The sequence below is a fragment of the Alexandromys fortis genome, unplaced genomic scaffold (genome assembly GCF_014885135.2).
Source record: "Alexandromys fortis isolate MF-2015 unplaced genomic scaffold, M_Fortis_MF-2015_v1.1 scaffold_33, whole genome shotgun sequence".
NCBI classification, from domain to species: Eukaryota; Metazoa; Chordata; class Mammalia; order Rodentia; family Cricetidae; genus Alexandromys; species Alexandromys fortis.
Window position 1 is genome coordinate 4,840,291 of NW_026067917.1, and position 144,179 is coordinate 4,984,469.

The 144,179-nt window shown below is 39.8% G+C and overlaps 1 protein-coding gene across 2 annotated transcripts; it reads right to left on the reverse strand.

Moving 5' to 3' along the window:
• Nucleotides 1-28,905: 28,905 nt before the first annotated feature.
• On the reverse strand, nt 28,906-115,050 carry Epc2 (enhancer of polycomb homolog 2). 2 transcript variants are annotated; one of them, XM_050139913.1, is made up of 14 exons: nt 114,615-115,050; nt 88,835-88,994; nt 67,787-67,932; nt 57,114-57,320; nt 51,537-51,685; nt 50,437-50,569; nt 48,316-48,507; nt 45,055-45,144; nt 43,753-43,889; nt 43,294-43,637; nt 34,968-35,104; nt 32,965-33,124; nt 31,851-32,184; nt 28,906-30,928 (listed from the first exon to the last, which is right to left on the reverse strand). In XM_050139913.1, the coding sequence occupies exons 1-14, from the start codon at nt 114,765-114,767 to the stop codon at nt 30,856-30,858; spliced, it is 2,415 nt and encodes an 804-aa protein (XP_049995870.1). In that variant the 5' UTR covers nt 114,768-115,050; the 3' UTR covers nt 28,906-30,855. The 2 variants fall into 2 exon arrangements, with proteins under 2 accessions (XP_049995870.1, XP_049995871.1); XM_050139914.1 differs by lacking the exon at nt 48,316-48,507.
• Nucleotides 115,051-144,179: the final 29,129 nt, after the last annotated feature.

Consider the following 144,179-nt stretch of genomic DNA (forward strand, 5'->3'; position numbering starts at 1 on the left):
CTTTGCTTTTATCTTCTTAGTTACTTCTTAGTTCTTTCAGAAATGCCGGAGAGATGGCTCAGGGGTTAAGAGTTCCAGCTGCTCTTGAGGAGGACCTAGGTTCATTTCCCAGTGACCACATGGTGACTCATGGTGCCCATAATTTGAATTCTAGGGGATCCAATGCCATCTTCTGGCTTCCATGGGCACCAGGTACACATCTGGGGCACACACATATGCTGTAGACAAAACACTCATGTACACAAAATACATTAAAAATAGATGTTAGGGTTCAGAACTCAACATGAGCACACCAGACACACACGCCTACTCCTTTTCTGTTCCAAAAAGTCTTTGAGATAAGGGACTGAAGGTATCTGTGGCCTGGAGGCAGCAAAGATGCAGTAGGATCCCTGAGTTAAAGATGACGAGTAAGATAGATTGCCCAATATCATTTACTATCTCCACGTATTTCCCCTATTGCTCCGAGCTCTTGATTGGCTTTGAAAAATATCTTTCTGCCCATCCTTAGCTGTGCCACATGGAATTAAGCAAAAGGTTGTATGCCTCGATATGTGGGCTAAATGCTCAAAAGGAAAGCAGAGGTCCCTGAGGCCAGCCCGTAGGCGGGAGCGGTAATTGGCGAGTTCTAGGCTGAGACTGAATCTTGGGAAAGGAGCTGGTCTTTGAGGTCCCGCCAGTATTCCATACTCAATGGCCCTTCCCCAGCAGCGAGCCTTGGAGGGTCCAGGCTAGATTTTATTAGGCAGGCCATCTGGATTCCTTATAGCATGAAACCTAAGAGTGTGCTGCCGAGGGAAATGCAATGCTGAGAATCCGTACCACAGGGAAGTCGGGTGCACATAAAAACTCGGAAGAAAGAGAAATTGTTTCTATACGTACAGAGGTGAGGCAAAAATGCGCAAGGACGGTGACGTTTGAGAGGAAAATTAGTAAACGTACGAGCTTTGCACTCTTCCTTAGAAAGCAACTCGGCATGGATGGGCAGCTCAGCAAGGTTACAAAGGACCACAATGAGACCCAAAGGTTTTCTGTTACTGCTCTGCCATCCTTAGGGCATAACTGAAGGTTGCCTCTCTGCCCAAGACGACTGTGAGGGCACCGGCGGCAAGGCCAGATTCTAACCAACAGGAAAGGCCAGGACTCTCATTCCCGATGAATAACTCACTCTAGCGCCTTTCTTCCGGACACAAACAGCATTTTTGTGTCCATCCCTGGACTAAAATGTATTTTTAGGATCCCACTAAGTAACTGTGATCATTAGGAAGCCCCTAAAATATTTTTGCCTCAAGTAATGTTGGGAGTCTGTGCATGAGGGGAAAGGGAGAAATGAGCGTAAAATCTCGATCATTTTAAAGATTTCTAAAATAGCCATATTAATCAAAATACCCGAAAGAACAATGCGCCATGAGAAAGGAGTAAGAATGAAGGTTGAGAAGGAAATTCTATTTTCAATGTGCTTGTGCGATGTTCTGCAGACCCTTCTCCAGCAAAACAGGTCAAGTGGGAGAAAACTTAAAAAAAAAACTATAATGTTTACAGAAAGTGTCCTAAAGACACACAACAAATTAGCATTTACCCAAGGCCAACTATTTATTATTGCTTTTTATTCTAGTTTACTGATTTGTAAGGACCAAGTCAAGCCAAGAAGACAGAGGCTGCCACAGTAAGTACCCACTCAACTATCAGCAAAGAGACCTGGGGAATCTGTTTAAAGGGGATGGCAAGCCATAAGACAAGAGGACTCTGGCCAAAGAAACTGACTTCATTTCAAATAGTGACAGGTGAATCAAACCTAAAAATGCACATCTTTGCCTAAGAGCAGAAAGCAAAACACAGGCTAGCCACTTTACCACAAATAACTGGGGAAGAAGAACCCTCATGAATCAGAGGGTGCAACAAAGACTGACCCCAAAATCTGTCCTTGGGGCATTCTGGGAAACAGTGGGAGAAAGAGGCAGTAGGCAGCTATCTCTGCTCCTAGACATCCCCAGAATCTGACTAGGCCACTATGTTGGAACTCCGAAGTCCTCTGTGGGTTTTAGCTTCTAGAGGAAGGCTTGGGAGATACAGTGAAGCTAACTGTAAAGCTAAATTTAGTCAGTTCCTGCTGTTAGCATAGTAGCAGCCAAACCCCCAAACGTCCAGGTACTCCAGGAGAGGGGTGCAATCTGACATCCAGAATTACTCCACTATGAAATCTAAAGGACAGAGTTCAGCAAAACATCACAAAGAATAAGCAAATGAATGGGATATTCAAGGAAAACAAACAAACAAACAAAACAAAGAAAAACACTAACTGAAACGGACTCTGAAAAATAAGTGAAGGCAGATGCAATTGACAGCGGTCGTAAAGCTCCCTCCTCAGAGGTGCTCAGAGAACTCAAAGAAGACATGCAGAAAACCAAGAGAACAGTTATTAGAAAACTGGAAATGCCAATAAAGTGTCATCTAAAACCTAAAAAGAAACCAAAAAGAGATTTTGGAACCAAAGTTGGAATCCATTATAGGAACTTAAGGGCAAATTGGACAGAGGGAAGAATCAATGAATTTTCTTTTTAACCGAACCTGGGACAAAGAAAAACAAAACAAAAAACTGAAGAAAACGGAACATGACCTAAGGAAGCCAAGGGACACATCAGCTGGATGAGCTAACAGCCAATCAACAGCTGGATTGCAGGTGTCTCATAAAAACAAGGCAAAGCAAAACACGCTGAGTCGAGAGTTGCAGAAGCCAGGGCTGAGAACACAAGCGGAGACATCCAAGAAACTCAGTCAATGCCAAACAGGATGAGCTTATGGGACCAGTGTGAAATGCACTGCAACCAAACTGTCTCGAGTAAATAAGGGTTTAGACTGCACCAAGGAAGAGAGAGCTCGTCGTCCACGAGGGATCCATAATGAAACCGCCAGCATACATCCCATCAGAAACAACGGAGGGGAAAGGCAGTGGGCTGAGATGTCCACAGAGCCAAGCAAGCAAGAGCAAAGCACACAGAAGTAAAACCCTGCCAACCGCCCCACAAACAGAGAGAAAATATGATGAATAAACAGGAACCCAGCGTCATGAAAACATGAGCAAGTTTAAGCACACTAAGATGTTAGAAGGGAAGCAAGAGAAAGAAGCAGAAAAAGCATTTAAAGAAATGACGGATGAAAATGTGCACAACTTGCTGTAAAACAGCAATCTGCACATCCAAGAAGCCCAACGAACTCTAAGCAGGATAAGCACAAACATCCTCATTCAGCCACATCATGATAAAAATTGTGGAATTAGGCCGGGTCAAGGTGGTGGCACACACCTTTAATCCCAGCACTCAAGAGGCAGAGGCAGGCGGATCTCTGGGAGTTCGAGGTCAGCCTGGTCTACAAGAGCTAGTTCCTGGACAGGCTCCAAAGCTACAGAAAATTCCTGGTCTCAAAAATAAACAAACAAACAAAGAACAAATAAATAAATAAATCTGGAAGTAAAAAGTCTTGAAACAAGTTTGAAATCTATGAAAAAAAAAAATAGAGCAAAACTCTTCCCATGCAAAGGAAACCCAAGAATAATGGCTTCCCTCTTGGCAGGACCAGGGACGGCTAGAGGCAGTGGAATGATGGCTCAGCACAATAAAGAAAAACAGCTATCAGCTAAACGTGTATGTCAGCAAAGCTGCGTTTCAAAAAAGGAGAAGAAATAAAGGCGTTCTAAATGAGCAAAGAGACTGTTATGTGAGCAGATCTGCCGTATGAGAAACACTAAGCGACGTTCCTTAACCAGAAACTAAGTAAACCAAAATAGAAATTTCAATCTACATGAAAAAGCAAAGAAAACTCATGAAGGTAATTATGTAACTACTAATAAATAGTATGTATTCTTATTTTCCAGTTAGCTTGTATTTTAAAAGCAAGCTTATTAGGTAATATGTAAATAACTATGTTGCTTGACCTGTAAGCATAGAAAGATAATCACGGCCAAAGGAATTGGGAGACAGCAGAGTCGGATTGCAGTAACGAGATTACACGGTGCGGTGATTAAAAACACAGGCACAGAGAAAACTGGAAACAGCAAATTAGAAAGAGAACATATTAGACTCTTAAAATGATATACTTATTTTCCTTTTTTTAGACTCTTTAATAATTATAAAATTAAGTAAGTAATAATTTTAACAATTAATTATTGGGTCTGTAACATTTATAGGTATGATGCATACAAAAATCATAACATAAAAATGGAAAAAAGGAAATACAAGAAACATAAATATGACTAAAGTTTCTCCATGAAGTAGGGTCTGATAGACTTTCTAAAGCATGCATATAGCAAACCCTGCAGATTAGAACAGAGATAAATGGATTAGAGATGAAAATAAAGACTCAGTGGTATCCACCGAACGGGTTCCACACCAAGGCTAATAGAGCTGGTGAGGCTTTCCTTGCGCTGATGAAGAACAGAAGAGAAAAGATCCAAGTTTTACAAGGATGAAAAGCACATTACTATCCAATAGGAGGGATGTGAGGGAATATTTACACAGACTAGTTGAATCACTTGGATGAGGTGAACAAATCCCTAAAGAAACTCAAGTTCTCTGTAGGGAAAGGGGTAGTGGTTGCCTAGGCGAGGAATCACGGAGGACCTATAGTGGCTGAAATCCAAAAGGTATAAAGTTTCTTTGAGGCTAATGAAAATATTCTAAAAGTGATTGTCGTGATGGTTATACAACTTCGTGACTAAACTAAGCATCAACAAATCATATACTTAATATTTGGAATGTGTGCTATGTGAGAATGTCATTTAAGCTGTCTTTATTTTCTGATGGTCTGGATGCAGAGGGTCTTAAGATACAAAACTGCTTGTAATAGCACAGGCAAGAAAACAGGCACCGGAGCTAGGAAGAAACCTAGAAATGTAAACCAAGAGGAAGGGGTGGGCCTGGCTTCTGGGGTCATAGAAGATAAGTCACTTGGAAATAAATGGTCACAGAACCAAAAACCTAACTCTCAAAGGCAAGTTAGGGTCACTAAAATACAAGAACACTGTACGCAGTTGTTGCTAACAATGACTATAGTTGATAACAATGTGTTGTACGCGTGAAATTGCTATGAGAGCTGATGTTAGGAGTTCTCAACACAACCTTAGCTACGTAGTACACAGGTTCATTAGCTTGATTTGGTCATTCCACAAATATATATATATATATATATATATATCAAAACATCATATTGTGCATCAAAAGTAGACCATAATAAACAGATGCTAAAAAAAGCCTCAAAAATCCCTTTCAAAGTAGAAGAATATAAGAAAATGTTAAGGACTTGCAAATGACAACAAGTCGCATGGATTTATGAGAACTTGCCACAGGGCTTCCTGGTACTGGAGAAAAGGGGAATGGCTGTGGGTTTTGAACACAAAGAAAAGATAGTCCTGGCGAAGAACACAGAGGCTCCTCAAGTGAGGCAGGTATCCATTAACGCACTCATCAAATATTAAGAGTCTGCCACGAAAAACAGTCTGGTTTCATCGTGCTTAAGAGCTGGCTAGTCATGGACATTCCAGTCTAGCAGGGAGACAACTCTGAGTATGTATACACGCTGCATGTAGCATATTTCAGAGGAGTAAATGCTAAGCTAGCGAGGGAGACAGGGCAGAGAGACCAGAAGCATCCTGCAGATGCTCTGGGGAGATTTATGTGAAGAGTGGAGGCATAGTCCTATGGCTCCATAGACCAAGCATCGCAGAAGAGGCTACTGCAGACAGGAATGACCTCAAGAACTAGAGAAATAGCAAGAGCAGCGGGATGATGGATGGTGGTCCAGACAGCAGGCAGGGAGTAAGGGAGGCCAGCAGGGACCAGGTTATTAACTAGAGCTGTAGGGAAAAAGCAGTAAGGTTTAGTGTTTGGGGGATGGGTACAGGTATCTCAGTAAAGTGTGAAGATTTGATCTTAATTCCCCGAGCCCGCTCACTTTTATAGTTCCTGCACTGGGGAGGAGAGACAGATGGATCTCTGTGGCATGCTGCCCTGCCTGTCTAGTTGAATTTGGTGTGCCCTAGGCTAGTGAAAAACCCTGTCTCAGAGAAAATCTTAGCTCCTCAGGAATGACACTTGAGCTTGGCCTCCACATGTGTACACACACATGCATGTGAGCACACATGCGTGCATTTTTTTTTAGTTTAAAAATATGATTTTTTTTTAAAAAAAAATAAGAGCTTGGCCCTGATACTGACACATATTAAAAGTAGAATTAGCTGGTAATCTCCAATGTATTAGGTTGGGCAGGCAGATGCAAAATTAGTTGGTCAGGATCAAGCTTAATTGAATGCCCAGACCAATTAAGAAGCCTTTGAATGTGGAGTATCCAAGGGAAGAGATGGATCAATGGAATCTCTTGAGGGTGCTGGAGCATGGGGAACACGCCCAAGAATAAACAAGCAGGGTCTACTAGGGTTGCAAAGGTCATGCTTCTGTTTCTATGGCACAGCGTGAAGAAGGGCAGGTTAGAAAGAGCCTGAAATTGAAAAGTTAAGCACAGCTACCTACATCAATATGTGAGATTTATCATAGGTCCTGACGACACTAAAGAGAGACACTGGAAGACAGATGATCGAGTGTAACGTTAGGTCCAGTTGCCCAAGGAAGCTGCCAAGCCTGTGATTGAGAGAAGTCATTTCTTTCTTTCCTTTAAAAAGACTTATGTATGTATGTATGTATGTATGTATGTATGTATGTATGTATGGTTTTGGTTCTTTTTCTTTCTTTTTTTTTTGGTTTTTCGAGACAGGGTTTCTCTGTGGTTTTGGAGCCTGTCCTGGAACTAGCTCTTGTAGACCAGGCTGGCCTCGAACTCACAGAGATCCGCCTGCCTCTGCCTCCCGAGTGCTGGGATTAAAGGCGTGCGCCACCACCGCCCAGCTCTGTTTTTGTTTTTTTGAGACCGGGTTTCTCTGGGCAGTCCTAGCTGTCCTAAAACTCACTCTGTAGACCAAGCTGGCCTCAAACTCATAGAGGTCTGCCTGCCTCTGCCTCCCAAGTACTAGGATTAAAGGTGTGCACCACCACCAGCCAGAAGAAGAGTCCTTTTTTATGAGAGGGTTTCCTTAGCCACACTGGGATATTGGAGCTAAGGGCTTAGGCAAAATGTGATTTTCTGTGGCTATTCAGTGATTCAAAGCCAGTCCCATGTACCCAAAACCACTAAATGTCCCCTGAAGCCCGAGAAGTCTGCTGAACTGCTGTTTTGGCGGTAGATCTTGAAAGTGTGGAGGGTTCTGAAGAATAGGAGTAGAGAGAGCCTGTCAACTCTTGATTGCTGGCTGTGTGCTAATATTATGACACCAATTTTACATTTGGTTAGCATGGTGGTTTGAATAGCAATGGCCCCAATAGACCCATGGTTGAATACTTGGCCATTAGGAGTGGCATTATTGGGAGGTGAGACCTTGTTGGAGTAGCTGTGGCCTTGCTGGAGGAAGTGAGTCACTCTGGGGGCTGGCTTTGAGGTCTCCTATATGCTCAAGCCACGCCCAGTGGGACAGACTTATTTTGCTGCTTGTGGATGAAGATGTAGAACTCTCAGCCCCTCTCCAGCACCATGTCTGCCTGCGTGCTTCAGTGTACCACCGCGATAACAGTGGACTAAACTTCTGAAGCTGCCAGCCAGCCGCAATTAAACATTTTCCTTCACAAGAGGTGTCGTGGTCATGGCATCTCTTCACAGCGATAGAAACCCTGACTAAAGAGTTTCTGTCTCCTGAAAAGCACAGCTGCCTTATTTCACATCCAAAGAGACTGGAGGGGTCAGAAATGCCTAGTAGTTATCCAGTGTCCCTGCCTCATACCCCTGACAGCATTGCCAACCATCCATGAGGAGCTGTTGTAGCTGAAAGTGGCAGTCACAAGATGAGAACTTTTGTGGGAGTGGCGCTGAGACTAGAGGAGGACTATCTACCTGTCCCAAGGCCAGAAGAAACACAGCAGCCATCCTTACCCGGCCCTGGTCTGGGCTCCTTTGGAGAAGGGGTTATGGTGCCTCCCTTAGAAGTCCGAGTCCTCCCTTTTGCTTTGCACTGCCAGTGACTGCAGATATGCTTAGAACACAGTTGGTGCTCAGCTCCCCTCAGCTCTCAAAAGCAAGGCTGGCGGATAGGAGAAAGGCACAGGGAAGAGGCAGCTACGAGAAGAGGGAAGCTGAAGGCAACCCCCGCGCTTGGCCCGAGGCAGCCCCGCCAGTCAGCGCACCAATCCATCATCCTTTAGAACAAAGCGTGCGATGCCCTCAGCAACTTGTATTTTTCCAAATTCTTCCTCAGGAGTCTGGCAAGTGTGCCAGCACTCCACTTTCTTGCATTAAACCTGTCTCTTCAATTTGTGATTATTGTTCAAGCAACCGAGGCGACTTGACTCTGAGCTCTAATGGGCATCGAGCAGTCGAACTCAGACGACCAGCAAAACAAAACACAGTGAAACAAAAATGCTCTCTTTAGCCAGCTGCACACAAGTCCCAGCGTTCACTGCCCTGGACCCCCAAGTTTGGCCCCCATCGGCTGCATGCATCTGCCAGCTGCCCTCTTGTGACTTCTGCACACCAGCATGGTTGGAAGACAATGTGTTGTCCAGAAGAGCTGTCATTTGACCTGTGAGGTCTCTGAGAAGTGAAGCTCACATGAGGGTGACCAAGAAAACCCATGACCTGCAGAGGCTCATACTCAGCCCAGCCTGACCCTGCTCAAGGCAAGAACGGCCTCAGAGGCCTGCCTCTCTGACTGTCCACACATCCTTGGCTGCCCATCCTGACAGCCTGCTCAAGCCCGCACAGACACAGATGAACAGGAAACCGTGCACGGCCTGTTCTTCTCTTCCATCCATGCAGGACTGTGTGTCCCCGGATTCTGAATCCAGCCCTGGCTGGAGTCCTTGAGATTTTTCTCCTGCTTTCTTGACCTCAGATTCTCAGTTCAGCCTGTGAATGAATGCACACATCTTTGTACAGCTGGCCCTCCTGTACGCTGTCTCTGCATCCAAGAACTCAATCAACTGGAGAGCAAAATAATTTTTTGTTGAGCCATACATTTTTCTTTGCTTCCCTCCTTTCCTCTCCCCTTCCCCCTTCAACCCTCCCCCAAGGTCCCCATTTTCCTAATTTACTCAGGAGATCTTGTCTTTTTCTACTTTCTACTTCCCATGTAGATTAGATCTATGTAAGTCTCTCTTAGTGTCCCCATTGTTGTCTCGGATTGTGGTTTGTGGGCTGATTTTCTTTGCTTTATGTTTAAAAACCACCTGTGAGTTAGTACATATGATAATTGTCTTTCTGGGTCTGGGTTAACTCACTCAATATGATGTTTTCTAGCTTGATCCATTTGCCTGCAAATTTCAAGATGTCGTTTTTTTGTTTTTATGTTTTTTCTACTGTGCAGTACTCCATTGTGTAAATGTACCACATTTTCCTTATCCATTCTTCAGTCAAGGGGCATTTAGGTTGTTTCCAGGTTCTGGCTATGACAAACAATGTTGCTATGAACATAGTTGAGCACATGTCCTTGTGGTATGATTGAGCATCCTTTAGATATATACCCAAAAGTGGTATTACTGGGCCTTGAGGAAGTGGTCTCCTGTACCACTGTGTTCAAGTGTACTTCCCACTTTCTCTTCTATGAGGTTCAGTGTGGCTGATTATATGTTGAGGTCTTTGATCTATATGGACTTGAGTTTTGTGCATGGTGGTAGATATGGATCTATTTTCATTCTTCTACATATTGATATCCAGTTATGCCAGCACCATTTGTTAAATATGCTTTTTTTTGTCCATTTGATATTTCTTGCTTCTTTGTCAAAAATCAGGTGTTCGTAGATGTGTGATTTAATATTTGGGTCTTTGATTTGGTTCCATTGGTCCTCCTGTCTGTATTTATGCCAATACCAGTTCTGTATTGTTCTCAGTACTGTAGCTCTGTAGTAGGGTTTGAAGTCAGGGATTGTGATGCCTCCAGAAGTTCTTTTATTGTACAGTTTTGGCTATCCTGTGTTTTTGCTTTTCCATATGAAGTTGAGTACCATTCTTTCAAAGCCTGTGAAGAATTTTGCTGGGATTTCAGTGGTTATTGCATTGAATCTGTAGATTGCTTTTGGTAAGACTGAATTTTTACTATGTTAATTCTGCCTACCCAAGAGTATGGGAGATCTTTCCACTTTCTGGTGTCTTCTTCAATTTCTTTCTTCAAAGATTTAAAGTTCTTGTCATACAAGTCTTCCACTTGTTTGGTTAGAGTTACTCTGAGATATTTTATGTTATTTGTGGCTATTGTGAAGGGTGATGTTTCTCTGATTTCTTTCTCAGCCCATTTATCATCTGTATAAAGGAGGGCTACTGATTTTTTTAATTAATCTTGTATCCTGCTACATTACTGAAAGTGTTTATGAGTTGTAGAAGCTCCTTGGTGGAATTTTGGGGTTCCTTATGTAAATTATCATATCATCAGCAAATAGGGAAAGTTTGACTTCTTCTTTTCCAATTTGTATCCCCTTGATTTCCGCTTGTTGTCTTAATGCTCTAGCTGGTATACATACCCCTCCCACTACCCTGACCTCTCCAGCCCAGGGGACTGGGCTATCCTCCCTATACAACCCAACCATTTTGGTTTCATTGACTTTTTGGGCCTCCTCACTGCTGTACCTGGTCCCTTCTCCTCCCCTCTCCTCACATATCTCTGGGTCATGTCCACTCTGAACTCTCCCAGATGGCCCTGCCTCTGGCTATACTCTCCCTTATATCTTTAGTAAACCTTTCCTCTGCCATTCCTAGGGGCAGTCACATTCAGTCAGCAGTCAGATGGGGTGGGAGACGCGCTGTGAACCAGACTACTGACGAGTGAGGTCACAAACAGGAGAGAAAGCTGGGCGCTCCTCTTCTTAAGCACCCCACAACCTGTGTTAGTCAGCGCTCCCTGTGACAAATGGTGACATAAGTCACCTTAAAAGGAAAAAAGATTTGTTCCAGTTCCAGTTCATGGATTCAGAGATTACAGCAGCCTTATTTTGCCCCCATTGGATTGTGGCTTTGGTAAGGCAGCATAGCATCATGGAAACATGTGGACACAACCTGCCTTGTGGCAGCCAGGAGGGAAAGAGACAGGAAAAGGCTGGAATCCTAATATCTCATTAGGGACATGTCATTATGACCGGACTTCCATCTCCTAGGTTCTAAAAGTTCTATTACTTTCAACTGGTGCCGCAGGCTGGGGGCCAACCCATTAGGAAATATAGCACTTAGGAGACACAGAGACCCAAGACCCAAACTGCAGCATATGCTAACTTAGGAAACTTCTAACAATAGAGGTGACATAGGAAATGGTTTCCTTGGTAACAGAACTGGCTGAGGGGATGGGGGATGCTTCCCCAGGATACTTCTAGCATCGGGTACCAGTCTGGAAGCTCAAAGAGAAGAGAGAAAGGGAATAAAAGATACATAAGGCAGGAAGGCCTATGCTTACTTAGAAATGATGGGCACAAAACCAGGAGAAAGTGCATCAAGAGGAGGGTATTGAATGGAGTCCATTAGGCAGCAGCAAGATCTGTGATTGATAGGTCTAAGTGCAATCTAAGGAATGGACAGGGGAGAGTACGGTTAAAGTAGCCAGGATGAATACATCACCATTGTGACAATAAAGGCTGGACCGCTTCCTAGGTTGTGTGACTGTGGATGTTTATGATGTGTTCTTGGATTTGTTTTTGCAAGTTTTTTGTTTTCGTTTGGTTTAGTTTGATTTTGATTTGGTTTGGTTTTTCAAGACCTGTTTCTCTGTGGAACTGTCTTGGCTCTCCTGGAACTTGCTTTGTAGATCAGGTTGACCTCAAAACTCAGTTTCACCTGCTTCTGCCTCCCAGGTGCTGAGATTAAAGGCAGGAGCCACCAGCACCCAACAGGTTTGCAAGTATTTTTGAATCAATGTTCATAAAAGAGATTTTTCTTTTCTTCTTGCCCCTTTATCCATTAATTTTGATAAAGGCATGTCAATCTTGTATATCTTTTAAAGGAATCTACTTTATTTAATTGACTCCTTGGATTTTTTTCGTTTGCATTTTATTAATTTCAGCCCTGATTTTGATTATTTCTTCCCATCAATTATATGAAATGATATGATTTTATACAAATTTCCCAAAGACTCCATTAGGAAATTTGAACAGCTGATGAATACACTCAACAAAGTACCTGAAGATCAGAGAGTAAAACAGCCCCACTGCTCAGCCTTACAGACCAGGCAGTGGTGACACACACCTTTAATCCCAGTAGCCACAGTAGTTGCCATAGAAACTGGGCAGTCGTGTTGCACACTTTTTAATCCCAGCACCAGAGAGGAATATAAAATGGAGGAGACAGTTCTCAGTCAGTCTCAGTCTGAGATTCCTGGCGACAGGATCATTATTTTGGACCGAGGGAGAGGTAAAAGCCAGTGGCTGGCTGTTTTGTTTTTCTGACCCTGGAAACTTTTAATCCAGACAAGTATTTACCATGGAGCGTAACAAATTCTCAGCAGCTTAAATATGAGGCACTTGTACCAACTCATGCCTGATCCATTATTTCTTCCCTGTTATTTTGAGACATATCCCATATATCATAATATTTATCAGTAAAAATTTCCCCCATTTCAAGACATATGGATTTTATATATCTACATATAATATCCAGGTTATACATACGAACCAATGACACCAAATATCCAGAATCTCAAGTGTCTCATAAATGTCATTGTGTCCTTTTTTCTGCTGCTTGTTTGAGTTGGGAAACAAAGTTCATACGCTGCAATTGGTTAAAGTAATTGCTTTCTTTTGTTCCATCTTTAGGTTCTCTTCCATGCCCCCCTCCCCCCGCCCAGTTTATTTGTTGAAAAATATTGTTTGTTTGTGTCATGGTTTTTGAACTTTTTTAAAGATTTGTTTTATTTTATCTGTGTGAGTGTTTTGCTTGCATGTGTATGCACGCACCACATGTGTGTCTGGTGTACCAGGAGGTCGGAAGAAGGCATCAGATCCTCTGTTACTACAGCATTTGGTAAATGTGAGCATCCAGGGGGATGCTGGGAACTGAGCTCAAGTCCTCTGCAAGAATAAGAAATGTTCTTAACCACTGAGCTATCTCTCCAGTCGGAAGTCTGGATTTTGGTGGGTTTGGTCCTTGAATGCAAGACTGAACTATTCTTTCTTCTTTTAATAGTTGGACGGGCCACTATTGAGAAAGTAGCCTCTTGTCTAGAACTGTTTTGCCTTGTGGCATAGTAAATACAAGATCGGATAACACTTAGTTACCTCTCTTACTTAACAGTTTTCCATATGGTGGCTGCATTTCCTTCTATCCCCCCAGTGATGGCCATCTAGGTTTATTCTTGCTGTCCTTACCATTTTCCTGTTCTTACACACTCATGCATTTAGATATATTTGGTGTTCTTTGGTCCATTGTAGTTATCATCATGGGTGTCAGTGATGCCCAGATTGTCCATTGTCTAAATAGTACATCTTGCTTTGTTCCTGAACACAGGCTAGGCGAAAACAAGACATCAGCGTACCACTATTCTTAGCCCTTGTCACCATGCAGGGTAAAAACCCACAGGAGACTTTCACCCTGACAACGCTTCCTTTTGTGCAGACCTTGGAGAATGCAAAGGCTCTTAGACTGACAGGAGGAAGGACTGTATGCCTGGAGAGCACGCCATGCTCCTCTGCAGAGACGAACATCTGGGTTAATGTTCATTACATGTAAAGCCACTCCACTTTCAGGAGATGCTCCCAATCACCTAGGCCAAAAGCAAGCTATGAACTTGGCAGCGGAGCAATCATCTTCCTCTATCTAATCTTTGCACCACTGAGAATCTTTGTGAGAAACTTTATTGTCCTCAGATATTATTTCTAAAGGAGGCATAGCTTGCACACACAGGTCTCATGTGTGTACAGATTGCTAGGGTCATTTTTTTTGCTTTGTTTTGTTTTTGATAAATGCACATTCCGTGTGTCTGTTGCTCTCTCTCCATCCACAAGAAGTCCCCACTCGCCTCTTTCCTGTCGATCCTACCCACTCACTCAGAGAGTTATTTTTTTTTTTAAATCACTGCAGACAGCATTTGAATGGGACTCTGTAGTTTTTGGCTTCTTTCTTGTATTTTTAGAGGTGTATCTCTGCTGTTAGTGGCCTGCTTATTTTGAACACCGAGTTGCCACGCATCAGAATTTATTAATCTTTCCACCATCTGATGGTCATTTGGACCGTTTCCAGGTTCTGCCCAGGATGAATAAAATTGATACAGGCATTCAAGCCCGCATCTTATTATGGACACCTGTCTTCATTCCTCCTGGATGGGAACTGGGCTTGGATTTTCAGTATTATATTCTTTATGAGACACTTCTACCAGTGTTACTTGGAATGGCACCATTCCAAGTGATTGGACCACTGCATCTGGCTACCTTACTGAGCTAACATTCTAATGGTCCCCATCCTCACCAGCACTGGGTGGTACCAGACCATTGAATTCTGGCAGGTAGAGTAGTTCCGGAGTAGGAGTACTTCCACTGTTAACACTTCCTTCCTGACCTTGCTGATCTGTTTAGGTGCTTGTGAACTATTCTTGGGTTCTCTGCCGTGGTGTGCCTGTCCTTTGACCCTCGGTTGATGTCCTATCTATCTTTCTGCATTCTAGATACGAATCCTTCGTCAGATAGATATATTTTAAGAACTTTCTCGTAAGCCATAGCTTGTTGCTTTCCATCCTTCTTTTCTTCTTCCCTTCCCTCCTTCCTCCTCCTGTCTTGGTAAAGATTGGTATTGCGTTCCTAACCACACACATACTAGGTACCTGTTTTACCCCTATATTAGTCTCCAGCCAGGTTTTTATTTTATTTCATGTTATTCTTATAATCCTGGGTCTTCCCTCAGCTGTAACCCAAGCCCAAATAGAATATTCAATTTCCAGAGCACTAACTTAGGATCCTCTGCTGTGTTCGGTTCTTAATATCCATGACTACACTTATGGAGGCAAAGAGTCCCTGTGTGCAATCAGGCATCAGGAGTAAACAACCTCCCAATATCTCTAGTCGGGAAGTGGCAGTCAGGCCTTGAGCAGTGATTCTCGAACCTGGCTGCAAGTGAGGTTAAAATGCCTGCTGCCAAAGCACTGATCTCAGCAGCTCAGATTTAAAGGGCCCCGTGGAAGCTCCCAGACACGGATATTTTAAAAAGCTCCTTAGATGATGCTGATGGCCAGAAAGTCTGGTTCAAAATGTTCTTGGAGTCCCCTGCTCAAGATTTGGCTCCTAAGGGTCGCTCTCCCATCAACGCAGGCCGGATTTAAATGGCAAGCCCTCCTGAGCCTGTAACCAGCGTCATCCCCAGACTGTGCGCACCGAGAGCACTCCTAGCTGACGCAGTTCGGCTGTGAGACGGGAACCGCTTTAGGTTTTAATTTAAGAACTCTTGAAAACCAGCTCTGTCTTCCACCCCCACCTCCCAGGAGGCAGCACACCCAGACGTCAGCTCCAGAAACCAGGTCCAATTCTGGAAGCTGCAGCAGCCCAGGGGGAGCCATCCAAGGTGTCCTTGGAGTCAGGCAGCCTCAGCTGGTACTCCACAATTGCAGGCGGGTCTCGGTGTTCCGTCGTCAACAGCTCTCTCGTGGACAATTTTCAATTTGCTGTCATTTAATGAGGCTTCAAGGAAAGCTGCTTTGTGGTGGGGGAGGGGCCCCACTTCGCTCTGCAGTGTTCTTCTGACAGGACTGTGGCTTTGGAGACTGAGCTGTATTCCCCAACAGCTAGCAAACAGCTTCCTCTAAAATAATACCTGTCGTGATGTTCCTCATTGTGATGTTTATAGCTACTTGCCACGAGCCCCACTGGTCCTCATTTATTCTAGAATCAGAGCCCCACTATCACTTGGTTGAGGCAGAGAGAAGAGGAGTTTCATGAATGACTCCCGGGGAGCACTGAAGAATGTCATCACCAATGGAGTGTCAAAAAAAACCGCGCTATGCAAATGATACTGGAGGTTTGTTTCCAGGCACCAAGCTCTGCAGTCAGCACGGAAGATTGCTTCAGGGGAACCAAATGAGTCCCTGCAAGACCTGTTCTCTCCATAAAGCTCAGGAGCCTGCTCAACAGAACAGATCCGGGAGTCAGGGGCTACCCAGGTGGGGTCCCAAGGCCACACATTCACAGCCATGGTTTGCAAGGGTGATCCGTGAGCCTTCAGCAAGCGCATCACCTGGAACACGGCACTCACCGGCCGATTTCAGTTCTCCTACCTCAGAGTTCTGGTTGGGGCTGGGTCCAGCCATCCATGTTTTCACAAGCCCTCCAGGGATGCTGAGTGCTTATGGACCACTGGTTGAGCCTTGACTGTAGAGAACATCTCTCTTGGAAAGCTTGGGTCCTCCGAATTGCAAGCAGGAAATCATCTGTGAGGGACAACGCCCCTGCTCCCGTTGAACCAAGTCTGCAGATAGACCCAGAAAGGATGAACTGAAGTTAGGGAAGTGGGATGATGGGAAGGGGGGTGTCAGGAAGTCTTCCCAGCCCATAGAAACAGACTGAATATCAGCCAGCTGACAGCTGTGAGCCATACGCACAATGGCCAATGGCCGTGCTCAGGAAACAGGAGCTTAAATAAGTAAGTTTCGTCCCCAAAGTGGAGAGGCATGGAGAAAAACAGGATGGGCTTGGGGTGAAGATGATCCCTAAATCAGGGTACTCTTATGTGCTAGCCGGGTTTAGAAAGACACAAACCACAGAGATGGCTACAGTGAAAAAGAAGCTTATGGGGCCTGCAGATTTGGAAACAGAGGGCAAGGGCGTGGTTTCACATAGGGACCTTGGGAAGAAGCCTGGAGTGGGAGAAAGCCTGGGTTAGAGCCTTCCTTGGACTCCCTGCAGTTTTACACAGTGTGGTAGGTGGGGCGGGGCCCAGAGGCCTAGACCCAGCTCCTTGAATAATCCCCCTAGGGTTGGGCCTCAGGGGCTATCCTTGGCTGCTGGCAGTAGGTTCCAGCGGGTGAAAGGCCTCAGGAGCAGACAATGAAAGGAGTATCAAGTGGCCTCTGCCCGACTAGGGACACTGGAGAGACAAATGTCCCCGTGGGGGCGTGGCTAGGAAACCACAAAGCAGAGCTTCTGGTTCTATTTCCCTGCAAAAACAGAAGGTAGTGAAGTGAGATTCTGAATGCCTGTGTGTGGCCACTGTCATCGCTAGCTGTAGAATCTGCATGCTCTTCAGCCATCACACACTTGGGGCATGGCCAGTGTGACCGAGGGACTGGATTTTGATTTAGCTTGTGCAGCACAAATTCTAATTGCTCTTAATAATAAAAACCTGAGTCAGATATTAGGGGGTGAGAGCTGAGCAATCAGAGAAGCCATGCAGCCAGCTACTAGAGAGACCTTTCACCTTTACCAATGCTCAGATCAAAGGGGCGTTCCTGTCCTCAGACTGAGTCCTCAAATTGCTTCAGACTGCACCCCAGACTACATCCTTGGACCGCAACTGTCTCCACCATCCTTGGACTGAGTTCCTGTCTCCTCCCACCTTATATTCCTCTCTCTGCCCAGCCATATCCCTCCTGTCTCCACCTCCCTAGTGCTGGGATTAAAGGTGTGGGATCCCAAGTGCTGGGATCACCTTTGTGTGAGCTGTGTTTCTCTTTTAGACAGATTCAATCTCGTGTAGCCCAGGTTGGTCTTGAACTCACAGAGTTCCCTCTGCCTTTGTCTCCAGAGTCCTGGGATTAAATGTGTGTGCCACCACTGCCTGCCTCTAGTGGCCTTTGCACTCTGATCTTCAGGCAAGCTTTATTTGTTAAAACACAAGCAAAATATCACCACAGCTTGTATACACACAAACTTGACCAGAAAAGCTGCTAAGGAGACATCACAAGAGTACAAGGTGTCTAGTTTCCAGGGGAACTCATGGTGGGCACCCAGTCAGGAGAGGCCCTTGGAAAATGGCATACACATCAGGATCCGAAAGGCTTCTGTGCGGTAGGAAGAGGTTGAGAAGGCAGAAAGGGAAAACTCAAATTTCCTTGGCAAGAAAGGGATCTGCCTCGGTGGCTACAAATTGTCAACAGCCGGGAGCCCCAGGCTCAATTGACAGCTTTCTCAGACTAAGGTAGCCTTCGAGGCAGCAAGCCTGCCTGGACGCCTCTGTTTGTCTTCCATGGCAGAGGCTGAAACTCTCTGCGTAGAACCAGACCAGCAAAGAGGAACTGACCACAGTTTTTGATGAGCAGAGAACTTCGGTACCCAGCCGCCCCATTTGACCGGCCCTCCCCCAGGCAGCTCTTGTGTGGCCGCCAGCTCTGGGGAGAGCGGTTGCTCCACAGATGTTCTCAAGGTCAGGTGTTCGGAGCGTCGTGTAGAGACATTAGCACAAAAGGTTTCTTGGCGTGATATCCCAGAGCCCTGGCCAAGTTTCAGTAACAGGAACACAGCTCAGCTGATGGGGGTGTGGGAGGCAGAAGAGGCCATGGCATTGGGTGCCAACGCTGTTAGAGCAAGGACAGAGGGCCAGGCTCACTAATGGAGCCCTGAGGTTGAGTAGGGCTAGAGTGGGTCACTCAGAGGAAAGGTGGCAGAGCACACTCCAGTCCCCGTGCTCTATCTGGAGGTGGGGCTTGGGGAGCCTGGACTTCTGGCTGGGAACCCTGTATATCAATGAAGTTGTTTTTCTCACACCTTAAGAAAAACTCACCCAAACAGATCAATGAACCAAGGGCTGACAAACACAAAGATCTGACTAAAAGCCAGAGGATGAAATCTCCATGTCTTTGGATTTGATTATGTACTTTTAGATCATGGGAACCCCAAGTGCACGAGCAACAACAGCGATAATAAACCCAATTTCAAGACTGAAGACTTTCAGTCGGCTTTCTCAGGAAACTGAAAAGGCAGGTGTGGAAAGAGGAAATCATATAGGCCATGTCGCTCTCAACGATCTAGTATCCAGGATATAAAGGATTCTGGCGGACCCCAGCGTGGTGGCCGAGGCTGTGCCTTAGTTAGGGTTACCATGGCTTTGATGTAATATCATGACCAAAAAGCAAGTTGGGAAGGAAAGGGCGTATTTGGCTTACACATCCAGACCGATGTTCTCATCCAAGGAAGTCAGGGCAGGAGCTGAAACAGGGTAGTAATTGGAGGCAGGAGCTGATTCAGAGGGCATGGAGGATGCTGCTTACTGAGCTGCTCCTCATGGCTTGCTTGGCTTGCTTTCTTATAGAACCCAGGAGCACCAGCCTAGTGATGGCCCCACCCACAATGGGCTGGGCCCTCCTCCCCAAATCACTAATTAAGAAAATGCGCTACAGGCTTGCCTACCACTCCACGTTATGGAGGCATTTTCTTAATTGAGGTTCCCTCCTCTCAGATGACTTAGATTTGTGTAAAGTTGACATCAATCTATCCAGCACAGGCCTATAATCCCACCACGAGGGAACCAGGGGCAGGAGGACCACACAAGGCCAACCACGGTTACATAGTGAATATTGTCAACAAACAGACAAAATTCCTATAATTTAACCAAAAAGGCAAGGAAACACCACCTTTAAAATGCTCAGAGGACTTGAGCAGACATTTTTTCAGAGAACACACACAATTAGTCAACAAGCATATTAAGTATTTGAATTTCATTACTCCTCGGGGAAATGCATAATGGCTTTAATTTTTTTTTTTTTTTAAAGAAAGTTAATCTTGGCAAGGATGTAGGGAAATTGGAAATCTTTACATCAATGATAAGAACTTCCTATGGTTTGGAAAGAGTTCAGTGAGTCTTCCAAAAGTTAAACACAGACAGCAACAAATACACATACCCCCCCACACCCTCACACCCCCACAATGTTCATAGTAACATTATCCTAAAGGTGTAAATGGTCCATAACATCCTCCAACAAATTGGTTAATAATTATGTTTACATATAATATGAAGCCATCAAGAGGATGATGTGCTGAGACATGTTACAAAATCAGTAAATCTTAAAAACGGGGTGCTAAGTAACAAGCGAAGGGAACAGCAATCCAGCAGAAGACGTGAGTAGGTCAGAAGATGATTAGTCTCCTTCATTAGAAGAGAAATTAAACCCACAGAAACAAACAGGCCTTACTTTTCAGACCGACAAAAACTCCGAAGTTGAAAAACTCTGTTGGTCACGCTGTGGAGAGCAGCCACACATATTACCGGCGAGAGTGCACACACCCCTTTATTCTCTTCATGGCCACCAGCACGGCAGCTGTGTCTGTCTTCTAACTGACGGTTCTGTTTGGGGGCTGTCACTGACATGGGAGTCCACACTGGGAGTTCATAAAGATGGAGCCCACAAACAATGGCCTGGGATTTGTTTTCATACGCCGTCACATTGGGGGCTCGGACATTCCATCTGGCAAAAGCAAAGTTTGAGACCAAGGCCACGGCTTCCATTCCATTCTCTCCATTGGTAGATATTCAACACCCCCGGAGGAGCCTTTGGAACCTTTTTTCTTCTCAGCAGCGCCCCCAGGGTGTTTTCATACAGAAACTAGTCAGTAGTTACTGAATAAAATCACAGACAAATAAATAAACCAAGGAAGAAACAGAAGTCACTTTGGTCTGATGTCCATTGCAATCACTTCATCAATCTTAATTTCCGTGTCTTGCCCTGGAGGACTGTCACACTGTACCGCACACTGCTGTGTGTCCTGGAATATGGCTCTCATGTCGACCATCCTGCTTCAGTTTCCTAAGTGCTGGGATTAGAAGGTGGGCCGCCGCCACAGCTAGAATTTTATAAAGATTTTTTAAGGTTGTTAGCTGGATTTTAGGCCTGTAGTAATTTACCTCTTCCTAGAGACTTTGCTAATTTGTATTAAAGTTAAATGCAAAGAACGGCCTTCAAGCTAATGGAAATTAAGCTAAACTAGTGAATATATTAAAACTTGATTTTTTTTTATATTTGTTCTAAAAATGGAGTTTGGGCTTGGCATGAGAGTAAATGTTTTTCATCCCTGCTCCCAGGATTCAGAGGCCAGAGAAACTAAGGCCTGAGAGCAACCTGAGCTACTTAGGGAGATCCCACCCAAAACTTAAAACTAGACAAATGAAACTAGATAATTTGATGAGCTTCTACTTAGATATAACAATCTTAAATCTCACTGTAGTAGCAAATGAGCATTGAAAAATATTGAGTTCAAAGCAATATTTACGAAGAGTCTCTAACCCAATGATTCTCAACCTGTGAGCCACCACTCATTTGGGGGGTCAAACAACCCTATCTCAGGGGTCACCTAAGACCATTGGAAGACGCAGATATTTACATTATGATTTGTATCACTAGAAAAATTAGTTATGAAGTAGCAACAAGATAATGTTATGGTTGGGGTCATCACAACAGGAGGAACTGTGTTAAAGGGTCACAGCACTGAGAAAATTAAGAACTACTGCTCTAACCTATACAATATATATGATAAAGTGTTTCAGTGTTATGGGTAATAGTGCCACATGAATTATAACTAAGAACCGAAAGCCACCGAAGCAATTTATGGGCCTGTCGTCTTGTAAGAAAAGCACATGGAACTGGCATGCATTGGCACGGGTCTTGGATTGGGCACACCCAGCCTGGTACAGACAAGCTCTTTCACTTGTCTGGGGCCCAATTGAGGAATGGATTGCATTATCTGTAGAGTTCTTCTCCAGACATAAAAAAAAAAAAAATCTATGCCATCTCTTCCCAAAGTCATATGGAAGAGAGCAAAGGTTTGAAGGAAAGGGTTTTACACGCGTTTGTAAACACAAAACCAAATTTCCTCCGCTTCTTCTGAAGCGGCGAGGGCAGAGCAGTTTATAGATGACAAATCGGCGGGAGCCAAACCAGCTTTGGAGAACCGCTGCTGAGCATCAACCTCTGGAGACAGAGTCCACCCTGCACCCCCTGATGTGACTTCCCACGGCTGCAAGCAGCCTCCTTCCACAGAAGTAGAAAGCAAGCAGACCGCTCACTGCTGGCATGTCACCTTGACAACACCATGCAGAAGGGAACGCGGAAGAGGCTGCCACGTGTCTCGCGGGAACCGCTGATGAAATGTGACTATCTTTTACACGACGGCCGTAGTGCCGCTGTCAATCTCCCGGATTCTCTCACACTTGAACACAAATACTTAGCTGTATACATAGAGGCAGAGAACCCACTTTGGGGACTCTTCGGTGCTATTTTCTGCCGCTTTGCACCCACAACCATCTGCTAAACGGTGGAGGAGCGAGGCAAAAGATGGTCACTACCTCACAGGAAGGCGCCCCAAGGAAAAGCAAGTTCTGACGCCGAGGGTCAGTCTGTTTCAGTAGGAAACTATTTTAGACCTCAAATCTGCTGGCTTAAGATTTGAAGCCATGTTTGGTGGCCACTGCATTTTGGTTTAAAATGATAATAGACTGGGGCATGGAAGCATCTCCTAAGCTTATTGAAGAGCACTACAGTTATTCTTTCACTTGCTTATTCAACAAAAATCACAGCAATTACCATGTGCCAGGTCCCGTGTCGAACGCCTGAGAAACAATGGAGAACGAGCCCCTACCACTATGAGGCTCAGGAGACATATGAAAGAGCCGGCAAACGGACAAATAATAGAGCTATGTCGCTCGGGGCATTTATAGTAGGATTGACCAGGACAGAAAATAATGATCCCCGTGCCCCCAGAGGAGGATGGCCAGGGGCAAATTCTTGAGATGAATCAAGCAGGAGGGGACCAGCGAGAACTAAAGGATAAGAGAAGAAAGAGAAGGGTGCTCTAGGCTGAAGAAAGGAAACAAAGCAGAAGTTGGTTAAAGGCAAGGACCGGTTAGGGTGGGACAGAGAGCGAGGCAGAACAGCAGGGGTTTGGCCGTGAAGACAGGATAAGGACTATGAAGGTCTTAAGACCACGGTGGGAACTGTAATAGGAAGTAATGGGGAGGGAGGAGTTCCAATTATCACCCTCAATCTGGTTGTTAGAGGGTCATATTTGCTACCAGATTATCAGTGACAGGAGTTGGAGAAGCACCATGGGGACATTGCTGTAGAAGAGCTGGCCGCCATCTGGACGAGGCAGAAACTGCATGGACACAAGAGAACAGGTGGGCTTAATATATATATTTTGGAGCATCTATCAAAAGACTTGAGGCTTGACTGTAAGGGAATGGGGTGGTACCGTACCCTGAGATCGGGAAGTCTAGGAGGGGATGGGATGGAGAGGTGGTGGCCTTGACTAGGAAGATAATGGAAAGCCGTGTGTAGGTATGTGTGTGAGATTTTCACACAGAAGTGCTACAGAGGCCTTGGGTGTAAGAGAGTGTGATTTGGAGCGGTTCTGGTCTCAAGATAAACACTTTGACAACCTCAGGATAAAGATGACAAAATAGATCCTAACCCAAAGTCGTAAGTAATGAAGAATGTCATTCATATTGACTAAAGGAAAAGTCCATCCAGAGGACATTACAATTCTAAATATAAACTCACTGAATACAGGTTCGGGAAACTAATACTACTGGACGTGGAGTCGCAGTTCTAGAGGGTGACTTTAATACCTCATCCTCAACAACAGGCTTGACTCTCACAAGTCATCTTCTGATCTCCACACCCTCACCGTGGTGTGTGCAACTCTATGTACACACATGCACACACACTTATAAAAACACACAATGTAAAAAAGAAAAATGAATGGATTTCTAGATGTATATGACATATCCAAGTCAAGTCAAGATAAGATAAATAAGTTAAACAGATCAATAAGATTGAAGTACTAATTGCATTTTTTCCCCCAACTTAAAAAAGAATCCAGGTCCAGACAAATTCATCACAGTGTCCTGGTTCTACTTTAAAGATGTACCACTGAGTCTTTTCAAGTTGTTCCATAAACTAGAAAAAGAAGGAATGCTTCCAAACTTATTTTTATAAAGCCAGTATTGATTACCTTAACTCCCAAACCAGAAAAAGACACAACAAAAAAGGAAATGATATGCCAATCCATGTGTTGAACAGAGACACAATGATCAGCAATAAAATACTTGCAAAGTGAATGCAAAAACACATTTAAAAAAAAAAAGAAAATTCATTGCTGGGCACAGCAGCATACATCTTAACTCCCTGCACTCACTGGCAGATCGCTATGACTCTGAGGCCAGCCTAATCTACATAATGAGTTCTAAGCCAACTATGACTACTTAGTGAGACCTTGTCTCTAAATAAATAAATAATTAAAATAATAACATTAAGAGAACATTCATCATGATCAAGTTGGCTTCACTACAGAGATATTGGGATGGTTCAACACATGCAAATCAATAAATACAATATATCACATAAGGTATTCAAGGACTGAAATCACATGATCACCTCACCAGGTGCTTTAAAAAAAGGCCTTTCACAAATATAACAAAACTTAATGATAAATTCAAGAAGAGAGAGGCTGGAGAGATGACTCAGTAGCTAAGAACACCGGCTACTCTTTTAGAGGACCCAGGTTCAACTCCCAGCACCCACACACAGCTTACAACTGTCTGTAACTCCAGTTCCAGGGGATCTGGCATGTCATATAGACACACACGCATGAAAAACACCAATGCACATAAAATAAAAATAGGCAAATAATTAAAAATAATAATTAAAAAAGCCCTGAAGAGATGAGAAATGGAGGGAACTTAGAAAAAGCTATATATGACAAACCTACAGCCAAAATCATGCCAAATGAAGAAAAAATGCAAGGCATTTCCGCTAGAGTCTGAAGCAAGACAGGCACTCATTCTCCACTCAGACTCAATTTAATGCTTGAAGTTTTAGCTAGATCAATCAGAGAAGAGCGGGAAATAAAAATGATACAAACGGGAAAGGAAGAAGTCAAGGTACTTTTATTTGAAGATATTAGCTTGGCTTATTTCTAGACAGATTTTCTTAAATTTTTCTGTCTACCCTTTGCCTCTGGGCTTTTATCTTTCTCTGTGCCTGTATATATTTTTCTTTTCTTCTTATTCTGTCTGGTTGTATGGCTGGGTGACTGGATGCTGGCACGCTCCTCTTTACCCTTTTCTCACTCCGTCCTTCTTCTCTCTTCTCTATCTATCCTCTCTGCCTTCCAGCCCTGCCTGTTTCTCTCTCCTGCCTGCCTATTTGCTACTCAGCTCTTTATTAGAACAATCAGGTGTTTCAGGTAGGCAAAGTAAAACAGAGTTAAACAAATGCAACAGAAAAGAATGCAACACATCTTTGCATCATTAAACAAATATCCCACAGGATAAACTAATGTAATACAACTTCGACTAATATTCTACAACAGACCTGGAACCCATTTCTTTGGTGCCCACTGATTCTGATACCCATTAGGGTCCTGGAACCCATTTCTTTTGGATACCTACTGATGAGCTGGAGTAGAGGGTTCCATGCTACCCTGGGCTTCAGGCACCCACTTGGAGGTCTTGAGATTTATTCCTGGGGACCTAACACAGTGACACACACACAGATTAGAGAAGGTATGTGGGCAGAGGTTGGTCTAAAGGGGTTGCAAACCTCGAACACTTGAAAGTGTTCATCATGCTGCCATAGAGGGATAATTCTTAGAGCAGAATGTTCTGGAAGAATGTTCACTGGAAGCTTGGATTGCTTGGGATGGGTATATCTAACATTTATGTAGAGAATTTTGATTTTATATCTGCAATAGATTGCTGAAATAGAGTGCCTCCCCCCCTAAATCTCACAAGCTTAAAGTGGGGTAGAGAAAAGCAGTTGTGATAAATCTTTTTATAACCCACATGAATTCTAGTGGCTGGGAACTTGCTCAGTCAGAGGAATTGTCGTATTTCAGGGGAGTTAACGAAGCCAGGGAAATTAATTTTCCTCATTTTCACTTGCCAGGCAAGGAAATAAAATCTGTGCTTCTAAGCCGTTACTTGCATACTACCATGTACACAAACCTTAGCTGCAGTCATTATGTGGGAAGGGAACTTGGGAACAGTCAACCCAGCCACCCAACTACACTAGCAAAGAACTGCAATGATTTAAGCACACACCATTAATACCCTGACTCAATCTTGGTGGCTCCAGTTCAATCAGCCGGGCATGCGAGGGCATATTCCTTTCTTCAGTATCTTTACCCCACTTGGATGGGTATTGTTGTGGCCCAGATTCAGCTTCCTAAGTAGCTGCTATTACAGGTGTGCCCTGCCGTGTCCGACACACACAGTTCTCAGATCTTTGATGTTCTTGAAGCCCAGGAGTGCTGCACAGAACTGTCCTCAGGCTTTCTCACATCTCCCTACTTGATCATTTCTGTGTCCCAATTTCCTTGCAGATTGTTCCTTTCGTCCACACTCTGCTTCAGCTGGTTCTGTCACCTGGCTGCTTCGTTCCTTGGCTACTCTCCCACCGTGCCCACATAGACGCTCAGGCTCTGCTGCTTGCTGTTCTCACTGATTCCAGCTTCCACAAAGGCTTTGGGGTTGTAGATGTCTTTCTTCAGTCCTGACCTTATCGCTTGCCCAATCAAACAGCTGTATTTGTATTTGAGTGTCTTAAATTATTTCTTTATAGAATTTGGCAAATAATTTAAAAGGTATTTTCTCAAGTGATTCTGAATGTTTCCGTGTCCTAATGTCACTGAATGAAGGCATGCTGGAATAAATGGTAGCAAGATACAGTTATCGGATCACAGAGTGGGTGAGGCAGACACACCCTCTAATTCCTGTTATTTATGCCAAAATTGTGCAAGATCACCGACCTATTTTAAACCAATAGGATGTAGCAAATACGAAGGTTTGGAAGATGGGGTTAAAGCCCGAATCACTCAATGGAACTAACCAAGCAGCTGAGTTTGGTTTCATAAACTATGGATTTCACAGCCACAAGGAAAAGAACGGTTACAACCTAAGGAGGTTGGAAATGGACCCTTCTCTATTTAGTGGCTACACTAGAGCGCAGTCCAGGTACCAGGACACTGCAGCAATTCCAAACCCACGCAGTGACATTATTCAGCAGTGGTAACATACTGGTTGGTATCCTATGCTGAAACCCAAAGCCTACATCTTGGCTTTCTTAACCTGACCTCTCTCTGTTACGGATCAAAATCAACTCTCTTCAGTGAGACAAGTGCATTCAACACATTCTTAAAAAGTTGTGTGCCATATGTCCTGGTTGCCCAGATTAAGTGTTCTCTATGAGTAGTTACAGGGCTTGAATACCATTGCTCTGGGTGTGTGGCTTTCTGAAATGGTTTGGATTTTCATTCGGAAGATGAAATATTTGATATGGCATCAGACTCTTTTGGAACAACCTAAAATAAGCACCAAATGATTACTGAAATACATGGCTGTTACCTTTCTCTTACCTATGTTAAAACTTTTGACAGCTAAAAGCTCTTCAGACAGTATGAAGTATAGGAGGGCACATACCGGACTTGCTATTGATACTGTATGATGGTTTTAAGGCAATGAGTACTGACAAGGGCAGGGAAGATAAATTTCTGGAATGCCTTGAGAAGGAGCTGCCTAAATGATACAAATTCAGGAATAAGAGCAGAAAAGGATCAAAACACCCATCTAAAATTTGTACTCCACATTCTGCATTCTGTTGGTTATAGTCATTAAGTTGGTTACAATTACCCTACATGAGTTTATCTAGACGTCTGCTACAATACACTCACCATTAGTCAGTTTCTCTGTCATTCATGATTCAAAGAGTTCTAGAAACTTAGATCTGACATTGGCAAAATGTCCTGAAAGGGCAACCTCAGCCAAGTCCTGCTCCCAAAGGTGTATACAGACTGAAAGTTTTGAAAAACTCATTGGCTACATCTGGAGGACTGGGGACAGCTAGAAGCAAGGCTTGCAAATGCATGCAGCTTGGTGGTGAAGGAGTGTGGGTGAGGTGGAGGTTGTCTTGGGAAAAGCCAAGCACACGGCAACACAGTGGGGCAGCTCAGGAGGGGACTTTCACATTGGAGGTGGCAGGTATCCACTAGTATGGTGACTACCTGGGTTTAACCCCCGGCTCAGAAGCTCAGCTCGCTTCAAACCTCCTCTGACCAGCAAAATGAGGTATTACCTTGTAAAAGTGTTTGTCAAAGAGTCAAGGGACAATAAGCACATATTATGTCAGGATATTACACAATATCATACTCAAATTCAGTTGAACATACCAAGTCAAAGTTTCTAAAAGGTCAACTCTCTTCACTGTTCTCAACTCCTTCCAGCCTGGGCCATATTAACCATAAATTACTCAACAGTCACGGAAACTGTGCCCTGTATTTTTCAGCCAGCTACAATGCTATACGTACACACTTAAAACATGCACTGTGCAAATACTTTTATTTCCTTTTGGTCTTTTGCAAAAACATACACTATGTCCTCTGATATACGCGGAGCTGTATGGTAATATTGACTTTGATTTACTGAGAAAGGGGGTATTATGCAGTAAGGCAGAAAAATACAGTTTGTCAGATATTCTGCCTACACCAAGTAAAGGAAGATCCAGCACACAAGTTACTCTTCTCTAAACCAAGGCACACATACAAGTCAAATCTATTCCTGTCCCCACACCCTCCGAGGGAATGTATTTCCGCAGTATTCTGAAATATTCCAAGAAATGGCGGAGATGGTAGCATGCGGAGTAGACACACAAGCCACCCCCTTAATTAACCGTACCTCTTCCTTTCAGACCTGTTCTGGGAACCACGCACACGAGTAACTGGAATACCACTCACGAAGCAGGTACAACCACCAAAGTAAGGGAGGCTTAGATTTTCTATTTTACTTCAAAAGGAACAAATTGACCATCAGTCTCTGATAAATTCTGGATTTGCTATCACCTCCAGACACTGTACAGATAAAGAGTTCTCTAGTTTTACTTATTTATAACATAAACGCACACACGCACACATACACACATATATCACATAAGGCAAATTAACTTCATGCTTTACTTCAGCAAAATGGGGGGAAAAGCTTTCTCTGAAATTGGCACTGAAGTTTCAAATTCTTAATAGTAAGAAGATACATCCATCTGTAAGAAGAATGAACAGTCATATACATATCAATCAAAATTATTTCCTTTATATCATCAGCAGTGAACCCCAGAGGTAGTATGGCAGAAACGAGCATGGATCCTAACAGGTCACAACCAATGAAGTAATTCAATTTATTTTTTCTTCCTGTGGTTTTGACCATAAATCGCTTTACATTTAGGATCTGAATAAAAACCACTCTTCAGCAGAAATCCTGGTCCATTAATTTAACTGACAATAAGTTTACAACTTTCAGACTGCAGGTATAAAAAAGGTATAAAATTATGTTCAGTTTGAAATGGTTTTAATTGTATTCATTAAAAATATTTACATTTCCCAGGACTTCCAAAACCCCCTTGCAATATAATTCTACACTATATTCTATTTATTTATAAAATGAGGCTCATTTATGAGATTTCAATGACTGCTATACTGCAAATTACCTACATTCTGTAAAATATTTTAAGAACTTTTCATAGCAAAGGTAGTTTATATTGGATTATCTGAAACCCAAAAGTGTCCACAGATGAGCCTCTCAGAACTCTTGGCTCAACGCTTGGGTGCACTGTGAGGGGACAAGTGCTACCGCGTGCTAGCCTGTCCTTCGGTTTCACTTACACTGTGTGCACATTGTGAAATAAACACATATGCAGCATGGCCGTGTTTTGATATGTATTTTTTATTTCCCTGCAGTTTTCACTTATCAAGAACAAGTAACAGGGAAAGTTGTCTGAACTAGTGCATAAACAAACATTCTGAAACACCACTACACGTATCTAATTTACAAGAACCGTATAAAAAAAGTCACTAAAACACTACACTATGAAGGTGTCCAACACTTACAGTCAGACTTTTTCCAACCCGTTACTTGCCTTGTAGCCACAGGAAAACTCTCCAAAATTGAAAAGACAATCTTGCCACAACCCTCCCCCCTCCCAAAACCTGGGATGGCTCGATATATAGACTTCCAATAATTATTGCAATGATATAATGCAATACATACCTGGTAAATATCTTTTATGTGGTGTGTTACAGTTTTAAAGCCAGTTAAAATATGCAGTCTTCAGATAAAATGTAATCCATGAAAAATTTTCATATCTGCACAGTTTAAATGTGCTAGATGCATAATTTTCCTAGTCCACTTTTTCTGTGTAATTATTTTTTATAAACTGGTATTATAAATAGAAATATACATTCAAAATATATGGAAAAGTGAGTTACTCCATTAAATTTGCATGTATCGATCCATCCCTTTCCCCTGCACAGTAATAGAAAATACTATTTTGCCTTGAAGTCGTATTTGACAGTGAAATGCCACTAAAGTATTTACCAAAAAGTCCATCTAGTCAAATTGTGAAACAAAATGAACCAAGTGAAAACTTTACAGTTCCTTTAGAAAAAAATTACAAGAATTTCATTTCCTAGCTATGAATCTTTAACTTTTTAGACACAAAGTTGGATTTATTTTTTTTTTACAAGATACAAAATGTAAACATGGCAAAATAAATAGTTAAAACAAGTGATGCAGGATCCCATTTCATGCTCATGATCCCATTAAAGAATTACTTTTAAAATCCATTCAGTTGCAAATTCAAGTGCAAAAGCATGATGATGAATATCTACTATTCAAGTAACAGAAATAATATTGATGATACAAATAAACTATTTTACAAGGTAGTGATTTTCCCAATTTTACAAAATATACATCATATATCGATTTAACATCTGATATACTGTAGTCCATTTAGGTCCATTGTTCTGCTCTGTGATCCACAGAGTGTTGCCTTTTGTATTCCGCTGGAATATGAATGACTGCACACCATCCGCACAGGTCAAAGCCACACGCCGTAGGTTATGTCACTTCCATAGCTACTGTTGTCTCTGCTATTCCATTTAAACCCAATCTTTCTGGTTCATGGTTCTCTCTATAAAAAGACAAAGAGTAGAATAAGCTTTAGAACTCTTGAGAATCTATGGATAGGCCACATTTTTTAAGTAACTATAACTAAACCTAAAACCCTCAATTTTCATATTTTCCAGACAGAAATGAAGATTTTTTTGCTTCAGCCCAAAAATTTTAGTAATTTCTAATACAAGTGATAAAGTAGGGAATATATAACATGACTAATCCAAGTTTCTTTTTATTGGCTTATGGTCAAAAACTTATTTACCCGTACAAAGAAATTTACTTTCTGCTTCACTGTCCTTTTTACATAAAAACTTGCCCTGCAAAATATTATTTAGTTTTAGAAAGTTCTTAAAATCTACACACATACACATAATATCAAAATAAAAACTGTTTTTAAAAATATAAAGGTCAAGATCACAGAGTATGATTTCAATTTAAGCTCTGGTATGAACCAATGACAGCTCCAACCTAGATTATCAGTCTATAAAGATATGATGAAGAGTGGAGAGACAGCTCAGCAGAGGACCCTGGTTCGATTCCTAGCACATAATGTTTTATATCCCTCTGTAACTCAAGTACCAGGGAATCTGGTGCCTTCCACTGGTATCCACAGGCCCCAGGCATGTACATGGTGCACACACATGCATGAGGTCAAACAGTCATACACTTAAAAAAATTATTTATAAAATTAAAAAAAATATGAGTGACTGAAGCTTCTAAAGTATCAGTCAGCTTGACCTTCTCTTTCTACACCTCTGGTTGGCATTTAAGGATGCTACGAGTGTCTGTAAGCACAGAGGTTTCTTTCTGTTCAGCAAATCCTCAAGCTTTTTGAAAAATCAAGTCTGTCAGTGCCTTGAGCAGTGAAAAGCCAAAGGCCCTTCTCTTCCTACAGCACAGCTGGTGCAAAGCCCAAGAATGGTCCCCACACCACACACCTGGCCATGCTGCTGATGGCACTGCTGGGAGTAACCTTTGGCACTCTGTCCATACTGGCAGCAACTGTGGCAAGTTTTAAGGCTGTTGGCGATGGTGCTGAAGTCCGTGTATTGATATGCACATTGACAGGAGAAACAACACTGACGTTATTGAGGTGCACTGCATTGGTCAGGCAGGAATTGTTCATGGGAAGTGGCTGAGGACTGCTTGTGCACAACGCAGGGATCAAGTGGTTTGTAGTAGTGTGGCCAACTGTCCTTACAAGCTGTACAGCTGAAATCCCTGCGCTGGATGATAAAGCCATATTGGTGGAATATAATGTTTTAGACGGTCCTGCAAAATAAGAGGGGAGAAATTATTCAATTGGTGTCATGGGACAAATAAAAAAACTCCTACAAAATTAGGAATTTAGTAATAAAAGTAAATGTACTCATATTCTAGTTCAATAAATTCTAAGCTAACTTTGCATATCACAGTCGTATAAAGAGACTTCACAAAGCATTTTGCTACCTCCTTACATGTCAACTTTGGAGAAAAATATAGTAAGACAGATGAAAATGATAGCTGTATTGCCCTAAAGATTTATAGGCATACAAGGATGAGCAAGGGTAGACTAAAGGAAGAAAACTTGAGAATTCTGAGTGTAACAGCCGTGAGGAACAGAGCAGCAGGTCTCTGGAGCGCAGGAGGTAAGCGGCAGGCAGGCTTTCACAGCCACACTATCACAGGAGGAGGAGTCAGGGGAATTATTCTTATGAACACATGCACATGGGAAAGTAAATGTGACCTCAAGCTTTTTAACTGTGCCGTTCTGTATTTGACTTTTCAGTCAATTCATAGATGAATCAATAGGAGCGGCTGATAATGAGCTCAACGGATTTCCTAATATGTGAGACAACTGATAGTCTGAGGATGAAATCAGGATGGAAGGAGGCAGGTACACACAAGACAGCGTGAGAATTCTGGGAATCACCCAGCTATTCATACATATCCGCCCAACACATTCTGAAGAGCATGAACATACACTTCCTCTGTGCACATGATAAAAACCAAACCCAACTTAGTAAGTGTCAACTTCAAGCTACTAAGTATTATGTGAAACCCCAATTGTACCTGAAGGCTGGACGACACCATTCATGTTGTTGTGGCCAGTGTTCTGTTCCTTGGATACCTCACTGCGACTTGGAACGGGAGCACTGACTACTGCAGATGCAGCAAAGTGGGCGCTGGCTGAGTCAAGTGTTTTAGACATACAGTCAGAGGTGCCTGAGCCCTGTAGAATGGATAGGAGCAGAGTTCAGTTTTCCATGTTTATTTGCCTGTCTGTCTATCTAATCTAACCCCTCAGTAGTAGGGGGACATCATGTTCATGCAGAAGTCAGAGACAACTGTCAGGAGCTGGTTCTGTCCTTCCACCATGTCAGTTCCAGGAATCCAACTCACGTTGTCAGATTGGCAGCAAGTGCCTTTACCTTTACCCGCTAGGCTATCTTGCCAGCACCCTATATTCTCAGTTTTGTTAGATGTGATTAATGAGTACATTAAAGAATGTGTGGAACCCAAAATGATATTGTCTAATTGTGAATAGCTGTATTTAGATTTGAGGCATAAGACTTTAGATTTTTTTGTTTATGAAGCATGAAAATCACTAAAACTAGCAAGTAATTATTTCTGAGAAATAATTTTTCTAAACTGAAAAATCCATGCTCTATTAATTTTTCTAGGTAATAATGAACACTTTTTGATGAGCAGATACCATAAATAAGGTAAAATCACAGACATGATTAATAGTCACTTTTGTCACACTGTAAAATCATAGACTACCCCAACTTTGAAGCAGATTGCAAACACTTCAGGTTAGTTATTCAAAGAGACTCACAAAAGAAGCAAAGCAAACCAAACACAATGGCCACTCTTCTATGATTCTGTGTAGAACTGGCCGTTACTAACACTGACGGTCATAGACTCCAAGTCAAGCCCAGATCTATTAGGACTACCAGAAGTGTGTGGACAGCAACCAGAGTCACCAAGATTTCCATGGTGTTGACTCAAGACTTAAAGGTACCGAGCCATGTGGGTAACATATACTAGAATAATGGGCTAATATAAGTTATAAGAGTTAATAAGAAGCCTGAGCTAATGGGCCAATCAGTTTATAACTTATGTAGACATCTGTGTGATTTTCTTTGGGGCTAAACGGCTGTAGGACCTGGTGGGAGGCCAGAAACCCCAACAAGCATGTTTTTTTTTTTAATATTTATTTTTTATTATGTATACAATATTCTGTCTGTGTGTATGTCTGCAGGCCAGAAGAGGGCACCAGACTCCATTACAGATGGTTGTGAGCCACCATGTGGTTGCTGGGAATTGAACTCAGGACCTTTGGAAAAGCAGGCACTGCTCTTAGCTAACCACTGAGCCATCTCTCCAGCCCCGCAGGGCCACATGTTACAACCTACAATGTGAAGTTTATTCTCTGACGATTCAACTTTGAGATTATTTCTTTGTATTTTTGTTTGGCTTTTAATGGCTTAAAACAATGTATCATATTTTTGCATAGTTCCAGAGGTCAATGAATCTTATAAGGCTCATGCCAAGGGTTTGCTGTGTTGATTTCTTGCAATCTTATATAGTATTCTCATTCATATCACTCAAGTCTGTATTTATACGAGCTATAAACTTCTGGTAGCATTTCTTTTTCCCTTCAGGAAAAAGTGGTTCAGAGAGGCAAGGGGGCTGTACAGTTTAGATATACTGCACAATTCAATGGAATTCCTTCTCCTTATGCACTATACTGACATAGTACTTAAGCACAAACTTGAGGAAGAGGTTAGAAAAGCCATATTCTTGAAAAAAAAAAGGGGGGGGGAAGGGTAAGGAGTGATGGTTTCAAAAATATATAATAATTTTATAAAGTCTCAACAATCCTTCCAAGAACTAGTTATTAGTTTCTTAAATCCAAACTACATTTGGCTCTCAAAATAACCAGAGACTATCCTATAAACTAGCCATTCAAAAATAGGTGAGCTAACTAAGGAAATCTGGGTTATGTCAGACTCCAGAATAGAGGTATAAAATCATCTGGAGGAAATGGGAAAAGAGGAGCAGGAGGTCACCTGTGCTTTTGGATGTGTCTGCTGTGAGGAATGCTGGGATTGCTGCTTCTGTTGAAGCTGCGCAAGTTGCTGCCGTTGCATTTGAACTAGCTGCTGTTGATGTGTCTGGAACTGCTCTTCTGTGATGCCCCCTGTTACTGATGAAGGATAAATAAGCGAGTATTAAAGTATTTTTAATGACATAAGTAGAATACAATGCAAACCAGTTAAGAAAAAAAACCCCACAAATCACAATATACATCTGTAAAGTAAAATCATAACGGCAAGTCTTTCAGTGTGGTATGCGTTCATGTCTACATCTTCTTCATGCCTTTGCAGTTTTGAACTTGATTCTAGCATGAGGAATTTACCATTTACTCAGATTGAAATTTTTCTTTGATTTTTTTTTGACATGATTTGTGTATTTAGCATGTGGGTGTGTATACCACAATGCACATAATGGAGGTCAGAGACAGCTTGCGGGAGTAGGTTCGTTCTCTCCAGCCACCATCCTGACGATTGGTGGCAAGCCTTCACGGAGGCCTCAGATTTAGTGCATTTAAGATTCTCTTAGTTCTCCGCATTAGGGTTCCAGTGGAGTAACAGTAGTAAAGTAACAGTAATAATGATGATAAACACTCACATTTACTAATGCAAATATTAATAATGACCAAATTACAGCCTTAGTAAGAGAGGGCCACCTGTAAGACAAAGTGACTTCTGCCAGTTTTCATGACACTAAGTGAAAATATTTTCCTTTCTGACTCTAAACTGGAGTACAAAACAAAGATATTCAGCAACCATAAGCCCAATACATTCAACACCTAAAATAAATTCTACCAAAGGAAGGGCAGGAAATGAGATTATTTTCAGAAAACTAGAGTCAAAACGGACCTTCAGATGCAACCAGCAGTGCTCTGACCAGTGTGTGAAGTTATAGGTTTCAAGTAAAATCAAGAGACCAGTTTTCTTAAGTTGACAGAAGGATCAGCTCAAAAAAGACTATTTTTCTCAAAGAAATGTAAACCAAGTTTCATATTTAAGTGGGTGCTGATAGACCGACTTAGTGAACATAAGGCTCTTCGTAGAAATGAGCACACATTTAGAATCCAATGTCCCACCACACCAGAACACACACATACTTTCAAGACTAATTCTCATTCTTCTTTTCTTTCCTCTTTGCTGTGCTAGGGACCCACATGCTCAGCTAAGCAGATTCCACCACAGAGCTACATCTCAGTGATAATTTACTATCTATCCCCATGCAGAATGGTGCCCTAGGAATTTCCGTGACTAAAGGGAACGCAGATTAGGAAAAGGGTTATTAATATAAAATCCTACAGTTTCTTATGGAACGAAACAAAGTGCCAGTCAATGTTTGCATATGTGCTAAGGGATCTAACAATATGAGCTACAGCCAAGGCTACTTTATTCCCCAAAGTTTCTGTTTAGTAAGATTATCAAATGAGAACATTTTGATAGTAATATAGACATATAGCCAAACTGTGTCTAGAAAGTCTTTTTAAAAAAATATATAAAGAGAATTAGGTCCAGAGATGGACAAAGCTTTAGACATATTTTCATTTCTCTTATATATTCATCATAATTTCTACTGAGCTATGAAGGGAAAAAATTTTGTTTCGAGAGGATTTCAAACTCTGCTATATTTATTATACTGTTCACTTTAGAACCTTTACCTGTATTTTTGAAGTACACAATAGTTATTTTACTGAATTAGCAACATAAATCAAATGTTTCTTTGTAGATGCTAAATTCAAGTGTTCTATTTTTAAATGAAAAAAATTAACTCTAAGGTTATAATCTTCAAAAACAAATGAAAATATTAAGTATTCATGAATTTCCAGTTTGAAAACCTTGGGGGAAAATAGCTTATTAAATATAAAGGCAGGAGGAAAACCCATAAATTTAGCAAGCCTTACATGTCTTCTAGTGCTGGGCCATTTGGAAAGGAAAGGCATGGGATCCAGAGCTAGCTCAGTTCAACGAGACATTGCTCTTTGACTAGAGCTGAGCTTTATGTTGTGGAAAAGTGTGGCCCATGCTGGTTAACTTATGGATAAAATATAAGACATCACACACAAAAAAAGTTGTATTTAAAAACAGATAAGTGAATAAGACTCTTTTTTCCTTTCCAAAGCCTGTGAGGCAGTTGGTAAAATGGTTCTAATTTAGAATAAAAGACAAGTGACTGACACTGCTAATCAGAAATGCTCTACAGTCCAGAACCTTTTCATTGTACTCAAAGATCTGACACATTCAAAGAATTTTTAAGCTGAACATTTTGAATTCCAGATATTCTGACTAGGGATATTTAATCTGAACACTGGGAATTCCAAATATTCTGATTAGGAATGTTTAATCACTTAAGTTCACACAAATATTCAAAAACTTGGAAATTCACAACACTTTGGTCCCCTGAAATATTTCAGATACAGCAGTAAACTATATCTAAATTAGTAAAGAGAATAATTTGTCATTTTTAATCAAATAATTTTTGGCACTGAGTATGGTGGTACCTGGCTGTGATTCCATTAAAGCAGCAAGGATAAGGCTAACACAGGGAACAATTATTCCTGAGTTAGTCCATGGCTAACAAAGTACTGCCAACTAGGAGTTCTGCAAGTGGTCTTTTGGGCATATATAGGGTGTGTGTTAATGTATGTATATATACATATCTATTACTATAAACTCTCATCCTTGATCCCACTTCTGATTAATCACTGATAAAACAACAACAAACAAAACCCAAAACCTAAAATCAAAGAAAACCTAATTCTACAATATAGACAGGCTTTTAAAATTATACCCTCTCTGCTTTACTCCAAGCTTAGTGTTTTCTTTCCATTCCTGACATCAAGTCCTTTACTAAGGTGCTTTGTGTTTCAAACAAACTAATGTTCTTTATCCAGAATTTTCTAGAGTACTGTTTAGTATCACTTAAATTCCTCAGACGAAAATAACAAATAGTAATCAGGATAGAGAGTTGCAACAATTATCCCCTCCTAACCCCTTCAAGGCAAGGTCTCACCCAGGCTGGCCCAGAACTCACTATGCAGTGGAGGATGATCTAGAACCTGTGATCTCCTGCTTCTATTATAAACATGCGCCCACCTACAGCACAAACATCTTGATTCCTCTGTTACCAGACAGTGTGGTAAGAGATACAGCTTTCATGCTACAGACATAATAGTGAGCTGTTTCTCAGGGCTCACTATTGGTAGTAAAAGAGTAAAACATAAGCTTAAAAACACTTCCTAAGTGGATTATTTTTCCTTTCATAAATTGTTGGATTATTTCAAAGAGCGCTTTTTTTTTTTTTTAACATGGGGTCATCTAGTGGCATAATTAAAATGAATCAGAAAGGTCACGGTTAACAGTGAATGAATCCACTTGAGATTCAATGCAGGAAAGGAATTCTGCTTTGGTCAGGGTTGAAGTGGCAAAGGCTAAAGTGAGGATGGACCAAATAATAAGCTCTCTTCTCACCTGCAGCCAAATGAACCCTTCTATCTTACAAGTTGGTAGCTTAAGAGGAAATTTAGCTCACTCCCCATAGTTATATTAGGTCACAATTACTACAAACTTGTCTGTACTGACTGCTTTAAGTAAATGGGAAGCATTCTTTTCCTTAAGTAAACGGCTTTACAAGTCTTCCTGGCAAACATCCTCTGAGAGACTGGGATATCTACTAAAGAATTTCTCCCTTTCTGTATTGAAGTCTGCACAGAGTAGCACCTTTGCATTTCTAGCTGTCTGTGTATTACTGGCAGTGTTCTCCAAAAGCACCCTTTCTATGCACCAAACTTACTACCCCTCTTGTACTAGCTATGCTTTGATTGTTCAAATGAATCCATACACTCTTCACAGCCACCAACCACCATTCTATTCTTTCCTGCTGTATGCTTTCTCTATGGTGCATTGCTTGGGCTAAACTCCTTGCACCGTTCTCTCCTAGTTTCTGGACAGTGACCCAGGAAAATTACTCTGGAATACTTCAGAGTTTATAGTAACATATTACAAAGTCCTAAGATTGGATCCACAGAGTTATTCTTGTGGTTATATGAAATATATCTTAGCATTTCTTAACTCTGTATTGCTGTCCACTGATAAAGAGAAAAAAACAGAAACATGTTCTAGATAATCTGGAATGACCATCCTATAACAGAATACTGAATACCAAGCTTTTTTAAACAAAAAAAAAAACAAAAACAAAAAACTTGCGTCCACCTTTGCCCTTTAATTTTTTTTTCTCTTTAATTTTTTAACAGTGTTTCTTAAACTGGGCCAAGATGATGTACTCTTGAGAAGGCATGGCTTTTCAAATATTGTCCTAAAATGAGTTTTCAGATTAATGGAAAGAACCTAATGTGGTAAAGATTATGCTATCTTGTATTTCCTATTGGGAAGGTCTTTGTCATGAATTATAGTGAAAGGTTTAAATCAACACTGACTTCACCAGGATTTCATTTTAAAGGACAGATCTGGGTCTGAACTGGGGCAGCCAGATAGGAAGGTTCTGTCTTAAATCTTCAATGTCACAATGCAGAGTAAGTGGCAGTTCTCATAAATGACTAGCGAAGTTAGGGAAGTTGGATTAGCGTATAAGCCTACAAACATTCTATAACCATAACTTCTAGATACAGGAAAATAACTCTAAGTGTTGTAAGGGTCAGGAAATGAGGAACTAACGGACACAAGGATAATGAGAACAGACTTCTGATACCCAAGCATAGTTGTTAACATTAAAACAGTGCACACTACAATATTTTAATACCTTGGGTCTGAGCCTTTTTCTTCCTTTGAAGGCAATCATAATCTCCCCAAATGCACCTTATAAGTATTTATGTTAGTTGTTAAAGCAGTTTCATTTGCTAACACTTTTTACAGTTATAAACACTGCATGGCAATGTAAGAATGGAAAAGAAACTAAGTAAATAAAACCTCAAGAATTCCTCCTGGAACACTGAGCAAACTTTTAAAGACAGTGGGGTATCTGTTGGTATCTATCAAAAACGCAAAAGAAAACGGTAGCAAGTTAACTTGACTGTATCAGTGAAACCATGTTACATGTAAATCTGGTCCTTCAAGTTTGAACAAGTAAAGCTGTTTCATGCATTTAACATATTTTTTGAACTTTATACTAAAGAAAAAAATTTAAAAAGTTGACAGTATCAGTTAAGTGACTATAAATTAGTATGCTTTACTTATATTAAGAATGCAATATTGCCATGTACTAAAAGCTCCTTGAAGATATTTTTTCTTCAACCGTTCACTTTTCAACTGTTAAAAACATGCTTTTTACATAAAACAGAATGTAAACAATTCTGTATTAAATAATTTTTCTGCTTTTTCACTTATTATGTTCAAATACAGCCTGTCTTTACTTCTTTTGTCCTGTTGAGTTTTTAAATTAAGAAAGATTATTTTAGCCAGATGGTGGTGGTGCATGCCTTTAATCCTAGCATTCAGGAGGCAGGAGCAGGTGAATTAATGAGTTTGAGGCCAGCCTGGTCTACAGAGAAGGAGGAAGAAAGAAAGAAGATGATTAAGGAAGAAGGAGGTAGAGGAAGAAGAAAGAAGGAGGAAGATCTTTATGTAATACTTAATAATGTTTGTCACTTAATTCAAAATAAGTTTTCTCTTTTAGTCTAATACTTAGGGCACACATTTAAATTTTTCTTGAAGCATATAAAAATAATAAATATAAGTTAGATATGAAGGGATACATAGGTAATTAATTCTAGCACTTCAGAAGCTGATGCAGGAAGATCATTAAGTTTGAGGACAGAATGGGCTATACAGAGACCCTGTCTCTAAATAATCAATACATTAAATAAGATGTATTTAACACAGTGACTTTAAAGTTAACCATGTTTATTAGTAGCATGAAAGTAAGAAGATGCTAGGTCACTTGGCCTCGATGCATACAATATAGCCCTTACCTGATTTCCTTAACAACTAAGAACATGCCATAACAAACCATACTGCTAAGAACATGAGATTCCATTTCTGCTTAAACACTTCATTTATTAGGATTTCTCAGCTGGGAAAGAAAACTTAGCATTAATAATGTAGAAATATTCTCCAACAGGTAAAAATATGTGCCTGTCTTATTAGTCTTAACAATGTATAGCTTTCAAGACTAAAGCTCACTAAAATGAGTAAATGACGAAATTTAACCATTTAATGGAATTCCCTTCTAGTTGTTATTCAGCTGCTGTTTACAAAAATGACGTCTCATTAGGTAACTACATTCGCATGTCTGACCCTGCCCCTCCCCCAGTGGTAAAAGGAACCAAACCTAGGGTCTGCTAGGCAAGTTCTACCACTGAACAACATCGCCAGCCACCAATCCCACTATTTTAAAACAAGTTTTTTAAAATAAAAACTCTCATGATCAAGGATGAAGAGGACCTCAGAAAATCTAGAATGAAATAAATTCTTTGCATTACCAACAAATACAGAGACCTGATTTTAAGACTGGCTTCTGGGGCTGTGGAGATGGCAGAGCTAGCAAAGTGCTTGCTGTACAACCATGGTGACCCGAATTCAGGTTCCCAGGCTGAAAGCAGGGGAAGAAGAAAGCACCTGTAATCTCAGTACCAGAGAGACACAGGCAGATCTCTGGAATTTACTGGCCCGCCAGCACAGCCAATTTCAGATAAATGGCCATCGGTTTCTTAAAGTTCAGCTAGGAGAAAATAAACCAGCATATTCGGGGAAATACAGGTCAACTTCCACTCATTCAAACAATTCTAATTTTCTACTGCAATGTTTAAATGGATGAATGTCTACACCAAGTCGGAAAACAGCTCAATACACACAAGATTGTGAACATCAGATTCCAAACTGAAGGATTTCAAAATAACTTTAAAGAAGTCTACTATAACTACTATAACTGCAGATATGCATACATTTGCTTGTAGCCAGCAGCAGTTAATGCAGAGAGACTCAGAGTTAGTCAAGAGGTAAAGAACAACTGACTGCTTTAAACCACCCTTGTGAATCACCCCATCCAAGGTTCAGGGAACACCGAGGGAAGGGGATAGAGAGAATTAAGACATGAACAATAGGGAGAGAGGCTGTGAAATATGCCTTATGCTTACAACACTGTGGTCATGTCATTTAGGAAGTCACAACAGCTGTGGCGGACTGCATAGGGTATATACAACAATGAACCGAAATACAAACATTCACAGAGAGGGGCGGATCTCATGGGCCCTGCACCATCCACAGGAGTTAATGGCAATCTAGGGTTGCTGGAAGAAGTCAGTTGTCTTGAGTGATGTAGCTACTGGTGAGTCATTCACACTCCAGTGGATAGATTCACACCCATGCCCACAGTAGGGACCATGATTAAACCCAGTGAGACCCCAACTAAAAGCACAACAAAACAAAAGGACAGGAAACTGGGATAGGGACTTGATGGGTGGAAGAGAAGCTTTGAGAGGGCTTGGAGGAAGGCAAAATAAATAAATAAATAAATAAATAAATAAATAAATGGAAAAAATAAATTATTTTAAAAATAACACGTTTTATAAGAAAGGCTACTTAACAGTATTAAATTACACATTTTACAGAATACCATGCATAACTGCAGTGCACACATTATAAACACATTTATAAATTATATATACTTGTAAACACGTGATAAGATTATCCACAGAATAAAATAAATCAAAACTACATTTTAGAATGTCTAGGTATTGAAATTATTTACAATATATACATCATAAAATCACTAAATTAATTTGACCACAAACTCATATCCTGTGTGGGTATTTTTTTTTTTTTTGAGCCTCAAACTAGCTATATAATCAAGGATAATCTTGAACTCCTGATCTTCCTGACTCTACCTTCCATCACATCTAGCACAGTATCCCTTAAAATGAAAAAGATCTTTCTGATCTCAACTAAAAAGGTAAACTATCAGACCAAAATCACTATTCAGTGAGGCTCCTTTAATTTTTTTTTTTTTTTTGCCAGAAAGGCTTTCAAAAGAATTCTCAAGGAGCAATGCTTACATTCCTTCCAAGTTAATGAATATACATTGTTTAAACATAAGTAGACAGCATTGTATGATTATCAGGAGGCAGCTAGGAAGCAGTAAGCTCACAGGGACACTGTTCAGCCCACACATTTGCCATACCAGACATTCACATGCCAAATTCAAGCCATTCAATAGGGTTATGTTTCTTATGCTGAAAACAAAAAAATAAATATTTCTTAAGTAGAAGCAGAAAATAAGTCTCCACAATTGATTATGAATGAATTTATCATATAATGGACATAAAGAGAAGGGTGGCAACAGACCTTTGATGCTCACCTGATATGCCATTCTTGCTGGTGTTCAATAAAGCTACAGATGCTGCAGAAACCCTTCTACTGCTCACAGTCTGCCCTGGTTTTCTTGAGGTACATTCTTCATTTTCAATGTCCTGTACATTTAGCAGCCTTGGCTGGAAACACTGTAGTCGACATGATCTGATATTGCTTAATATTTCAGAAAGGGACAGTCTATTTTCACAAGGTTTACTGGAAGCATTGGTCCGAGAAAAATTAGAAGAAAAGTCTATAGTTTGGGAAGAGCTTGAAGAACCATTCAGCATCTCAGGGTCTATCTGTTTGAGGACTGGGTCATGTTCTGTAGATATTCGGTCCATTATGACCCTGTAAAGCAATAAGACATACATGTCCATGTGTATATCACATATTAAATACATAGCTGTTTTTTTAATCACTTCCCTTTCAGCTAGAAAATGAAAACAAGGTCAAAGTAGCTTACCTTCCACCTCTGCCAATTCGCCTCCGTGCAAACCCTATACATCTTCTTGGAACTGTAAGTGTTGTAAGACAATGCTTATACCTCAACTTATCCAGGTCTGCCAGCTCTGAATTTTCACACGTATGGTCCAAACGAGGCTGTAAAGAGAGAGAGAGAAAATAGAGTAATTATGAAAGAAAGAAAAGTTAAATCATGATAGAAATGACTGAAGGTAGTATCAGGAGAATAACCAAAATTAAGATGAAAAACTGTAAAACTGGGGTTTAAATGTATTAATTAAACCAGTTAAAATTTATAAAATTATATAAGAAGTTTCCTGTTCAAATTATTTATACCAGATACATTTAGTAATGCATTTTAAAAAACCAAAGAAGAATATATCTTAGTATTTATTTATATACAGGGAGTAGATAAAATTATTAATTAATTTTTTTTGTGATAAACTAGAATGCATTTTTTTCAGGGGGGTGTGCTAGAGACAACAAAAACTTGAAGTGTATGCACAGGTTAAGCTTAAGCTTTCTCATTACTTTTAAAGAATGCAGAGCCTATTTCTTGGCCTTCCCATTATATGTATCATTCTGTTTTTCTGTCTTACCACTTTGTCACCCTTCCACAGTAGTCTTATCTTCTTTTATCGTTCTAACTTGAGGACAAATCCCCACCCTTCCTACATTAAGTCTACTTCCCAAAAAGTTGTCTATCTGTACACACAACAATGCAATCACATGGTTTCTATAAACCATGTTAAAAGGGTAAAACCACCTTCATGCTCTATAGCACCATGTTTAATGGCATTAGTATTGGAAAGTCAAGGTCATTCTCTCAACACTGCACCCAAAATATGACACTAATAACAAGAGGTTTCTAAATGTGTCTGAAATTTATGGATACAATTATAAGACAACACTCTCATGAAAGAAGTTTAAAAATTATACTTACAGGGTATTTTATACTACACACACAAACACACACACAATTTCAGTGAAAATCTAGAAACCACCAAAGTTCCAAAAACTACTTAGACATGTGCAATTTTCAAAATTGCTAAAGCTAGAATTAAAGTTCCAAATGAAATAATTTTTAAAATATAAATTGTCTATTTCCAAGTAAAGGATTCTAATATCCTTTGAAAGAATTTGGTATCTTCCATCTATTTTTGTTGGTACTGACACATTACAGGAGACATTAAATAAAAATACAGATGCACTTCCCACTTTTAGATTCAGCCTAAGTTACCTTGATACGAATGCTCTCTTAATTCCAGCTCACAAAAATATCACAAAAAAACAAAGTTCTTACAGCATAATACTGGCATCCTGCCCTCCTTCTGAAAGCACAGGGACCATCGGGATCATTTTCTTCCTCAGGTTCTGATGCTGGAGATGGTACCTGGATAAAACAGGTGTTCTATTTAGCAGTTATCAAGTTAACTGAAGAATGTACATAATGATCAAAAATAAAATCAGATCACAACACACCTGCCTACGTCCAGTGGGTAGTTAATTTGTCTTAAACATTTAATAACTGGTAAATGTTTTCTGTGGATATAAATCCATATTTTTAAGATTCACTCTTGCATCTAAGTACACATGGTATTGTCTTCCTGTTTCTGAACGTAAAGGCTAGACTTAAAAATGATATGTTTATATATCCCATTTTTCTAAACTGTGTAGTCTATAAATACTTGATGACAATTATGCTTCCCCTATCAGTAGTTGTATTTTTATCTGGAAACTTCTTTCTATAATACAAGTAAAATGGTAGAAAATCGAGGGTATTAGATTCCTGGGAACCAGAGAAATAGCAGTGAGGCACATTGTAGGTATTGGAAATAAACCCAGGTCCTCTTTAAGAGTAACAAATGATCTTAACCACTGAACCATCTTTCTAGCCCTTTAAATCTGTGCTTAAACCTAACAGGTCAGAAACAAAATAGAAGACAGACATTTGCTAAATTATAAACAGATTCGTTGCTGAGAAAAAGCTTAAGACCACAACAGTAAAGTATAAAGACTTGAGTTGCTACATTAAAAAGGATTTTGCCAGGACCAGATGCTACCAGTCAAATATCCTTATATAATCTGATGGGGACTCCTAGGACAGCATTGACTCACTAGAGCACAATTTATGTCATAAAAACAGTGTAAGTGACATGCAAAATATACTTTGATACATCAGAGAAACAATAAATATAAACATCCTCTTTAATAGTTAAATACCATAAAAACCTTAGCACTTAAGTTTTCGTTGTCTTACTTTACTTTGCAGTACATCTTTTTCTCACAAATGTCTGCTTAATCATATTTACTTGGCAGTTTTAAAATCACAAATCCTTTATTCCTTTTTAGAGAGGATTTTCTTTTCTCCACATTAATTGCAAACTGCGTCACCTTGGGAAAAGGGCATTTGTTTAAGCTTTCAATAGCTGTTCAATTGCCCACAGAGGAGAAAGGCACAGAGAGCCAAGGTTAATTCTCCTTCCTGAGGTATCAATTCACAACTCAAAACTATAAAGAAACCTTAACTTTACATTTTGATTCCTTTGCAAGTATCTAACTCTTCTAAAACAGATAAGAAGTGATATGAAGTATCCAACAATTCTTTGCATGAAGCACTTCTTCCCAACTCACTCTCTAGGGAAATACTCCAACATGCACAGAAATGTAGCACCATAGAGCGATGATGACAGTAGGACCGTAAGTATAATCAAAGTAGGCATAGGCCTTCTTCCCAACTACAATATTGTTAGTCAGCCTGGCTACAATGCTCTCTTAAAGTTATTTAATCCCTTGTTCCTTTTCTACTGGACAACATGCTATCTTTTCCTATGTATCCTGAAATCTACCCCTGGGAGAATTTACAAGAAGAATTTAGACATCACATTATTTAGTGATGCCAAGGAACAGGCAAGCAGTCCTCAGTAACGTGAAAATACCATTAAAAACTAATGAAAGTTGACTAAGACTTAGTAAAAGGTTCCAGAAAACCCTAAAAGTTGTATAATGCAATTTTAATGTGGGGATGGAGGCTGGGGATTATGTGAATAAATATAAAAATTCTGAGCTGAAATGAAGATTCCCTGATATACGAGAAATGTATGCTGAGTGAGCCTTTATCTAAGGCAGTGGATGGAATAGCAATCAGGAACACATTCCCCTTATGGTTACAGTGTCTCATGGCATCCTTTTTATAGAACACAGAGCATATGCAAGACTTTCTAGGTTCTCACAAGTACTGACAGCAACCTACTCTGCAAGTTTTACATGCATTATTTAACCATGTCATTTTCTGACTTAAGCTTTTAATAATTTCCCATTTGCCTACTCTTAATACCTTATCCCTTCCACCATTTCCTCTCTCTTCTGACTTCAGCAATGCCAAACTGTCACATTTATCTCACAATGCTGAATCTCTGCTTCCAGCGTCTTTATTTCCTCTACATGGAAGAACTTGATAGATTCACTATTTGTTACATTTTTCATTTCTTCAAAATCGTCATCTGATGACCGTTCTATGCCTGCAAATGGTTACCCAAGACTAACTGGACAATTCTTCTGACAAATGTAATGACTGGTTTAATTAAGTGGTTCCCAGTAACATATAAAATAAAGCACATTTTTGTGCATTTATTAATACATATGAATACCAGAATATCATTTGGGGGAGAAAAGTCAGTGACAGGGCAAAAAAATAATATAGCCACAGGAGGCACATTTTTATGAACTGGGATTTTAAATGGCTCGAACAATAAAAGTCTTTACAAGCAGTCTTGTAAAGTTGATGTTGGCTTTTAAAAGAAAAGTGATTTTAAGTAAATAAAAATATTAAAATATGACACATCTGATAGCAGATTCAAGCTTTTACAGTATTTCCTTTTGAATGCTTTCTATATTATAATATAGAAAGAAAAATAGATTACTGTCAGGCCAGGTGCTTTGTGAAAAATAACCTGATCCTTTAATATATAAAATAAAAATATGTTTTAAAAATAACACTGATGAAATGAAATTCAAAAAATTAATCCTAAATACTTTGCTATGAAACTGTCGAATAGTTGACAAGTTTTCACAAGTAAAAACTTTATTTAGTTCTTTTAAATCTTCTTTAAAGTAAAATAGCTATTACTTGACAAATAAATAAAATTTACATTAAATATAAAAAACTATCATGTTGGTAGAATTTGACAGAAAGTGAACTACTGGTAAATATTTGTACTCATGTTTAAATGTTTTCAAATACCAACATCTTGGACTCAGTAACGTTATTTCTAAAAGGCCACTTTACCAACAGGAAGAAGACAAAGATGCTTGTTTTTATAAAAGGGGAAACCTGAAACTATCCAAATGTCCCACAGAACACATCTCTACAGCTGACAGAAAAACCAGAGTAAACACTGAGTGGCAACATGTGTGTATCCATGTACACTCATGAATATGTAGAAAATGTTTTATACCACTATGTGAGCAAAGCAGAAGCACGACTAGGATGCCAATTACGTTGCAAAATACAGCAAACAAAAGAGTAGGAGGACATGTGTTTAAAACAGTTTCAAACAAGCACCTGTGGAAATTCATCTTCATCTGAGCTCTGAAAGTCATATTGCTTAATGTCACTCTTATTGATCACAGGCAATGTCTCAGGAGTGGGCTGCGGAGGAGCTATCACAGCCTCTGCCTTAGGCTTCTTTGGGTACTTCTTCTTTTGACGAACCACGTCAGAAGCCTCTTCTTTCAAAGACAAATGATGAGGGTGCTGTTTACGTGTCGGATTTTCCCCCAAAAGGAAGAAATGAAAATCATTTTAGAAGTCATGAAAAACTATGCTGCTCTTTGAAAAACATACACTTTTCTTTAGGAGTTAATCTGAATTATTGTTTTAAGTATGAAAACTTTATTATGGCCATAAACTGAAACATGATTTAGATTTACTTTCTGTAATTTATAATGAAAAATAATTATGGTGTTAAAGTTTGTTTTTATAAATAGTTTTAGATTGTTATATTATCAAACCATTCAGTGTTTTAAAGTATTTAAATTTAATTCTTAGTTAAATCCACTGTGCTGGTGAACAAAATTCATTACTTTATTTTAAAAGTAACTGAATAGATCACAAAGTTATTAATTTAGTTCTGCACTTATGTCCAATTTTAAAACTGTCTACCTGTGGTAATCTTTTGAGAAAAATAAGCTTATGAGCTAAACAAACACTTTCATTTTTTACAACATATAATTATTGCCTTGACTGAACAATAATCAAATGGTCCTCAAGTACCCCAGGGTTCTGTGGAGTCCATCTGGCAAAGGGGCCTACTGAAGGGCTGGGCCCTCCTTCTTTCCACAAAGCAGAGACCTGTTTCTGTTTTATACACTGGCTGGTATTGCTTTTGATAAAGGGAGAACTGCCACTTAAAAAAAAATGCTGGAAAGACTGTTCTGAGCAACAAAGAAAAAACAATATTAAAAGTGTAAAATTATTAAGGAAATTATATATTGAATCATATAGCCAAGATATTAAAATTACCTTAGAATGAGAAACAGTGCACACATCAGAAATGCTGATTGAGGGACAGATCATACTTAGTGAAATATAAGCTGCTTGACAGAGATGGATAATTGGGTATAAACTATTAGATCAAAAGGAAAACTCCAAATTCTCAGTAATTCTTCATGTTTTAAGGTAGGATGAATGAAAATTAAATATAGTAACTATGTGTGCAGGGTAAGACAATAATATATTACACTGTGTCTCTAAAAATAATAGGCTATTCCTATTTACTTAGATAAGATCTAAAGATTGATTCAACGTAATTCTGAGTTAAAATTTTATATTCAAATGCTTAGTAATCATACTCTTAGGAAAGGCTCTGACTAATACAAGGTGGAAAAAAAGATTTGAAAAGTAGTTTTCAAAGTGACATTTGTTGCTGCTAACTTTTTTTGACTATCTTTGTGAGTGTGATTCAAAGGGAATTCGATGTGGGCTAGATGCCTGTGATTAATAAGAACCTGCTGGTTGAACTGACATGAGTTGAATGAGGAGGAGTCATACTGCTCCACATTCTTCCTTGGTGTTTAAAAATGAACCCATAAAAAACAATGACATTTTTAAAAGATGAATTTTCCACAAACACCCCAAGTCACTTATAAAATCTTGCTGCAGAGTAGTCTCTACTTACTGTTCAGATGCTTCAGGTCAATGCTTATCTAAACTTATTATTAAAGGCTCTATGAATTTTTACATACCCAAGTTAAATAATACTTGAATACAGCAAATGAGCACTAAATAAAAACAATTCTTTAACCTAAAAATAAAATGTTCACCAAGGCTAGCTCTTTTACTTGGAATAAGCCATATTCCAGAACGTAGAGGACTTTCTAAAGTCAACCAAGGTATGTAACTGGCAAATGCTGGTTCTGGCAATGACCCTGTTCTCTACAGAAGCAGACAGCACATCAAAACAATGAACTTTGGTAGACATGACCTCAAACTGTAATGTAAACACTAGCTATGAGCTAGTGTCACAGAGGTAGAGTACTGGAGGTGACTAACAGGTCAGCTATATTTAAAGACCTCACTTAGAGTAGTGACATGACAACAAACCATGCCGTTTACTTCCTTCCTTCACCACCATATTATGTGATTAATATTACCACCCATGATTCTCTCCAAAGAATTATTTACCTTAGTTTTACATTCTTGAACTTTGTGATGGTTTCCATTATGAAGAGTTGCTGGCGTGGCATATAACTCTTTTTCCGATCTATTAACTTTTACTTCATTAAGGATTTCACCCCCATAGTCTCCCAGATGATATCTTGAAAAGATAATAAAGTGTAAGAAAATAAAGCAGAGTTTAATGATTAAGGAAAACATATTAAAAATTATGGCATTTAAAGTAACTGTTTTCTGTTTTTTGAGACAGGGATTCTCTGTGTAGCTTCGGAGCCTGGCCTGGAACTCACTCTGTAGACCAGGCTGGTCTCCAACTCACAGAGATCTGCCTGCTTCTGCTTTCCAAGCACTGGGATTAAAGGCGTGCGCTACCATCGCCAGGCCATTTTAGGTAATTGAATGAGCAAAATAGAACTATCAATTTGGGGGGATGGGAAGGGGTGAGACAGAGCCTCAAGTGTCCAAGTGGCCTCAAACTTGCTTCAACTCCTGATCTTCCTGTGTCAACCTCAACTGCTCAGATTTCAGGTATGGACCACCAAGCCTAGCTTTAGGGTATCAGATTATTGTTAAGAAAAAAGTTACAGAAACAACAAACTTTATATTTAAAATCCAGTTAAAAACACAACAAGAAACTTAAAATGTCTAAGGCATATGATAAATGAATTTCTCACATAAAGTACTTTTTAATCAGGCACTGAGAATATTCCTTAGAATGTTTACTTCAGCTCCCTAAAAGGTAATGGAACTTCAGTCTATTTAATTATGCAGGAAAATATTTTGTAGATACTAATTCTGAAGAATAGAAACAGGAAATTTTGCCTTTCAACCATTCATTTCCTTTAAACAGTGTTGAATATAAAGAAAAGGGCAAAATAATCCCTCGGTTTTGTTAAAAAAAAAAAAGTACAATGATTCTGAAAATATCTAAAAAGATTAATTCTCTATACCAAAATTCTCCCAAATGAAATCTAAACCATAGCACGTTTATTTTATAAACAACTAGTTACTACAAATGTAAGCTAAAAATGAAATTCCACTATACAATCACTCTCTACGGACATAAAGCCTGGCTAGCATGGCCCTAGTATGAACAGTGGCAATGTTACCTTTTCTCCACCACTTCCAGAGTTAAGTGCAATAATTCCCTTTTGGTTTTCTCTCTTCTCTTAATCATTTCCAAAATTGTTATGGCTCTGCTGAACTCCCGCCTCAGCTTCAGCATCTTTTCATAAGAGGCTTCATCATTCTTACGGTTCTTTGGAAATAATAACAATTTTAGAGAATAATGAAATTACCCATGTTTCCAGTTTCATTTAACAAGCTCTTACTAAATCTGAGTAAGTTTTAAATTATTAAAACAAACAAATACCCAAATAGCAACTCCATAAGAACTCATCTGTTTAACTTCGAAAATTTATGTATGTTGATAACTAATGGCACAAAAAGAATAATTCCAATATAGAAAAAAATCCAACAGACACAAAATGTAGTATATAAAAATTATGAAATCCTTTTACTGCAGTAACATGCTACCCAATGATAAAAATAGACTAAGTCTATATACTCGAGAAAAATGACAAAGCTTCACTTCTAGCAACTCAGAAAACTAAAAATAGTACATTGATAGCACCTCAAAAAATGGCATTCTCATGCTTTGATAGATACATCATTGAAGGGGATGAAAGAGATCTAGCAAAAACTTTAGACTTCAAAACATTGGTAACTTTTAACTTTTAAGCATAAAACATAACTTCAATAAAAGATGGTTTCATTGTAATAAGCAGCAGTCATCAGAATATAAAATCCCCAGTGACGTGTGCTCTCAGTCCATGTCCCCACAGTGTCTGACTTATACAGAGCCACATTAAATACAGACCCTTACTACTTCTCATCTAATACTGTCTGCTAGGCAGACCTACACTTATGCAATCTTCTCACTCTTGAGTTAACAACTAAATATAATATTAGAAAGAATCTGAAGAATATCAAAGGTTTACAAGAGATTATGAATGAAAATATTAAGTCCTGAGTTTTATTTTTCTTTTTTTGCATAGTTCCTTGGACTTGGAAAAATATTCCTCTACTGAAAATAGCATAATTCATATTCCTTTGTTACTGCATATGGAGTATTTTTAAATGCTAACAGATTATCTTATTTTATCAAAAGAAAATTGACCTTATCTCCCTCCCCCACATCAGTACTCAGTAACAAAAGATAGCATGTAGAGCATAGTTGTAAGCAATTTTGGAGGGTAAATGGGAAATAATTTTTAACTGAAAAAAAAATGAACACAATCAACAGCAAACATTAAAATGCCTACTATTCTGCTAATATTCTGTGTGCTTCCCAAATGTGCACAAGAGATACAAAGAATCAAAAAGTGAACATTCAAGATGCCACACCCACTTAAATTATTACCCTTCTTAGCCTTTTCTTTTCTTTGCTGTCTGTTCTACTCTTCAAAACATTATTTATTTTAAAATGATTTCAAACATACAAAGTTACAAAAATAGCACAAATATTTTCCATGGATATTTAACCAGATCTTCCAAAGGTTTAAAGTTTAACTACTTTTTTTTAAATCTCTAGTTAGGTGTATAAATATACACAATATTTGCAGTATTTTCCAAATTTGAGATGAACAAATGTCCCTTAATATTCTAATCTGCTTTTCCAAAAATAATGTTTTTATATAATCACAGCAGAGCAACCAAAATCCGGAAACTAAGATCAATAGAAAATTAGTGAGACGGTAATTTTCAAAATTAATTTTTAAGTTTGACTCCAAGGTTAAAGACAGTTTTTAGTTCCTATGCTTCTATACTCTATTTGGACAAGTTCCTTTTTCTGTGATCATCATGACCCCATTTTTTAAATGGAGAATATTTATTTTTATAGTGTATTCTTCAATTTAAGTTTCATTGATGTTTCCCATGATTACATTCAGGTTGTATGTTTTTCACATAATTAACACAGAAATGATACTGACTCTGTCTCACCCTATCAAGAGTTAGATAACACAATTTGTCCTCTTATTGCTGATTACTCAATTAGGATGGTGCCAGTCAGGTTTACCTGCTAAAATATTATTTTCTCTTTTAAACTAACCTAGTATGCTGTATAATTACATAAGCATTTTTTGTCATTAAATTTTTTTTCTCACGAGTTTAATGTTCAATGGTTCTTTCACCTGGAGTAATTATTAGTATTATGGCTGCCAAATGGTGAAGTTTAAACTATTTCTGTTGATTTTTTAAAGTTATGTATGACATCTAAAAAAAATGTAATAAATGGATAAAGAAAAAGCACATATACATAGTGAAACTATTTTCAGCTATAAAAATGAAATTAAGTTTAAAAGAAAATGAATAAAATTAGAGATCATTATGTTAAATAAAATAAGCCAGGACTCAGAAAGACAAATACATTTCCTCCAATGTGTAGAATCTAGATTTAAATTTGTGTGTACACAGATGTGTACATATGCAGTCATGACAACAAAAAGAGGATGAGTAGATCTTGAAGGGAGGCATTAATATATGTGACAAAGAACACAAGGGAAGACTGGTTGTTTGAAAGAAAATGGCCCCCAAAAGGAATGGCACTATTAGGAAGTGTGGCCTTGTTGGAGGAAGTGTGTCAACGTAGGGGCAGACTTTGAGGTCTCTTGTTCAAGCTTCCAGTATGTGTCAGTCGACTTCCTGTTGTTTGCAAGATGTTGGACTTTCAACTCCTCCAGCACTACAGCTGCTTACATGCCACCATGCTCACTGCCATGCTGATATTGAACTAAACTTCTGAAACTTTAAGCAAGCCCTCTCAATTATGTGTTTTCCTTATAAGAGTTGCCATGGTCATGGTGTCTCTTCACAGCAATAGAAACCCTAAGACAAAGACTATCTGCAGGTGTTAAGAAGAGGACCAGCAGGTGGAGAACAGTATTAGGAATGGGGGAAGACAGCACAAAGACAAACATGAAACTCATCACTTTGAGTATTGACTTAAAAACATTTACATGTACCCAGTCTCCACCTTAACCTCCCATTTATCTAACTATGGGCTCACGGGCTATTCTATGAGTTATGATTCATTACTCTCATTATTTTGATGCTTAAACTTTCCCAGATCTCTTCAGGTCGGCTCCTATGTCCTACTATGGCTCCAAGGTTATTTTCTTGCACAGCAGTATTGTTCTCCCAGGCTTGTCTTTATGCTTCATCAATATTAAAAACAAGTTCACACTGACACTGTTTCTGTTCTCTTCAAATGGCCTTACTCTCTAGTTTCTTTTTTTTTTTTTTTTACTCTCTAGTTTCTAACTCTTTACCCCTTCTTATAACTGTCTCAGCGCCAACTCGTGCTTCTTTTGAAAAACCTTTTCATTTATGTTTTATTTTATCTTAATGGTATGTGTGTGCACCTATGTATATATGAATGCAGGTGTCCACAGAAGCCCCAGTGTTGAGTCATCCTGGGATTGAAGTTACGTAAGTTGTAAACTGCAAGCCAAACTTAGGTCTTCTCTAAGAGCAGCAAGTGCTTTTAACTGCTCCATCTCTCCAGCTCCTCAGGATTAACTCTTCTTATGCAGCTAAAAATTATACTTCTGTACCTACCATCAAATCCCTAGGGAAGTGATTTTTAAACTGCTGTCATTTGAAATCAACTGCAGATCTTTTTGTAATAAAAGATGATTCACAGATGATTGATGTGCACAGGTAGAACTGGGAACCTGGGAGTTTCCTTTCTCACCCAATTATTTTTTCTGAGTAAGTGGTAGACAGATGGCACAGGCAATAAATAAGACTGTATCTATGTAGTTAACATATTAAATACACGTGTTGGTTAGGACTTTCTAACCAGTACATTCAGATAAGATCATCTGATGTAAAAACGTCCTAAAGCACTTATTAATGTCCAAGTTAATTTTAGTTCAGTGACTTATGGCTAAATTCTAGACTGCCATGCAAGCACTGTTGTGCAAACAGTAGTCCTTTTGACCTCTAAACAAGGTATAAGTGTTTTCTAGTTTATTTAATGAAGCAAAGAAAGGGAACAAGGCCCCATGACCAACAGTATTATCCCCCCATGCCCCACCCTGCCCACCTCTTCTGTACCTAGTGTGCATGATCTATGAAGCACTTCCCCATCTTTCTAATTTTGAAACACAATAAACGTTTGTTGATAGCACACAGTGCGTGGCAGAGATAATCCATCTAGTCTACAACTGGAGAAGAATGAAAAGCAATGAGTACTGAAAAGGAAAATGTAGTACCCTACAGAGGAAAATGAAAATAGTGAGCTAGACAAAGGTGAGAAGCAAAGTCAGGAAAAATTGGTTTGGTGATTGTGGGGTGGTGACATGCCAAATTTAAGAAACAATTACTAGTAATTTTTACAATACACAGCTGAAAAAGAACAAAGTACACTTTTACATCAGGAATGTCACTTATATGCAAATAAATCATCAATTCCAAAGCTTTCCCACCTTCTCACTAGAAGAAGCACAATCCCACTTTCCCTCAAGAAACGATCATTAACAGTCATGTTCACGGTGTAACCCAATCAACAACACTGCTTTCAAAAGACAACTTCAGATTGCCCATGCTGACAAGCCTTTCTTCACAGCCAGTCCACATGCAAACAGTTACTGTGGTCACAAATTTAACTCATCTCAATCTTTTCTAATTAAGATGTTACAACCCCCAAATCCTTAGCTCTTCTCTGTTAAAACTGGGGCACTAAACTACGAAATAGGTCTGTGCTAGTGACAGCCATATATTATTGGGAAATCCATCCTCTTATGTTTAGGAAAACCACATTCATAAAAAAAAAAACTCATACAAAAATTCTAATTATTAACCAGTAGGAGAGTTTTTCCTAAAATAATACAAATCCTGGCATCTGCTGTACTTCACAGCTATTATATTAACAGCTGACAAAGATAAGCTTTCAATGTCAACAGAAACAAGAATCCACAGAAAATGCTTTGTTCCAAATTATAATTCTTCAGTTTTTATCTAAAGTGTTCCTGTTTTCTTGTGAAGTTAACAGACTATGATGCCATATGTTGTATTTACTGTTCCTTCCTTATGATAAATGCAAGTCAGCGAACAATCCTCTGAAACAATACTTCCATTTTTATTTTTAATATATCACTCCACAGCCCAAAATTTTAGTTCTCTTAAATTCTGACTCACACTTCTGGAATTCAGATGTAGACATGTCTGTTAATTTATAATCTGACACAACTGAAAATTAAGAAAGTGAGGAAAAGATGCCATTGTTACTTTTGGTAATTTTCAGAACAGGTTTGAAAGAAGTTTTCCTTACTTCCTAAAAGACCATAAAACTTAAAGGCAACAAGACCATTTTCAATTGTACAAACAAGAATGCCATTTCAAAACTCCCCAGCAACCAAGGAAAAGTAGTGTTCAGATTCGTAGCTTCTCCAATAGAAGTGATTCATAAGTGAACTCAAAACCTGCAAGTGTATAGTCACACACAGCTTTTCCTATACTTACAACTGGAAGTCGAAACGAGTTATTAACAGATTGCTAAGGCAGGCATTTAACAAATGCTCAAAAGATCAACTGAAAGGCAGGCTTTCAGGTCATCAGTGTCACGGTTTTCTAGTAAACACAATCAAACTACAGTCAATGAAATACAATGTGGATATTACCTTCCGAGTCTGCATTTTCTCCGTTCTCCTCCGAAATGCAACGTAAGGATCATTGTTAGTAGAGCCATCTCTTTTCTCTTGCTTAATCTGGGGGATGAGGGATGGCCCCCTGCAGTTTTTCCGCTTTCTTACCCAGTAGTCATATACAGCTTTAATAAGGTAATCGTCTTCATTTAGCAGCAGTTTTGCTTCTTGAAGTGTTACAAGCTAAACAGAAAGCACAAGATGTCATCAAGGGCAATGCTGAGAAAGAAATCAGTTTAAGCTACAGCAACTGAAGAAAATGTGATCCATTTAAATAATTACAATTAGATATTGGAGTTGCTGGTGAAGATGTAATTCTATTCAACCTAACAAAATACACCTAAGTCGGGATGCTATTTTAAAAAAAAAAAAAAATCAGTATTTTGCCCAGGTGGTTCTACTATTTAAAATATTTGATAAGGGGCTCAGGACATGGGGTTCAGTAAGGAACTACAAATAGAAAGACAGAGGGTCACTGAAGAAGAAAGCAGTTGTAAACCTCTAGACTATACACACTCACACACACGCATACATACAAACACGTACATACACATACATGCAAATATTTAACGAAGTTAGACAAGTGATACTTGGAAGGACTACCATTGATATATCTTGTATAAATGATGGAATAGAAGATACCTAGAAGTCTTCCCATTTTCTGATATAAGAAGATTCTACAACATTTGAACTTGGCTAGTTACAAGTTTATTAGCATCTATCTATCTGTTTGGTTTTCAGTAGAAACTAGAAGATATGAATTTCTTTTTATCTACCTTCAAAATATACTGTAATGACTATTTTGAAACTGATAAATAAAAGGACAGATTTCAAAATTATGCAAGTTTTGAATCCTTTGTACGAATTACATATAAAAGTAACTCCACTAGTAGAGCTGGCTAAACGCTAGAAAACTCTTGTTCTCAACACTTCCGGTTCAAGATACTGACATAAAGCTGATGTACCTCAAAATTAAAATGTATAAAAATTTGCTTAACCGTATATAGTACTTTGGTCCTTGAGAAGACCAGACCAGTCACTCACTTTTTAGCAGAATGTAATGGGGGTGCCACTTACTTAAATGAACTATAAATTAGAAAAACATAATGCCATTTTAAGGCTGGGAAGCCTTGCTGAAGTGATACCACCCAAGTCACTTTAGAGAAGAGTCTTTTTTCACAAGTTGAGATAGAACCTAAGACATGTTCCCTGGAAGTCAAAAATAAGCAGGGAATTTTCTCACTAATATTACACATTGATCTGTATGCTATATATAGTCATTCAAAAAGATGACTCAACAAAACATTTCTCATATGAGTTCCTGTGTTGACATAGCTTGACGGAATAAATGCACTGATCACTGCTTTCCCTAAATCTATGCAGTGACTCTGAGTTGAGTAACTGGTCCATTATAATTCGGCTGCCCTACCATATACATGCATATATACACACACAAGCACACACACAACTCTTCCTATTGCTACAGCTGGAAGTCTAAACTAATAATGATAAGGTTGCTAGGACATGCGAAACAAATACTGTAAACACATGGTCAAAAGATCAACTGAGGAGTAAGCTTTCAGCAGCTCTTCAATGTCACTGTGCTCAAATGACTAATGATAGCAAACACTACCAAGCTCCACTCAGCCAAACCATTAAAACCTTGCTGTATCACTTCAACGTTTCCCAGCCTCAAAACAACATAATCTTTTTGTAATTTAGAGATCACTGTAAGCAACTGACACCTGCATTGCATTCTGCCAAAAAGCTAAATGAATGGTCTGATCTTCTCAAAGAATAAAGCAGTATATATGATTAAGCAAATTGTTTACACATTTATTTACAGGTACATCAGCATTATTCTGGCTGAATTCATAAAAGAGAAATAAACCCTTTAAAGACTATGTCAGAGCTCTTATGGAAAGCATTTGTCACAAACACGATGATATCTTGAACCAGGGAACAGTTAAGAACGAGAAATTTCTTGTATTAAGCCAGCCCGAGTATTGGGTTTACTTTTATATATGCAATTCATACAAGGAAGAGAATATACTAATAATAAACACATGTATTCCAGTCCATGTGACAACTGAGTATAAAAAAGGACTAGCATTTCTAAACATGATCTTTTCTTAAAGTTATTTTAAAAATTATGTTTATTTAACTTGTATGAGTCTATGTAAATGAAGGCCTGAGCATGCCATTGCTCCTGTGTGGAGGCAGAGGACAATTTGCCGGAGTAGGTTCTCAATTTCCACCTTGTTGAGGCAGGGCCTTGTTTCTGCTGCTGCACTGTGAACTCTAGGTTAGCAAGCATGTGAGCAAGCTTCTAAGTAAATTTCCTGTCTCTACCTACCATCCTATAGGTATCAGGATTACAGATTAAGGCCACTGCATTTGAGTTCTGAGAACTGAACGATCAGACTTGTTGCTGCTTTTACCTGCTAGCCATTCCCCTGACCCTCTAAACATGACCTTAGATCGCTTCAAATTGTTAAAAACGTTCTTGGAATGGTAACATAGAGTACTAAAGTCTACAAGAACAGGACTAGAACAAGAACTGAGCTTTCTCTCCGATTTCTTTGTACATCTATGTGTCCTTGGGAGAGTGTAGTAGATTGAATTTAGGACCTAACGCAGGCTAGGTGAGTGCTTATCTACAGACCTACACACTATTGTCCAGAGCAGACTTCCTAAAGCTCATAACATCCTACTTCACACTGACAGCATCACAGCAGCACCATGGGCTGCTCTCGTGTTCTAGAAGCCAGGAAAAACAATGCTGTGCTATGTTGTATGCTTTGCAATCTTTGCTATTAAATCAACAAGTAGAATGAGGAGGAGAACAAGAGCTCCTTTCCAGTCAACAGACCAATAGAGATTCCTATCCCACACCACACTGACTACTTTCTATGCTCCTGCATGTGCCAGAAGACTAAACCATCTCCATTTACTCCTCCTTTCTGGTGCTCTTTGCTCCAGCTTACAATGTCCTTTTGTTTTCTTTTTAAATATCCTATAGTACAACTAATAATTTAACATATAATTTATAGTTAAACACTGACATTTTCCCAATGTCAGCTATATTTTACAAAAATCTATAAAATCAAACCTCCATGCCATTTACTTATTGGTGCTTGTTGACGTGTGGTCCTCAGTTCCTCACTGATGCAGTTACAGGTAGGCACGAGTATGCTGGGCTTTTCCTACCACTTTGAGAGAATTTTAAAAAACTCCTATAACTTAGCATGCACTTTAGTCACTAAAAAGCAGTGGGAGTAAGTAGGGGCTGGAAAAAGGTCTGCAGTAAATTTGCTCTGAGCTGCCTGGTCACCTGGGTATCAACAGACAGGAGGAAACTACAAGCTCTGTGGTATCAAGGACCATTAAGTTTGCTGGCAGATAAAAACCCAAGGCCTTGCAGTGTCAATATATTTTGAGTAAACAAATAAATTACAAAAGAAAATTGAAGTTTTTTTTATTTACAGAAGTAAATTGGGCAAAAAGGAAATATTACCAGCTCACCATTAGTTCAGATTGTAGAGAAGGGGAAAATAAACTAAGATAAATTCTCTAGCTGAAGAAACTTACAAAATGTAAATAAAAGCAAGAAAAACACAAAGCTGAAAGAGAATTTAGGAATTTTAGAATAGATTATTGGTGAAATCAGATACAGGCAGACAGTGCAGGAGCTCTTCCTCTGGGAGAGGTTACATTTCTTTTCTGTGAGGGTGACTCACTACAGACCATCTTGTCTTACCTTTCTTTTTCCAAATCTGCTGGTATAACTATAATTATCTACATTAAATTTAAAGTGCTAAATGGTATTTTTTTACTTTATGTTCTTCAAGAATGAGCAATAAAGGTTGGTTTACATTGAACATAGTGAAGGATGACATAATTTTATGTAGATAACACAATAAACATTTCTACTTATCAAATGACTCCAAATACACAACTATGGAAAGCCAATGCAAGGAAAAAATATCAGCATTCAATTAAGTAGAAATATACACTGTAACACACTAAGTAATATACATGTATTAAATTGAAGAAAAAGCAAGATTTTTATCAAGGGCCCAGAAAATGGAAAAGGTTTTCAAACTACAACAATGAAGATTTGACATAATCACAAAGTCTCAAGGACAGGATTCCTGAGAAAGCACAGTAACATCAGCCATGTATTACTTTTCAAAGGACTTGTGTGCAAATCAAAAAAGTCTTCTATTTCAATTCTAAGCCTATTAATGAAACAGCTAAATAACAGTATGTTCCTTGTTCACAGGGAACCAAAACTAATCCATTAAAATTCATATGATTGCCAGGCTTAGTAGCAAAACACCTGTAATCTCAACGGTTAGGAGGTAAAGGCATGAGGATTAGGAGCCTTAGGCTAGCTTGATCTACATGAGTCCCTAAATAAAACAAACAAAAAAAAAACCCCAAAAAGCCAAACAAATAAATCACACTATTCCACTACCTGTATATTTGAGAAAATTACTAAAGAAAAATCTGTGTAATCCATTCTTTCATTCAAAGATTTCATTACAGCTTTCATTTATGAAAAAAAAAAATTTTCCTAGCCACATAGTGCTAAGACAACTACCCTCTGCAGCAATGTGAACAATGCTGGTTTCCCAGCAATATAAAGTTAAAACAAACCTGGGGGTAACAACACTTTGAGCTGTAATGGAAACTATAAACACTAAATTTGAGGGCAGGAATGATGGCTCCGCAGTGAACAACACATGTTGCTCTGCTGTGGACCCTGGTTTGTTTCCCAATGCTGCATGGGTATAACAACCACCCAGAAAACTCCAGTCCCAGCTGATACAACACCTTCTTATGTCTGCAGGCACCAGACATGCACATGGAGCACATACAAACAGGCAAGCAGCACTGTGTTCATAAAATTTTAAAAATCTAAAAAAATTTAAATTTAGAATTTCTTTCATCGATTTGATAACACACACATGCACTAAAACTATCACTGCCTATAGTGCAACTATTAAAAATTATGTTTTGAAAGCCAAAGAGAGGACAAGACAACAAAATAGCCCAGTATCAAGATATTTTTCTTGAAAAAGAACCATTTGACTATTTAGGATGTTCTAGGAATCTTCCCAGGAATATGATACAGAAATGATAAAAGGTAGATAGTAAAATCTACTTTAACCCCCAAACACCTGTTAATCTCAAAATATTTTATATTGGTATGGATTTTGGCTTATTGAAAAAAAATTATTTTTCCATTCCTGTTTAAAATAATTTGTATATTGACACAAATGCACAATTATGTCATTGTATATATATTTCTACTTCTCTTAAAAATATTTTGCACATTGTTTTAAGTATAAGATTATTTTTGTCGGGGCTGGAGAGATGGCTCAGTGGTTAAGAGCATTGCCTGCTCTTCCAAAGGTCCTGAGTTCAATTCCCAGCAACCACATGGTGGCTCACAACCATCTGTAATGAGGTCTGGTGCCCTCTTCTGGCCTGCAGACATACACACAGACAGAATATTGTACACATAATAAATAAATATTAAAAAAATGTTTAAAAAAAAGATTATTTTTGTCATATTGTATGTATGGTTATACTTATGTTTAGGATATTGTGTATATTGATGCAAATTAGGGATTTTTCAAAAGATTTATTTATTTATTTATTTTGTATGCAGTGTTCTATCTGCATGTATGCCTGCAGGCCAGAAGAGGGCACCAGACTGCATTATAGATGGTGTGAGCCACCATGTGGTTGCTGGGGATTGAACTCAGGACCTCTGGAGGAGCAGTCAGTGCTCTCTCTTCTGAGCCATCTCTCCAGCCCCAAAGTAGGGATACTTATGTCACAGTGCACTACACATTTCTACCTCTGATTACGATATTTTTGTATACTGTCACAATTCTGAGGTCAATGTCCTCTGTACAGCTGCTTACAGATTGTTTATTTTTATAATGTGAAACTTTAGTTTTTAAAACTATATAGGTTATTAAGAATTACAGATTAATAGTCACCCATATCTGTCATTGGCTAAACAGACTGAGCTCCCACAACACAGGAAGACGCCATAATTCTAGCTTCTCTTCTGTTTCTCATCTCATAGCTTCTGGCAGGAATCTAGCACCAGGAAAATAGAACTGATACAAATCCTGGAACTTCACTATGGATTTTAGCTGAGTAGAAGGAGCAGGATAGAAATCAGTGTGGCTACTTTTTCAGGCTGTGATGATGATGGACTTTAAGCAACTGTGAAATTTTTAGTAAAGATCATCAGACTGAGATTTAGACGACTGCGTACCAAACCACAGATTAGAAATGCAGACTTGGCCTTCCGGGCAAAGGGAACAGGGAAGATCTATAAATAGGCACAGAGCATTGGGAACCAGAGAGTTACACCTGGAGCCAGGTGGAAGACAGTCTTTATCATAAACCACCTAATAATTTTTCCTCCTTCTTACAAAAGGTTTTTAATAAAACCACGACTGGCATAATGAAAAGTCCAGATGAGACACCATAAAAATGGAAGAGGTGGATAAAACAATATGACACTTCAAAACAAAAGTCACTGGTTTTATTTAGGATACACTGGCTGTGGGTGGCTATAAAGAAGTCAACCATCGCATACAATGCTGGTCAACTACATGAGAGACAATGCCCTAAATTAAGAAAGAGATGGGTGTGAAAATGATGAATTTGAAAATTCTGCTATGTTAGAAATGTTATAGAGAAATATTGCCTGGAGCTTAGCAGGTAGAAATAGAACTTGAGGGCCAGCAAGAAGCTGATGGGAACTTAAGATAAAAGAGTAAGCTGAGACACCAATGTGAGTATTAACACATGACAGAAAAGGGCAAAGGAAAAGAAGAAAACCAAAATCATCAAATGTGGCTAATACATCTGATATAACACAGGGACACTGAGTGAACACAGGTTGAAAGAGGCTCCTCGATGACAATCTGGAGACTACTTGGAACTTAAAGAATTCAGTGGTATAAGTAAAAGATTATGCTATGTAGAAGGCACTAAGTATTTCAAATTATCCTTTGAAAATTAAAATATAACAAAAAGAGAGAGACAAGATGGAAGTTTGTTGGAAAAGATGAGATTAGTTATCTTGGCAACAAAGATCCTAGGATACTTTTTTTTTTTTTTTCCTCTGAGACAGGGTTTCTCTGTAGCTTTTGGTTCCTGTCCTGAAACTAGCTCTTGTAGACCAGGCTGGCCTTGAACTCAAGAGATCTGCCTGCCTCTGATTCCCAAGTCTGGGATTAAAGGTGTCCACCACCACCGCCTGGTATTACCAATATGTAATTATCAACATTTATTTTTATACTATATATTTATAATTTTGCCAACTAATTAGAAAAATGATCCTATTATTTCCCCCTTTTAAGTATGAGGTATGATCTAAGTTCCGGAACTGGAATTAGCTGTCTCAAAGTAAAGAGGATTTTAAAAAGACATGGAAGACCATCTGGGATGAGACAGTTAATTTAAAGGGTCTTGGTGGAGATGCCATGAGGTTTTATAAGAAGAGGGAGAAAAAAAAATCCAGAAGAAGTCATGAGCAGAGGTACATGGCTTATTATATCCATTAAAATCAGCAAAAAGGTAGTATCACTCCCAAATGCACAGGGTAAAAACACAGAATAAAATTTCAACAAGTCAGCTGCACTCAAGGAGGCTGCGGTCAACCCGAGCTATACAGGAAGCTCCAGAACAGCCAAACAAGGTGAGAGGTCTTGCCTCAAAGAAATAAAACAAACAGAACAAGAGGAAGCAGAGTACAGCTCAGAGAAATAAAATCAGAAGGGACAAAGCTGCTTAAGAACAACGCTGGAGACAGTTGTACGATAAAGAGGAGAGTTTAGTAGTAGCAAAATTTCTTAGCTTGCAGAAGGTCCTGGGATCAGGCTCCAGCACCACGGAGGGAAAAAGGGTAAGTGAACAGAAAATAAGCAACAGATGAAGACTGACAGTAACCACAGGATTTGGTAACAGTCTCAAAAAGACTTCATTGCAGCCACCTCCAGCATGACAGGAGCAGAAACTTTGCCTGTCTTTTTAAGTTTTTCTTCTATTAACCTATTAAATACTAGTTTACTACAAACTCAATCCTCTGCCTTGTGATACCATGACAGCCCTCAAAAGGAATTAATGGAGCAGGGAGTTAAGTAGGAGGACAGCTAGCCTTTCGGGGGTAACTCCTTAGTTCTGATAACAGGCTCTTCTCACAGTCCTCTGTTGACAACTCTGCCACTATTTCTTCTGTGTTTTTAAATAGGAGCTATCATGTCCTCGGTTTAGCAACTTGTTTGAAGGCCTAGAATCTAATTCCTAAGCAAAGAGAAAACAAGATGGCACTAAGCATATGTGCATAATGAACTACCAGGTGTGTGCCATTCTGTCTATCCTGTTCCTATTTGATAGTTTATTATTTTTTATGTACATTGGTGTTTTGTCTGCATGTATGTTTGTGTGAGGGTGTCAGATCTTGGAATTATAGACAGTTGTCAGCTGCCCTGTGGGTGCTGGGAATTGAACCCAGGCCCTCTGGAAGAGCAGACAGTGCTCTTAACCGCTGAGCTGGCTCTCCCAGCCCTGTTCCTATTTGAATAAGCTGTACAAAGGTAGAGCTTGTTTATCTGTCTCATTCAATGTTATCATCTATTTGTCTGCCTAGACACTAAGATAGTAATCAATTCAACGGGGAACAGAAGACTTCTGATGCTATAATCTCAGCCATACCAAGTGAATTTCCATTATGGAAAACTTATGGAATTTTCCATTATGGAAAATTTATTTTGGAATAAATTCCAAAAGACTAGCCTAACCTAGATTTGCTGGGAATATTTGTATATAAAAGGACCCCAGAAACTGTTTGATATTTGTGGATCTGAACTCAGAGCAACTGTGAACACAAACTGTGAACATTTTAAAACATGGTCTCATGTTTCGCAGGCTAGTCTTAAATCTGCCATGCTGTGAATCTTTGAATCCTAGTCATACTTCTGACTACCTCTGAAAAGCTGGAATTATACACACATGCCACCACACCTGGTTATATAGCAGTGTTAGGAATCAAATTCTAGGCCTTGAGCATGCTTGCTAAACACACTTTACCAACTGAATTTTAGCTCCATAGAATATTGGGTGTTACTTTCAGTCAAAACAAGGGTAAGACTGGTGAACAGTACAGTCAAATAATTTTTCCAATGGAAAGGCTTTGAAAATGTTCTGAAGAGCTGGTACACTTTAGAGCAGTGGTTCTCAACTTTCCTAAGGCTGCAAACCTTTATAATACAGTTCCTCATGCTATGGTGACCTCCAAACATAAAATTATTTTTGTTGCTACTTCATAACTATAATTTTGCTATTATAAATTATAATATAAATATGTGATATGCAGGATATCTGGTATGTGCCCCCCCAAAAAAGGTCATTCATGACCCATAGGTTGAGAACCACTGCCTTAGAGATGTAAAGAATTTAAGTTGTAAGGGGAATCAACTTTTATACGAAAACTAGTGAAAAAAATTAATAATCGATTGTATAGTTTATTTGCAATTTTTGTTATATCCCTAACTTCCTTATAAATAACTAGCACATTAATATACCACACCATACCAAAAGTAATGCTAAAGACAGTTTATTTAAAAATCTAATTATGAAAAACTACATCTTTTATTATAGCAAGCTTGCAAGACAAAAATAGCATAAAGAGTACAAAAATCCCCAATAATTTCATCATCCAAATACAACCATACCATTGTTGGCATTTTGTTGTAGCTTCTTTTTCTTACTGTACATATGCAAATATGCCTTACCTAAACCTCAGTTTGCTGAGTAAATTCTAAATCCTCTTTTCGAAACTTAGTATTACGCAATAAACAATATCCTCTGATATTAGTCACCTTTCCAACTCATTATTAAAATGCCCACATTATATTCCATCATACAGGTAAATGTCTCTCTTTTAATTTTTGTGGTGCAAGGGAAATGATACCAGGTTTTCCACATGTTAAGTAAGAGCATCCCATCTGAGCAACACCCCCAGCAATCTATTTATTTTTCTGCAGATAATTCTAGACATGAGGTCATTAAGTCAAAAGGATGAGCACTTCAAGTCTCCTGACACGAGCAGTTTAATTCTTTCTAGAAAGACAGCTACTAGTCTAAATTCCTTGTGAAATTTTGCTTACTAAAGAAATTCTCATTACTTTGTGACTGATTTTCTATAACTTAGCATTTTGAATAATATGCGAGTTATTAAATTTAAAACTCATTGAAAATAATGGAAACTTGTATACATTTGGGCAACTGAACAAGATTTAAGATAACTACCTCAGAAATCCAATTGAAACAAAATTAGGTGTGGAAATATCAAAAACATAGCAACTACGCAAAGGATCAAGGCACTCAAACACTATTCAATCCATATGGAAAAAGTCAGGACGTTACTCTCCATGCTCCTATTCAAGAAAATGATGAAATATTTAGTTCACACAGAAATTCTAGGATGTCAGAAAAAGAAAGAAATTCAACAAACAGTAAAATCAGCACATTCCGACAACACACTTGGATGAGGGGAAGCTAAAGTGTTAATTAGTTTAATTATAAAGAGACACTTTTACATGGTACAGTACCTGGTTAGAACTGGCTTTTTCAAGTCTGTCAATCATAATTTCAAATTGCAAAGGTTTAATTTCCATCTTTCTGTTAAGTCTATTTAATAATGTCTCATCTTCCGAATCCATATCATAATCTGGTTGCTCGTTGTCTAGGTTAAAAGCTAGGAAAAAAAAGAATATTCTTTAAACTGAGTTGAAATCATGAAGTTGTATACACACAAATCAGTTTTAGACTGTAAAAGGGCAGGCATATGGTTATACACATGATTTAAAGTTTGACAGAGTAAAACATCAACTGAGAAACTATTTTTAAAGTACCCTACACATAGGACAAAATATAAAATAGTAGTTATAAAAGAAATGCACATGCCAGTGTAGTACAGAAGAACTACAGGAGAACATTAAAAATCCGCAATTAAGCTTAGCATACAACATATAATGCAAATCACTGAAGATAAAATGTAAAATAAAAATGTTTTAATGGTGTTAGAATGGCAAACTAATTACAACATAAATTAAGGCTAATTCCTATTCTTATTATAAAGTTAATAAATTAATCCCTATATCTCCCTATATTTAAAAAAAAATCAAGATACACTAAAATATAAGAAGAAATTGCAGGAGGAAAGTATATGGACAGTTTTAAATTCAAACACCATAATAACTAATTTAAAATACTTGACTACATAAAATTTTAAATTTCTATATATAAAGTTTTATAACAATAAGTCAAGAGACAAAGAACTAAGGGTAAAGTAGCACATAAAGAGCCACTTTCCTTATGATTCCTCAGAAATATAAGCAAAAAACTAATCTTTAAAAAAGTGGCAAAGAATTTTTAGTGGAGAATACCAAAGGATTTTTAAACATGCAAATTAGGCAGACACAGATACAATATTTGTCACACATCAGCTAGATAAGATATAAAAGCTGACATTAAGCTATTTGGAGGATAAGAGGAGCAAACTTTAACTGGTATTTATCAATTAAAATACACATCCTCTGACTTAGTAATTCCAATAACTTAAATTTACATAGAAAAAGTACATAAAGGATTTTTTGTGAGAAATAAATTTTTAATGAGAAATAAAAAATTGCAAACGAAGCATTCTACAGAGGAAAAGAGAAATGACAGTGGATACATGCTCAGACTGTTAACCAAAGCCCAGGCGGGAATGAGCTGTGAGCAGTCACGATGAGGTGAGGCTAAAAGGACGTGTGCAGAGGGCCAAGGTGTAGAAAGGACATGAGTGGGCATACGCACATGTGTTTTACGTGCAGAGTATTTTGAGAAAAAAAAAGTTGCTGATAATTTGCTACTTCTGCTCAAGAGAGACTATCAAGATAGGAGTTCAAGGATGGAAAAGGGAATATCAATTTTTTCTCTGATATGCATTGTTGGGCATTTTAAAATATCTGTGTCTTTACTGAAATGGCTAAAGTGTACAAATAAGTATTGAAAATATGTGTTGAGAATTGAGACCAAGCAGTAAGAAAAGTCAGTCACTAGCGTGCTGGTTACTTAATGCTGCCTGCACATGAAGGTGAACCCATATGTAACTATCCTCCACATCTGTACTATTTGTACAAGTAAGCATGACATTCTTAGGGGTAATTCCCAATAGTGACAATAGAAATAGGGGTATATGCTTATTAACTTTAATAAAACCAGTCACTACAGATAAGATTTGAACTCTAATTCATTTTTTAAAATACTTTACCACTAAAAACAACAATAAAAATAAATGTTAGCCAATACTTATATACTTTTATACTAATTACTATGGGCTAGGCAATAGCTAATTAGTGTGCTTTATGTCTACTAAATCGACTGTCTCAGCTTCCCCATGTAGTAGATATTTGATGCCCCAATGAGTCTTAGATTCTGAAATTTTACAATGTTAGTGTATTTAACTTGTACTATATCCTACACAATGAAAACTACAAAGTCAGGATTCTAGACTTTTATTGGTTAACTTAGGACATACTACTCTGTACTTATGATTGATTTAAAAATACATTTGAAATTTAAAAAATGTAGTTTTTAGACTTTATAATTATTTTAAATTTACATGATTTCATTTATTCAAAAAGGCAGCCAATTCATATCAAACTCAATGAGAGACATTATAGAACCTATAAACTATACAGATTACTAAACACTAGTCTTTTTTCCATAAGAAAATGCTCTTTGCAGTTGCACACAATGAATACCTTTGTAATGCAGATTAACAACAGTTAACCAGGTAGCTGATACAGTAGAAGCTAAAGAAAGACTTTCCTAACTGCTAAGCAGCATTAACCCAAATATGATACTTTCCAGTCATCAGAAATTCCCAAAAGTTCAAGGGCAAGGCTATATATAAAATTTGCATGACCATCTTGTACACACCTACCTAATCTTACTCACCTCTTGTTCCTCCACCTCCTATCTGCTCTATCTTCTGATTCTATGCTGACAAAAGCCAGCACCCCCACTTGTGAGGCGGGGGAAAGGACAAGAAAAGCTGGGAAATAGTTTAGAAAAATTAATGGTGAGAATTGACAGGAGATCTGACAATGCGCTAAATCAGAATTAGGGCAAAGACTAGCTTAAACTAGCACTCTAATTATTCTAGCACTAGCATTTTCCCTTTTATCTGAAAACTATACACGCGTCTTTAGAGACTTCAACATTCTGCTGGTTCCAAACCAGGTACAGGTGTTTCAGCATTCTGTTTACCCCATGCATGGGTTCTTTATGTTATCAGATAAAAAGGCAGACTCTCTTGTAACAGCTGTTATTTATATAGCTCTACTAGTACTTGGGAAAAATGAATACTAAAGGCTGTTGGCTAAAACAGTATTTGTTATATACGGTATAAGACTCAAACTATAAGCAGAATTTATTGAGAACTCAGTTTTTGAAACCCAAAAAACATCTTTTCTTGCTATATAACAAATGATATAAACAATGGGTTAGTGTTGCAGGTCAGTCAATTAAACAAAAAAAGTAAACACTCCCTATATACAAGAAAAAGAGAGGTAGAGAGAGCTGGAAGAGCTAGAAATTTTCTTGTACCTCAGGGAACATTGAGGAAGTGGGGGCAGAAAGATTTTAAAAGCCAGAGGCACAGGGAGCTCGCTGATTCTGTGTCTTCTAGTTATGTTAGAAGCTATACCCATAACCTCTCATCAACATGATTGACCAAACATGGGCTGACCAAGGACAACAATATATGTCAACGTGGATGGGGCGAAAAATCCGCAAGGTAACTCTACAAGCAAATAAGGAATGCTGGGCAACAGAGAAACCATTTTCTTCAGGGAGGAGCACATCAATTGGTTGTCCAGTGCCCAACAGTCAGCCCCAAATATATATACACACAAGTAACACAATATGGACCAAACAGATTATATTTAGGAATACCTACGCATACACATATGCATATATGATTATAATAATAAAGAGGCCATGAATTTGAAGAAGAGTAGGGAGCGACTATGGGAGCGTTTAGAGCTTAGAGGAAAGGGGAAAAATGCTATAGTCATAACCTCAAAAAATAAAATTTAAATAAAAAGGCATCAACAAGGTTAATAGGGACATATATGTCCCTGCATGTAAATGTCTTGTGGTAAAAGTATATCAGCAACAAAACAAAAAAAAAAAACAAGAGGATTTAAAGATGTGCATAATCATGCTAAGGAAAAATAAAGCGGAAAAGAAAGCAGAAAATTCCCTTCAATGTCCACCAAGAAAATTTGGTTACTTCTGTAAGAGGAGCAACAGCTGCTGCATGGGAAAAAATTTGTACAGTCTCTTGACAGAATACATAAATTCTCTTCAAGTTGACTAGTTATATCTTAAGGAATATATGCTTAGTATAGCTAGGAGTACCTTTCAAAGTCAGTTAGCATTTGGCCATATTCATATCCAAGTATCTAATAAGCACAGTAGCCTAATGGAATGAAAACACATATAACCAGGAAGATCATATTTTCAATAGCTGAAATATGGCGAGATGTTTTCCGATGGAAGTAGCTAACTAAGCATGGTATAATGCGAGTGGTATCCAATTCAGTGGAGCACAACAGTGAGGCAGCTGCTCTCATCACTTCACCGTACCACTAGCAACATGACAGCTAACTACTAAATACTATCATGCTCATTACAGGATGCATGGTACGGGAAAACATTTATTCTCTCCCCCTATTTTTCCTCTCAGTCTCCAGGAGGGAAAGATAACGAATGGTAACACTAATTAAGTTTCTTTCTACCCCTTCACAGTTTCCTGACTGGTGGAGCTGGGAGAACTTAACTGGGTATATGATCTCTCATGTATGTCTGTCCTTCCTTTTTTCCTCTCTCCCTTCCTTCCTTCTAAGCCTCCACTGAATGGTAAGCAAAAGAGGCTGAAGCACCTACAAGTGAAGACCAGATGCCACCATTGCTTCAGTAACGAGTGGTACAATAAGCGTTTCTAATGAAGGTCTTAATTAGAAAGTCATTTAAGACATTATTTTTTAACTTCTGATGCTACTTTAAGTACTATTAAAACTGTTTCTCAATTTTAAAGTAGGAAAGGGAAAGGAATGGTACTTTGCCGAATATAGTATTTTTAAACAGTCAATATTTTCTGCTACTCCTTTTTATTTGTTGATGTCAAAACGTTCTATTTTCTATAATTTGGTCTCCACCTCATGGCCTTTAGATAATACAGCCAACTCCTCCATTTGTTTTACTTATGTTCTTATTATTGACATAAGAATGCAGCACCATGTGTAGTGTAAGTATTCTCTGACATATTGTACTGCCAATCAGAGTCCTTAAAAATCAAGGTTTTACAAATAACAAAGCCTGTACTGTTCACCTCTCTACTTATTTGTGAATTCATAGCTCTTTACACAAATCATCTTGTATTTATAGAAGTCTACCCTGCCCTGGACACTTAACCAGTTCTGTCTGATACCGTTTCATAGATTACTTGACAACAAACAGGGGTGCCTATTGTTGAGGTAAAACACCAAGATCATGAGCAACATGGGGAGGAAAGCACTTATTTTAGCTTACAGTTTAACAGTCTATCACTGAGGGAGGTTAGGGAAGGAACTCAAGGCAAGGGCTAATGAAGAAGCCATGGAGAAACACTAGTTACTACTGACTTACTTTCCATGTCTTACTCAGCCTGCTTTCTTACACAACCCAGAACAACATGTTCGCGGGTGGCACGTCAATCACTGATTAAGAAAATGCTTACAGGCTTGCCCATGGGCCTATTTGATGGGGGCATTTTCTCAGCTGAGGTTCCTTCTCAAATGATTCTAGCTCATGTCAAGTTTATATAAAACTAATCAGCACAGTAATAGATACAAAGAGAAGAAAGCCATTTCCTTTGAAACTACAACTTAATCAAGAAACAACATCAAATCACTGCTAATCACCAGTATCAGCTGAGTATACTGAGACATTTTTGAAAACTAAATTCTAATCTTAAATAGTATGAAGTGGTTTTTTTTTGGGGGGGGGGCTTTTTCTAGACAGGGTTTCTCTGTGTAAGCATCCTGGCTGTTCTAAAATTCACTTGGTAGACCAGGTTGGCCTGGAACTCACTGAGATCCACCTGCCTCTTCCTCCCAAGTGTTGAGATCAAAGGCTTGCGCCACCACTGCTTGGCTGGAGATAACATTTTTAAAAAAGAAGAGAGTAGTATCATTATTTGGAATTTTGAAGACAAACCTTTTCCTATTCTATAATAATATACTGTGACAAAAGCTACTTAAGGGACAAAGGGTTATTCTGGTTCACAATTCCAAGTTACATCACAGTAGGGAAGACAGGACGGAGCTGAAAGCAATGGGAATGATGCATGCATGCTAGTACTCAGCTAGCTTTCTCCACCCTCCTACAATCTAGGATCCCCTGTCAAAGGAATGGAGCCACCCACAGTGGGCAGGCCCAACAAACATACTCATAAGACATGCTAATATAATAGACAATCCCTCTGAGACTCCCTTTCTTGGACATTCAAAATTCTGTTAAATTGACAATTAAAACTAAACATCATATGCTAAGCTTAATAGTTGCTACTTCAATAGAGACTGACTTTCTACCATGTTTTTATTACATACATTATGCATGATAATAGATTTCATAATCTTCATATATCTAATGTACTGAACTCGCACCCCAAACTCTTACTGTCTCATTCTCCTACCACTATCTCCAGTCCTCTTTTCTTTCCAACAATCCCACTTCTACTTTCACGTCTTTGGGTATGTGGTTCTATGATCGCATTAAAGGTATTTCTAGGAGCATGTGTTATGATTTGTCTACAGGCAGATGGAGCATCTTAATAGTGCTTCTTCCATCAACCTGCCTTATCAACCTTAACTGCATGTAAATCCTCAGAAAGGAGTGGGCCCATGAGGCTATACAGGGTACAAAAAGGCCCCATCTTGGGTAGATTTTTTACATGCAATCACAGTTGCTGTGAGTTCAGGAGTACAACAGCCGTGCTGTATCTGCAAGTCCACGTCTGACACCAGACTGACTTATGTGAGAAAAAAAATTAATTAAGTTTAATATTATATGTATTGCTTTTATTTTTAAATAAATTTAAAGTAGACCCTAAAAGAACCAAACAGACATAATAGTTAATGATGAAAGCAAAGATGCAACTTAAAATAGGGATCATGGAAGATCCAGTTTTGAAGCATTTAAGAATAGGGAGGAAAAAGGAGAAATAATTCTAGATCCAGCTCACAAGCATTAAAAATTGTGGAGGCCCCAAAATGTGAGCCTATTTTCAACCTGTCTGAGGTCCGAGAGTTTGAAGTTGCTCAACTGTTAACAAAAATCAGGGCTATACATTCTGTATCAGGATGTGGTTACTTGGTTCTTTTGACATTAAGAAGGCTTATACAGGTAGATCCATTCCAACCTAGTAGATGGTCAGGATATACAAACATACTTCTGCTCCTTCTTTTGTAATATTACCTGGGGAGTGGCTGCCTTCAGGATACTTGGTCTAGAGTGGCTTCACTGCCTATCTAAACAACAGAATGATAATGACTTGATGTTTCAAAGTGTTGAAGCAATTAGCTGTCGGAGTTGTCCTTTGTATCATGTTAAAGAAGCCTTTTGTTGTAGTCTCCCCCCCTTTTGTGCTGTGGTATAAAACTGTATGTAAAATTAAACATGGGAGATTTCAGTATTCACTGGAACTCCCTCCTAGTACTATTCTATGTTTTCTATGTTTTCTGTTTATTTTTAAACATATCTTCATATTTTTTTACTTACATTTTTGATTCCCATGCTCTTACCCTGGCAAGAGGTGTTTTTTTGTTGAGGCTAGTCCCCAACAAAAAAATCCATTCAATAACCCCTCTTGATTTCTGTTTTCATTACTGGAATAGTCATTAGCCTTATGAAAATTATCCTTAGAAAATATTTTACCCATTTCAAAAGGCTGAACTTTTTTTCTAGCTCCAACAATCTTTGTAGGGATAGAGCGTAGAAGCTATCCTTTGATTTCTTTATAGCCTAAATATTTCTAGTTAAGTACCTAATCGAATCCTAATTCACTAATATTATAATACTACAAATTACAATTACTGTTTACTTCTGATGTTTTTCTTTTGTGCACTTGTACATATATTTTTCTTTCATTTAGTTTTGTTTTGTTTTCCGAGACATGGTTTCTCTGTAGCTTTGAGGTCTGTCCTGGAACTGGCTCTTGTAGACCAGGCTGGCCTCGAACTCATGCCTGCCTCTGCCTCCCGAGTGCTGGGATTAAAGGTGTGTGCCACCACTGCCTGACCACATATATTTTTTCTAATCCACAAATCCGGAAAACTATTTTTAATTTCATTTGTATATACTGACACTAAGATTCTAGAAGTGTTTTAATCAGCCTATGTCAAATCACACATTCTTAGCACCCAACCTGGCTGGATTGTGAGGAAAAGATACTTTATTTTCCCTCTACTACCTGCTGCCTAGAAGATGTGCATTCATTAGTGTCTCCCTCCAGTCTGAGTTCTATAATGTCTTGGTTATCAGAAAGGTAAATTTATTAGTGTTTGCCTTTACAGTTTATGTTCTTTGCCTGAAGAATTAGGAGCAAGGGAAATATAGCTCAGTGAGTAAAGTGCTTGCCATGTGGGCATTAGGACCTCCTACCTGAGCTTCATCTCTGGCACTCATGTCAACAACCAGGCATTGGTAATCCCTACAAGCTGAGTAGCATGTAGGTTGGCTGGGTCTGTCTGCCTTTCTAAGGTCCTAACAGAAGGGTCTTGGAAATATAAACTTTCTTTCCTTTTTCCTTTTTTTTTCATCCTGTTTCTGCCTTCCAAATACCAGCCAGAATGGAAGTATGCTTTTTTGGTGGGGGTACTTTGGGGTTCTCTTAATCTTTCTCTTAAGCTCCCCTCCCCACCATGTAGCTGTTTGTGGGCTATATGCCTGATATCCATGCTAAGCTTAAAGGGCATGGTCTTCCCTCCACTTCTCCAGGGAGCTACTGAGATTTTCAGCTTGCCTGCCCTGTTCATTTTGTTTTTCTTTTAAACATCAATAAAACTGTCCTTGAGCTTAAAAACAAAACAATAACAAAAATTAAAACAGGTATGCTTATAAACTCAGTGTTGAGGATGTAGAAGTAGTGGTTTGCTCATGCTTGCTACCCAGCTATCCTAGCCTAACTGGGTAGTCACAGGCCAGCAAGGAGGGAAAAATATCAATGTGGAGAGTTACAGAGGCTCAGCATTTGAGGAAGACTTCAGGCTTCTACATGCACAAACATATGCACACACAAGTACATGTATATATGTTGTCTTCTGTATATATCTTGTCTGCACTTTTAAATCATGAAGATAACATTATATAATCTCTTCTAAAACTGTTAGTATTGCTGTTTGTTTCTGTTATTTTTCATATGAAAAACTAACTGACCTAGTACCACCGACCAAATACTTCCACCCTTTCCCAATGATCTACAATGGTTATTTGGTCTTTGTGAAGGTCAAAATTGCCAATATGACAGAATATCAATGAAGACAGGCCTCTAGCCATGAAAGAATATTTAAATTAAGTTAAAAGAATTGAAGACTCAACCCAAATATGAGTAGCATCATTCCACAGGCTGGATTAAGATAGGGAAAACTAGGTCAACACCAGCATCCATCACTCTCTGTTTCCTGATTGCAGATGCAACATGACCTCCTGCCCTTGTCACCTCTAATTTCACGATGGACTATCTTTCCTGAAACCACAGGCCAATAAAGGCCCTCCTTCCTTATGCTGCCTCTGTCAGGTATTTTGCCACGGTAATAACAAAGTGACCGAGACTCTCTAACATCAAAGTCCCACTCCTGTGGGAGTCTTCCTGAAATATCTGAATGAAAGTTCAATATCCTAAACCATGATTTTAGGAAGGGATTAATTTACAAAGAATAAATAGAATGGTGGTAGGGGCAGGAGGTAGAGAAATACAGGGAAACATCTGGTTTTCTTTGAATACAGCCTGTATCATTACATTTAGAACCATTTTACATGCTCAAAAGCAAGCCCACCAAGGCAGAGAAAAAAAATCACATATATAATAAAGGAAACATCATCAAAACAAATACATTTATGTAACACATAATTCATATACCGAGATAGTTAGAAGACACACAAAAGGGGGTGTCAACCATCACATTTGCTAACAGCCTCAACAACGCTGTCAGTAGGAATGCACAAAACCACCTCAGTATGTTTATTCAGAAAAACAAAACCAATAATTTGTCAATATATACTTGTCATCTGTATAAATCCTCTATTCAAACCCAAAGACCAAGAATGGGTCAAGTTGATTAGAGCTCGTCTTTAAAAATGGAGGCTCGTGATGGAAGAAGGTTAAGAACCCTTAAAAGTGAATAGTCCCTACAGACCAGAGCCCAGATGTTCATATTTGCTGGAAAAACAACAGGTGTGTAGAAAACTATACAATTAACTATGGTTGCTCATGTAATATGTAATAAAGGAAAAAAATCAGTCTTAAACTTGATTGTTGTGCTTACTCATTCGTGGAATCCAGTTTAAACAAACTTTTTATTTTTATTTTTTAATATTTTCTCCCTACCACCATTTTATTCTGTATGGAATACAGAAACAATCAGAGTATGCCATCCCAAAATATGCCATATTGGCCCTTAAAGTGTTCCCAGGTAAGGTCATTTAGAAAGCAGAAGACCCAAGAAAAGCATGACTACCTTCCCTTTTTCTTTCCCAAAGCAAACAAAGCTCTCATGTGAAGACACCTCCCCAAACAGGAGATGGAGAACAAGATGGTCAAGAGTAATGGTTACAAACAGACCAGTTATCTGCGTTTAGTTTCCTCATACATTTAATTACTTTACTACAACTGCTATTCCATATTCAACACACCACATCAGTAACTGGATCCATCTATTTTTTCTGGTCTTCATTTACCTATGAAGGTTCCCCATGCAGCTATAATAATCTGTATGCTTTTCTTCTAATACTGTGTTTTATGTGGCTTTAATCCCAAGTCCTATCCAGAGCTCTACAGAGAAGGCATGTTTCACTATAAAACTCCTGCTGAGGTCTTATTTTGAAAAGAGCAATGATGTTACAAGAAGGCAGACATAGGAATTTATTTATGTGTTAACACAGCAAAGTTGTATAATTTAAAGTTGAAACATTGCACCTTACAGCTCAGAAAATGGTCAAGGACCCTGGTGAGCTGAGCAAAGGCCTCAGGATCATGATATAAAGACTGGTATTTTAATTATGCACAAAAGCTAAATAACATCCTTCTAGTCTTATTAGCAGTAATGAAAAAGTATTTGGATCATCAAAAGGGAATAAAGACATGAATATGACAAAAGAAAGTTTTTGTTTGACTTTGAATTTAAATATTTAAACTTACAAATTACATTTACTAGCCTAAGACAGTAAAAAGATTAAAGTGGGCCGGTGACACGGCTCTGAAGATCCAGGTGCTTGCCTTATAAGCTGATAACTTGAATTAGAGTCCTGAAACTCATTTAAAAGTGGAAAGAGAAAACCGACTTCACAAAGCTTTCCTCTGACCTCCACACATGTGCTATACTTCCAACATTTTTCTATGAATTGTAACAGTTTTAGGATGCATTGGTCATCTCCATCTATTTCATAAATGCTTACCTATGGAAACTACCTTAAAAATCCCTCTAACTTTAGGCAACAAAGACAGAAACAGCAGTACATCTTGTCCTGAAAGGCTCATCTTTGAGCACTAATAACAGCGCTTTCCAAGACAAGTATGTGTTTAGACTAACCAGGCTATGTTTTCTGTCCAATTTTTCAGTTCTTTCTAATGACTTTTCAAAACCATTATTACTTCATTTTATCTAATAATAGTTAACATTGACTCTTCAAGTACAACATGTATGACAGGCTCCTCTTGGAAACAAGCAATGTCCCAATACTACAAAACACAGAGAAAGTAAATGCAAAGACATTCTAGAAAGATCAAAAGGATCAAGGATAGAAATGTAGAAGAGACATTTTTAACTACAAAATATAAACTGCCAAACATGACACTGGACAAGTGGCTATGTGACCCAAATCTACCTTCAAATAAAACAAGTATCCAGGACTACATAGCCAAAGAAGTTGTATGAGCATAGATGAGACATACATCTGAACCAAATGCTGTACAAGTTTAGCATAAAAAAGTTCTATCTATATACATAACATATATATGTGTATGTATATATATATATATATATATTCCAAATCTCAGTTAAGTGGAACAAAACCACCTTCCAAAGATTTCACGTAAGATATAAGTCCCTCTTTACATGGCTATCATCAATCTTGAAGTCAGTTTTTTCTCAAACTTAGCCATTCACCAGAAATCATATGGAGGACTTGTTAATTTTGTGATTAATCACTTATCTGCAATCCAGCAGGTTTACAGTGGGGTTTATAAGTCTGTATTTCTAACTCTCAAGTGATACTGGACTGTGTTCTGAGAACCACAGCTCTAGTGGTCTCTAAAACTTCAGAATTATTTTTTGTGTCTAATGTAAAACACACCGAATTTCAAGAATCTGTAGATCTTTCAGGTCTTCTGGGTTAAAATAACTTTTTAAAACAGCTACTAAAAGCGAAGATAGAAGCAAAGAAAGCGCCAGTTTGGAGCTCTCCAAGGTTCTGATTCAACACACAAGACTGGCTGAGAACCATCAAGTGAGTCTGAGTATAGTAATCAGAAGGCAGTGATTCTCTCAGACTTATAATCTTTAAAACTATAAGACTTAACCAGGTGGTGCTCATACTCCCATCTCCAACTTATACAGAAAGTGAACCTTGACTGCTCTTTGGACTGGAGAGGGAGGGGGAGGGAAATGGGAGGAGGTGGAAATTTTTAATAAAAAAAAAATAAGTTACTGTTCCAAGGCATATAATTTTTCAACAATTAGATCAACAAAATTACAAAATCTAAAAGTAAGATTTTAATTAAACAATGGAAAAATAACCATTTCACGTCAACATAAAATGGTAAAATCTCCAAGAACACTACATCTGAACTTTGGTGACAAATATATATATATAATCATGCTTCTATGAAGTCCATGTTCAAGACTTTTTACTAAAGCACTATATATAACAACAGAAGACCAGAAACACACACATCTGCTTTAACAAGAAACTGGATATTTAACTGGCACACAATACTCTCCACATGCATACAGAGGCCTATTACTCTGGAGTAAACAAAAAGAATGAAGACACCCTATACATGCCAATATATGATTTATTTTCATACTATAACTTTTTAAACTAGTCTTAAACATAAAAAAGCAAGGAGTAGAAAAATATGCACATGCTGGGCAGTGGTAGTGCATACTAGTGGGAGGCAGTGGCAGGTGGATTTCTGTGAGGCCAGTCTGGTCTACAGAGCTAGCTCTAAAACAGTAAAAGAAAAAGAGAAAAAGAAAAAGGGAGGGAGGGNGGAGGGAGGGAGGGAGGGAGGGAGGGAGGGAGGGAGGGAGGGAGGAGGCTGGAGAGATGGCTTAGTAGTTAAAAGTACTGGGCGCTTCCAGGTGACCCAGGTTCAATTTCTAGCACCCATATGACAGCTCACAACCTTCTGTAACCCCAGTCCCAGAGAATCTAACATCTTCTGGTCTCTCTAGGCACTGTACATACACGTGGTGCACAGACATACATACAAACAAAATACGCATGGCACGTGCTGTGTGTGTGTGTAATAAGTTTTTAAAAAAAGAGGAATACCCACAGAGTGTAACTGGGGAGTTTATCTGAGAAAGGACAATAGGAACTGATAAAGTCGCTCACCGTAAGCATGGCTGCAGTGCAGGAGGAGCATGATGTTTGTTTCACATGCCTTTTTTCTTTTAGAATCAAAATGCCATGTTTTATTTAAAGCCATCTTATTTATTTTGTGAACATAAAAATCACTTTGTGTCTTAACAATCCTGGGTCAGTGGTTCCTATTTACTATCTGACACTCTATTTTCCCTCTAGACAATAATCATTCTTGTTCACTCTCAACGTTGGCAAGTAGAGAATGAGAGCAAAAATTCTTACATAGACTGAGATCAGGGATTGGAGAGATGGTTCAGAGATTAAGGGTCCTGGCCGCTCTTCCAGAGTTCCTAAATTCAATTCCCAGCAACCACATGGTGGCTCACATCCACCTCTACTAGTATCTGATGCCCTCTTCTGGTATGTAGGCAAACAGAACACTGTATACATAATAATAAATCTAAAAAAAAAAAAAAAAAGGTTTGTCCCCCATTGGTTCCACCACAACCCCTTTAGAATAATAATGTCCACTGTGTATCAGAACTTGGAATTTACAATGATAAGCCACAACTGAGAGACAGTATCAATGATTAAAAAAAAAAAGGCAAACAGTAGAGCTATTAGGTCTCAATTCAAATCTTAACTCTACTTGATTATTAGCTGCATTATCTTGAGCTCTTTGTAAAATCTTAGGTTCTAAACTGGGTGTCAATCTTAAATGAGTGTCAAAATATAAGATGCCTCACAGCCTTCGTTTTATAATTGCTCTGCTAAGAGAGGAGACATCCTAAAGATGATGCCCTTCCTTTAAGCATACTGCTGAAACAATGGATCCCAAAGAATTAAAATTTCCAGGAATTCCATGCTGAGGAAAGGGAAAGACTGAAGCCTGGTGCCAGACAGCAGGAGGAGCTGGCCTTCCCAAAAAGGGATTGCCACAGAGTTTTGGTAACTTATGGGACCACCTTCAAGAAAGACCAGATCAAAGACAATGATGACTCAGCGATGGGCAAAACATCCTAGTCAGTACAGTTAATTATGCAAAGCTTTTGCCCTCGATTTAAACCTAAATTTCATGCCCTGTATCCTAAAAACCGCTCTATGGGTCACTAGACACCCCCCACATCTATTTCTCTTCCCATTGTGGCAACACTTGACAAATCTGTTCTATACTTTTCACAAAATTACTTGTTCATTTGACATATAGAGGATGGGTGACTGAACTTAGCTTATTGTGGTTGACAGTGTGCAGGCTAATACCCTAAAACTCTGGGCAACCGTATAAGAAACAACTGGCCCAGTATAATTAAAATGTATAACAGCAAACAGAGCCTGGACACGGGTCAGTTAACATGAACTATTTCACTATATAAGAAGAAAGGTTTAGTTTCCTATTAAGAGTCTAAGAAACAAGGATTTTCAGGAAATTTTACGGCAGAAAACACTTTTATAGGTAGGTAATCCACAGAATTATAAGGCAGGAAAGCAAACTTCCCTTAGATTTTAATCAAGGTAGGGAGTCAAGATATCGAATGGTGCCAATGCCCTAGGTAGCATGGCATCTCTACAGCATCATCAGGAGAGATGCTAGCTGCTGGGTGAGTATCCTGGTTAACTCCTACTAGCACAACCAGACATGTTCTGTTTTTCCACAGTATATTTTATAGGAAGACACACAGGAAGGTTCTAAGTGCTTGCATGTAAACAACAATAGTGCCCTCCCCCCCATCCACCATGCCTGGTACCTTGCCCCTTCTTCTCCTGCACAATGTTCTGACACTCTGCCAGGCAAGAAAAAAAAATAAAAAAAAAAAGGTATGTCCCATCAGTTTTTTCTATCAATAGGCAACATGTTCTCTACAACCAATCTTATTTTTTATGTGTGTGTTTTATATACTTAAGCAGCCATAAAACACGTATCACAGCCAGGTGGTGGTGGTGGAGGATGGGAGGCAGATGGATCTCTGAGTTTAGGGTCAGCCTGGTCTACAGAGCAAGTTCCAGGACTGCCAAGGCTACACAGAGAAACCCCGTCTTGAAAAGCCAAAACAAACAATAAACCACAACCACACACAATAATGCAAGTTAACTATTAGAATGGCTTTAATTTCTCTGAGTTTTAATCATGATATTTAATCTATTTTCTTTTGCTTTTTAAATTCCATCACCCTCCTTTTAAGTATCAGATATACAAATTTCACTGAGGTCAAAGAAGCATGTATTCTCCTGAACTCCAGACATTTCCACCTCCCTACCACGATGACCAAAAGATTTATTATTTTGCTTTAACCCAAATACCTTCACTGGGTAGTATCTTCCAGGTTAGGAACATTCTTCCTTACTGAACTAGCAGCCATCCAAACACTTTAAGTTTCAGAGCCGGCTGATCTCAGCAGCAGCTGAGACTACTGTCTGTGTCTGCCTTGCTCACTCTGTCAGTAATCCTTCTAAATGCCTGGGCCAGCTTAAACTGGAAAATTGTTTGCCACAAATCTGATATGAGCTGCCTTGAACTAATGGCACTGTTTTCTAGAATTTGTGAATTTGAATAGGGGATGTCATTTCATTCAACCTATGATCAGTTTGATTTCTTAATATTCAATGACATTTTAAAAAATGCCCCTTGAAATAATTCTTTCTGCCGTGTAATTCTAATGTAGAAATGCAATAAAACTCAGCAACTGCTTTGGACTGTTCTTTCAATCAAAGGAAATTTAGATCATCCCTGACTCTTTTCAATAAAACTATGCTCGCCCCTGTCTCAAGGAAAAGGGTCAATGTTCAGTCCTAATCACTGGAGAAAACAATGAAGAATATTTCAAGGATAACAAAGTAAAATTAGATGTTAGTCTGGCATATATTTCACACACGTGCTGAAAACAAACAATATCACGGTCTAGTTTATACTGGGTGTCGTTTCACCTTTTTCAATGCAGAATGAAAATAATCAACTTCCCAAGGAGCCTACACCAAGTATACTGAAGTGAAAGCAGTGGCCACACATACTTATCTTCCAAGGCGTCAGGATCCTAGGAGCAGATTAGAACAATTCAATTCTCTGAGTGTGTTTCTGACCTGACAGGTAACAAGGAGCTACTTCACCAACTCTTTCTCCTGAACTCTCTTTAGACTAGCAGGGGAGGTGATCTATAGATATATGGCCAAAGGTATTACAGTGAAAGAGGAGATGGACCTTCCTTTTAAACCAAGGAATAGAGGTTTGCTACTAAGACCATTTAACTAACTGTAAAAGCAGATGCAAAATTAACATTAATGCAACATTTCAAATTTATTCATGTTCTATAATTCTGACACTTGACAACAACTTTAAAATATTTCCCCACTAAATAAAAGGGGTAATGGGAAATCAAATAACTGACTGCAAGTAACCAACACTGTCCCTCAAGAGGGTCCCGAATTTAATTAACTTATTCAAGTCCAAAAGGAATACCCTCATGTGTTATGAGTAAATTCTCAGAATGCCAGTGTGGTAACTATAGAAAACACACTGAAAACGTGATGGAGGAAGGCCATTGGTTAATTAAATAAAGAAACTGCTTGCCCTGATAGGTTAAAACATAGGTGGGAGGAGTAAACAGAACAGAATGCTGGGAGGAAGAGGAAGTTAGGTCAGAAATCATGCAGCTCCTCTCAGAGCCAGGCGCGATGGAGCAAGCCGCCAGGTCAGACATGCTGAATCTTTCCCGGTAAGACCGGTGTTATGTAGATTATTAGAAATGGGTTAGGCAAAATATGAGAATTAGCCCGTAAGAGGCTAGAGCTAGTGGGCCAAGCAATGTTTAAAAGAATACAGTGTCCGTATAATTATTTCGGGGCATAAGCTAGCAGGCGGCCGGAGTGCTGGGGACTCAGCCCCGCCGCTCCTATTACAACAAAAAACGATAGGAACAAACAAGATGTTTATCTCACATCCAGATTCATTCCATTCTCAGCACTGGGGGGTAGGGGGTAAGATAGGGAGTCTGTGCTGGGAGTCAAACCCAAGGTTTTGTACATCCTAGACAAATGTTCTACCACTAAGCTACATTTCAGGCTTTTGGTTTTATGAGACAGGATCTTACTATGTAGCTCAGACTGGCCTTGATCACACAAGCTTCCTGCCTCTACCCCCCATATGGTGGGATTATACATATGTGCCATAAAACCTGACCTACTCTCAATTCTTCTACCCTAAAATAACACTGCTGATGAGTAGGGGAACACACTTTTTAATTTCTAACTTGGATGCCACAGAGCAAGTCTTCAAATTTCACTGGATGTGTTAATAATCTAGTTTTATATTTAACTTAGTATACAATTTTTATGTCCTGTAAAATTACTAAGAACAATCAAGGCATGTATGCATTTATCTTTAATCATTTACTCATTTATTCAACAAACATTCAAGTTAATCAAAATCATGTTAAGTAGCATGCAATGAGATTCAGATTTTAAAAATCTGAGAGACACCAGAAAGCTTTTGCCTTCTTTGCAACTGAAGAGGCTTTTAAGCAAACAGCAACAAAAACTTTGTTGAAAGGAGACATGAAACACTCCTAAAAGCAATCCCAGGGACAACACTTATCTTAAAAATAAGAGTAGAAGGACTAAGAAGGTGCAAGCAAATAAGGTATTTTATATATAAAGTGAGTTTTAGAGAGTTTCCTACCCCTATAGCTCAAAACATGAAAGGTCAGAAGAATTAGCAAACCAAAGTTCACTGAATGAGCAGCTTCAGACTGCATGGGTAATGGAAATACTCAAGTAAATGTGATGGGCTCCTTCTAATGAGCTTAGAATTCAGAGGAAGAAAAAGACACCCAATTTTAATGCAGTTCAATAAAGTTGGCATTATAGTAAAAACACAGAGCCAAACGTTGTTGGAGAGGTAAAAGAAAGTCATTACATTACACAAGTATAATAAATATTCTGTCCTATAGGCAACAGCAAGGTGCTGAGAGATCCGGAAATGGGTGGTCACAATGATAGGAATATGCATGATGGATGCATTCTATGAGTTCTATTCCAACTAGTCCTCCAGTTAAACAAACACACAGTCACAGAAGATTTTAGCCAATGCCTACCACCATGATTTTTTCCCCTAGCTAGGTAAATGGGATGCTTACAAATCTTTTAGTAAGAAGGAAGGGAAAAATTTAGTGACATTTTCCAAAATTCATTATATTTATAGGGTTTGTAAGAAGTTGTATTTAGGGCTGAAGAAATGACTCAGCAGGTTAAGAGGACTGATTGTTCTTCCAGAAGACCCGATTCAATTTCCAGGACCCACATGGCAGCTCACATGGGTCTCTAACCCAGTTCCAGAGGAACTGAAACACATGACAAAACACCAATAAATGTAACAAAAAAAAAGAAATTATATAAAATTTACATATAAGCTTAAAATGACAGGTTATATATATACAACCTTAAAATTTAAGGGAGAAAGGTAGAATATGAAACTACCATATACAATATGATATATAATAAAATACATACTACATTTTGACAAACTTAGAATAAAATAAAATGAAAAAAATCAATGAAGAGACATGTTTGTTGCATCAAATGGGGCAAATGTGTTATACTTAGTTTTAGTGTTTTACTTTTCAAGGAAGATTTTTAATAGCTGTTCTTGGTATTTAGCCCTGCTATTAAAATGCAAAACAACTGATTTTTTTTAGGTTAGGAAAAATGTTTAAGATTCCCACTGTGAAAATCTGTCTCCTTCCTTATTGATATAAAGGCAAAGGCAAATTCAAGAAACTGAAAGGATTAAAAGTCAAAGAACACAGAAAGCAAATCACATAAATAATGTTTGTGAATATATTCTCCCTGAATGCTTCAGAGGAAAGGCTGGGGTGTGGCCTAGTGGTATGGTACTTGCCTAGGTCTATTCTATCCTGAGCACAAAAAGAAAGCAAAATGAAAAAAGGTCACTAGAAAATGATTCTTTTCCCACAGGACTTAACTTTTAGTATCATTTGGAAAGGAGTCAATAAGCATATAAACAAGAGAAAAATATCTGCTCACCAGGGGGGATCACAGTCTAAAAGACAGAAGAATGATTAGCAATGGTTACTACATACAGAAAATCTGAAAAGGATATACACCCCCACCTCCACACACAAGCACAAGATAAACAAAGAGGAGAGATAGAATGAGAAGAGTCAGGGTAAACTTCCTAGGGGAATTTAGTCTTAAATGAGCTATGGGATGGAAAAGAGCTTTTGAGTATGTACAGGTAAGGAAATGTAGGTGAGTTGCAGTACTCCCTAGGACAGAGTGAGGGGAAGAATAACGGGAAATGACACTAAAGATTAAGGGATGACCCAAGCCACTAAGGTTATATATTTACTCTATTATTGATTCTATCTGAACTGTCATTAATTACAAGATACAGCATTACTATATATGGGTCCTAAAGCTTTATGACTGAGTTCTACTATTAAAATGTTTAATAGTTTACTTTAAATGTAAGATAAGTCAAACATGCAGAGGGAGAGCAAATAAAAAAAACTGAATTGCTCAATTTATTATGGCAGAAGGAGGGGGGGGCAGAAATCCTTTTGAGAACTGAACTCTAAGTCGGTCTGTAGTATGGATCAAAGCTAACAGTATAGACCAAAGCAAGAGATAGAAACAAGCAAGCAACTGTTTTCAAGTAGTCTTAAGTTGGCAGTACCCTGCTGTCTCTCAGAAATACATGAGGATTCTGTTCAGAGGGGCAAACTTCAGTTAGGGACAACAGCAACTGAAGACAAAAACTCATTTCAAAGATAAAAAACCAAAGATGGACGTCTTAGGATCAATGAAAAAATTATCAATCTTAAGTGTGACGTTTCAGAATTACCTAGGAAACTTTATTAAAACTTGTCATTGCTGGGAGGATGGCATCCAAGGGTATAGTACCTGCCAGGCATCAACAAATCTAAAATCAGATCTAAAACCCTATGATGTCAAAATATCCATCTCTAGTCCCCATACCCAAGGAGAGTCTTCAGCAGGAATTCCCAAAATAGAGCCCTGGAGTCTCATCTTAACAAGTCATCCACATGTAAAATGTAAAATTTGTTTACAATTCTGACAAGATATGAAGGCACTGACACGTGTCTATAATATTAGCAATAAGGAACAAGAATTTTAATCAAGAACATGATTGGATCAGACTGAAAAGGTTGGAAGACCACTCTGGTGGAAGGCAAACATTGTAGAGCTGACAGAATAGCGTAAGAACAGAAAACAAGGGGTAATAAATGTTATAGTTAGGAGATCATCAAAATAATAAGGTTAAAGATGATGACCATTTATGTATTAATAGTGGGAGAAGAGTAGTAAAAAAAATAGAGTTTATAAAACGTAAACAAAAAATGTTATTCTGAATTTTCTAAAGATAAAGCCCTACTAGTGAGCATTATAAACACTGGCCTTTTAAAAAACAAATCTTATTGAGGAATATAGCCCACCATCTTTTTACCTGAATAATAAACTGTGTTCTATAAAATCATATACTATATAAACATCACATAGTTCAAATATTATTAAAACTCAAAGTTGGAAAATTTTTTCAATAAAAAAAAACTCAAAGTGATCTTCAAGCTCAAATGAAAATATAAACAAATTTAAATCTCTAATGTTTAACATTCTATTAATCAGAATATATGAACTGAAAGCTTAAAATCTCAGACAATATAAAAGATTTTCAGTAATTGATAATTTAAAATTACAAACAGAAAACAATCAATTAGCAAACTTACGCTGAATGTGAATGAACTGTTTGGGCTGTTTAAACTCCCCTTTGTACAAGCGATTGTAATAGTTGACGTTGCTCTCTGCCTCGGGAACTGGAATGACCATGCTCTCTTTTTTTTCTCTAAATACTTGCTGTGCTGAAATAGCTCGCTGTAAGTGATGTTCCTGGAAAATGAAAGTAGGTAATATAAGTTGTGTTGGTGATAGTAACTCAAAGCATAATTCTATTTAAAAGCTACTTGGTTAATTAACTGCAAAAAAATCAATTATGAATAGTCCCCCTTTGCTAAGTCATAGGATTTTTTTCTGCATACCCAAGAAAGCTTTCCCATCATTCTCCCTTAATAACTGTGGCTAATTATTAGTATCACAACTAGAGTTTAAAAAAGACAAACCCATATATGTTCATAACCTAGAATTTTAATATTTCCATTATAAGTCTATATCTTGTTCGCTAAATACGTAGAGGTATTTGTCACCACTACCAGATTAAGAAAAAAAATTCAAGTCATAGGTATTCTTAAATATCATCTACACTTTAAACTTAATGAGTACAACATTCTGAATAATTAAAAAACAAAGATGAAATTATGCCCAACAAATAGTATTATAACCATGACAGGAAATATTTAGTAAATATTAAACAAATAGTTCCTATAAAATATACACATGTTCTAATAACTTCTCATCAATAGCCTCTGAATAGCCTACTATACTCATTCCCATTATAGCAGTTTCCCTTTTGGAAGATAAATCAGATTCACACAAACATTTCTATCATATCAGCGTAAAGGTTAAAATTCCTCAATGATCTTTAAGGCTCTGTAGTATTTCTCTGACACCTCAACCTCTCATCTTTTGCTCTAGCCACAATGTTTCTTCCTGTTTTCAAGTAGTATCCAAATAGCCTACACTTAAAATCCTTTAGTTTCATCTTTCTAGGATTTCCTCATCTAAAACAGACCTTGCCCATCACACCTTGGAAAGCTCTGTTTTTTCTCCATTCCACTTAGCTACAGATGATACACACACATACAAAATCTCATTTTTCCATTTACCTACTAAGCATTAAGCATGCTCTTAGGGAGCAGCTATTTCTGCTTCTTCTATAAATATTTACATCTATAAATTACACAAAACAGTACATACAAAAAGAGTTAAATATATATTTAATAAATTAAACCTACTATATTCCTAATATTTCGGAGAATGCAAAAATGTATTGTTGACACAAAAACCGAGCTGTTAAATGTGCTTAGTAACTTGTCATGGCTACATAATTCTAAGTGGCGAAACAGATATGAACTTGGCTATATACGAGCAAAGTCAAATTCTTAACACTATCATTTTATACAAAACAATGGAATTTTAAGAAGAGAAAAAAAACCTAGAAAAATTAAAATGTTTAAGTACTTTTGAAAACCTTTCAGTAACTCAACTATATTTAAAATTTCAAACACAGGAACTTCCTCAACTTGGTAGAAGACAAACAACCATAGAAAATTCACCTCTAACATCACATTATGTAACCAAAGGCAGCACAAGTCAAATACCACAAAACTCACTATTTCTGGTCACCATTTTACTTGAGTGTCTAGTTAGTGTAAATAAAAGCATGCAGGTTAAAAATGGAATAAAATCATCATGCACATAATCATTACTGGTGTAGTATTTACAGTGGTATAATCATTACTAAAACACAGAACTGTGCAGGAAATATTGTGTTCAGAGTATTCTATAAACTTCAAGATCTAGGAAAAGAAATCTATGAAATGAACAAAACAAAAGGTAATATTGTAATGTTACCTTAATAAACTAAGTTAATTTATTAATCATGCAATTATTGTAACTGGAAGTGACCTATCTATAGTACTAGAGTAATTCTATTTTTGCAGTCCACATGAAACTGTTACACTGCCATTCAACACTTTTTGAAAAATTTAAGAACTTCTATTTTTGATAAAAGGTCTCACTATGTAGCTATAGACAGCTACAGGTATCTTGGAACTTGCTATATAGAAAAGGATAGACTTGAACTTGGCCAGATCTACCTGCCTCTGCCTCCCAAGTATAAATCTGGCTTAATCTAAAGACATTTTAAAATGATTTTGCATTAAGTAGAAAAAGCAGGAAACTAAGTCATACACCCAGGATTATCTCAGTAAGTAGTGATGTGCACAGAATGAGAAATAGTAATATGCGTGAATGAAATATTAAAAAGAAACACAGAAAAAGAAAAAAAGGTCTGAGGAAAATGTGCCCAAATATCAGGTATTGTAATTGGTTCCAGTGTCCTTGTCCAAGTCCTTCAGTGTTTTCTACATTATCTCAAAGGGCAATCAGCACCAAAGTTTCAAACTATTTACATGTATTTAGCAGTTTTGCTCAAAATCAAAGAAAGGAACACATGGAGAAAGATAGACAAGAAACAAAGACAAACAAAACTCTAGAAATCATTTTCCTATTCTAATTAAATTTGCAGTTCTAGAACATTTTAAATCTGACTTTCAGCCAGTGGTGAATTAAAATCACCTCCAGCCAAAAATGGATGCAACTGGAACAAATTAATGCTACAGAAAACGAGACTCAGAAAGACAAATAACACATTTTCTCTCAAAGATGAGCAGAAAATAAATTTAAATATGTGTGTGCACTTATTTGTGTGTTTGTAGGTCATAACACTAGACAGGAAACATGANGATCTAAGAAATTAGATAGTAACTTCACTCATGTCTTTTGTGTAGGGGTGCCCAGTCCCAGGCACAGTCACAACCACAGGGTGACAATAAACAAGATAACTATGAATATGACCTAACACAAAATCATAACCTTACTTAAAACATTAAGAGATCTCGATATTTAGTAATTCAAGTGAGTGGTTCTCAACCATGTACTTTATACATTAAATACCATCACAGTGTCATGCAAAATAAATTTTATAGTCTCACTATTTGTATGTATACATGGGTTCAGTCTGAAGGTGGTATGCACCTTTACAGTGTCACGTTCCAAGCACAATCCAATATACACCATCAGACATTACACGTGCTCAGGGCGGCATGGTAAGCGACATGCAGCAATTATCAATAATATTTTAGTCAACTATTACAAACAACAGGTGTTTAATGTTATTCAAAAGGCAATATACTTGATTATTAAAATACTTCCTTCCACACCTTGGTCATGCCTCAAACATCATCTGCTGCATTCTGTAAGTTGGCAACAACCCATATGAGCTGCACTGGCAACTGAGGTGCGGAAGGGCTTTTTGCTTTTCTGTCAATTAATGTTCATAAGAAAAGTAAATAAAGTCCCTTAGCTATTATTTTTTAAGTACTAGCATGGCTTTTGTAAGAGCTGAGAAGAAAAGGAAAGGAAAGCGTCCAAAGGAAACTTGCAGAAGAAAAGGATTAGTCATCAAACAGTGGCAGATGACTAGTATGTCAAAGCACATAGGAAGGCACTGCACTTTTGGGAATCTATCCAAACTTTTGAAAACTATGATTTGAAGAGATATCACATGCAAAAGAATACTGCCAAATTTAGTGAGTATTAAAGATATCATAAAGACAAAATGTTAGAACTGAAAAAAATAATTCAGATATTATAAAAGCAAGGTATGTGGTAAGACACTTAGAAAAAAATCAGTCATTTACTTTGATAGTAGACTTACTAAACAATGTGGTAGACATAATATGCTCTGAAAAAATAGGAAGGCATGTCTAAAGTCTGTCTGTCTCACAAGCTACAGCCAAGGGGAACTGTGACAGAGCTAATCACAGATATTTTGATGCCGACAACACTGATGGTACAAATAAGACTTGGCTACTCCCACTTTTATGAGAGATACTGATGAAGATCATGACACAAATAAATCAAGAGTTAATACAAAGCAGTAAATTTCCTTTGTTCATTGTCAAATTATGGTACAGGTGATGGGAGGCAAAAAGAGGGACCTGTAAAATTCTAACATTTTCTACCTTTTCCTCTGCATCCTCCTACCTACCTTTGCCTCTCAAAATCCTAGCCCTCTCCTGAAGAGAAACAACTTCTACTTTCCAACCTTAATTCCACATACATCTCCAATCTGTTATCAACAGTTTGTTCCCCAATTTTAAGAAAAGCTTCAGTTTTCAACCTCTCCACTTTCCTATGAAACTCACTCATCACCCTCATTCCTTATCCAGGTCTGGAACATACAGCTGAGACTACTTATCTTCTCGCCAGTGCCCTCCTTTCTATGTTTCTTCTTTTCTCCTAGTCTATGTGAAAGCATTGACCAACTTAATATAAGTATTGTAAGACCTTAAATGCTATTTAAGCTTTTCAAACATATTCAAACACTAATACACACAGCACACACACACATACAAAAATAAACTGAGCTTCAAGATACAGAAGTATACTATACTAATACAAATGAAGATCAGATGATAAAATAGATGAATTTTAAACTTATTTATTATCAGTCATCCTTTTAACAAGTTTAAGTGAACCAGTTAGTACACTGATATTATCTTGTCACTCAAAAATCTGAGAGTGAATGAGCACAGTCTCTGCTATTAAGAAGCTTGTTTGATAGAAGTAAAATACTCAGGTTACAATCCTATTTGAACCTGACAAGTATGGCTCCTCTCAATAGTCAAACCGCTATTTCAAGAGAACAGAAAAGATGCCCAAAGAATGTAACATATATTATATAATTAGATTATATATCTATATATAATTATCTATATATTATATCTATATTGAGACTCTTAGGAAGACTGACAATTTGACAAAGCAAAAAAATACATAAATAAATAAATTCCAGGCAGCAAAAACGACATGAACAAAATGGATATAGGTGCAGCCTAGCAACAAAAGCTAGGTAGTTGAGGACAGTACTAGTTGTCTCCACACTTTCAATGCACTTTTCTTCACAAGGTAGGATCCCGAGCTCACCAATTACATTTTCTCATATACTGACAACTAATACTATCCTATATTAATGGCACAAATTTGAGTCAACCAAATGATTATGAGGATAACATAAAAACAACATAAACTGCATTCTGGAAGGCAAAGCTTTGAATAGTATTTTGTTATATAACCTTGCTGAGTAACTCACCTTATGGTCACAGAAAGTCAGACCCACTGTAACACCTTCCTACAGTTACATAGTGCTTTCTAGCGTTTAGAGACCATTGACAATCACAAACTCACAATAACCTTAAGATTCAAGAAACAAGGAAAGGCATGAAAAACAAAACAATGGAATTTTAAGAAGAGAAAAAAAACCTAGAAAAATTAAAATGTTTAAGTACTTTTGAAAACCTTTCAGTAACTCAACTATATTTAAAATTTCAAACACAGGAACTTCCTCAACTTGGTAGAAGACAAACAACCATAGAAAATTCACCTCTAACATCACATTATGTAACCAAAGGCAGCACAAGTCAAATACCACAAAACTCACTATTTCTGGTCACCATTTTACTTGAGTGTCTAGTTAGTGTAAATAAAAGCATGCAGGTTAAAAATGGAATAAAATCATCATGCACATAATCATTACTGGTGTAGTATTTACAGTGGTATAATCATTACTAAAACACAGAACTGTGCAGGAAATATTGTGTTCAGAGTATTCTATAAACTTCAAGATCTAGGAAAAGAAATCTATGAAATGAACAAAACAAAAGGTAATATTGTAATGTTACCTTAATAAACTAAGTTAATTTATTAATCATGCAATTATTGTAACTGGAAGTGACCTATCTATAGTACTAGAGTAATTCTATTTTTGCAGTCCACATGAAACTGTTACACTGCCATTCAACACTTTTTGAAAAATTTAAGAACTTCTATTTTTGATAAAAGGTCTCACTATGTAGCTATAGACAGCTACAGGTATCTTGGAACTTGCTATATAGAAAAGGATAGACTTGAACTTGGCCAGATCTACCTGCCTCTGCCTCCCAAGTATAAATCTGGCTTAATCTAAAGACATTTTAAAATGATTTTGCATTAAGTAGAAAAAGCAGGAAACTAAGTCATACACCCAGGATTATCTCAGTAAGTAGTGATGTGCACAGAATGAGAAATAGTAATATGCGTGAATGAAATATTAAAAAGAAACACAGAAAAAGAAAAAAAGGTCTGAGGAAAATGTGCCCAAATATCAGGTATTGTAATTGGTTCCAGTGTCCTTGTCCAAGTCCTTCAGTGTTTTCTACATTATCTCAAAGGGCAATCAGCACCAAAGTTTCAAACTATTTACATGTATTTAGCAGTTTTGCTCAAAATCAAAGAAAGGAACACATGGAGAAAGATAGACAAGAAACAAAGACAAACAAAACTCTAGAAATCATTTTCCTATTCTAATTAAATTTGCAGTTCTAGAACATTTTAAATCTGACTTTCAGCCAGTGGTGAATTAAAATCACCTCCAGCCAAAAATGGATGCAACTGGAACAAATTAATGCTACAGAAAACGAGACTCAGAAAGACAAATAACACATTTTCTCTCAAAGATGAGCAGAAAATAAATTTAAATATGTGTGTGCACTTATTTGTGTGTTTGTAGGTCATAACACTAGACAGGAAACATGAGAGAGAAGAAAGAGCTTAAGGAAGGTGGGACAACAGAGTAGATCCAGAATCCTTAATAAATTAATAGAGCAAAACCTAAAGGTAATAAACTATTTACAAGTAATTCAGCTATACTCTCCCCTGAAACAAATGTTAAGAACATTCATGAGAGTACAAAAATATCTAGCACCCATCAAAATAAAACTCAATGTGATAAAAATAATTTTTAAAGTGTCAAATCTAAGTGGGTGGTGGCACACGCCTTTTAATCTCAGCAAGTGGACCTCTGTCAGCTCAAATACGGCTTAGTCTTCAGAGCCAGGGCTATGCAGAGAAAACCTCCTTCATAAAATGAGGAAGAGGGAGGGAGGCAGGAAGGGAGGGAGGGAGGCAGGGTGGGAGGGAGGGAGGGAGGGAGGGAGGGCAGCCAGGTGGGCACAACAAATGCTGATGAAGATGTGAGAACAGAGGGAACCTTATTCACTGCTAGTGGGAGTGCAAACTAGTACAACCATTATGGAAATCAGTATAGAGATTACTTTAAAAAACTAGGACCACCATGTGACTCAGCTATATGTATCACTTGTGGTAATCTGAGTAAGAAATGCTCCCCACCTCTTCCAGGCTCACATATCTGAACACTTGGATCCTGATTGGTGATGCTGTTTGGGGAGGATGTAGAACCTGTAGGAGGTAGAGCCTTGCTGGAGAACATGCATATGCGGTGGCGGGGGTTTGAGAGGTCACAATCTCACCCCACTTCCAGTTTACACTCTGTGGTTCTGTTTTGCATTTGAACATGTACTCTTTAAGCTTCCTATTACAGCCACGTATTGTGATGCTTCCCCTGTCACTGGCGACACTATTTCTGGAATAACAAGGCCAAAAAAAATCTCTTCTTTCTGTAAATTGTCTTGGTCATGGTGCTTTTGCACAGCAACAGAAAAGTAACTGATACAGCATCTGGCACCAGAAGAGTTGGTTGTTGCTGTGAAAAAACTGAGCCATGTTCTTTCCTGGAGGAAGACTCTGGAAGTGTGGACTTAAGAAGGGGTTCAATGCTGTAAGTAAAGCTTATGCAGCTGTTCCAATAGCAGTCTGGAAGATAGCAAGGCTGAGAATAATTCTGGCAGCATAAGTCCTACTGAAGAGGTTTCATAGGGGAGCAATATTAATAACTGGGGTAGAAGCCATTTATATGGTATATTGGCAAAGAATCTGGCTGCCGTCTGCCCTGTGCTAAGAACTTATCTGGGCAAAATTAAAGATAATTTTTTGGCAAATTCAAGAGAACGTAAGTTTAATCAGTGGTATAGTTATTACCAATAGCTCTTACGCAGATTTGCAATGAAATATAACAAGAGGCACAGAAAGAAATACAGATCATATTGTATGGTTGTACAACTGTATAATTTGGAGAGGAAAAAGTGCAATAGGAAGCTTACAGTGGGAAGACAGGTACAGAAAGACTAACATAAAGGAGAGTGATGCCATTAGGGAGATGCCTACTCTGCACTGGAACAAAGGAAAGTGCCCTGAGAGCAAGGACCTATGCAGCTAAGCTTCCAACCTGTGAAAGAAAAAGGCCTAAGAGTTTTCAGCTCCTAGAAAATAACAGCACACTAAAGCTCATGCTAATATGACCTAAGAGGACAAGAGTTCATCCCAAATCGGCAGTCAAATGTGGCAGTGTCATCCATATGATATATATGGCTTTGGAAGATTAAAAAGTGACGGTGGAGCTGGGGGTCATGACTCTTCATGATCCTAGAGGGATAAGGCTTGACTCTTCCTTTTCACTTAGCACATAGTTCAACAGTATAATCTTAAATTCTAATTACACCTATTATTTCCTAAGAATCTGTTAACAGGGCTGTAGCCCAGTGATAAAGCACTCGCATAACTAAGGCCCTGGTTTAATCTCCAAAACTTGTACAGATGCAGGCATGCGTGTACACGTGTATGTGTGTGTGTGTGTGTGTGTGTGTGTATGATTAAAATGTCATAACCAACCCAACTTTTAAGTCTTCTATTTACAAAATCGGCATTCAAAGAATTAAGACTTAGTAAGAGTGATCTCCAGTTCTGACTAAGCACATCCTAGATAGATGATCAGCATCTTGAAATGGAGAAAATCCAATCATGGCTCTCAAACATTTGTGACCGTTAGGATGATCTGACGAATTGTTTCAACAAACTCTAATATGAACTTCAGTCTTTGATTTAGGACATCTGGGATGAAATTAGACATTGCACACTTCTAACAAGTTCCCACAAGATAATAATGCTGGGGGTTGAAGACTACACTCTGAGAACCACCAGTTTAAGAACCACTCGCTTAAAGCAGAACAGCTCATAGAATGTGGTCCTCTGTAATCACAAAACTTCCGAATAAACATTTGGAAACTTTAAAAGCAATCTGGTAGCAATTTGGTGCAACCAAAGGTTTAAAATATGTGCTTTTGTATTTTCTATCTCTTTTACTTAATTTTCTAGTAACATATTTGTATTTTGACAAAGGTTGTAGTGAGGAACCGCTTGTTGGTTCCCAGCCGCTTAGCTCTGAAATAATCACACAGAAACTGTATTATTTAAATCACTGCTTGGCCCATTTGCTCTAGCTTCTTATTGGCTAACTCTTACATATTAATTTAACTCATCTCCATTAATCTGTGTATCACCATGAGGTCATGACCTACCAGCAAAGTTTCAGCACACCTGTCTCTGGCAGCTCCAAGGCTTCTGTTTGACTCTGCCTCCTTTCTCCCAGCATTCCCTTTAGTTCCACCCCCACAGCTCTGTTCCCCTATAGCTTTGCTATAGGCCCAAAGCAGTTCCTTTATTAACCAATGATATTCACAACACACAGAGGGAAATCCCACATATCAAAAGGTATAGCCATAAAATTATTAACATTAATGTTTATAAAAATGTTCCTCAAAATATCTGGGGGCTATTTTTTTTAACCATACGCTGTCTTTGAAGGTAACATTTACTTATTTCATTAATATTGCCACCTTAAGAAACATACAAGTGCTCGGTGGTGACGCAGGCTTTTAATCCCAGCACTTGGGAGGCAGAGGCAGGTGGAGCTCTGAGTTGACAATCTACAAAGTGAATTTTAGAGTAGCCAGGGCTACACAAAGAAACCCTGTCTCAAAAAAAAAAAAAAAAAAAAAAAAAAAAGAGAGGAGGAGGAGGGAGGGAAAGAAACAGGTTTTAGTTTGAAATAATTATATTACTAAACTTTGTTCTTACTGTTAATGTATATTTAAGGATGTTTATCAAGAAAATTAAGTATTCATTTGCAATGAATTCCCTTTAAATTGAAGAACAGGGTAGAGATTTTTCTCTCTTGAAAAACAGCTGATAACATTTTAAGTGACTCAGAACTGAATCATCCTCAGCTTCTCTTTTTATTGTAATTAGCTGGGAGGTGTATGATGGCAAGGTGGGAGTAAGGGACTTTAGTGCAATGCGTTACATTGTAAACATAGATGGAGAAAACTGGAAGCAATCCCACTGTGTGGAAATGTCATTCTAAACAATTTGACTTATAGATCAACATTTGAAAAACCTATTATGTTACTTTAACATTAACTTGCTCCTCTTGATAAAGTAACAAATATCTGTCCTTTGTTACTGTATCCAACTTTCTGAAACCTTGTTTTGAATCATGTATTTCCTAATTCTAGTTAAGAACATAATCTTCAACACCAACAACAGGAAACACAAACAACATCCATGTCATTTAGTCTAATCATTTACTCAACAGAGAAATGAGCAAAAGATTCAAACCAACAGGCAAATTACTGACATTTGTTTTAAAAAAGACTTATTTGATGATTAATTTATGCAATGCTTTATACTTATTTCTGAAATTATCTTCCATCCTTTTAACACTAAGAATAGACACATAATCCCATACAGTATCTCAAGACCTACATTTAAAAACAGCCAAGAGACTTGTGGTCTGGGAGATGGCTTAGTGGGCAAGTGCTCAACAAGCATGAAGACAAGAATTTGAAGTCAGTTGTAGACATGTTGCCTATAACCACAGTGCTTGGGAAGGCAGAAGAGGATGGAGACAGAGGATTATCCCTGCTGGCTGGCCAAGCCAACCTAACCAAAACAAAGGGAGTTGCGTGTTGAGTAAGACACCCTATCCTGAGGAGATAAGGTGGAAAGTGGTAGCACAGGATACCTGACATCCTTCTCTAGCTTCCACACAGCTGCCGGCACACTCAAACATACCCACTACAACACACAAATAAAAAAGAACTGAGGCGGGTCTCAGGGAGTTTGAGGCCAGCCTGGTCTACAAAGTGAGTTCTAGGACAGCCAGAACTACATAGTAAGTCCTTGTCTTGAAAAACCAAAATTTAAAACAAAAAAAGAAAAAAAAAGAATTTTAACTAAGAATTGCATTACTGTGTGGTGGTTTGAATTAAGATTGGTCCCCCATAGGCTCATATATTTGAATATTTGAATGTTTATTTCCCAGTTGGTAGACCGTTTAGAAAAGGTATGAACTTGCTAGAGAAGTTGTCACTGGAACTGGACTTTGAGGTTTCAAAAGCCCATAAGGGGCCCAGTCTCTCTCCACACTCCCTCTTCCTGCAACGTGTTGATCACATGTAAACTCTGTGCCACGCCTGCCACCATGTTTCCAACAATGATGGATATGAACTAATCCTCCAAACTAAGAACAACTTCCAATTAAATGCTGTCTGTTGTAAGCTACCTTAGTCATGACGAACCTTCACAGCAACAGAACAGTAACTAAGGCACAGTGGTTGGGAGAGAGCTGGAAAGGGTGTGGCTAGCAGACAGTCTGACACACCAGCTGTGGCAGTTTGAATGAGAATGGCCCTATAGGCTTAGGTTTCAATACTTCCTCTCTAGTTGGTGGAAAAGTTTGGAGATGTTCTGGACATGCCCAGAAACCAGTCTCCCAGGTGATTCTAGATCCTGTCAAACTGACAATTAACCTTAGCCACAACACTCTCCATTACCAATATTATATCATACTTTTTTAAATTAAAAGAATTTTTACAACTTTTTACAATCTTACAACTACCCCCAAACATGTGTCAAAGCCTTTATGTGTTCTATAGCAGAAAAACAACAACAAACAAACAGAAACGTGAGAAGTTCTGCTCTCCAATCAAAGATTCTTAAATCCTAACAAGCATTTGAACTACCTAGGGAATCATAACAATAAATAAATTACATTATAAAGTGCACATTTTGACTGTCTACCCTTAGGATTGGACCTGATATTTAATATATTAAACATTCTCCCAGGTAAGACCAAATCTCTATCCCAAATTTTTGCATAACAAGGTTTTCAACCATATACACACCTCAAAAAGGTATCACTATGATAGAAACACTATGAAAACAGTTTGCCACTTCAAACTTTTGCTACCATTACCTGAAGCCATTTCGCTTAAGGCATTTATTTACCAAAAGTCATTATTCTCATAGCAAATTTATTTTTTAACAGTCAAATGTCACCTAACAGGTTCCTAGTGTACAAAAACTATAAAATGGAGTACTATTCAGCAAGAGAAAAAAGAATAAAGCTTCCTTTCAGAAGTGAGAAGGCTTTTTGGAAACGGTGTCTCACTATGTATTACTGCCAGGCCTGTAACTTCAAATTTGTGGTAATCCTCCTGCCTGTCTCCTGAGGATGAATGTCATAATACGTATGGATCTTAAAAACAATAAAATGCTGAATAATCCCATAAGAGGGTTAAAAATATGCTACATTTACATAAAACTCTAGAAAGTGCCATTAATCTCCAGTGATAGGAAGACTGTTTATTTACAATTCAAGGTAGAAGGGAGAACACTTATATTCATGATTCTGACTGTGGCATGGTTTTACAGGGACACAAATGCCAACACTATCCAATTACATAACTTCATATATATACTAATTCAAGTATAAATAAGTTTATCATTCAAATACTAAATTCCAGCTTAAATAGGTTATTGTATACAATATAGGTATATGCTAATTCTTTGAAAACCACATAGTATTCAAAAGTATGCCTCAACTAAGAATATAAGAGGTCTTTTAAGGGGTTGAGGGTGGAAGGTGGTTGACTCTGAAGGTCATTTAGAAATGAAGAACTAAGTTACCATAAAGCACATGTATTGTGAAGTAAAATAGCCAGTCGTCGGTCTGACACCAGTTACCAGGAAAAGAAACAACAATCCGGATTGTCAAACTGGCATTAATAGCTTTAGCTTTAAATTTTGTACTACCAAATATAAAATTGCAGTAGGTATCTCTTCAGGCGTCTGTCCCATTCTTTAAACTCCCATTCTCTGCCACAAATTATGGCCATCAACCAATCACCTCACATGCCCAAAGTCACAGTTAACTGAATCAACTAGATATATTACCTGAACTAGCCACTCATATTCCATCTGTCAGTAATTTAGAAGAATGAATTACAGAAGCTTTGAAGTGACCATATTTGGTCAAGAAGATGTGAAAGCTCTGTTAAGACCCTTTGTCGATAATAAAACTAAATTAATTCTTGAAAAGGGTAAACACTTCATTGCCAAATAGACTTCATTCCAAGAAGGCTAGGATAGTGCAGTCTCACAATATTCATCATTAGTGAAGGGAAAACTCATGTGGCAAATCTACAGAAACAAAAAGCATTTAAAGATATTTACACTCATTTACAATAGACATATAAAAGACTTTATATACACGTTACATTTTATGTACCACATAACATGTACAACATGTAGTATTTTGTTATTAATACGTAAAGTAACTATTTTCTTTTCCACATCTATAAATCAATGAAAAATAATCTACATCTTATTTAACAGAGAAATACTATCGGAGCATATAATCTGGTGATTACAACACAACACTGTTATTTTCAAAGTTCACCCTCATGAACTACATAGTATGAACTAGAGAGAGGATGGCTCAGATATTAAGACCACTTCCTGTGTTCCCAGTACACACAGCAGGTGCTCATCAACCTGTCACTCTAGCCCTAGAGAATCCAATTTCCTCTTCTGGCCTCCACAGGCACCACACACATGTGACATACACTCAGACACACATACAAAATAAATTAGTTAATTAAAAGAAAAATAAAAAACACACAATAGAATTACAAAATAAAAAAATTCCAATTTAAAGAAATTTACAGTTTTTTTATTTTTGAATACAATCAAAGTTACCCTTGGCTGCATGCCCAGCCCCTGGGTTGTACATAGCTGCTTAGAGACAAACATTCATATAAATGTCATTAAATAAGAATGCTCATTATTCTCCACAATTTTTCAACCTGAAGTTAGACGTATTTACCAACAGAATTAAAAAGGGAAAAACAATCTGAGGCCTAATGTTTGAGAAGTAGAGGTAAACGTAAACGATCTATATTAGCAGATATCTAACTCAATAAACCCAAGGGAATCAATGCAAAACCTAGTACAATTAGGTAATTTAGTTATGTTACAGAATTTGAAATTAACATATAGAAATCAATAGCTTGGGCTAAAGAGATGGCTCAGTGGTTAAAAGTACTTGCTACTCCTGCATACAACCTAGGGTTGGTTCAGAGCACCTACATCAGGCAGCTCACAATGGTCATTCCAGGGAATGCCCTCTTCTGGCTTCCAAGGGCATCAGGAACGCACAGGGTGCACATACATATGTTTAGGCACTCACAGTACACATACAAAACTTCTTTACAAGAAATCAATCACGTTCATAAATATAATGACAAGTGGGAAGGAATATTGAAATGCTATTTACAATTAAAACACATAAAACTCATTCAAATAAGTCAACGAAAACATAAAAAAAAATCTGTAAGAACATTCCTCAAAGATAAGCAGGCTTCATAAAGAGACAATCTATGTTCTTGGATGAAAAGTCAATGCTCTGTAAGTTGATTTATCAATGTATGTAGAGTCCTAACAAAAACACTGTGGTGGTTTGAAAGAAAATGGCCTCCAGACATGGTATTGCTGGAATAGGTGTCGTCTTATTGAAGGAAGTGTGTCACTATGGAGGCGGGCTTTGAGGTCTCATATATGCTCAAGCCACTTCCAATGAGACAGACCATTGCTTTTAGATCAAGATGTAAGAGCACCATATCTGCCTGAATGCTACCTTGCTTCCCACCATGATGACAAAGGACTTAAGCCCCTGAAAATGGTAAGCTACCTAATTAAATGTTTTCCTTTATAAGAGTTGTTGCAGTCATTGTGTCTCTTCATAGCAATGGAAACCCTAACTAAGACAAATATAAACGCTATTGTCTGGATTCTGGCAAAATAATTATAAAGTACACATGGAAAACTATGCGATGGTAAGGTACTTAGGAAATCTCTTTTTTCAGAGTGGTGAGAGGCAATGGTGAAAAGTCCTATAAGAGGTAAAATAAATAATGGAATGGAAGGATGAAATTATAAACAACAATGAAAGCAGTAAACATTCTGCTCAATAAATCAGCAAAGAGAAAGTTATGTTAGGCGTAAGAGGGGTGTGCTGGCATACACCTATAACGTACACTCCAGGCTCACATATCAGCTCGGATATGACAGAAGAGCAACACAAGAATCCTATCTCAAGAAACTCAAAGGCCCCAACACCTAAGAAACTTCAGACAAAAGATGACTTTGTTTTTTCTTTAAACAACTGAATATCCATCTGGATTGGGCAGGGTGGATATTGGAAAGGTTAGGGGCTTGGGATGTGACTCAGGGAAGAGCACTATGTCTAGCATAAGCAAAGAACTGGATTTGATCCCAGTACCAACAAACAAAATAGCACATACTAGAAACCATGGAAATTCTATAATAAAGTTTAAGGTAATTAATAATCATAGAGAGGGACCTTTAACTTTAATTACATTAACTAGAATAATTTTTTAAAAATGAGCATAGTATTTTGCCTGCTTGTATGTCCTTGTGAGGGTATCAAGACCCCTGAAACTGAGGTTACAGACAGTTATGAGGCCCCATGTAGGTGCTGGGAATTGAACCCAGGTCCTCTGAAAGAGCAGTCATCTCTCCAGCCTCAGAAACATTTTTTTATTCAGAACTAAACTTACTGATTACATGTCAATACTTGTCAATATACAACAGGATGACAGTAAATACATACTCTGAACTATCTACCACCTAGTTACATCAGTGCCACAGAGCCCACAAGGGTTTAATAAACATATCTACTTTTAGTCCCTTTTATTTTTGAGAACCACTATTCATCCCAAGCGCAAGTTAGAGCAATGATCCAAATACAAGCTGGATTGTTTCTGCATCGCCCGCGTCATAGGCATCAGTGACTAGACTAACCCAACATGACAAGACGTCACAGACTTAATCAAAGAGATTCTTTTCTCATATTTTCAATCTATCAGAAACAAGTTAAAAAGCAAAACAAAATAGGCATCTGTTCCCCTTTCTCTTATTAAAGGGATACCTATACAGAAAAAGGCAAAGACAGCAATACATTCACCCCAAAAACCAATCATGGACTTCTCAAGGTGGCTGAGATCTACGGGTTTTGTTTTTACCCCCCATACTTTTCTGGTATATTCTAGACACATCTTTACACACATACAATATATATTGTTATGATGGAAAAATGGGTAAGGATTCATGAATCTAATCTGGAAACCCAAAAGGATACCACATGTGGAAAACTCCACACCTGTAGTTCATGGCGTGCAAGTTAATAAAAGTGACACTCCAACATAAACAAACTGAAGGTTATAAATCTATATGATCAGCTCAACAGATGCAAAAAAGGCACTTAAGAAAATTCAAACCTTCATACATAGGTGCTAAATAAATTAGGATCAGAAGAAACAGACGGCAATATTTAATGGTAGCCTACACTAAGCCAATCCCTATCACTAAAGGAATGAGGACATGTTTAAAGCTTTCACACCAAGATCTGTAACAAGACAAATGTGCCACTTTCACTGCTTTTATTCAACACAATGCTAGACGTCAAAGTAATCAAGAAAAAGAAGAGCATCTAAACTGTCACTCTACAGATGATATGATCTTATACACAAGAAGCCCCAACAACACCAAAACACTAGAATGCATCAAAATTGCAGAATGCAAAATCAACAAAATAAAATCAATAGCAGAGCAATACACCATAAGTATCTCCAGTAGTAAAATGACAAACCCAATACCATTTACAACAACTACCAAAAAAAAGGGGTGGGGGGACCACAAAACAAATGTCTAGGACTAAATATATTTAATGAAAGAAATACGTCTCTCCAGTAAGAACCATCAAACACTGATGAAGAAATCCTGCAATTAGAAAATTAAATATTTAGAGGCTGGAGAGACAGCCCAATAGTTAGCATATACTGCTCTTGAATGTGACCTAAGTCCCAGAATGACTTCGCCTAGAGGTTTCAGAAAGGTTTAAGTGAGTGAACTGGGGAAAAAAAAAAAAAAAAAAAAAAAAACCATACCTCCAGCATTCTTCTGTGCTTCCTGGCTGGTCAGTCATAATGTGACCAACCAACCACCCCACACTCCTGCTGTGCACTGCCTTTGCCATGACAGTGCAATGCATCTCTCCTTAAGTCATGAATCAAATATAAACCCTACCCTTTATAAGTTGTTTTTGTAAATTATTTTGTCACACCAGGAATAAAAAAAAAAAAACTAGTACACTTGGGAAAGTCTTAAAAATGAAAATTCTTAAGCTACATATTAGACCTATTGATTGAGACACTGGAGAATACAACCCTCAAAATCTGTTTTAATAAACCTTCCAAAGAATCTGACACATGGAAACATTTGAGAATTGCTGTACAAACCATTTACACTACCTTGGGGTGCTACAGAAGCCCTGACAAGTCCTGCTAGTTCCTACCTACCAGGTACTGCATGTGAACAACCTCATTCTCCGTCTAGGAAATCAGCCATTGCGCTGTATGGTAAAGGACGGGAAATCAATGCATCTCCTATATGACAGGCAAGCAACAAAGTTTCTTAAGTCATCCTTCATAAATTTCTTTTCCTTGGGAATCATAGATCGCCAAAAAAGTCACAGAAAATAACTGAAGGGCCCTCAGAATGGATGAGAAAATAATAATCTTTTAATTGCCCTAACCTCAAGCAAATTTAACATTTCTTTTGGTTTTACTAATGTGATTGACAGTAAGAAGCAGTATAAGTCTTTTTATGTCATGTTACAATGCTACTTGTCAAAATACTGTTTATACCCTTCACTACTCAAATTTAACATAACCAGATCCAACTCTGCATCCTGCTTTAATGTTAATATTATTTCAATTTTTCCAATATAACTTTCCTATGATTTTGTATATTTAAGGTATCATCCTAAGAAGTTTCATCAGACTGCCAAAAGAATTCATCACACACAAAAAGCTGAGAATCCCAAGATAAAGGTTCTCACATCAAGTGTAATAGCTTCCATTTGAAACTAAGAGAAATCGTTTCTTAATTATCCAAACTGGAATGCAACCAGAAATTAATGAGCAGTGGGTAGATGTAAAAAACTCCTCATTTTGCCTGCAATGGTCACTACAGACTGAACTGCTAATAATGTTCCAGCTGAAAAATATTACAAGAATAAAATATGTAGCATAGCTACCCTCATCAGTAACCTTGTTTTCCAGTTTTGCTAAATATGCTAACACTGGAACTCACTGGTATACCAGACTGTCTTCTCCAGCCACTTTTCTTGTGTTTACCAACCACTGGAGAGGCTGTCCTCACACAAATCTACTTTCTCTCATGACTATATACTTATCCAATCTTTAAAATAAAAAAAAAACCCTGAAAAATACAAATACTCAACTATTAATTTAGAGCCCAATTACTGCTTTAGAAGTAGCTAAAAAATTAGTTCTCTTAGCCAGTAATTTCAAAACTTTTAATTTTTACGTCAATTTAACAATTACTGTCATAAAACAGAGAAGGAAAGAGAAAAATATACATTATTAATTTGCTAGTGCTTTTAAAACTAAAGTTTTTAAAAATAAAATAGTTTTTCAATTGGCAGGTAAAAGAGAAACTAGGAAAAACTATAGGAAAGAATGTTTGGGGATACTTTATATTTTATTCTTCCCATTCCTTCCTACTTTATTATTATCAAACAGCGTATAAGGCAGATTTAAGTCTTGCTAAAAATAAACTCTTAAAATTTAAAACTATCCTCTGAGAGGCTGATGAGACGGCTCAGTGGTGAAGAGCACTTGCTATTCTTGCGAATGACTGGGGTTTAGTCCAGCACCACATGGCAACTCATGACCACCTGTAACTCCTGGTCCAGAGGATCAGACACTCTTCTGGTCTCTGGGGTCACTAGATATGTACCAGTTTACTTACATACACTCAAACAAAAACACTCATATGCATTAAATAAAAATAAATCTTAACAAAAACGACCCTTTAAAAGTTATCACTTAATTTTGTCCATGAGAAGAGGCAAAGGCCAAGGTTATTTTGTCATATTTATAGTACTATTAACTACCTTTGTAGTTCAACCAAAGTCTTACACCCTTTGCCCAAGGAGGGTCAAATAAAAACGACAGACTGATTTTCACTCTACAGTCTTCTGATTTCAACACAATATTAGTTTATGAAAAAAGGGAGCCTAAGAGTAGATGGCTAAAGAAAAGGCTGCTGAGGGAAACCTGGAAGTGATCACCATTTACTTTCACAATATTAACTCCACAAAGAACAGTCCTGTTCCATTTATATAGTACAGTTGTCTTCTATTTATATAGTAAAGGCAAGGCAAATAATCAAAGACTAACTTTAAGCCAAAATTGTAAGAAACCTTCTGCCACCTGTACTAGCCTCCCTTGTGGCTTATTCCTATCAGCCCTTCCTCCTCTACTGGTCCTATCATTTTCCACTTCCACTCTACTTAAAATGAAGATGCAGGGATGTATGTTCAATCACACAATCAAATTCAACCAAATAGCTATGACCATGGCAATGCCTATATTACAAGTCCTCCATCATATAAAGTAGCTGTGACAGAAGTTCCTGCTGGATACCAAGCTTGTGTAAGGTAGTAAATAAAACAAACACAATAACTTTCTTATGCCAATTAGTCTAATTGGGAAAATGTATATTCATTCTCTCCCCTCATACAATTTAAAATCAAACCCAGGACATGAGAAAGCTGACTAAAACAGTTAATAGCAATGAGTAACAGCAGTAAAGATCATGCAAGAAAACTAAAGCTAAGGAAATATCTGAAATACAGAGTAGACTGCTCTATCCCTTTATAAGAAAATATCAGATAGTGAATAAACATAATTCTCATTAAAAACAATGGCCTCAAGAACTGCAGAGTTCAATCTTCTAAAGGGGTATTCCTAATCCCCAGTATTATATTTGTTAGTTCTCTTCATCTAGTTATGTCTAGACTGTTAGACAAAATGGAAACTCACAATGCAAGTTAATTTTACAGCTAAAAGCCATCTAAAGCTCAGTCTAATTCAATTTCAGAAATAAGGACACTAAGGGTCAAGAAGGCTCCATAACTTCTTTGAATCCCAGAAACTCATACCTTACAGTTCTGTAAACTATGAAGGATTGGCTTTCTTTAAATAAATTTTGGAGATTTCTTCTAGTCTACTCTCATTATAACTTCTTTCAAATTTATGGCTTGTAAAAACTAAGTACAAGAATTCACTATGTGCCAAACCATGGATTTAACCAAGGAGCTTCTCAGAGATAATTGGTTATCAGTGATATCACTGTCACTTGCTGCTAAAGGGACCAGCACAACCGTGCTGGCCTTGACTACTGAACCATTTCTTGGAGTCTCCTGGACAATTAATTCCCAGGACTCCTTAAAGTAGTCAGCTTTGTTTTCTGCTACTTGAAACCAACAAAATCAATTGTAAATGTTAATATAGGGCCTCATTTTAAGAGACCAGAAACAAATATTTAAACTCACAGCACAGATCAAGCACTCCTTAACATTTTTAAGGAATGTATGTACAAAAGCAATTTAGTGTCTTCAATAATACCACTTTAAATACTAATTTAAGAGATGAAGCAATGCAAAGATGAGGTTCGAGTACCTAAGTCAGACATAAGACCTCAGCCTTTGAAACTAATGCATTTTAACTTAGATAGTTGGTGTTGGACGAGTCATTTAATTTCTAAAGTGCTACTTCTGCCCTCTGGAAATAAGACATTTGCACATACATATCCTAGTGCTATAATGAGCTCTAAACCCTGAACTTAACAAAGTGAAGTTAACTGAACTTAACAAAGACCTGGCACACATTCAATACATGTGTTAACACATTTGCGGGGTTACATAAGATGAGCAATCTGAGACTCAGACAAGGTAGGCAACTTCCCTCATTAAAAGCCACGTAATGACCAGAACTAGAAAAGTTGACTCCAGAACCACATCAGAAAAATCCCTTCCAGACAACTCTATCAGCTCCTGGGCCTAACACACAAAGCCACCTAGAATCTGGTGTAGTTCCATGCTTTGCTCAACTTACGTCAATCACTTACCAAATATTTACTGAATTTCTACTATACTTTAAACATCACTGAGGAGAGGAAGCATTCAGATAGGATGAGTTAGAAAATAAATAAAAGATGTCTATATATCCAAAAATAAGAAAAAGTTAAAAGAATAATAAAATTAGAAACAGCACTGCCCTCTCCTAAATTCTGGATCAGCGAGAGGAAAAGTGAGGGCTGCACAGGCTCGAGAGGCTCTGGAGGGCCTTCCTTTTGTCTGTGTAATAGCCACAGACCTTTCTTTAAATAGCTCATGCTCAAGTATTTGCACCAACATATAGTGTACAGCCAAGCTTGAAAGCTCAAATGGGCCGGGGGGGGGGGGGGGGGGGGGGGGGGGGGGGGGCGGGGGGGGGGGCAAGCACACTGAGTAAAGACACTTGCTACACAAACCTGGTGCCCTGAGTTTGATCCCCAGATCCCACATGAATGTGGGAAGAGAATGATGTAACAAAGCTGTCTCCACGCTCACAGGAACACCCTGGCATGTGTGCACTAGTCACACAAATATATTTTTTAAAAGAAAACAAATTCTCTTTCTGCATGAAGCCTGCTCTATACATCAGGAAGTTTCACTCATGCCTCACAACTGTAGCGGCATTTAACTTTTTCTGACATGCCCTGATTTCTGCCATGTTAACCTGACCCCCTAGTTTTTGCTAACTTTCCCAATACTGTAATGATTTTTACTTCAAATGACTAATTTTAATTCTATGAAATAAAGATATGTATTTTTTTGAAGAACAAAGAATATTTCAGCACACTGGCTTATATATATAAAACTTCGATGTCCAATGTTTCAATAACTAACATCCCAGTGTCTTTAGGTAATACTTGGCATATAACACTTTTGTTGAAAAAATACTTCATGTTTTTTACAATATCAACTTATAAAACTGTAATTTACATTCTATTATAAATCATGAAAAATATCAGTGCCTGAGTTAATTCTGAAGAGATATTGACTCAATATTATTTCTTACACTGGAATATCACTTAAAAGACAAATGATAAAAAATCAAGAAATAATGGGAAAAATTACAACTTTAAAGAGTCGTGGTCTTTTTCTTTGAAAATAAGCTAAAAGGTGCAGAGGACACTGCTATAAATTCATGGGAAGAGGAGGCAGGAGGACAGTGAGTCTGAGGCCAAGATGGCCACAAACCAAGACTCTTCTTGTCTTAAAAACACTGTACATGCATGTATGTATGTATATGTATGTGAATGAATATTGAATCATGATTCATGTAGACTTTTGCTTGGGCGCATATAAAGATCTCTTTCACAGAAACCTGCTTATAATTATAAAATAGTTATTTAACACAGAACAAAAAAAATAATACTTCGGTCACACCTATGTGTTCAAAGAAACAACTGAGGGGGGCTGGAGAGATGGCTCAGCTGTTAAGAACATAGACTGTTCCTCCAGAGGACCTGGGTTCAATTCCCAGCACCCACATGGCAGCTCACAACTGTCTGTAACTCCACTTCCAGGGGACCTGACACCCTTACACAAGCAAAACAATGTACAATAAACAAATAAATTAATTTTTAAAAACTGAGTAGCAAAAAAAGGCCTCAAAATTAATAGGAAAAACGAAAGTATCATATTTGGTTGTGTGCAGCATCAAAGTAAAGCAACAAAAGAAGGCTTCTACAACCTCCTAGTTTTTGTTGAATTTTCTATATAAATGCACACAGAGGCAGAGAATGTACATGAGTAAGTACAAGAGTAAACGTCCATAGAAAAACAGGTCTCAATATTGAAAAGAGTATCCAACAAACATTTACCAAGCATATACATTATGTGCTAGGCACAGTTCTAGGCACTTGGAATATATTAATGAACAAAATCAGCAGAACATTACAAAAGTTATATTCTAACAAGAGAAATCTAAATAATAAACTAGGATTGTTTCCCACACATTTCTTATACACTTAAGGAAACAAGATGTCTGATATAATGGTGTCAAAAGAAGAAGAAGCAAACACAAGTAACTACTAGTAAAAAAGAGAATCTGAACAACAAATAACAAAGCAGAGCAGAGGAAACTGCTCAATGGAAGAGTGCAGAGCCCATGGTTCTATCCCAAGCCCTGCAAAAGAAAATAAAGCAGCCAAGCCAGACAGAGTTAAGTGATGAAAAACCCAACTTAATAACTTAATAGTCTGAGCAAGTCAGTATCAGTTCTCAAAGTTCTCAGAATTATAAAATATATTATTTACAAAAATTCTAATAAGTATACTAGTATAGATAATTCTGAAATCTAATAAATATATATAATAGTATAGATTATTCGGGATCTAATAAATATAATAGTATAGATAACTCTGGGATCTATAAGAATCCTAAGTATGAAAGAATGGGGAGTCTGACAATGGGGTTTTTTGCCAAAGGCAAGGATTTGATGACCATTACTATCTAGCCTTTATAGATAACCTAAAAGGTTATCTATAAAAAGAAAACTGCAGCAACTCACAAGGCTGTCATTACTAGGCCTAAGAAATAATCATAAACCAGGAAAAAACTCAAATGTCTAGTAACAAGTACATATGGATTATGTATTATTTGTAATTATTCAGCAATAAAAAGGAATACATGATGTATGAAACAAGAGAGAGGATTATTAATAGCATCATGCTGGGCAAAAGAAGCCATATACATCTAGGCATCCTCCATTTATACAAAACTTCAAATTGCAGCGCCAATCTACAGTAAAGCAAGTTTATAGTTTCCTGGAATTATAGTCCAGGGATTAGCTACAGAGAGACAAGAACACTTTCTGAAGTTGGAAATGTTTCTTATTCTTGCATGTATACATTTGTGAAACCTCATTAAATCTTTATTGTAAACTGTTGCATCTTTCCGAACTTATAGCTCAGGAAAATAGATGTTTAAAAAATGTTTATATTAAAATACCTAGAATTCTTAGCACAGTATCTGCGATCTAAATATTCGACAAGCAATAATATTAAAAAAAATAGCTACCACTATACAACATTCATGAAGAAACAGAATAACTGATAACCTGATTTTCAGGTTTTGAGTAGAAATAAATTACAGAGCTTTAGACCAAGCACCACGAGGAGCACTACTGGGATGGAGACTCAGGTGGACAATTGGCAAACCTTAGACAAAAGACAACAAACATAAGGAGGAGAAGAAAACAACGGAAAGACACTCACATGTCCAAAACAAATGGTTACGAGAAATATGTGGCCAGCACAGACAGTAAATGCTACCAAAAGCAAGCAACTTCTAAATTACCATAGCAAGACACTGCCAGAAGGTAGCTCAAAACTGAGTCAATGACTACCTAAGTAAATTTGCCAAACACGACTAAGCTCTAAATCTTAGGTATAAAAACTTGCCCTTAAAAAAAAAATTGGAGGTTTAAAAAGAGGCTTTATTTTATCTTCTATTGAAAACGTTAAGTCAGGTAAGCAAACACCAAAGAGAAATGTGATTAACTCAAAGCACCAACACAATGAGGTCAGAATTCGAGCAGCCAATCAAAGACTTTAATGCATTTCCTGCACTATTAATAGTCAAAAGAGAAAACCAATCACAGAAACCTCCAGCTTTCTTTTGACAGTCACAGAAGCAAGGGAACCAATCCACACACACCCGAGGTTGACAATAAGGCGGGACTGAAGGTTCATTGAAGAAATTCTTCAGGGTGCAGTTACTATGAACTTCGCACGCAAGTAACAACACTCCAGAGTCGTAAACACTGTCAAACCAGAGGAAAGTCATTCTTAGGTAAAATTTAACCCCTGGAAAGAGGGAAAAAGCATTTTTGCCCAAAAAAAGAAAATTTAGCATCCGGTCAAAAATGCAACTGTCAATGTGGACGCGCTGAGTCTTTCAACTTGGAAATGGCCATCTCGCATGCTAGCTACCTACCCGGACGCGGCGCCGAGAAGCGCGGGCCCGGAGGCTGGTTTCTAGCACTCGGGCTCCGTCCTAACGCCGTGCCACGGAGCAGGGCCAGCCGAGCAGGCAAAGCCCGCGCGCGGTGCAGCAGCGGGCTCGCTAACGCAGAGTCCCGCTCGGGAGTCCCTGCTCCGGAGCAGGGTTGCACCGCCTCGTCCCGCTGCCGCATCTCCTCCGGCGGGCAGCGCAGACCGTCATCTTGCCAGCACGGACCGTCCCCCTGCTAGCACGAAGGTTGTTTGTCTGGAAAGGGCTTTACTTTTCCTAAGCCGTTTTAAAAGCACTAGAATGCACACAAGGATTTTTAAAATGTAACGAAAAGATCGCCTAGCTAAACGACTTCCCGCCCCCACCCCCGGCCCCCTCGCAATCAATTAAACCCGCGCCGGGGACCGGTCTACAAGGTAAACAGAGGCCGTACGCCAAGTGCGGCCCGGCGGAGCCCTGCGCCATTCCCGGCCGCTGCTTACGGCAGAGCCCCCTTACGGCAGCGTAAGCGCCGCCGAGAGCTAATCACAACACTGGGACGCAACAACATGGCGGCCGCGGGCGGGCGCTGCGCCGGCCGACAGGTTTACGCTACTCCGCCGGCGTAGGGTCCCGAGCGCGCAGCGGCAGCGGCGCCCTCCAGCGAGCGTAGAAGCGCTCTGTGAATGGCGAGGCCCGGCTGACAAAGGGGAGGGGGGGAGGAGGGAAGGGGGGGTAATAAACACTCGAGTCCCTACCGATTCCTCCTCCTTCTCCATCCCGGTGGGCATCTGGGGCACGGCCCGGTTGATGGAGACGCAGTCGTTGAGATCAGGCATGTCCTTGCCGCGGTAGATGGGCAGCGGTTTGGCGGCGTCCAGCGCCCGCGCTCGGAAGGAGAGTTTACTCATTGTCTCCCCGCCTTACAGGAACAGCCCGGGCGGCGGCGGCGGGGCGGGCGGGGAGGGGGGGAGCACTCCCGCCGCCTCCTCCACCTCCTTCCTCAGTGCAGCGCGGCCGGCCCGCTCCTCCTCCTCCTCCGCACTGCCCCCGGCCCCAGCATGGGCGCCCACCCCGCCCCAGAACAGCCCCCCGCCGCCCGCGGCCGCTTCCACACTCTAGATCCGCCGCTCGCCCGCCCGATCCGCTCCCTGCGCCATGGCCAACATGGCGGACATTACCACAGCGGCGGCGAGCGATCCCGGCAGCCCGCGCGAGAGCGCGCCCCCGCCGCGGGGACGCGCGTCGCCCTCTCCCTCCCTCCCTCCCTCCCTCCCTCCCTCCTTCCTCTCCCTTTCCCTCCCCTGCCTGCCCACCCACTCTCTCCGCGGCGCGGCGCGGCTCGGCTCGGCTCGACGCGCCCGGCCGGCCGGCCAGCCAGCGGGCGACAGCGAGCCGAAGCCGGGTGCCCGGCCGCTCGGCGCGCAAGCGGGGCGGCAGGTGCCAGGTGCGCTCGCCCGGGCGCCGGAGCAGGCGCCTCTGCCTCGGCCGCCGACTCGTCCGGCGCGCAGGGCTCCCTCGGGAAGGCGCGGCGCTCAGGACCGCCCGCCCCAGGGGGCAAGGGGGCCGGGCCACCCGGGGCCACCGGCCGCCACTCGAGCCTGCGCTTCGAGAGCTCGGGTCTCCGGGGCGCCTGCTGCCGGATTCGCGCCCGGGGGTTGCGCATCCCGGGGAAGACACGAAAAGTCCGTTGCGGCTGCCCACGCCGAGAGGCACACAGCCCTGCTGCGTCTCGCGCCCGGAAAAAAAAAAAAAAATCGGGCAGCCCCCCCCTCCTTCCGACCAAAAGAGCGCCCCAAAGTTAGGCACCCTCGGTTTCACCGGGAGGATGCTGGTGGTAGCCTTGAGGGTTTATGGTTTGAGACTGCTGGGCGCAACAAGCGGACTTGCACCTGTCATCCAAACTTCCCTAGTTATTTAGTGGATGGGAGGAAGTTCTCTGATCTCAAAGAGAAAAACGCCAGTTCTTAAAGGTTCCTCTTGAAATCTTTTGCCAAAAATATTGGTTACTGTGACGACTCCAAGAGTTTAATAAAGTTCCTGAATCCAATTAAGTTGCGTGTTACTGTGTTACAACTGTTGAATAATTAGCAGTAAGAGTCGTAAATACTTAAAGAAAGGGGCAGCTGAAAAAGATTATAGTCCAAAAATATATACATAAGTGCTTGACTACTTCGAGAAAACGATACAGATGGCAAAGGAGAGTAATGCCAGGCTAATTACCAAAGGGCATCAACAGACAGTTGCTGTGGCCGGTGAGAGGAAGAGACTAGCTTTGGCCAGAAGAGGTAGACTACTATCTCCGCAAAATAATTAAATACAGCTACTCTTGACACAAACCTCTTTGCTGCCTAATTTCTTAGTCTTTAAGCATTGCAGGTTTCTCGGAAATTTTCCATGAAGTGCAAGAATTTTATCATTTTTAATCATTGACTAAAAAACCTAACTCAGAAAAGGGTTACGTAGATGGTTTGCTAAGAAGTCCAGCTGTAAAAACTGATTTCTTGGTGGGCCGTGGTGGTACATGTTTTTGATCCCAGAACTCGGGAAGCAGAGGAAAGCGAATCTCTGTGAGTTCGAGGCCAGCCTGGTCTACAAGAGCTAGTTCCAGGACAGGCTCCAAAGCTACAGAGAAACCCTGTCTCAACTATGTTTCTTCATTGCCAACCGCTTTTTTTTTTTCTACTTCCTTCTCTGCCTGCGTTTTTCTACCCTTCTTCCTTCCCTCTTTCCCCTTTGTCTCCACCCTTCCCTTTGTAGGCAGGATGGTTAATATGAACATTTAAATAACCTAGCCAGGTTGTCCCACCAGCACTTGGGAGCATTGTTCAAGGGGCTTGTGCTTTATGTCCACTGTTGTTGGGAACGGTGCAAACGCAGTGACTCGCTTCTCGTAAGCAATACCTTTTTCATGCTTGTGGATGTGCCCTGCTCTGGATGCTACCCTCTGGAGTAGTTCCAATCCTTTGTAAGGAAGAACAAAAAGTTCTTAGATGGAGGGGGGGTGGGGGGATGTCATTGCTGAGTTCAGGCCTGAAAGGCAGGGGAAGATAGTAGTTGAAAAAAAAATGAGTCACCCAGGCCTTTTATCTGGATGCCTGGCCCTTCTCAGGCTCAGATTGTGGGGTGAAGTCTCAAGCTGCTGAAGTTCCCTTAATTCTTACCTCTCTACACTCCTCATAGGGAAAAATACTGTCATGTTTACAAATAAGGAAACAAGTTACTAATAAGGGAACTTGTCAAGACCCAATACGACTAGTGGGTCACAGAGCTGGATTCAAATCTGGGTCTATGCTGAGTCCGGAACTCTGTGCTAACAGTGGGATACTTTAGGTGGTCTGTTGACCATCCAGTATTCAAAAGTTTCCGACCCAAAGTTAATTAGTGAGAACTCCTAACCGATGGCAAGAATGGCATCTCCCCTTTCATCCCTATGAACCTAGTTCCACACCTCACAAGAGGCAGGCGTCTGCTGTGTTTGCCGATTGATAAGAAGTTGTGTCATGTCAGTTCCATGAAGACCTGCAGTACTGCGGACCCTGATCCACCCCAAGCTGGAGCTGGAGTGTCTTCTTGGCTTGGCATCAAGTTCATGGATGCTAAGGTTTCTTCTTTGGCCTGCCCTGTTCTTCAGATTCTTACCTTTGGCCCTCAGAACTTTAGAACCAGCAAGAACATCCTAAAAAAACTCTTTTTCCCTAGTGTAAAACTCAACCATGGGAACGATGTGTGCATCATAGTCCGCTTGCTGTTGTTCTTTTGCTTTGAACACCTAACAAATTTTCCCCAAAGGCCCCTTTGCTTTTTTTGCAGCGTAGGCAATGATCACAGAACTAAGAATAAAACTGTTGGAAGCAAACGTCCCGATGCTCTTTCACCTGAGCCACAGTCCGTGTTCCCTTAGCTTCTGATTCAGTGCCCAAACCCAAATGCCTGTTTCACATCTGGAAAGTAGTTTTTCCTTGTCTACAAATGTTATTTATGATAAAGTTTATTTCTACTTGTTAAATACTTTTGTTTGCTAGAGCTAAAGACACAGAAATCTTTTCAACTTCTGAAGTAAGTCCTTTTAGGAAACTTCTTTATCGAAATCTGTTTCAAATGGTTACGCAGCCTAGCCTACTCTAATTTCCATATACAATGCTTACGCACATATATGCAGCCTAGCCCACTCTAATCTCCATATGCAATACATATGTACATGTACAGCCATCCTAAAAATCAGTCGACTTCAAATATATTCTGGGTCAGTCCAAATGACAGTCATCTAGTTTAGCGAATGCAATATACAAGCGCCAAGAATTAGAACCGGTTTTATAACCATGCAAAAATACACATATTAAGTAACTGTAAAGAATTGAAATTATATGTCAGTTTCCGTTTCCCAGTACCGTAATCGGGGCTTCCAAGTACTCGACAAGTCACTTTTTGAAAACAACCTTTAAACTAGTAAACACAGTTGCTATTCAGCGATCTCAGGGTTTTGCAAAATGTCACGCTGTTTCTAATTGATTCCAAGTCTCCGCAAACACAACGGAAAGTTAATTGGGTTGGTATGTGGACGGCATCTCCACCCTCCCCCTCCCCACGTGCCTAGGAATGAACCTCATACTAATAAAGCTTCCTTGTTCCCCGTAAGTCATCTAAACGTGGGAGTCTGCATTCGTCACCATCAACTGAAATCGGTCCTGCAGTCCCAGTGCGCTTGACGAAGAGCGCTCTCGATCTTTTTGAGATGTTGGGAGAGAGACCGTGCTGAGGGGACACGTGACAAATACCTACTTCCACCCTCCACTTGCCACTGGGAACGTGAGACAGTAAGTAAAAATCCGTCGCTGCGGCTCAGATGCAGGAGCAGCATCTCCTCTCTCAGACCTGGTTGGAATCACAGGGTGCCACCTTGTGTATAAGCTGACAATTTCCTTCCGCGCTCCACCAAGCCTCCAGACTGACTCAAAAATAGTCGGGCCCCAAACCCCTGCATCTCATTAACCGAGGAGAGATGGGACAGATTAATTGAAGGAAACAAATTTGAAAACACCCAACTCTACAACGCTACCCAGAGCATCTACAACGCTTGATTTTAAATCTGACAGCCTGTCTCATTTGTCTCCCCACCCCTGACCGGAAAACACACCCGATGTCCCCACATATGGAATAGATTGACACCGTACACTCAGGCTTTTAAGTGGGGGAGGGGGCAGAAGTAATTAAACTCTTGCGATGGGGCTATTATTTCTGACTTGATCTGTGTTCTCGCATGCGAACAAGAGAGCTACTTAATATCGGGACTTTGAATTTCTTAGAAGCACTAGGTTCTGTTCCACTGATGAATATGGTACTACTTATTTTAATAGCTCTGTTTGGGAAAAAAAAATGAACTGGAGACCGGGAAATACAAGCAAAGTCATGAATGGTAAAATAGGGTCTCTTTCGGTGCTGCTACTTGAGGAAAACAATCTCCACCTTCAGTACTGCTCCCATGCACTGCTACCGCCTCAACTCAGAGAGCTTCCTGCACCTTTTGTGTTTTTCCTACAAGGCACAGGAATGAAGAACCGTGGCTGCATGCCTGCTGCTGGATAGCTCTCCTGTAACAGGCTCATCTCAGATGCCTTCCCCAGTTTCCCCTACTGGCTCATCATTTTCTTAAGCACCCAGGAAAGGTAGCTGGGAAGAGATATTCATTTATTCACATTCTCCCTCTCCTCCCAGTTCCTGGCCTCTTTGACCATGAACAGACTCAGAGCACTCAGCTCTCCGAGGTGGACAGTGTTGGCTGAGAGGACTCCATTGCTAGGAAACCCGGGCTCAGCTACTTTCAATGCAGCTCCCTTACTCTCACCTGTTTTGTTTTGGTTTGGATTTTTAATCTCTCCCACTAACAAAGAGCTGCTGTTTACCGTATAAGCGCAGGTTTATGAATAAAGTCCGCAGCTGGAATCGTGAATTAAAGAAAACGGTGAACTGATTTAATACGAGTCATCGTGCCTTGTTGACCTTATTGTTGTGGTCCCAGAACATGGTGTTTGCAGGGTATGGAGAGCCCCCTGAATCCCACCGAGAATCGTCAGGAGGCAGAGAGGAAAGCAACTCCGTATGTCCAAATCAAAGGGCCATTTCCTTACCTTTCATCTGCTGTTAGAGGAAACTTTGCTGGAAAGAAACGCACCCCTGAAATAAAACGCTAATTATTTGCATTTTTACTGTCTTACCTAAGCCGCACACTCACCTTGCCTCAGAAAGAGGTTCATGTGGCTTTAAAAGGTAGCTAACGTAGATAGTAGGATGACAATTTGAACTCTAACTTCCTAGCATCCTAAATTATAAGCGTGTCAGTTTCACAGTGCACGGTGTCCATTAGATAATATGATTCCTCCGGATATTTACCACTGCTCTCAATCCGAAGGTGCAGGAGTAAACAGAACAGTTAGGTGGTGTAATATTATCTTGACAATATCTTTGCGATAGACACAACAGGGTACCCTGGTGCTGTTTCCTACAGTGACCTTCCATGTAAAGCAGGAGAGTAAAATGAGCCTGGGATGTCTGGGGCTAAGAGCACCAGCCCGCACAGGTTTCAGGGTAAATGGACACCAATGACCCCCAGACAATCCTTCATCAATGCGTTTTTCTCTCTACTGTCTCTTGATAAACTGGATTGAGCTGAAAATTGGGCTCTGTTCTTTTCACCTGAAGTGTGGTTCTCCTAAGTGCCCAATTACACTCCACGGGCCTCAAATGACCACGTTACAGGGAATCGAGTTGGCGTTCTTCTCTGAAAAGAGCTTAACGAGGACCAGGGCTTCATCTTGCAGTGACCTGAGGGTGTGACCCCTGGCAGAGCCGAAAGGCAATTTGACCCTGGATAACTAAGGTAGGTGTTGCCCTCTCAGGTTAGATGGCATTGGGGGATGGGGATGCTGAGAAAGTGTTCTTGTATTTGCCATGGAAAGTTTCGGTAGCCCATCAGACTGTGCAAAGGGTAGTCATGAAGAAACTGAGTTCACAGTACCCAGTATCCACTTTCCGCTGAGGGACCAAGTCCTCATCTTCCACACTTCCCCCAGGCTGGCATTCCCTCTAAGTCAGACACACAGGCCTGTGCCTACATATGACCTAGATCCACTATCTTCAATTAACAGAAGTGCCCTGCAAAGACAAGGGATTCTGGGCATAGAACTCATGTTATTAGATGTACATGGTTTTAAAGTCAACTATAATATGTGACAATCGCTTGAACCCACTGAGTCATCTCACGGGCCCAGAAAACTACATTTAAAACTTTTAAAGATTTATTTTATTTTATATGTATGGGTGTTTTTCATGCGTGCATATATATGCACCTGGGTATTTGGTGTCAGAAGAAGGCATTGGATTCCTGGGAACTGGAGTTAAAGTAGTTCTTAGCCAGCTTGTGGGTGTTTGGAATTGAACGTAGGTCCTCTGCAAGAGCAACAAATGCTCTTAACTGCTGACCCATCTCTCCAGTTCCTAAAGCCTACTTTAGGCATGAAGTAAGGCTGGAATTTTTTTTCCAAAATATCCCCTTAGTGGGAGAACTCTCAACCAATTCTCCAGCATCATATCTGCCTACATACCACCATGCTTCCCGCCATGATGATAATGGGCTAAATCTTTGAAACTGTAAGCATGCCCCAGTTAAATGCTTCCTCTTATAAGAGTTGCTATGGTCATGGTGTCTCTTTGCAGCAGTAGAACACCCACTAAGACCCCCCACAACTGTCAGCCTAAACAAATCCTTCCTTTCTAAAATTGTTTCTTGTGACCTATATTGTTGCAGAAAGGAGAAAAGTAACTATACAAGGTTCATTTAAAATGTAATTGTCTTATATTTAAAACTTAACAAAATGAAACATTCTATCTCACCCTTGCTTTAACACCTCCTTCTCTGTGCCTTTCTGGCTCCTATCAACTAGCCAGCTGTAGGCACCAACTATTGCCACCATGGTGGCCAAAGATGGGTATAGAGGTTCCTTACTCATAATCCCAGCACCCAGGAGGAGGAGCGCAAGTTGGAAGCCAGCCTGGGCTACATAGTAAGACCTGTTTCAGTGGACGGAGAGGTAGACAGACAGACGGACGAACAGACGGATGGATGGACAGACGGATGATGGATGGTTGGATATGTTGGGGGCAGGGAGGCTATGAAGATAGCTCAACCAATAAAGCACTTGCTGTGCAAGCATGAGAACCCAGCAACCATGTAAAAAGCCAGGCACTGTGGCACCTGCCTGTAATTCCCGAGCTGAGAAGGCAGACCTAGGAGGAATCCTGAGTACTGCTAGCCAGCCACTTTAGCCAGTTGGAATCTCCAAGTTCAATGAGAGACCTGCCTCAAAAAAAATGAGGTAAAGGAAACTAGAGAGACAGCTAGGTCAGAGCACCAGCTGCCCTCCCAGAAGGCCCTTCAATCCTCAGCACCCACATAGCAACTCACAACTGTCTGTGATTCCAGCTCCAAAAGATCTGAGGCCCTCTTCTGGCCTCCTCAGGCACCAGACACACAAGTGGTGCAAAGACATACATGCAGACAAAACGTTCATACACATAAATGAATAAAAACATTTTTTAAAAAATGAGGTGGAAAACAACAGAGGAAGACACTTAATGTCAATCTATGGCTTCCACATCAACATGCACATCTGTGTGCATATACTATTCACAAATACAAGTAAACACACACACATACACAAAGACACACACAAATATTCATGGCCCAGCAAAAGTGATGACCTTAGAATTTTGAATAAGAGAAGTGCTTCTTTCTTATGGAAAAAATTATATATTTATGGAGGCTCACTTGTATCTAAACCTTGAACCAGACTCTCTAAAGTAGCAGTTCTCAACCTGTAGGTCATGACACTTTGGGGGGAGTCTGAACAACCCTTTCACAGGGGTCACCTAAGACCATCAAAAAACAGATATTTTCATCATGATTCACAACAGTAGCAAAAATGCAGTTATGAAGTAGCAATGAAAATAATTGTATGGTTGGGGTCACCACAGCAAAAGGAACTGGATTAAAGGTCTCGGCACCATTGCTCTAAGAAACCTGACTTGCCAAAACTTCTACTCCAGGTTGGAAAGCCATGCTTGTTACTTTTGCGGAGGAATTGGTTTGATTCCCAATGACGACATGGCACCCCGAAACCATCTGTAACTCCAGTTGGATTATAGGTTATTTGCTGTTGCTGTTGTTTGTGTTTGCATTTTTAAAGGGTGATTTGTTTGTTCTTGCAACAGGGTCTCACTGTGTAGCTCTGTAGACCAAGCGGGCCTCTAAATCACAGAGATCCACCTACCTCTGTCTCATGAATGCTGAAATAAAAGACCAGACGTTGTGTTTCTCTCTCTCTCTCTCTCTCTCTCTCTCTCTCTCTCTCTCTCTCTCTCTCTGTGTGTGTGTGTGTGTGTGTGTGTGTGTGTGTGTGGTCTGTGTGTTCATGAAGGCCAGGAAGGGCACTGGATTTCCAGACTCTGGAGTTGGAGAGTTTGAGGGATTCCAGACTTGTTCTGTGGTGCAGGGATCCAAGCTCCAGTCCTTGTGACTGTGTGGCAGGCTCCTAACGACTGAACCATCTCTTTAGGCCCTCAACTTGGGCTTTTCATTTACCTATCATGAGGGTCAAAAACTGATTGGGTTACAGGATTTGTGACTAACTCTGAATGCTTTTCCAAACTGAGTTCCCAGGATGCAAGGAGCGTTCCCAAGTCTCCCCTGTGAAAGAGGCAGCTGCTGAATACACATATTGTGTGTTTATTAAACCAGTCCCCAGGTCAGGTGTGGTGGTGGCACAGGCCTATAATCCTAGTACTTGAGAGGCAGAAGCAAGAGGATAAGGAATTCAAGGGCAACTTAGGACAGGAGACCCAGATTCCAAAACAAACAAACAAAAATAAAACACAACAACAAACTAAAAAACAAAAACAATAGGATTCTACTTACTGACCCTCTGACTTTTACCAAAAAAGTTTGTTTGTTTGTTATTACTTTTCCAGTCTTGAGAATTGAAGAAGTGTCTCACTTGTGTACTGGGCAAGTCACTGCTCTTCCACTGAGCAACAGCCTTAGTCCCTCCTTGTCCCCTTTTATCTATCACTGATATAAATAAATTCAACAGAAAATTTGAGATATAAGGCTAGTAGGCTTAGTTGGTTTTACCAATCTTTCTGAATCCTAGGAAGTAAGAAAATTCCTCTAGCTGGAATTTTGCAAAATAAAATAGTAAAATAAAAGGACAATAAACATCCTGCTTGTCACTATTTTCTTTGATGAGATACTTGTTCTTTGTTAGTTTTATGAGTTTATGAATAGATCCAATGTTCTACTTAAATAAACTTGAGTCAAGTTTGATGTCATTTGTAAATTTTAATATTGCTGTTAAGTCTATATGTATTTCATCACTTTTTAGACCCACTTTCAATTACAAATAACTTGTTACATGAAACAGAAGTATAATTCAAATACTTAGAACTGAAAACATTAACTTCGTTTTCTTCCTCAAACCAAAGATTTGTTTCATGCCCTCAAAGGTAATGTTTGCTGTCAGTTGTACAATCAGGAGCCATGAGCCAGCACAACTGGTTTCTCATCTGATCAACCACATGATCTATGATAATAAATAAAGAAGCCATGCACTTAGACACAACCTAGTCACTATCATGGCAGGCTCATCTAGGTTCAGATACAACCTGATCTCTTATCAAGCAGGCATTGTCCAGTATGATAGGACCACCTGATCACTGCCCAACAGGCCCTTTCAACATGGTCCCTACCCTAACTGTCTTAGTTAGGGTTTCTATTGCTGCGAAGAGACACCATGACCAAGGCGGCTCTTATTAAGGAAAACATTTAATTGGGATGGTTCAGAGGTTTAGTCCATTATCATCGTGGTGAGCCATGGCAGTGTACAGGCAGACATGGTGTTGGAGCAGGAGCTGAGAGTTTTCCATCTTGATATGCAGGCAACAGGAAGTGGTCTCAGACACTGGACATGGCTTGAGCATACATGAGACCTCAAAGCCCGCCTCCTTAGTGACACACTTCCCCCAACAAGGCCATAACTACCTTAACAAAGCCACACCTCCTCAACCTCCAAACTAGCCCTGACTCGAATACCAGGCCACTTGTGAGCACCAGAAATTCGACACTATTTCTACAGAAGTGGTTTGATGAGGACATACAACAGAACACCCGACTCCTCAGCACACTCAGTGCCAATGTCCTGATCACTGGCACAGCAGTTTCTTTCATAGGGAAATTTGGGAACAGGCATAGCAAAGATAAAAAGCAATTACAAAAAAATTATCCTGGATGCTAAAATGACCCTCATAATGCACACATGCCTCGGTTTATCTTAAAGGATTATGTAAGAGTAATATAAATTCTTAAAAACATTTCAACGGTGCTTATTTGCCTGTTTTGTGGAAGGAGGGCAGGCAGATTATGGCATACACGTGGAGGTCACAGGACAACATTCAGGAGTCTGTTCTCCTTCTCTCTCATGTGGATCTCAGAGCTCCAACCCAGGTCATCGGGCTTGGCGGCATGGGTCTTTATGTGCTGAGCCAACTCACCAGCCCCCTCTAACTTCTTTTTATGCACTATAATTCCAGAGTGGTAGACAACCCCCTCACTCTGAACCTGTAGACGAGATGTCAGGGGGCTTCCGATCTTTACTTTTACCAAGTGTCCATAAGAATTTTTCTAGCGATGAAGAAATGATCCATACTTAGGAACCACCCCAGCAAACGGACCAAAGGAAAGAGCAAGGCACACACTGTTGCGGTTCACGAGTTTCCTGCACGCCCAGCTCCAGTGCCCGTGGTAGAGAGGAGAAAACACCTTTGACACCGTGCTGCTGTTCTCAGAGAGGAGCCTTCTGATGAAAGGTGCTACGCTTTCGGGGCTGCTTTGATGTGCGCGGAAGCACACCAACATCTTCGCTAAAGTAATGGTTATCAAGCGAATTAAAGAGAAAAGCCTTTTAGGCGAGGAGATGAACTATTTTTTTTTTCAGCTTTAAAGAAGCAAATGGATTTTAAAATTTGAATAAAATACAATTTGAAATCAAATTAACAAAAAGGGGAGTAATTATTTTATCAGAACGCTTACTCTTAAATCATGCTGTTGCCATGGATGCCAATTTGGCTAATCTGGGATGTGGCCCAGAGTGAACGATTTCACAATACAGGTGATTCCACCTCAGAATAGCTGCACTGTCTCTACTTCGGTTCCTCTTTCATGATTACTCTTTTTCTTTTCTCTAGTTTTCATCTTCCTCTTGTTTCTCTTATGTTTCTTTGCACGCACTCTCTCTCTTCTCTCTCTTTCCCCTCCCTTACCCTCTCCTTTCTGTCTCCTCTCTCTCTCTCTCTCTCTCTCTCTCTCTCTCTCTCTCTCTCCTCTCCCCATCTCTCTCCTCCCTCTCTGTCCTCTGTCTTCCTTCTCCCCTTCCCCTCCTCCTCTCCCCCCCTCTCTCTCTCTCTCTCTCTCTCTCTCTCTCTCTCTCTCTCTCTCTCTCTGTCTCTCTCTCTCTCTCTTTCTCTCTCTATCTCTCTCTCTTTTCTCCTTTTATTTTCTTTCTCCCGGGATGGAAGGAAGACACTGAAGGAAGGTGGCAGTAGAGATGCGGAGACTGGTTGGGGAGACCTGCGGAATGCAGAAGAAAGACAACTACCGATTCCGTCACCTTCGACTGTACTATCAAACGGTACCTGGCCTCACTGTGTTCTCCATGCCCCTGTAACTGTGGCATACACTCAGGCCACCTAATTTTCTACGGTCAAGGTTAACAGAGGGAAGCCACCAGAGGCCAGGGGAAATGGGCACGGGTCTTGGATTAAAGCCTGCAAACATCCAGATTTAGTCCTTCCAACTTAAAGAAGCTACGTTAAAAATGCTCAGAGGGGACCTAGGATTAGAGCAGCTATTGCCTTCACTTCCCGACAGTCACTATTCTGATCTCTGTCTGCTCTACTGCTTTTGTTTATTTCTGCTGCGCAGAGGCTTGTTCAAATGCACTTTTCTAACATAGTAAACTAATATTGTCTGAAGAACATTGACTTAGGAGTCAGAGGAAGCGCATCCACACCTGCTCCCAGCATTAGCTAACCTTGGTCCTTGGCACACCAAGCAACCTCTCGGCTCTCATTGCCCATTCCCATCAAAGGGAGGGTGTTATTGACGATGCTCATTTTGGTGCTAGAATTATGCTAAATGAAATTATATTAATCTTTTATGATGCTTCAAGATAAACAAGATCAGGTATGCATAATGATAAGGATAAGTGAGTTTTTATTATATTTTAATTTTTAAAGCTTTATTTTAATTTTTAATTATGTATATGTGGGGGTGCACATGAGTGAAGGTGACTTTGGAGACAAGGAGTGTTGGTGTCTTGGAACTGGAATTACAGACAGTTGTGAACTGATGAGGGTAAAAGTAGTAAGCAAAAGGAAGGTATCTCCAAAACTCAGTGTAAGATTTTCCCTGGCATGGCCCTGAGTGAGTCCTTGCTGTCAATCAAAAGTGATATACGTACAAGACCCAAGGATCATAGGGGTGTTCCAGATAGCTAGACTCAGATGTTCTATTCCTGGGTGACTATGTAAGAGGTTGAGCAGCTTCTAATATCGTGACAAAACTTTTCCTGGGGAGATGTAAACTGTATCTACTCGCAGGCGGATCTCTGAGTTTTAGGCCAGTCTGCTCTACAAAAGTGAGTTTCAGGGCAGCCAGGGCTGCACAGAAAAATCCTATTTCAAAATAAAATAATAAAATGAAAAAGAAAAAAATCATAAATTCTCAGTGTTCAAGTTGTACAATCACAAGGGCAAGGCACATGTGGCAGAAACATGTTCTTTCTATGGAGGCATGAACATTAAATTCAATAACAGCAAGAGATAATGAGAAAACTGAAGTAAGCTCACTCCTATCTGCTACACCTGGTGTGGGGGGAGCGTGAAAACATATCACAAGAACAATTCTGTGGTTTAAAGAAACTGAGGTCACAAAACTCTTGTCTTGTTTTCTCGGGGTTTTCTCACAAGCATTCCGAGTTCACCTTGCACGACTCCATTCTAGGTCTGTGTTCTGACACAGGGAGGGGCCCAGGGAACCTGGTCAGTTTCAGAGACTTCCTGAAGCTGTTTAGAGCTGTTTACCTGGCTCTCTCAAAGCTTCCCAGCAAGTGGAAAGTTTCAGTCCCAGTAGAAATGTCTACAGAGGAGCCCTCCGTGAAAATTAGGAAGTCAACTAGCTGAACAGCTTCGTATTGTCTTTATAGAGCATCCCTCCTCTCCATCTTGGAATAAAGAGGGGATATCAGGGAGAATGAAAAGCATGCCACGTGTTTCTCCTCCTGACCGCCACGTCCCTGGAATTGACTTTTCTCCTCTTAGCCAGCATCAGTAATGTCTACTACGCCTTCCGCTCTCCGCTCAGTAAAGCTTGCCATCAAGTTCTCTGAGGATTTACAGAAGATGCTTTTTCTTCTGGTGCCAGTGCCTGCTAGAGGGCATACGGTGTAAGTGAACGTAGTTGACTACACGGCAGCACGCGAAGTGATGGGTACCACATGGAAAATGCGACACTAAAGACAACGGGGAGAGAAACTACAAAGAGCTTGCTCCCGGCTGATGGGGTTGGTGATATGTCAGAGAAGTCGAAGAGAGGAAACATGACCTGAGCTTTGTAAAAGCTGTAAGCAGGTAGATATGGGTGGGAAGTTTATGGCTGGCTGAGGAGAGAGGGCGTGCAAACAAGCGCACCCAGGAAGGATGGGAGGCATTCCAGACTCGGGAACCCAAGGAGCGGCGCAGAGGGAGTGCAAACATGTACGGATAAGCCAGTGATGTTCCCAGGCTAGGTTTGGCCTAGTAACGACCTAGTATGTCGCCAACATAGTTAGCTTCTTTCATTTCCAGCTTTCCTTATTGCAGATGCAGATGGTGGAATAAGCGTCTGCCAGAACCACAGGGTTATTGTGAGCACGAGACGCAGCGAAGCCTGTGAACACTCTTCAAGTCCTAAGGTCTGAATGCCCCTCAAAGTGCCTGTGTGGAAACTTAATTGCCAACATAATGGCGTTTAGATTTCTTGGGAGTGTGGCATCCTCCTGCCTTTTGCCCAGCAAATCATTTATCTTGTGGCATCGTTTCCCCACGAGCAGAAGCTCTGCCTGATCTAAGTCCCCCAGTCCCCGGCATAGTGTCTCCACCTGTCCAGTCTCGCCCTTCCAATCTCCACAGAGTAGCAGAATGGCTATTTTGTGTGTGAATCTGGGCATACGCTTCCTGTATTTCGTGTGGGCCATACTGGTCTCCATAATCTCTCCCTTCTTAGTCACTTCTCCCCTTCGCGCCTACCCCAAGTCCTGGTGACAACTCCCTACATGCTGGTGCCCACTGCCGCCCTACCAGCAGAACACGCTCTTTTGCAAATTCCTTCTCTGCATTGCTCTTCCCTGGATGTCCCACTCAGCGCCCCTACAGTCCACCACCAAATCAAAATATCGGCCCCTTTCCCACAGACACGCTGGTGGTGATACTGCTCATCCCTTGGCCTCGGTGACTCGGTTACTCTCTCAACAATTACTCCCACACAGAAGATATTGCAGTATTTTCCACGCACGTTGTGGTTGTTCATTGATCTCCACATCACATCCAGGGTCCTCTGGTTGTTTTTTTTTTTTTCTTTTTCTTCCTAGCTATTACATTTAGAACAGTTGAACGTAATAAAACACTTGTTAAATGGATTAACAATGTACCCGTAGAGTTGAACTTCAGAAAATTCTCCTCAAACCTTCCTTGGTTCTCCTCCAGCGTTTCTCTGGTCGCCCATTCCATTTAGTTCTTAGAACCACCATGTCCATTTCAGTCCAACCCAGCCCCAGATGTCTTGGGTCAAGAGTCAAAAGCTGTACTCTATTTTCAAGCAACACTAGTGTGGAGTGAGATGAAGCCTTTCACGCCCGTCAATCATTTCTCACTCGTCTGCTGACATCAAGGTTTCAGCTGCACACACATTTGGAAGAGGAATGGGTTCTGCCGTAGTCATCCCTACCCCTGACTTGTAAACAGAATTTTACCCAATAGAAGTAGCAATGAAAGAGAAAAATGGAAGTAATATTTCAACCTATTCAAACTTAAATCCAGTTCAGTTTTTGGCATTGTCTCTGTACCGGGCTGAGTGTGAGGGTACATCTCCAGACACGTTCTTCTTCGGCTATAATCATTTATCTACTTGAGAGATTTCAATTCCAGCTCTCCAGATGCTTAGAACGACACACCTGTTTGTTAAAAGGGAGGGGGATTCTCATGGTATCAGAATATTCCACAGCATCCGTTGCTTCTACCCACTAGATGCCAGCAGTGTCCACACATTGTAATGATGAAAAATGGCTTAAAACAATTGACCGGTAATTCCAGGGCAGAATCACTATTGGTTGGAAATAGCTGAGTTAATTAATTCCGGTTATCATTTAGATTTTAGATAATATGTTATCATATATCTGAAGCCTCTCTGAGCTCCTTAGATCAAATGCCCTGTCCTGTTACTTTATTATTTTATGGGTGTGGGTGTTTCGCTTTCATGTGTATCTGTGCACCCTGTGAATACCTTGGAGCTTATAACAGGACATCACATTCTCTGGAACTGAAGTAATGGTTGCTTCGTTTGCTGTGTGGGCACTAGGAGTTGAACTTGGGTCCTCAGCAAGAGCAGCCAGTGCTCTTAACCACTGCACCACCTCTCCAGACCCATATTCTCAGTTCTTTTAATAATGCGTGCTATTCCTTCAGAATAGATACTAAGATTTGCAATCATCTAGTTACTAATATGTATATTCGAGTTCTGTAAAACAAAACCAATAGGAATCACACAGAGGATTTATTTCATCAGAACAATTGGCTGATGTGCTCATGGGGGCTGAGAAGTCCCTGGGCAGGCTCTCTGACAAGCAGGTAGTGGGTGCTCTCAGGGGAAGGGCTTAAAGACTAGAGCCAGGGAAGCCGATGGCATCATTCTCAGTCCCCACCAATGGCTGGAGAATCCTGGGACTACTGATCCAAATCCTGAGTCTCAGGACCAAGCAAGCTGCAATTTTAAAGTCCAGTGGCCAGAGGAAGAGGAGTGTTCAGGCCCAGGAGGAAGGAACTCTCTCTCTCTCCCTCTCTTTCCTTTTTGTTCTTTCTGAGCCTCCAGCTAATGTAATGGTTCCTGTCCAAGTCTAGCGCAAATCTCCCCCTCATCCCACTGAGTCACAAGCCACTCTCCTGCAGTCATGCCTTCTCAGACACGTCCAGCAGTAATGAATGCCTTTCCGTTCTCTCAACATTCCTCAGGTCAGGCATGCTGACACCTAGAATCAACCATCCCACATGCTCCTAGGCTAGCAGAGCCGAGACAGCACAGACCTGCCGTGCTGTGCCTTGCCCTTAGCACAGTTCCTGGCTCATATGCCCGGCTTCATGAAAGAACTGGGTAATTTCTGCCTCGGTAGCAAAGTTCTAGAAAACTCCAAGAAATCCTAAGTGTGACCCCGTGACCAGAGAGGTCTTTAAACAACAGTATAGTTTGCAAAGACGGGGGGGGGGGGGGGGGGGTGTTTCATATTCTTTCTGAAAACCCCAAGAGACAGGAAAGAGCATTCATAAAAATCAACAAGGCCGAAGAGTTTGATAAGCCCTTGGGGGAAACGAACAGGCATGCAAACATGTTTGTTTGTATTTGCTGTAAGTGTTTGATGGAGGTTGGCACCCTGAAGAACCCACAGTTCCCATAAAGTCCTAGTCTACAGAAGGACTTTCTGATCTGGACCATGATAAACAGCAGCGGCCAGGGACCCTAGGACAAGTGAAGAATTTACTCCCGGCTTCTTAAACATTCTGTACATATGAATAAATTCCAAACAAAAGCAGTTTTCCTTCCCTTCAATAAATACCCAATAGATCATTCTCCTTTCTGGAGATGTAAACAAAACAGGAAAAAACAAGCTATTTTCTCTCTGCTAGCTATCAATGAGACCTTTCCAAATAAAAGATCCTAAACTTGTTCTAAACTGTTTACGCTTCGTCTTGTTTATTATTTGAAGGGTGTTAGGAGTCAGGGTCTGGGCAGGAAAAAATAGAAACACGATAAGAGATGGCTTACAAAGTGTGTTAGGAAACCACAAGGCCAGTGCTGTAACTAAAGTCCGGTGAAAGGAACTGGTTCTCTCTGGTTCTCTCTCGGCGGCGCTATGCCTACGGGGTAATGACAGAATGGGGAGGGCAGCTGTGCGCAGTAGTCTGTGGCCTTCAGAACAGGGATGAGGTGACTGGGGGTGATAGAGCACAGAAATAAATCAATAGTCAACGTTCCCATTCTCTGCTCCCTTTTATTGATAGCAATCGGTCTTGAAGCAGCAAGGTGGCCCACTGGAGCTCCCAGTGGCCCAGAGAGCACGGGAAAGGGCAGAAAATACACCCAATGCCAGAGAAGCCTTCCTGCAGACCTAACTCCCAGAGATTTGTAAACGAATGTGGATTTCCCAACAAAGATATTAGGAGATGGTATATACTTTGAAAGTTGGTACATCATGAAGAAATTGTGCGTGGCTACGTCAAGGGATTTGGTCACTTTCATTGTCCTTGCAGTTGCCTGTCACACTGCAGAGCTCGCTCCAATGACAAACACGGGGGAGGAATTAAACTAAACGCCACACCTGCCTCCCTCCTGCAGGCAAGGGTGTTAGAGGTCTTACAACACCACCGCTTCCCCTTTGCCCTTTTTCTGGGATGGAAAGAGAGACATGAGGAGAGCCATCAAGACCTAAAGTATGTGTAAGAGTATGAGGAAATTGCAGGGGAAGCAGAGAGAAAAATGCAGCTGATTGGAGGACGAGAAGGACCTTCGGACCCTAACTGGGTCAAAAGGATAAGATGTTTGCCCATGTGTGGCGCAATACTACGTCTCTCCCCTTTGGAATTTCCTGAAGCGTTTAAGAGAAGATTTGAACTGCCTCCCAATTTTGTTTCTAAATATAAATGGAGCTGCGCAGACAGACACCGTAAATTACCCCAGCCTTCATGTGGGCTGCGGAAGAAAGCAAAGAGCAGATGACCATCTGGCCAGGGATTCTTTTCCAGGAGGAAAATGCAGAGGAGATGTGGGCCGAGAGTTGCCAGGCTCTGTGTGAACTCCTCTGCCCTCGCTCTTGTTTCCAGGAAACTCTTGAGAACCTCTTCATTAGGGCATCCTGGGAGATTCAGAGGAGAAGGGCAGTCCTGTGCAGTAGCCGAGCACGAACACAGACACGGAGCAGAAGAGCTGAGGCCGCGCTTCTAAACAGAGTGCCTTTAAGAAAGCCAAGCCCGAGCCCCACTGGTGCCGAGACCCTTGCTCTTTGGGACCAAGCCCCTACTTCTGCCTGCCCCATCTCTCATGACCATGATCATGGTCACCTATGCTCCTACCTGCCCACTTCAGTGTTTAGTAACCTCAGCCTTAGCTATCAGTGCCTTCCACGGGTCTCTTCTACAAACTCTAGTCTTAGCTTGGCTGTGTTCAGAACCAACCTTCCTTTTCTCCCTCAGTCTCTCCCTTCCTTCTTTCCTTTCTTCCTTACTTCCTTCTTTCCTGCCTCTCTCCCTCCCATCCTCCTTTCCTTTCTTTATTTGTTGTTGTTTTCTTTTTTCTATTTTTGAGACAGGGTTTCTCTGTTTCTCTGTAGCTTTGGAGCCTATCCTGGAACTAGCTCTTGTAGACCAGGCTGGCCTCAAACTCACAGAGATCGGCCTGCCTCTGCCTCCCAAGTGCTGGGATTAAAGGCGTGCGCCACCATTGCCCGGCATTGTTTTTCTCTTCTCTTCTCTTCTCTTCTCTTCTCTTCTCTTCTCTTCTCTTCTCTTCTCTTCTCTTCTCTTCTCTTCTCTTCTCTTCTGAGACGGGTTTCTCTGTTTAGACTTGGTTCTTCTGGAACACTCTCTGTAGACCGGGCTGGCCTCTCTCTGCGACTCTGGAGTGCTGGAATTAAAGGCGTGTGCCCCAGACTCCTGGGTGCTGAGATTACAGGTGTGTATCACGATAGTTGGATTGTTTGGGATCCGCGGCACTGTCCTGGCTCTCGAAGTATGATTCCTGTATGGTAACCAGAACATGACAGGGGTTGATGCTAAACCAAGTTCAGGACACTACCATTAGGATACTTGAGCCTTGCCCAAACCACCTGCAGCCAACATAGTATCGCTGACATTTATTGTTTTATTTTTTCCTTATGATCTCAGGACTTGGCATAAAATATCTTCTAGAATCCACAGGAAAATATATCTGTGAATGAATGTTCCCATTCTTATTTTATTAACAATAGAGGTGCAGTGAGTGCATGTTAGAACATATGTATCTGCTGTAAAGAGGAATAGCTGTGTCTCTCTGAGACTTCTCTCCTACCCCAGGCTCAAGGAAACCTGAGTCAGGCCTTCGTAGCCTACCTAATACCCTCCTAAGTGCTGAGCTCCCGGCACATGGCTGCCCAGGCCACCTTATTTCTAGTGAGGGGCACCTCTCCTTTAAAGTCTATAAAAGTAAGTAAGAAATCACCTTTATTCTGTGCGTGCTGGCTCTCCTAACTCAGTTTGCCCTGTTACCAAGGGCTGGTGTCACTAAAGATGTTTCAGCTGAAATCAATTTCAGCGCTTCTCTCTGTTGAACCCCCAAGGAATATCTCTTTCTTTTTTTTAATATTTTATTTATTTATTATGTATACAATTTTCTGTCTGTGTGTGTGCCTGAAGGCCAGAAGAGAGAGCCAGACCTCTTTACAGATGGTTGTGAGCCACCATGTGGTTGCTGGGAATAGAAATCAGGACCTTTGGAAGAGCAGGCAATGCTCTTAACCACTGAGCCATCTCTCCAGCTCCCAGGAATATCTCTTTCTTATGTGAGATGGTAAGTCTGCTGGTAGTGGAGCTGGGGCAAAGCCCAGGCAGTAAGACTGTGGGCCTGGGCTCTCAGCCACGAGCGCCAGGTACGTAGGCTATGACCCTCACATGAGCGGCGCCTCTAGGTGGGAACTGCCTAGACATGGTGGGTTACTCTGCACCCTTTGCAGCTCCTCCTCAGAGGGGCCTTCCTGCTCACCAGTCTGGGGATAGTCTCTTGTTGTCTTCCTCTCAGCATCCTTTTTCCTTTGTTACGCTAATCCCTGCATATGTGTGTACCTGTGTATACTTACCTGTCTAGAGTTTTATCCTGCTCCATAAGATTTGGGACTGGGTCTGTTTTACTCAACAATACATTCCCATCAGTTAGCTTGGTAATTCACCCAAAACAAGATTCAGCCAATCTCTTTTAAATGAAGTACCAAATGGTCTCCTTTTGGGCAACCTTCTTATCCAAAACCTCCCAAGTTTCCATATGCTACCTAAATTGTGGCCAGTGTTCTTTAGTGTTTGCTTGCTGCTGAGAAAACAAACTTTCTTTTCAAAGAGAGATAAGCATCTATTTAGGTCAAATTTACAGCAAGCAGGTTGGCCATGATTAGATAATGAACTCTAGTTCAAATGTGTTCTGTTTATAAGGTGGTGGTAAGATGTGTGGGTGTGTATGTTGTGTATGTGTGTATGTCTATGTGTGTGTATGTCTATGTGTATGTATGTATGTATGTGTGTGTATGTATATATGTATGAACGTGTGTCTGTATGTGGGTATGTTGTGTATGTGTGTATGTATGTGTGTGTATGTATGTGTGTATGTCTATGTGTGAGTGTGTATGCGTGTGTATGTATATATGTATGCATGTGTGTATCTGTATGTGTGCACACACGCTGCACAGAAGATGCAGGGATCTAAATGGGTGCCCAATGGCAGAAGTCCTGAGCTGTGTACAACCTACAGAAAAGAATTCATTGACTGACAAATCCTAGCACTCTGTTGAATGGGTTACTTCCTTTTAAAAACTTCATTTATTTATTTTTATTTTATGTGCATTGATGCTTTGCCTACATATATGCCTATGTGAGGGTGCCGGATCCCCCCGGAACTGGAGCCACAGATGCTTGCAAGATGCCATGTGGGTGCTGGGAATTGAACCCGGGTCCTCTGGAGAAGCCGTCGGTGCTCTTAACCTCTGAGCCATCTGTCCATTCCCTCCGTTTTATTTTTCTCTTTTTAAAGGATGTTTAGTTATATGTATGGGGAGTATGCGCACAAGTGTCGGTGCCTCTGGAGGTCAGGGGCACCACATCCTCCTGGAGCTAGAGTGGTAGTTGTGGTAGTGAGGCACCTGACGTAGGTCCTGGGAACTAAGCTCAGACCTCTGCAAGAGTCGCCTGTGCTCGTTGCTGCTCTGCCATTTCTCTAGCCTGACTTTATTGCTTTCTAGTTAGCTTTCCAACGCACCTAGTTTAGAGTTTTTCAAATTTTCTCAGCTTGGAACCCAAAAGATACTCTTGAAAACTATGGAGAACTGTGATTAGTGAAATGCATCATCAGGTAATGTTTCTGCCACCCAGTTTGATGACCTGAGCTTGATTCCTAGAACACACGTGAAAGTGGAAGGAGAATCAGCTGTACACAGTTGTCTTCTGGCCTCCACACGCATGATGACCCTCCCCACACATAAAATAAAAATGATACATAAAAATTTTAATTAATATTAAGGAAACCCAACGAGCTTTTGAGCCTCGTTAGTAGCATCTTGTGTTATAATGAAAACCATTTTGACTTACTAGTTAGTACCTTGGAAGGCTTGTATGTTCATCTAAGAGGCTGAAGATCACCCATGATTGGCTGTATCCACCTACTTGCTAATCAGTTTCCCAAACACTTTCTGCAAATTTGTGGCATTACCTTCTAGCTTCAGGTAAACACCTTTAAAGCACCTTTAAACAGTGTAAACCCGAAGCCGAAGGAAGGCTCAAGAACCACAGGAGGACGGCTGGAGAGATGGCTCAGTGGTTAAGAGCACTGACTGTTCTTCCAGAGGACCTGAGTTCAATTCCCAGCAACCACATGGTGGTGCCCTCTGGCCTGCAGGCAATACATGGAGGCAGACTTTCTATACATAATAAATAAATAAAATCTTTAAAAAAAAAGAACCACGGGAGGAAAGAAAATGTGGGCGAGCAGAAATTATTTATAAGCAAGACACGTGATTTTGCGATAACATCTTTGGAAGCATCTGGTAGTAGTGATGATTCTCAGCTCTGCCTTGCTTGGCCTGTGAGGACAATGCTTCAGCAGGGCAATCTCAATGGTTGCTATGTTTTGCTGGCTTTCACAAATCAGATTCCTACGTCTCAGCATACACAAAATAAGTCATTTGTTTGTTTTTGAGACAGAGTCTCACAATGTAAGCTTGGCTGGCCTAGAACTCACTAGGTACCAGGCTGGCCTAGACCTCATGGAAAGCCACGTGCTCCCAAGTCCTGGGATTAAAGTGTGGGCCACTACAGCTGGCTCATGCTTTTGAAGAGAAATCGGGCGTGTCTTGCTGGGTAATTAGAATTTGCTTGCTGCTACAAATTCAGTTGCTCCCCACAATATGAGTTGAGCTCTCATTTCTGACCAGTTTTGTCCCATCTTGTCTGTCACTCCAGGATGGTTACAGAGTATGCTACGGCTGCTTGTATGTGGTGACATCTGACAGAGGGCGAGGTTGGGAGAAAGTCAAGTTTATATTTGGCAGAAGGGGCTTTATTTTTTAAAACGAAGAGCACATTCATCCTTTTAAATATTGTCAGAGCCACAGAGTCATTCTCTGAGCAGAGCCCAGGAGTTATTCACAGTCAAGCAGAAGTGAACGGGAGTGTTGGGATCTGTTCCTGCACTTATAGCCCTAGGGGAGGGGACCTTGTAGATAGTGCTATCAAGGTCGAATAGGAAAGTAGAAGAGGACAGATCAAATTCTTCACGTCAGTGTAGCTCAGCTGTTGTTGTATCTTCTAGGGATCTAAACCATGGAGGTGGGCCCTCTGGGCAGGACTCAATCCACCCTGGGAACTAGATTCACACCAAAACCTCACCTTATCTCCAGATCAGTGACCACAAAACAGCAGAAAACCAATGTGTCTTCCTTTAAGACCTTGGTGGTGAAGCATTGGAATAGATATGGTTCTTAAATCTGAGAAATGGGTCAACGTTTGCCCAAGCTCCCTGCCATGTGGTCAATGACTCAGATTCTTAGGATCCCATGGATGAATTGGAGCCAAGAGTGTATTCTCAACCTGATGTATCAGCGGACTGAAGAGGAATCCATCCAGAAAAGTGAACCAAATGTGGAGGAGAGGAGAGGAAACCAGTATTTCTTTTTCTCATGAGGCAAAACTTATTGTAGAAATCTCAACTTCGACCAAGTTGTTCTTTACAGAGGAACAGTGTACTTCACACTCTCAGAAGCATTTGCCTTTTTGAACTATTCTTTTTCTTACATTTATGCATTTGCAACATTCATATTTTGTGCTTCTCTTGAACCAACTGGAGCAGGCCAAGGAGAAATGAGCCCCTTAGCTTGCAGAAATGCTGGGGAATGTTTCCAAAATAAGGAAATAAAAAAGCTGTAAAAACTTCACGTTTGCATCTCAGGCTGTTCCTTCGTACGGAGGCAGAGCTGGGGGACCAATCTCGGTGCTTTTAGAAAATTTCTTTGATGTTACAAAAAAATGAGAAGAACCTAAAATTTTTTTTCAAATGCACTCACAACAGGAGTGGGAGGCGTTCTGTCCTGGAGACTTCTGATGAGATCATTTACATTTTTCTTTTTTATTTTCTTCCAAACTAGAATAAAGGCTTCTGGTGATCCTTGCTTGTTGTAGTCTTTCTTATCCCAAGGCCATTAAGAGTTCCCAGCACACACACTGTTCTAATGTTACCTGGGTAAAATTCCAGTATTTGAGGCCCTTTCAAATGATTGAAGGAGTCATGGGTCTGCTATTGTGCTCAGAAGAAAATTAATAATAATAAAAAAAAAAGAAAACAAACCAAAAAACCTGGGTTGTAGCCTATAGCTGGGGTGGGGTGAGGAGAAGATGTGCACTGTGTGACACTGGACTTCTGTCTTTGAAACACAATGGGCACGCCTAGCTTCTAAGGTGGGTACGCTAGAGAAGAGGCGGGGCCACACAGTCGGAGGCGGGGCCACACCGTCGGAAGTGTGCCGTGCAGGTCCCTGGGAACACGGGGGTCGGTATCTCGCTGGAATTCATTGACACATGCTTACGAAAGTTGACAGCTCCGTTTTCAGGAGTTCTGCTAGCCCGTTGCTGAATGATTGGCAGTTTAGAAGGACGATGGGAGGGATACTCACTCCATAAATGTCAGCAGTCACAAACAGGGTTCCTCTCAGTTGGCAGCCAACGATTTGTAGGTCGTCCATCAATGCTCCTAATGAATGTAAGGTGTTTTTTTTTTTCTTGGAATTCAGTTTTCTTTCCTCCTCCCCATTCTGTATCTGAGTTGAGATAGGGTTTTGCTATGTTATGTAGCACAGGTTGGCCTTGAACTTAGGTTTTTTTTTTTTTTTTTTTTTTTTTTTTATTTTTTTTTTCTTTCCTCTCCCCCTTTTTTTTTTTGGTTGGGGTTGGGTTTTGTTTTTTTTTTGTGGCACGGTTGCGCTTTAACTTTGGTTTTTTTTTTTTTTTTTTTTTTTTTTTTTGTCTCTTCTTGCTCAGCCTCCCCAGGGCTGGGATTATAGGTATGTCTACCCTGCTCAATTTCTTCCTTGATTTCCTAAAATATGGTGGACTAAATAGTTTGGGCATAAATGTTTTGAAAGTGTTACTTTGTTCAGTGATAACATAACTTTGTTCAGAGAGAGATAAGATATCTCTCTCTCTGGTTTTTCGAGATAGAGTTTCTCTGTGTAACAGCCCTGGCTGTCCTGGAACTTGCTGTGTAGACCAGGCTGTCCTCAGATTCACAGATATCTGCCTGCCTCTGCTTCACAAGTGCTGGGGTTAAAGGTGTATGCCACCACTGCCTGGCTGGGACAAAATCTCTTTTAATTAAAAAAATGTTATCAGGTGGTCATGGTGTACACCTGCAATCCCAGCATTTGGGAGGCAGAGGCTGGCGGATAATTTGAGGCCAGCCTGGTCTACAAAGTGAGTTCTAGGGCTATTTCAAAGAGAAACCCTGCCTCAAACAAGCAAATAAGAAAGAGGAGGAGGAGGAGAAAGAGGAGAAGGAGGAGGAGAAGGAGAAGAAGAGGAGGAGGAGGAGGTAGAGGAAGAGGAAGAATATTAATGCAATACAAAAACCTGAGAGACATAATTCCAGGTATCAGCAAGCTTTTTGGTTACAGTCTTTACTTCAGGCTGACTACTGTACCAAGCCTCCTCCACACTGAAGAACTACCAATCGTCTTGCTTTGAGTGAAGGTTGGACCAATGCTCATTCACAGTCCCGAGGTTGATCATGACAGATTCTTCAGGCATGGAGATGTGATTTCTCTCCGACAGTGACTTTTTAAATGGTGCACATGTGATTCTGCTGTGGCTTCCATTCCAGATACAGAAACATCATTACAGAGATTGCATCCTTTTGTTCGTATCTTCTGTAGTATGAAGATGTAACCTTCAGGCAATGGTCTGATGTGGGAAAAGCAACTTCCTATGGGATTCTGAGCAGAAAACTAGGGCATGTAATTTTGTGACACCATTGCGCCACCACCTAAAGACTGAACTTGCCTTTCCCCAGTAAAAGTAATTTAAGCCACGGTTATATCTTCCTTTTATTTGAAGCCCGAAAGCTTTCAGTTTGATACACGGAAGGAAATATATTGCAAGTACAACTTCCCTGCCATAGGTCCGCTGGCTGTAACTTGTACTCAGCACCTCCTTATAGAGACTATTCTGCTTCCAAATCTCAAAAGCCCAGAGAGCAACATTAGAGCAGAACGTATTATGGGGGTAAGAAGATAAGGAATGGGGGTTTATTTGGCTAGTGTAGCGAGGCCAAGCATGGCTAGTCCTCACCCATGTATTCTGGTACAACCACAGGGGCCCCTTTAGGATTATTCTTGAGGTTCTTTCATCCTGGATTACTCATTTCTTACCAGAAGTGATATTTGAGGAATTCATTCACAGCTGAAAAACTGATGAAGACAGAAAGGAGTGGTGAAGCTGGCAACGGTTGCTGTGGAAACAGAACCTGTCACACACAGGGACTTGGTCTGCCCCTATGACAAGCTTTTCCAGACTTCACGTAGGAAGCCTGGGCCTGGGACACGGGGACTAGCCTCAGAAGGGTGTACAGACAGCCCTAAGCTCCTCCTCTCCTCATGGCCCCAGTTCCTGGCTCATCTCTTCTCTGTGGAGTCTTTCAACTTGTCTGATGTTGACATCTTCCCATACACCAAAGGCTCTGGGCTTCAGAGGGCTCAGCTGCCAGGCTGATGCCCAAGAGGGACAATGGCAATAGTGAGAAGACACATTCAGGGCCTCAGCACTGGGGAATGGCCGAGAGTGCTAGGAAGTCTACGCATGGCTTCCGACGCTGTTTGGAGCATATCAAGTCTTCCTTTCTCCTGTTTGGAGCATATCAAGTCTTCCTTTCTCCTATTGCTGAAAACTCCCAAGGAACTGAAAGGAACCTCTGTCTGGTTAATTTCAAAGGGGAGTTTGTAAAAAAAAAAAAAAATGCTGAACATTATCCAAGTAGGTCCTTACTGGGTAATTTTCAGAGCTAAATATCTCAATTGCTCAAAAATAATTCTTTTTCATATTACTCAAAGGGAATGGGAATGGGGCTTGACACCAAATGCGTTTTCTTCTCTCTCTCTCTCTCTCTCTCTCTCTCTCTCTCTCTCTCTCTCTGTGTGTTGGAAAGATTTAAGCACTTTTAGAAACTATTTTTAAGGAGCAAACTGCTACCTAATAAATGTTTGAGTGATTTCAGAAGGAAAGGGGCTCCTGCATAGTGTTCGTACTATTTGGGATCAATGAACTCTTGAGTTTTTAAGTTACAGACCCAGCCTGTGTCCATGCTCAGTTGCCAAGGGAAAAAGTTAGAAAGAATACGGCAGGGACCCGCTAGGCTCAGGGCCCTTGTTTGAGGTGTGGAATTCTACAAGCCCTGTGTAAAGGTATATGTGCCCAGCACCTCACTACGTTCACATCTAGGAAGCAGGCACAAAGAGAGAAAGAAGGGACTGGGCTTAAGCTGGAATCCTGCTTAATCGCATCATTCAAAATAACGCTGAATAATTTTATGGACAGCGATACATTCAAGTTACCTCAGCAAGCGTTGAAAGTAGTGATTCTTTTGCCTAAGTGGGTGACTAGAAAAGAATCAGGGTGCCCACGAAGACCCACGTATTCTAGTCTCCAAGAAAATAAGAACTGTAGCAGAGCTAGGTGAAAGAGAAAGGAGGAATTAGCCAGCTCCCGCCATCCAGTGACATTCGTCTGTTCTTCCTGGTCTCGTTATTTCTGCTTTCTTGTAGTTTTTTGCCTCGTCATCTCATAGTTTCTGTTTCCTTTAGCCTTTCTGCTTGTGTGTGGACCCCGTGGCACCCTGTGATCTCTCTCAGCGCTCTCCTCCAGCTCCAGAGCCAAATCTCTTGCCCTCATTTATTGCTTCCTCTTTCTGGCTTCTAGGGAGAACTGTATAGCCCAGTTCATCTTCTCTTGTAGCGCCTCCGTCCTGTGGTTTCAATTCCTGTGGTTTCGATTACTCACGGTTAACATCAGCCTGAACGTTATCAGGTGGGAAATTCCATAAGTAAGTAATTTGTAGATGTAAAAATTGTCAGCTGTTTCAGTAGCCACATGAAGCGCTTGTCACCCTGTTCCACCACACTGAGGACATGAATCATCTTTGTTTTTCCATCTCCCCCAGGACATGAATCATCCCTTTCCCTTAGCATACACACCTGCGTATCCTACCGGCCTGTTTGTCATTTGCCGGTTACCTTAGCTGAAAGATGGCACAGCTCTCAGTGTTTGTGTTGGCGTATGCCTTGTCTTCAGTGATGTTCCTAGAGCACAGGTGGAGCGAGAGAAGCAATGCAGGTCTGGACAACAGAAGCCACCATGTCTTCCTTAAGTAAAAGGGGAGACCTTTGACTTAATAAGACAAAAAAAAAAAAAAAAAAGTGCTGCTGTTACTGAGACCTGTTATGGTAAGAACGAGTCTATGAAATCACAAAGGGGAATTTGCTGGTTTTCATGTTATATTTCAAACTACAAGTGCTTAGTTATAGGGTTCACTGGGCCAGGCATTCACTGGCGGCTTAGAACACCTCATCCAAGGGCAGGGAGGACTCTGTCGCTTGACATCCTAAGGGTTGGTTGTTGTGGCTGCAGGCTGGTATAATAGAGGGAGTGGATCATGGGGCTCTAGCCAGGGCAGTACTGGACTGCCTCCTGCTTAGGAGCAGCTTCTATGGGTGGGCACCGTGGTTGGCATGTTTGCTAAAATGTGTGAGGATATAGCTCAAGTACCCTCAAACCAAATTTTCAGGATTTTTTTTTCTAACTGTGTGCATGTGTCTATGTGTTCATGTGTGTTTTATCCTGAATGTGAATACTTAGGTAGACACAACATCTCATTTGGAACTCTTCCCTCTCATTGAGCCTTTTGAGCATGTGATGGAAAGGGCTCACAGAGCCACTTGCCCCCTACTAATTCCCCGGTGCTTTATTTCCTTAGTTCATATATCTAAAATGACACAATTTCTTCTATAACCTATTGCCTCCACCAACTGTAAGCCCCTAAAGACAGGGACTTGGACTTGGCTGATCCTAGTTCCTGTGCTAATTCTCAGCGCATTACACGGTGCCCGCCCCACAGGAACAACTTGTTGAATGAATTAACAAGTAGCTGGGATTAGGGATTGCACAAAAGAAAACACTAACATGGAGAACTCCAATGTGAGAAGGAGAATAGCCTGGTTCTTGTTTGAAGTGCACATTCCTTGTAGATATTCTCACAGAGGGCTTCTGGGAAAGAGTCCAGGATTCCCCATTGTGAACGGTAACTGGGAGCGATTCTGATCGCTTGAAGGATGACAGTTTGATAAACATTGCTGCAGCTGAACTTCAGAGATCTTATATTGGAGATCCCCTACCCAAACAATATAAGAGCAAGCAGGAGACTACAAAGGGACCGGCACTTGGAAGGTTGGAACTAGCCCTGTTTGACAAGGACAGTGATGACCGATGGGCCACCAACGAGTTTGTTGCCTCCGACTATATCAGAAAGACCTGACCAAATAAAAGGTATTAAATCCAGTGCAAGCGCCAGCTCAAAACCCCCTTCCGAGTGCAGCGAGGGGCTTCTGAAGTGGCGATGCTCACAGCGGAGAAAAATTCAGGAC

Excerpts from the sequence above, each read along its gene's own strand:
- Epc2 (XM_050139913.1), bottom strand. The coding sequence starts at position 114,767 with ATGAGTAAACTCTCCTTCCGAGCGCGGGCGCTGGACGCCGCCAAACCG. Across the intron at positions 67,933-88,834 it reads ACAGTTCATTCACATTCAGC|CTTTTAACCTAGACAACGAG; the intron begins GTAAGTTTGCTA and ends TTTTTTTCCTAG. Across the intron at positions 43,638-43,752 it reads CGAATTGGCAGAGGTGGAAG|GGTCATAATGGACCGAATAT; the intron begins GTAAGCTACTTT and ends ATTGCTTTACAG.